Genomic DNA, 144,179 nt, shown 5'->3' with positions numbered 1-144,179 from the left:
TTTGCTGCCTACCCTGATCTTTGCCTGTTTCCTGGACTGTGATTGTTTGCTGCCTGCCCTGATCCTTGCCTGTACCCTGACTCAGTTTGTCTGCCGCCTGCCTCGACCATTGCCTGTTACTGTTTATGCCTCTGCCTTTGCCCTGTCTACTCTGTAAGTACTTTTAATAAACTAGCTGCAAATGGATCCACATTCTGTCGACCCATCATTACAATTACAATTTAAAATGACTGTTTTCTTTGTGAATATGTAGTAAAAAGTAATTTATTCCTGTGATCAAAGCTGAATTTTCAGCATCATTACTCCAGTCTTCAGTGTCACATGATCCTTCAGAAATCATTCTAATATGCTGATTTGCTGCTCAAGAAACATTTCTGACTATTATCAATGTTGAAAACAGTTGTGCTGCTTTTTCAGGATATTGTTATACATTATATATTTTTAGGATTCTTCAAAGAACAGCATTTATTTAAAATAGAATCTTTTGTTACATTATAAATGTCTTTACTGTCACTTTTGATCAATTTAATGCACCCTTGCTGAATAAAAGTCTAGATTTCTTTCAAAATTTTTTTTTTTAATCTTGTTGTGCAGTTTTTATCTTGCACAAAGATATCGTATGGCTTCAGAAGACCTGATATATACATTATAGATATATAAATATGATTATATAGAAAACAGCCCACAGGATCTTCTGCTAAACATCCTTTCTGTTAAACAGAAGAAAAAAAAATCATGAAGGTGAGTAAAAGTCAGAATGGTAATTTTTGGATGAACTATCCCTTATTTAATTGGCCAAAATGTGATTAGTATGTAAAGTGTCTACATAAAAATAGATTAATAAATTACCCTATTGTATCATGATGAAATGGGCTATTTCTCATTTAGCGTAATAGGTCTCGACACCTTGCCAGTGGGAATGTAAGATACAGGACAAAGAGAGAGAGAGAGAGATAAAGCAGGAGAGATGGGTCTTCAGGATCCCTATTGCTCATAAGCTTGAGTAAACAGTGTAAACACAGACCCAAGACAAACATTTACTCTCCATGTCACCTCGCTGGCAGATAAATTACTCTGCGACACCCAGTGAGAGCCCATTACCGTCAGGGGTCAACTCATATTTAGTGCTAACACCCGTCCCCACAGCTCCGTCTGTCCATCCCATGCCGTCTGAGACCCGTGTTTGATTTCTGCAGGGGTCTGATGGAAGGAGACGGATCGGATGGCAGATAGTCCTTCTAGCCCGAGGAATCTGCTTTAAACAGCATCATAATGCAGGCCATTGGAGAATACAGGGAGGCATAACTTGAACCGTTGCTCATATCTCTCCAGCGGGCTCGGCGTGATAAATCATCCATCGAAGGCAGGTGATCTGTATTAAGCAAAGCGATGTATCTCTCGCGGTCAGGGATGACCTTTTTGAATATCTCCAGAAAGTGAAAGAAACTGTGTTACGTGTGCATGTTTATAACCAGCAGAGAGCTGTTCGACTGCACTATCATTTCACAAATTAAAAATGACCATGTTTACATGAATATATATATATACAACCCGAATTCCGGAAAAGTTGGGACGTTTTTTACATTTGAATAAAATGAAAACTAAAAGACTTTCAAATCACATGAGCCAATGTTTTATTCACAATAGAACATAGATAACATAAAAAATGTTTAAACTGAGAAATTTTACACTTTTATCCACTAAATGAGCTCATTTAAAATTTGATGCCTGATACAGGTCTCAAAATAGTTGGCATGGGGGCAACAAATGGCTGAAAAAGCAAGACATTTTGAAAAGATTCAGCTGGGAGAACATCTAGCAACTAATTAAGGTCTGTAACATGATTAGCTATAAAAGGGATGTCTTAGAGAGGCAGAGTCTCTCAGAAGTAAAGATGGGCTGAGCTGTGAAAGAGTGCGTAAAAAGATTGTGGAATACTTTAAAAACAATGTTCCTCAACGTCACATTGCAAGGGCTTTGCAAATCTCATCATCTACAGTGCATAACATCATCAAAAGATTCAGAGAAACTGGAGAAATCTCTATTCGTAAGGGACAAGGCCGAAGACCTTTATTGGATGCCCGTGGTCTTCGGGCCCTCAGATGACACTGCATCACTCATCAGCAAGACTGTGTCAATGACATTACTAAATGGGCCCAGGAATACTTACAGAAACCACTGTCGGTAAACACAATCCGTCGTGCCATCTGCAGATGCCAACTAAAGCTCTATCATGCAAAAAGGAAGCCGTATGTGAACATGGTCCAGAAGCGCCGTCGTGTCCTGTGGGCCAAGGCTCATTTAAAATGGACTGTTTCTAAGTGGAAAAGTGTTCTATGGTCAGACGAGTCCAAATTTGACATTCTTGTTGGAAATCACGGACGCCGTGTCCTCCGGACTAAAGAGGAGGGAGACCTTCCAGCGTGTTATCAGCGTTCAGTTCAAATGCCAGCATCTCTGATGGTATGGGGGTGCATAAGTGCATACGGAATGGGCGGCTTGCATGTTTTGGAAGGCACTATGAATGATGAAAGGTAAATAAAGGTTTCCAGATGACATCTATTTCAGGAAAGGCCTTGTGTATTTCAGCAGGACAATGCAAAACCACATACTGCAGCTATTACAACAGCATGGCTTCGTCATAGAAGAGTCCGGGTGCTGAATTGGCCTGCCTGCAGTCCAGATCTTTCACCTATAGAGAAAAATACGTCAAAGACAACCACAAACTCTTCAGCAACTGGGAACCTATATCAGGCAAGAATGGGACCAAATTTCAACACCAAAACTCCAGAACTCATAACCTCGATGCCCAGACGTCTTCAAACTGTTTTGAAAAGAAGAGGAGATGTTACACCATGGTAAACATGCCCCAGTCCCAACTATTTTGAGACCTGTAGCAGGCATCAAATTTGAAATGAGCTCATTTTGTGCATAAAATTGTAAAATTTCTCAGTTATGTTATCTGTTATGTTATCTATGTTCTATTGTGAATAAAGTAGTGGCTCATGTGATTTGAAAGTCTTTTAGTTTTCATTTTACTCAAATTTAAAAAACGTCCCAACATTTCCGGAATTCGGGTTGTGTGTGTGTGTGTGTGTATATATATATATATATATATATATATATATATCATGGTTTCCACAAAAATATGAAGCAGTACAACTGTTTTCAACATTGATAATAATTAGAAATGTTTCTTGAGCAGCAAATCATCATATTAGAATGATTTCTGAAGGATCATGTGACACTGAAGACTGGAGTAATGATGCTGAAAATTCAGCTTTGATCACAGGAATAAATTACAGTTCTCTATATATTTACATATAAAACAGCTATTTTAAATTGTAATAATATTTCACAATTTTTACTGTATTTGTTATATTTTTGATCCAGTAAATGCAGGCCTGGTGGACAGAAGAGATGTCTTTCTAAAACATTAAAAAAGCTCTTACAGTTTTATGTAACATGTGAAACAATATGCATTGACAGACATTTAAAAACAGTGCATTTTTAATCACAGTGTGTCTAAAAATGTCTTTTAGGTAAAATTCTGCACTTTTATAGTGTCACCAAATGGAATTGCAAAAATAACAACTGTTTCTTCTATTTTTCTCTGCATATTAAATATGCGACCTGCATATTTTAACTTAAAAAAATGACACACTTCAACTTTAATTTAGTCTGATTGAATAATGAATCTAAAGAGAAAAGGAACTTCAGTTTAAGTTCATTGTAATGTATTGCATTAAGAAAAAATGTGCGTATGATACACAGAATTCATACTGCAAGAACAGCTTGCTATTGTGAACACAGCGGTTCTCTTATCTCTTTCCTCTGATTTCAGTGAAGGACCCAAAAGGCTCATTCTTTTTCCAATAATGCAATGCAGGTCATTAATTGCGGGATGCACATCAAAGTTTGAAAGGAGTTTAGGAGGGGTAATGGGGTTTTCTTCTGAGAATAACAGAGGTGTGCAGATGGAAACGGTAGATGGAGCGTCGGTAATACAGAGGCTTCTACGTTCACAGCATTAGAGGCATTGTGTGGCCAATGATGTGCGGAGAAATTGCTTCTAACCTCCCCCAAAATTGCTTGCTCGGCTCGAATTAATCTTAATCGAATTTCTGTCTGGCGTCGTTAAAAAGCCCCAAAGTAATTCTGTCTTTCTGGGAGAGAGTTATTAATGTAAATGTGGGCTAAAACGCATGGCCAACACAGATGGAAACGCTGATAGATCACGGATGGCAAATCGGATCATCTCCCTCCATTACACAAGGAGAGTTCGAAAATATCAGGAAGGATATTACAGGAACGTTCAAGCTGCCGAAGACACAGGTGAATGTTCACGAGTATTCGCAAGCGTTCACGCTGGGACATTATTACACTTTGATTAGATGGTGCTAAAAAGATTTTACTGCAGTGCTATAGGATTTTGCATGAAAAGCTCCACATGTGCAATTAAAGGCATCTGCATTGATCTGAACAGATGGCAAATAGTTATAAAGTTTAAATATTAATTAATTTTGCTTGGAATAATGCTTCATTCATTAAACATGGTTTGTCTCCTTCACTGCATCTGCGTGAACCCTTGAGCTCATGCACTTTAATTTACAGTCAAGAAAACAGGCAGCTAAACTTTATAGAATAATAATAAAGACTCACTGGAAGAATGATGCTTCCACTCGATAACTCGCAGGGCCCTATTTAACGATCTAAGCGCATGGCGCAGGTGCACTTAGGGCGTGTCCAAATCCACTTTTGCTAGTTTAACGACAGAAATTTTTTTCAAAAGTGTTGTACCTAGTCTCTTAATGAGTCATGGGTGTGTTTTGGGCGTAAAGTGCAATAAACTAATCAGAGTCTCATCTCCCATTCCCTTTAAAAGCCAGTTGTGCTTGCACCATGGCGGATTCACTGTTTACATGGTGGAATATAGACACCCTCAACCTGACGAGTTAGTTTAAATACATGTGTGTGTTGCCACGATTGGACAAATAATTAGCCAATTTCATTCATCATTACTGCAAGTAGGTAATTCTGATACATGCGATGACTATCCATTATGACATGTAGGCATTTTTGTCTTTATGTACACAATTATAATCTTTTAAATTGTAATCCTTTTATTTTTAATATTTGGCATGTTTGTGTGCTGCTGCGTGTCCCTGTGTGTGTAACAAGCAGAGTGTTCGCATGTTACTAACACGTCCTTTAAATAACGAAAAAAATAAATAAATACTGCGCCATTGACTTTAGAGCAGGTATTTGTTGGTCAATGGCGCAGTCGTTTTTAGTTGCCTCAAAATAGCAACACGCCAACAATGCACCTGAACACACCTCATTTTCAGACCAGCATGCCCATGGGCGAACAGATGGGCACGAATGCATTTGCTATTTAAACAACGTGAGCGCTGGATGTGAAAATGATAACTACGTCGGGCTGAAACTAGCAAAAACACACTTGCGTCCCGCCTGGCGTTGCATTGCGCCAGGTGTATGAGGGCCCACAGTCTTTCGTCAAGAGACTTAAAGGAATAGTTCACCTATAAATGAACATTTAAAGGATTAGTTCACTTTCAAATGAAAATTACCCCAAGCTTTACTCACCCTCAAGCCATCCTAGGTGTATATGAATTTCTTCTTTCTGATGAACACAATCTGAGTTATATTAATAAATATCCTGACGCATCCATGCTTTATAATGGCAGTGAAAGGGACCAACGAGTTTAAAACTCAAGAAAGTGTATCCATCCATTATAAACGTACTCCACACAGCTCTGGGGGGTTAATAAAGGCCTTCTGAAGCGAAGCGATGCATTTGTGTAAGAAAAATATCCATATTTAACAAGTTCTAAAGTAAAATATCTAGCTTCCGTCAGACCACCTTCCGTATTCAAGTTACGAAAAAAGCGTAACTGAGATCATCAGTTACATTTTTTTCATAAGTTAAGTACAGAAGGCATAGGACATAGCGTAAGCATTTTGAACTGCAAGGTCTGGTGGAAGCTAGATATTTAACTTGTTAAATATGGATATTTTTCTCACACAAATGCATCGCTTCACTTCAGAAGGCCTTTATTAACCCCCCAGAGCCATGTGGAGTACATTTTGCTTTGGATGGATGCACTTTCTTCGGCTCATACTCGTTGGTCCTGTTCACTGCCATTTTAAAGCTTGGATGCGTCAGGACATTTAATAATATAACTCCGACTGTGTTCATCAGAAAGAAGAAAGTCATATACACCTAGGATGGCTTGAGGGTGAGTAAAGCCTTGGGGTAATTTTCATTTTAAAGTAAACTAGTCCTTTAAAGAACTGTAGAAAATATTAGCCAAAAGAGCATGTGCTTTAAAAATCCACAAAAAATAAGTAGATCATCTGGGAGTCTTTGGCTGTTTTCAACACACTACAGTTTGGGAAGCAATAATTCTTGCTTGCTATTTATGACTATCAGGATGCACATTTTAAAGTGGCTGCTCATTAACCAATCAATGTCTAATTGTTTACTCTCTAACCAGTTGAAAAAAACATTTTATCCAAATGCAAGGCTATGTGAGCACCTAGAATAACCTGCATGGGATTCATCAGTGCACATTATTCTAGAGGAATATATGCACTTTCTTTCTGAATGTACAAAACAACTTTCCATTTTGCCAGCCACCAAACCATGATGTCGTAACTACATCATTTTGAAGGAAAATAACATCTTTCTCCATTGACATCCATTTAAAAGTAACCATGAGTTTTGACAAAATGATTTCTTTGCAAGTCACATAATTTAAAACAGGGCTTTTGAAGGGCTTTCTAACAGCATGAAACAGAGTTTTTCCTTCTAATATAAAGTGACCAGTCACATGGCATTTACAGGTCAGGTGATTAGCTTAAGATGCAAGTCGCATACTTCCATATGAACACCCGACACAGAAAACTCTCTAGACCCTCATGCTTTTTTCAATCCAATCAGCTCCCGATGGATAAAATCAAGTCCTGACCTACATTTTGTTCTCATTGAATATCCTGGTTCACTCAGAATTGCATCACATTATAGAAGTACAAATGCTGTTTCATGTTGGCTTGACTGTATTAGAACAAAAACATGCAAAAGCTATGATTAAAAGTGTGTTTTTACATCAAAAGTTTCCTAGTCGAAACTTTATAGTCAATAAATAGCATACAAGTATAGATTTCTTTTTACAAAACAGTTTGTAAAGCAAAACGATTAGAGGAATATTTCTGGTGCACAAAAAAACAACAAAAAAAAAACGTTTCATTTGAAACAAGGCCAATTAGCGCTAAAGAAATGAGTCATTAGACACTTAAACATGAAAAACACACAGGCCTGCTGAGACCCGTGTTACTATTACAACACCTGGCTCACCACACGGCTGACTAACCCGCCCACTCAAGCCAGCTTCCTGCTAGTTAACGAGTCCCGCCTGTGATTGCGGCTTGCAATTTGTTTTTGGCGTGACGCAGACCTCACAAATCCCTACATATCCCGAGCTAAATCTAAAGCTCTGCATCTTATTGTCCGCATCCCTCCCCGGCCGGCCGCTCCTCGATAAGCCCAAGCTGAACATGACAAACACCAGCTTTAACCTGCAGGAAACGAGCTCTTGTGAAAGCTCTCGTAGCCAGTTGCATGAGGCGTTTTCTCTGCCGCTGTTATTAAGAGCGTTTGATGTTCGCTGAGGGCGGTCTCTGCAGTGAATGCGCTCACATTGAAGGTAATTCATGCCGGGGCGTTTCCGTGCTGAAGCTTGTCAACCAGCGTGAATGTATGGAAGCTTGTTTCTGCCACGGAATTTAAAAAAAAAAGTTGTTGTCACTTTTTATCTCACAGTTCAGACATTTTTTCTCAAAATTGCAAGTTTACATCTCACAATTCTGTTATTTTTATCCTCTGAATTCTAAGTTTACATCTCGCAATTCAGACTTTTTTTTTTTATCAGAATTCTTTTTACATCTTGCAATTGTTTTTTTCCCCCTCAGAATTCTGAGTTTACATCTCACAATGTTGACTTTTTTTCCTAGAATTTTGAGTTTACATCTTGCAATCCTGACATTTTTTTTTCCCTCGGAATTCTAAGTTTACATCTTGCAATTTCAACCCTTTTCTCAGAATTCCGAATTTACATCTCACATTTCAGACTTTTTCCCCCTCAAAATTCTGTTTATATCTTGCAGTTCTGACGGGGTTTTTTTTCTCAGAATTCCGAGTTTACATCTTGCAATCCTGACATTTTTTTCCCTCAGAATTCTAAGTTTACATCTTGCAATTCCAACCCTTTTCTCAGAATTCCAGGTTTATATCTCACAATTCAGACTTTTTCCCCCCTCAGAATTCTGTTTACATCTTGCTATTCTGATGTTTTTTCCTCTGAATTCTAAGTTTACATCTGGTAATTCCATCCCTTTTTTTCAGAATTCCAAGTTTACATCTCACAATTCAGACTTTTTTCCCCCTCAGAATTCTGAGTTTACATCTTGCAATTCTAAAAAAATTTTCCTCTGAATTCTAAGTTACATCTTGCAGTTCTGTCATTTTTCTCTGAATTCTAAGTTTACATCTCACAATTCCAACTGTTTTCTCAGAACTGTTCAGAACTGAATTCTGTTTACATCTTGCAGTTCTGATGTTTTTTTGTCAGAATTCTGAGTTTACATCTACATCTTGCAATTCTGACTTTTTTCTTGGAATTCTGAGTTGACATCTAGCAATTCTGTTTTTTGTTTCTGCCACTAAATAAAGAAAAGGTTCTGACTTTCTGACTTTGTTTTGCGCAATTGAGAGTTTATATCTCACAATTCAGACTTTTCTTCTCTCACAATTCTGATTTTATATCTTGCAGGTTCTGGTTTGGATTGAGATATAAACTCAGAATTGCGAGAGAAGAAGAGTCTAAATTGTGAGACTTTTTAGCTCGCAATTACCTTTTTATTTTTTTATTCCATGGTGGAAATAAGGAACGAAGGATAAACAGGAATTAAAGATGCATTTTGTTTGTGGCCCACCGCACTGTGATCTCTCCGGCCTCTGCACCTTCCCACGAGCCTTGTTTGGAATTCTGCTGCGGTGCTGCGCGTTCCGCTCGGAACCTTGACTATGACCAGAGGAACTCCATATGCTGTGATGCACTATTCATCAAAAACAAAACTATGAATTATTCAAAACCTGCAAATAAGTCTCAGCAGCATGTGCATGTTCCTGTATGCACATATATGTGTGAGCGTATAAGGCATGTTGAGTGTGAATGTGCATTTAATGAGTGTATATATGCTCTGAAAGGCCAGTGTGGGAATGTCTTATTATACAGTAAGATGTTCAGATCACATCTGTCTCAGTTTTAGAATGCTGAGCAACATGATACTGAAGGAATTTGTAGATTTTTGAGACACGTTTCTCTTTTCTGCTTGTGTTAATACATGAGATTTTCAGTTTTGAGGCCAAATTTACTTTACAAAAAAGTACTGTACCATATAGTGATGGTTATCATGTGGTGCTTGATACAGTACTGATTGATTACCATAGTCATAGTATAGTATAGTCATATATAGTCATAGTAGGTCTATGGTATTCAGGGTACTACCATGGGACATGTAAAAAAACATGGTATTGCATGGTTCATGTATACAATAACAAAACATGGCATTACCATTACATGTCCAAAGAAATACCATGTTGTAATCGTAGTGTTTACCCAAAAAACATGGTATCAACCAAACCATGATATATGTCCAAAAATGTGGTATTAATGTGGTACATGTCCAAAAACATGGTGCCAAGAAAACATGGTGGTACCAGGGTACTTTTTTCTTCCTAAAAATGACATTTTTTGGGGTAAAAGAATTAGCTTTACTTTTAGTTATTAATATTTTACTCTGTATTTATTTATAGTGTTATTTTAGTATCATTGAGATACTATTATATGTATTTTAGTATTTTAAACTTGTTTTAATTTTTCATTGTTGTTATTATTGACTTAAAAATATATCTGTATAGTTTTTATTAATTTTTATTTAAATTTTAGTTATTTTAGTACAAGTTAAACTAAATGAAAATGAGAAAAGGCAACTAGCTGAAATAAAATAAGCTCCCCCCCCCCCTTTCATTTATCGAAAATGTTTTTTTTTTATGGTTATAGTTTTAATTTACTATAATAACCGTGATTTATTCCTTCTTACCTTGATGAGGTCTGCAGGTTGCAGACAGACGACGGATATTGTGGTGAAGCAGCTGTAATTAAGAACAAATTACTCAGTCTGAGGCCACAAGATCACACTTTATCTTCTCATTTATCTCTCAGGGAAGCATAAAGTTATTTATAGCTCAAAGATTATGAAAATCTGAAAAAAAAAGAGTCATGATTAGAGTACCATTCCCTCCCGAGAGCAAAATGAGACATTAGTATCTCTTCAGTTCAGTGGTTAATACATGAAGTCCCAAACCTTTGAGAAGAACTCGCTGAAGTTAACACGTACTACCTCCGGCTGGTATAACAAAAGGTTGTGAGGGTGTTTCCTCCTTCAGCTCGACTCCGGAGGAGATCTTAATTGTCACATTACATGAAAGGCTGCTGAGGACGGTGATTAAGACTGCAGCGAGACTTTTCCACAGCGCTCCGATCGGAGCGAGAGGCTCATCCACCCCCGTCAGATCCATTCACATGGCAAATTGCAGGCCAGCTGTATCAGAACAAATGGCCTGAGCAGAAATAGCACAGAAGAGAAGATAACATTCAATTAAAGAGGGGGAACAATCAAGTTCTCTGACGACGTGCGAAGATGCCAGAGATGGGAGGGAGGAAGAGGGCTGGGAGGAATTTTTGGCCCATCAGAAGAGTCTCACAAGAATATGGATGCAATAGAACATTTGTATATTTTCCACCATACTATCACAATCACGTTCGTTTGGTAACGTGTTTGTGTTTGTATATATGTTCAGATCTGTTTCAGTCTAGTTGTCCGTTATCTTGGATGTGTTGTATGTTACTCTGTTCGTTTGGATTACCTGTTGTATTTATTAAATATTATCTGTTTGCCTTCATCTTCATCTTTGTGTGTGTTTATAAAACCACCCTGGTTGACCCTGGCAAGCTCGATTGCTAAAAAAGGAGCGTTTCTGTCCGAGTGATATTTTGGAAAAAGAATATTAGACCATTCACAGCATTTGATAGCAATCATAAACATTAGCCTGGTGTGTATGGCTCTGTTTGGCAAACAGGTAAGCTGTGTATAATGGGTTTTGCACAAAAGATTAACATGACGGCACATGCTAGTCAGCTTTGTTGTTGTTGAGCAACCGAAACGCGAGCTGTTAAAGCTCCGCCCTCTCGTGGAAAGCGGCGGGAGCAGCAGCTCATTTGCATTTAAAGGGACACCAACAAAAACTGCATGTTTTTGCTCACACCCAAATAGGGGCAAATTTGTCAAGCTATAATAAATGATCTGTGGGGTATTTTGAGCTGAAACTTCACAGACACATTCTGGGGACACCAGAGACTTATATTACATCTTGTGAAAGGGGCATTATAGGTCCCCTTTAAAAGTTATTAATATAATATAATATAACATTTCTGATTTTCCAAAGATTTCTATTTGGATTTTTTCCCAAGTAGTGCAATTCATCATGTTTTTTTTTTTTCTTTCCCAAAGACATTTGTCATTAATTTACATCCATCTATTTGTCAAAAGTTTGGAATATTTATGATTTTTTTTTTTTTTTTTTAAATGTTTTTGAAATGAGTCTCTTCTTACCAAGGCTGCTTTTATTTAATCAACAGTAATATTGTGAAATATTATTACACTTTGAAGCAGCAAAACTGTTTTCAACATTGATAATAATCAGAAATGTTTCTTGAGCAGCAAATCAGCATATTAGAATGATTTCTGAAGGATCATGTGACACTGAAGACTGGAGTAATGAATAAATTACATTTTATTACATATTCACATAGAAAACAGCTATTTTAAATTGTAATAGTATTTCACTTGTGTGTGTGTGTGTGTGTGTGTGTGTATTTTTAATCAAATAAATGCAGCCTGGGTGAGCAGAAGAGACAAAATCTTAATTATTCCAAACTTTTGACCGGTAATGTAAAAGCATCTTGAACATAAAAGTCTTCAAACGGTCTATGATGAATTCCTCCATCACCACGACCATATATTTCTTACACATGTCTTAGTTAATTAATTTTAATACATTGTTTCAATAAGGGAAATGGTATCGCTGTTGCTCATTCACAACTAATGAAGATTGTCTCAGATGTTTCTCCTAAAATTCTTTAAGACAGTCACAAAGTCTGAGACATTGTTGATTTGTGTGTGAGATTACAGGGGTCTTAACTCTCCATTTGCTCTCAGTTTCTGTGAAAATCTATTGAGATGTTAAAGATCTCTCACCTGCAGTTCTTCCTCCCTCTGAGGCTCAAGTGTCTCCTGATGTTGACTAATGAAACCAGACATAGTGGAGTGTCATGGGTGTGTCCGGTCTGTCAGGAGAGATGGGCGAATGTAAAGCGAGAGGACGGAGGAACGTTGATGTAAAATCCTATCAGCTCTTGTGGATGTTCTTGTCTTACACGCACCGATAGCTCAGTTAGATGAATGACTAACACATCAGCAGCCTCTGCAAAATGGTTTCACATGAGAGTGCAAACACTGATAATGGAATAATGGAATGTCTCCTGAGTGTGAAGTGCTTATTTCTGTTTGTGGTAAAGGCTTATTTTTCCCCTTTAACCTTCTATTAGGATGAGAAGAAAACAGAGCATAACGTTTTTGGGTGATTTTTGTTATCTGATTAGAGCGCTATCCTCCTGCGTATATTGATTTGTCTGTCTGTACACATGCCATATCCATTCCCAATTACAGGAAGACCCTTGGGTCCTCTACGCTTTCTACCTTATCGGCTGATATAGAATTGCAGCTTTGTGATGTTTCAGCATCCGCCAAGAGTCAAATGAGGGGAAAGAGGAAAAAACAGGTCCTAAAACAAAGAACACAATGATTTCTATAGTAGAACGAATGTCCTCTAGGGTCTGAAGTCAACACAGACACATTTTGACAGAAGAACGCAGATGTTATGCGTTATGTGCAGTGTTGTTATCTGAAAAGTATCAGTAAAAATCGTTTAATCTAATTAAACGTTTGCCAAATCAACATTACTAACATCAGACTCTGAATCAATTGAAATATGCATCAAGCAACATAAGATACAGCAACAACATACATATACATTTCATTTAACTCTCTGTAAATATAAAGTTTAATATAAACTACACTGTGAGTTTTTAACTTGTCTCAGAGCATCACATCATTAGCTTTGCAACAGCTATAATGTCAAACTCTATTGAAATCAATTATGAATCAAGTCTCTTGTATGTTTCACTCGAGTGTTTGTGTGCCATGCGGAGCTGCTGCCTGGTGATGAGGTCCCATTTCAATTACTATGCTGCCTATGTAGACAGCAAGGCAGCTCACTAGGTTTGGAACCGAGCGTATATCTGACGTGATGTCCCGATCGGTGCGTGTTGTCTCCAGCTGGGGTGAGAGTGGGTGAAGGACCCTTGCTGTCCTACTTCAGACATCAGCTCACAAATTATTCAGCTGCATTTCTGAGTGCGTTCACACATCAGTGTCAGAGAGAGTTCATGACCTGCACATGCTCACATGAGCAGGTGGATCATAACCTACTTTCCATACAGCACTACTAAGAGGCCACATCTGGCTCCCTTCATTTGTGGGATGAAACTTGCACAAAAATATTAAAATGATCATGTTTTTGAGTACCTTGGTAATACAAACGGGATTCTCAAATTCTCAAGTTCATGGAGTTCAGGATTCTCAAGTTCAAATTTCTGTTTATATTGCAAAATGTAAACTGTTTTATCACACAGCTCTTATAAATTGGATACATACAGTACTTCACAAAAGTCTTAGGCCACCACCAGCTTTGTTGTTTTAGCAATGTTTTAATAATCAGTATATATATATATATATATATATATATATACACACACACAGTGCTGTGCAAAAGACTTAGGCCACCATTAGATGTTGTTTTAGCAATGATACAATTACCATGTATAATTATTTCTGTATAATTATGTCTCTATTACAATATCCAGAAAATATAGTAAATTTGAATGCAGTATTAAAAAAACATTCAAACAGCTTTTATAGGCTAAAGTGGCAAGTATTTAGTAACCTCCCCTTACACTTCAGCAATAGCAGGAACCGGCTCTCTTAAAGGGTTAGTTCACCCCAAAAAAATGTATTACTCACCCTCATGTCGTTCCACACCCGTAAGACCTTCGTTAGTCTTTGGAAAGCAAATTAAGATATTTTTATTGAAATCCGATGGCTCCGTGAGGCCTACATAGGGAGCAATGACATTTCCTCTCTCAAGATCCATAAAGGTACTAAAAACATATTTAAATCAGTTCATGTGAGTACAGTGGTTCAATATTAATATTATAAAGTGACAAGAATATTTTTGGTGCGCCAAAAAAAACAAAATAACAACTTTTATAGTGATGGCCGATTTCAAAACACTGCTTCATTAAGCTTCGGACCGTATATTATTAATATAATATTCTCGTTGCTTTATAGAGAGGAAATGTCATTGCTCCCTATGTAGGCCTCACGGAGTCATCGGATTTCAACAAAAATATCTTAATTTGCTTTCCGAAGACTAACGAAGGTCTTACGGGTGTGGAACGACATGAGGGTGAGTAATAAATGACATTATTTTCATTTTTGGGTGAACTAACCCTTTAAACCTAAATGGAACGGAAAAGAACTGGAAGGCCAAGAAAACTTTCAAAATCTGATGAGAAGTTTTTTGAGAAACTGGAAGAAGTCCAGGAGCTCACACTAAATACTGACTTTTGCTTAAAGAAGCCATTTTGGTTTTACATTTTGTGTACATATTTCCTTTATTTTCTGTTGGTATCGTAATAAAGAGACTGAAAAATAAATATGGATGGTGTATATATATATATATATAAAAGAATATATATTATATATACAATTTTATCCATATACATTTTATATATACTATATAGCAAATCTATAAATAAATAAATATGGATGGTGTATATATATATATATATATATAAAAGAATATATATTATATATACAATTTTATCCACATACATTTTATATATACTATATAACAAATCTATAAATAAATAAATATGGATGGTGTATATATATATATATATATATATATATATATAAAAGAATATATATTATATATACAATTTTATCCACATATATTTTATATATACTATATAGCAAATCTCAACTGCCTGATTTTTTTTACTTTCGTTGCATAATGTAACTATGCCCAGCTCGACATATAAAGTTCGATATGTAAGTATGTCCAACCTTATTTACATAATTCTTTGTGGCATATATATATAGAGAGAAAAAATTGCGCCAAAATTCAGAAATCTTTGGAAGATATCACTGAACATTTATTTAACAATAGCAAACAACATAACATACTAAATTTCTTACTTAAGCTAATTTTTCATCTAGATTTTTTGTGTTTATTTAAAATTAGACACATCTGATATTATTTTAATCTCCGATCTGTTGTTTAGCAGTTTGAGTAGTTCTTTAATGCTTCACTAACTAGCAGAAGACACTAACCAGGTTTAAATTCCAGTTGCGCAGATAGGGTTTGTTGTAACACTGCGTTACAATGCGCCCCGCTATTAGAACTGTACTATTCTACAGTTACTGATATAATTGGCATAATTACCTTTTATGAATTTCTGTTGAGAAACTATGGAAAAAAAAAAGGTGAATAAAGACTGAGAGGAAGAACCTGAACATTCAGAAAATATTATTTCAAGAAATGTTCAACATTGGTACTGGCTCATCTATTTGTCTGGTGTTCTGTGAGAGCTGTGAGTGGAGGGAGAGGAGTGTTTTTGTTCAGCTCTGTGTTTTTCTGAATGTCTGAATGTGTTTCTTGAGCTGTTTGCCTGTATTGTTTTGACCTATGCTGTATAGCTGTGTTTTGCAGAGTGTTCACTGTCAAACTACAAAATTATTTAAATTTGAATTTCTAAAAAAAAATGCTATTATTTTATATGAAGAAATAATGATTGTCTTTTATTGACAAAAATATTTTAGTTTGTCATGTATATTTTTTTAAATTAAATCAGATAACATTTTTAGCTGTCATATGGTCATGTTACAACATGCCCCATCACGTTACAACGTGCCCCACCTATGGGGCATGTTGTCACATTTCCCTTCCCTTCTTTTGGGGTAGATAAAGAAAAAAGTATACACTGTATTAATAAAACAAAGCCACATATTTGTACTAGATGTGTGAAATTAATGTGGAACAAAAGAAATTCTCTGAACATTAAGTAGATTTACACAAACTGAGAAAGTCAAAAAGCGTTAGGTTGTGCCCCGCTCTCCCCTACTATATTTTTGAACATATATATACCATAGTACAACCATGGTCTTTCAACATGCAAAATTACTTTGGAGTATTTGGAGTACCATGTAAAATCTGGTCCATGGTAATCATGGTACTTTGATTTATACTATGATACTGAACGACATTTACAATGCTATTTACATGATACTCAATACTTCCAAGAATACATGTCCAAAAAATGGTGGTACCATGGTAATACTATAGTACTTTGATAGTAACATTGTATCCATGTACCATAGTTTTTACTCCATGGTACTGCCATGGTGCATGTCCAAAATATCATGGTAGTACTTCTTTGTAAATTAAATGACAAATCAAAATATCATAGTATTACCACATGGTACCACCAACAGGTTTTCTTGTTGTTAGTTTGACAGTATCAATGTAAAAACTCTTTGTGTTTGCAGTTATATCTGCATTAAGCATTTGTACGTCTGTACCAGCGAGAGCTTGTATGTTCTTGACAGTTTGACAATTAGCTATTGTTGCGTTTATCGTCTAATAAATGCTTTCAGAAACAGCACTTCCAGACCTGTCGCTGCCCTGTACTTTCTCCACCACACGCTCTTTCCAAGTTGCTCTGGTATGTCTCCAAATTATAGTGTTGATATCCATGTGGTGTCGTTGATGATTTCCAGTTGGACAGGTGTGCGCCGCCGTCTCCATTTCCTTTGAACAACTGCCATCTGAAAAGCATCTTATCCATCAAGACTTCTCTCCACTAATTGCTCATTGTACGGATGGGCGGAGCTCATCTCCGAGACTTTCAGACACTTTCCGGTGAGGCAACACAAGCCACTAAACACAGGCAGATTTGTAGGCTGTGTGAGTTCTTCTCTCCCAGCAACTGCTCAACAACAACGTTTGAATAATTCAAAGCAGCACAATAGCACAGCTACATAACCTCGATACCGGGGCAGCGACACAAAGCCCACGTATCGTGATTTGGTTATGAGTATAGAGCTCGGACCGCAGCCGTCACGAACGTGGACTGGGCTGATTTGCTGCAGAGAGAGTAAATGAAAATAACAGTGAAACACACATAAATTATCTGCGGTGCAGAATATGAAGTAACTTGACTGCATACAAGTTATAGTAGTATGAGACTAGGTATAAAAAAAGTTTAAACTTTATGTTGGCTTGAGAAATCCTAGCTTGAAGTAACTTTAAAAGCTCAAAGTTTGAATGTTTTAAGGCCATGCAGTCTCTCATTTTAGTCTGAGAGTTTCTCAAGCCAGCATTATAATAACTGTATGAGATTGCATGTGCTGCATGTATCATGTTATTGCTCAGAAGTTGCTCTTTCATAGATCAAGAGAATTAATGGAATAGAGTTACAGGGGACCTATTACACCCCTTTTACAAGATGTAATATAAGTCTCTGGTGTCCTCAGAATGTGTCTGTGAAGTTTCAGCTCAAAATACCCCACAGATCATTTATTATAGCTTGACAAATTTGCCGCTATTTGGGTGTGAGCAAAAACACGCCGTTTTTGTGTGTGTCCCTTTAAATGCAAACGAGCTTCTGCTCCCGTCCCCCTTTCCAGAAGAGGGCGGAGCTTTAACAGTTTGCGCTTCAACAACAACAAAGCTGGAGAATCTCACGCAGCCAAAATGAGGATTGTCAGTAACGGTGTTCAGCCTTACATTGTTCAAACCGGAGTCGACACTGATGGAGAGACTCAGGAAGAAGTTACAACTTTTAGAATGAAACTGGACGTTTCTGAATGGTTAGTGGATAAATTTATGTAGTTGCTGTGGAGTTGATTCAACTCATCGACTAGCATGTGCCGTCATGATAATCTTTTGTGCAAATCCAGTGTTGAATTGACCCTCGTTTGTGAAGCAGTCCAGCGTAAAATGGCAACAACACTCTACTACAACAACTCTTTCTCTTCTCTAAAGCAGCACAACATGGCCTCACCCCCCTTGTTGTGTGTTCTTGGGGACGGGGTTTATGTAAATTTTAGGGTTGGTGAAGAAGCTTGTTGTAGTCCCTACCAGCCGTTTGTTGTAGTCCTTTAAAAGCAATTTCTGTAAAAGAAAATATTTCCCTTTGCATTGAACTTTGAGTGTTGTAACTTTGCAGATGTTGTTTATGATCAAACAGCAACATTACACACTAACTAAAGTCAGCTCAGATCATTTGAACTTGGACAAATTTAATGAGAAATGTTTGAGTTCATATTGAGAACTTTGAAACTTAGAAACTGCTAGTGAATTTCACAAATAATTACAAAGACACTGCAAGTTTTGAAGTAGAAAGATTAAGTATTTTATCATCTTTAATGCCAATAATCTTGTTTTATGTACAACAAAAAATAAGTTTTCTTTTCTTTTACAGTGAATGATTTTTCCTTTCTACAGACTTGGTGTTAAAAACATGCAATATCACTGTCGTGTCATGTCTTCTTAGCATGCAATAATGATGACTGATGACTTGAATTAAAGTAAAACTGTTTCCTGAAGTTTCTGAGGAGTATTATATGAGTAGTTCAGTCATTTCTTCATTCACTCAGTTCTTAATAAATCTTTATGGGAAAATGATTCTTAAAGCTAAACAATAATCACAAAGTTAAAGGTTTATTATTTCTTGGCATGCATAACCCTTATTTTACTCTTGGCAAACATCACTCAGATGTGATATTCAACTGCCAGCATGAATTAGTGTATAAACTAAAGTGTATTTTTAGTGAATTATGCATGCATAAAGTTTAACCAGAACAGTGGAACAGTTTTCGGACACACAAGCAGATTCATTTGAAATGGCTCACAGAAGCGCATGGCTTTTATGTCTGTTTAATTATGAATCTAGTTCTCTGTAAACGGCAGCGTTTGACTGTCTATCAGTCACTCTGAAGACACACAGACTCCCCGCGGCATCCGTGTGATTGTCTCAACTCAAACGTGCCACGTTCCTGCGAACTTTGGGGCGCTGTGTGTTCTTTTGTGAGAGTGTTAACAGACAGTGAGAAAGAATAAAAGTTGTCATTTTCAGTGCTTTTGTGACGCCCTAGGCCACAGAAAACTTCAAAAGCCAGAAAGGAAACAAAAGACAGATGCTGGAAAATGTATAAAATGGTTCGCAGCTACAGAATGAAAGCGTCACGGATGGATCTTTTGTTTTCTCTACAAAGATATCAGTTTAGTGGCATTGCTGAGTCGATTCTAAACTATGAAGGTGATCAAAGCTGCCTGGACCGCCGCCAGACATGACCAGATAACAGTTAGCTGGCAAGAATAATTCAGCATAGCAGCAGAACGCGTTTTGCTATGCAGACATTATTAATTCCATTGTGTGACAGCGTGTGCATTCGCAGGCAAGAAAGCGGCCGAGCTGAACGAGCATAGAACATGCGAGACTAAAGCATGCTGGGAGTTGAATATCACATCAAAGAGACATTTAGTGAGAAAAGAAATGATGATTATGCAGAAATACGTTTGTGACATGAATGTTTTTAACTAGGAGTCCTTAGAAAAGAAAAACCACAAATGAATTTATTTAATATCTGTTTCTCCTAGAGAACAATTAGATTCAATGAAAAGCAAATGGAGATTTTAACTAGATGTTTCTGCTGAGAAAAAGACATGTGTCTAGGGTTTCAGAAGAGATTTCAACAATGTCTCGAACTGTCTGCAATCAAAAGTCAGAAATACACTCAAAAATATTTAGGTTTATGTATTTGAATTGCATATAAATTTTCCACCCAGTGTGAATTATACCGTTTTAACATGAACAAACTAATAATGTGATGCATATTTGTCAGTCATTCATAAATGAAACAAGCACAAATCGGTGGGCGGGGCTAAAGAGGCAGTGATATAGAAGTGGGCGTCGATCTTCTTCTGTAGAGGCGGTTTTTCGTCGCATTGACGTCATACTAAGACAAAATCCGAAACGAGTCGTTTTGGGAGCTTGGTTCCAATAAAATATTTTTTATTGGATATTTTTATAGTACAATAACATCTTATATGTTAAAAGAGAATTTGATTTCTCAATTTATGACCCCTTTAAGATGTATGTATTTTAATTGCATGTCAATTTTTCCATTATTTTTAACATAAACAAACTAATAAACTTAATGTGATGCATAATTGTCAGTCACTCATTAATAAAACAGGTCAGATTTATGCATTTAAACAATCATGGCATAATTTATTATTAACTATCTGCATCTTTGTCATTTTATTTATATGATCATATTTTCAAAATGCATGTATTGACATTGCTTAGAATCATGGTTAAAATATGGCAGAACAAGCAATATTCAGTTAAATGTATGAGCTCGAAACAAATTAGTTTATTGATGATAAATATATAAACCATGGTGATTGTGTATTTAAAACACATTCAGTTTATTAGTAGGTCTACTGTTACAGAAATCTGACCTGTTTTATTTCTGTATGACTGACAATCACATCAAGTTTATTAGTTTATGTTAAAGTCCCCCTGTAGTCAATAATTTTATCCCTTAAAACTCATCTTTGATCACCAAAATGACATATTTAAATGTTTTTTCATGTGAAAAAAATTTCTTCATGCCTTAAAATAGCTTGAATGTAACTCTACACCCTTGGCTCATTTAGTATAAGCAGATCTATTAATATGCTAATTAGCCCCGCCTCCACTCGCTCACGCCAGCTCAGAGATCCACTCGGTCAACTTACTGAGGTAAACGCTGCACAATTGTATCGTTTTTTTACAACATTGGACAAATAACGGTAATTAATATGATTAGTCTTTTGCTTGACTACATTATCAAACAGCTAATAATGTGTTGCTAATGTTACACGACTTGCTTCAGAGTGGTCAAAGTAAATGATATGCTAAACCCCGCCGGCACGTTGACATGATTGGTTCCAAGGTAGTTTGTGATGTATAAGAAACACCAGCGATTTCAAACCGTGTTTTTGAAACTGTCTTTAGATCACTGCAGTTTTAAAGAGAAAATACTCATACAATGGTGTTGACTTATGAATCTGCACATAGTTTGTCTTAAAGCACATTAAAAACACCACATAGACACATAGACAACACCACAAACAACATTAAAAACTTGATTTTCACTATAGGGGGACTTTAAAACTCCACATTTTATATGCAATTCAATACCTAAATGGTCTGAGCTGCTGTCCACATTAATTTAGTTCTGTTCTCTGACAGTATGTGAACTATTGACTTATTTCTGTCAATTTCTGCTTATCTTCTTCAGATGTTTTAGGAGAAACATCTACTGTAAGATCAGACTGATAGTGTAATGAAACATGTACACAAGTAAGAATCCCTTTACATTTCCTTAACTACGAAAGAGCAATGAATCTTTCCTCGTGGAGGTCAGATCTGGAAAATAATCTTCTGGTTGTCATGTTTCTGAAAAAGAAAAAAGCATAATACATGATGAAATGTGATTAAAAAATAATGCAAAATATGTTAATGTAAAAAAATGTTTGCTTCAAATGAATGCAGGGTTTTTAAAAGCAATTTATCACCTCGGCTGCATGTTCTGAATGTGTCTAGCACATCTGTGAAATTATTTAAAAAGATGCACATTAAAATATTATGATACATTCATAGAGGGCTGTAAAAATGGCACATTATGAAGCAACTCCGGTACTGCTGGAGACAAAAACAACTGTATTATTATAATCAAGGGCTTGTTCTGTTGCATATGAACTCAAATGAACCTCACAACTGTTTTAACACTCTCACTTCCTCTTTTTATTTCTTTACCTTCTAAATACTTTATTACTTGATTGAAACGATGCTCTACACAGCAACTCAATTCCACCCATCAAACTATCTTAAAGTGTCTCTTTTGTGATCCTCAGGATGAAAGCACAGAAAGATGGAGAAAAATTAAATCAGTTTTTGAGTCTACATTTTTTTGGACTCCACAGATTTAAATTCATTATGCAGATTTCCCTTAAATCAGCACAGAAAAAGAGAAAAACACTTTAATCTGAGCTTTTAGATGAATTCCACTGCCACACAATCTTATATACTGTTATATATTCTAGTATTCAAATGCACTAGTATTGTTTCCCTTGCATTAATCACTTCTGCTTATATTATTCTCATTTGTAAGTCGCTTTGGATAAAAGCATCTAAATGATTAAATAAATAAATGTAAATGCAGGGATAAAGATGAAACTGATATGACAGTGAAGAGCTTCCATCCTCCATAATATCCCTCATACGCTTCAGAATAAATGGACTTTAGTATGAAATTCAAACAAATGTAGTCATTTAGATGTACTTTTATGAGTATGCATTTACTGTATGTCATTTGTTGATATAGTACATTTAAAATTAGAACATATAAAGAAGTTCAGCTCAATTCTTTTCCCACTGTGTGGCTTGATAAAGTGTTTTTCTTAGAGCAAGAATTCAGTCTTAAAGTATGGAAGCTTGTTTCTGTCATGAAATAAAAAATGAAAAGGGTAAGTGTGAGTTTTATCTCACAATTCTGACTTTTGTTCTCAGAATTGCAAGATATAAACTCACAATTGCATGATATAAAGTCAGAATTGCGAGTTATAAAGTCAGAATTGTGAGTTATAAAGTCAGAATTGCGTGATATAAAGTCAGAATTGTTATAAAGTCAGAATTGCGAGTTATAAAGTCAGAATTGTGAGTTATAAAGTCAGCATTGCGAGATATAAAGTCAGAATTGTTATAAAGTCAGAATTGTGAGATATAAAGTCAGAATTACGAGTTATAAAGTCAGAATTGTGAGATATAAAGTCAGAGTTGCGTGATATAAATTCAGATTTGTGAGTTCTAAATTCAGAATTGCGAGATATAAAGTCAGAATTGCGTGATATAAAGTCAGAAAGCATGATATAAAGTCAGAATTGTGTGATATAAAATCAGAATTACAAGATATAAAGTCAGAATTGCGAGATATAAAGTCAGAATTGCAAGTTATAAAGTCAGAATTGCGAGTTAAAAAGTCAGAATTCTGTGATATAAACTCGTAATTGCATGTTATAATGTCCAATTGTAAGGGAAAAAAGCTTTTTCTCAGAATTGCGAGTTTATATCTCACAATATTGACTTTATAACTCGCAATTGCGACACAAAAAGTCAGAATTGTGAGAAAAAGTCGCAATTACCTTTTTAATTTTTTTAATTTAGTGACGGAAACAAGCTTCCATATTAAAGGGACAGTTCACTCATAAAGGTAAATTCTTTCACCACCCTCATGTCATTCAAAACCTGTATGATTGCTTTTATCAAGACAAAAGAAGATATTTTGTAGAATTGTCCTCCACCGCAGCTCTCGAATGTCATTTCCACAAACAACATTGATTCTCACGTGTCTTGCCATATTCCATGTCCATAAGAAGTCAGTTTTGGTTTCCCACACAAAGCTCATATGACTTAATTAAACTTTATTTAATAGTATAGCAAATTTATTGATACTTTAATGTTTTGTGGTGCACTATCCCTTTAAGAAATCATGCAGACAGTTCTAGAAAAGAACCTAAGACACTTAAAATGAAATAAAATCAAGAGGAGTGACTAATTCTCATTAATGGTCAATGGAGGAGGATGTTATTGTGACCTGCTTGGCTTCCTTACATTTACATCTAGGACGAGTGCATTAGTTCAGCATTGAAAAATATCTTACATTGCAAAAATACCAGCATTACTCAGGATTGTTCAGAAGGTCACAATGAATCACTTGTTTATCCAAAGAAACAGGTGCACAAACTAATTGGTTGTTAGTAAAAGCGAAGAGAACTTAATTATCTACATTTGAGAGCTGCCGTTAAGTTTCCCTGAGCACTAGTATTTATCAAAGTTAATTGGTCATGGTAGAGGCGGCCGTTTAACACTAAAACCAGTTTGATTATCTGGGAAACATGCAGGTCTTAGATAATAATGCATAATACATGATTCAGGGTCATTCCTGTTATGCAATACATTTTAATGTCCCCATCATATATGTTTTAGTACACTAACACTGGATAAAATATTAAACAAATACGGATGCTTGTCAGTTTATCACAATTACGTAATTTAAAATAATAACTGTGCTACTTTGGTTTGAATGGATGATGCATGTAACAAATGCCTTGCTTGATGACATAATCCTACAGGAGGTGACATCATGTTTGGTGTGAAAACAGCATAATTATATACAGTTGCAAGAAAAAGTATGTGAACCACTTGCAGAATCTGTGAAAATGTTAATAATTTTAACAAAATAAGGGAGATAATACAAAATGCATGTTATTTTTTATTTAGTACTGTCCTGAGTAAGATATTTTATATAAAAGATGTTTACATATAATTTACAAGACAAAAAAAAAATTTGATGGTTCTTCATGAGTCTCTTGTTTGTCCTGAGCAGTTAAACTGAGCTCTGTTCTTCAGAAAAAATCTCCAGGTCCTGCAGATTCTCCAGTTTTCCAGCATTTTCTGCATATTTGAACCCTTTACAGCAGTGACTGAATGGTTTTGAGATCCGTCTTTTCACACTGAGGACAACTGAGGGACTCAAACACAACTATTAAAAAAGGTTCAAACATTCACTGATGCTCCAGAAAAAAACATGATGCATTAATAGATGGGGGGTGAAAACATTTGGAATTTAAAGATCAAGGTAAACTGAAGAATTTTTGGGACCTGGAGGATTTTTCTGAAGAACAGAGCTCAGTTTAACTGCTCAGAACAAACAAGAGACTCATGAACAACCATCACAAAACAAAAAAAAAAAAACAGCTGTAGATCATCCAGGTAACCACACACAGTATTAAGAATCAATGGTTCACATACCTTTGAACTGGGTCATTTTAATAAATTCAGCTATTTTTTTGTCTTATGGATTATATGTAAACATCTTTTATGTAAAATATCTTACTCAGGACAGTACTAAATAAAAAATAACATGCATTTTGTATGATCTCTCTTATTTTGTTAAAATTTTGCACATTCTGCAAGTGGTTCACATACTTTTTCTTGCAACTGTATAAAGTACTGTATATTCGTGAAGGTCTGCTGTATCCTTTTACAGAGATACCTTCTTAAATGCATATATTTTATTAGGTTACAGTGTTCAACATGTCCTGCTGAACAGAAATGATACACCTGTAGAAATGTATTCTAATTCTTGTTTTATATTCGTAAGATTTAAAACAGGTCTCACAGCATGCAAGCGGATGAAAGAGTAAAGGAAAATTTCAGCATATGCATTTACATATATTTACATATTTAGCATGATTCACACTCTTTTTCTTCACGTGTGAATCTTGGTTTTTGAAACATACTAAGAAGATTAACTTTTTATCCCCTTCTCCCTCCCCAACACACTTTTAAAGTGCTAATAACTGCATAAAGTTACACTTAAAGTTAGTTGGTTAAGCTCTCAAACTGGGAGTTTAACTCACTCTCAACTAATTTAAGTTGTTAAAGCAGCTTTCGAGGACATTAGAGTCTGAGTGTCGAGAAAAAGTCTGATGATTCAAATTATAGCCTTTTTTTGCTGCTGCGTTTGCTCATATATGAAGACTCAGAAATAGCAACACCGAGATTATTTACTTATTTTGTTATGTAACTTAAGTAAGAGAGAAATAGAGATATAAAACTAGACACAAATGAGTCAATAGTTGACATAGCAACACAGAAGCACTGGAGGAATTTGATGAGAAACGTTTGAGTTCATATTGAGATCTCAGGCTTTTGATTGCAGATTTTGGAAGAGAAACATGAATGATTACTGAAGTCTTTCTCAGCTGAAACATCTAAGCTAACAGGGAATGTTCTCAGAAGGTTCTGGCAAGGTTCTCTCAAAGTTACTAAAAAACGTTCTTCCAGGACACATTAATAGAACGTTCGTTCAAAGTTATATGATCTTTAATAATGTTCTCAAAAGCGTTACCACAAAAACATTACTTATACATCATCCATTAAGCATTTATTTTTTCTCAAATGGTTTAATTTTTTAAAATGTTACTAGTTTCAGAATGTTCAGAGAAACGTTCAAAAGTAACATTCTCTGTTGGCAAAATGATCAAGTGGAATGTTTCCATTTTTAAAACGTTTTTTTAAAAAACAAAATCAAATCTGGATTGTTTCGAGTGTTCAGAGAACATTCTGATTTAAAGTTCTTAGAATATATTTTTGTTAGCTGTGAGACTTAATGTCTCATTGTGCTTTCCAATTAAATTTATTTCTGTCAAGGAGCAATTAAGATGTAAAAGAGGAAATGAATCAGCAAATCCTTCGTTATATTGATTAGCTCACTTCATTTTGAGTCTAAAATACCTCACAAAGCTGACATGAGAATTTAACATGTAAAAAATTATTTGGTAACACTTTACAATAAGGTTTATTTTGGTTAATGCATTAACTAACATGAACTAACAATGAGCAATACATTTTTACAGCATTTATTAACCTTTGTTAATGTTAGTAAAAATGTTCATGCTAGTTCACATTAATATTAACAGATTTGGATCTTAAAAATGTAGTAGTACATTTTGAGATTAACATTAACTAAGACTAATGTACTAACTAATGTACAGTAATTTTCATAAATGAAACCTCATTGTTACCAATGATGTTTCAAAGTTGTAAATAAATTTGTACATTTTACAAGAAAATACTATTCAGTCTTTCTACTTTAAAATGTCACATTTAATTACTTGCCATTTCTTTGTAATTAATTGTGAAATTTAGCAATTTCTGACTGAAGACTGTACATTTCTTTCAGTGAGAAAAATGAAATGAAGAGCGAGACAAGAAAAGTACAAGATATGAAAGTCTTGAAATGAGGGACAGACAGAAAAATATATATGTAAATATAGCAAGGGACGGAGAAGAGAGGGGAAAATGAGGCGATGATTACATTCCTTCCCTGTCGAGAGGTTGATTCTCTGAGGCAGCCCATTGTTACAGACAAAACTAAATGAGTCTCCCGAGAGAGCAGCCATTACCCAACAAAATGACCCTCATTTGAGGCTGTAGGGCTGCAGCAGGAGGCTGCAAAAGTGAAATGTGCCGTGCGAGGCGTGACACTCGTAGCCGCAGCCCAGGCTTTTATTTACTTATCTAATTTTTTGGCTGAACTCTGGTACGTTCTTCAGGAAGCAGATATATAGCGTTGTAAGATTAAGGCCTACAGATGTATTTTTCTCAACAGGTGCATGTCAAAAGCACGCCGTTGAAGTCATTTGCACAGCAAGAGATATTTACATATGAGGTCGATTGTTTGAATGACAAAATATCGACTTTCTCTTCGTCTGCATGCAGCAGATGGAAATACTGTCAGCGGCAAAATGTGGGAATGAAAACATAATTATAGCTTTGGCTAGTGTTGTAGTCAAGACCACATAAACTGAGACCAAGACCAGAGTGTGTTGAGACCAAGACGAGACCAAGACTTTGAGGGGTTGAGACCAAGACTTTAAGGGTTTGAGACCAAGACAAGACCAAGACTTCGAGGGTTTGAGACCAAGACTTTGAGGGTTTGAGACCAAGACAAGACCAAGACTTCGAGGGTTTGAGACCAAGACTTTGAGGGTTTGAGACCAAGACAAGACCAAGACTTTGAGGGGTTGAGACCAAGACAAGACCAAGACTTTGAGCATTTGAGACCAAGACAAGACCAAGACTTTGAGAGTTTGAGACCAAGACAAGACCAAGACTTTGAGGGGTTGAGACCAAGACTTTTAGAGTTTGAGACCAAGACTTTGAGACAAGACCAAGATTTTGAGGGTTTGAGACCAAGACCTTGAGACAAGACCAAGACTTTTTTGGGTTTGAGACCAAGATAAGACCAAGACTTTGAGGGGTTGAGACCAAGACAAGGCCAAGACTTTTAGGATTTGAGACCAAGATAAGACCAAGACTTTGTGGGTTTGAGACCAAGACAAGACCAAGATTTTGAGGGGAGAGACCAAGACTTTTAGAGTTTGAGACCAAGACTTTGAGACAAGACTATGACAAGACCAAGATTTTGAGGGTTTAAGTACAAGACCTTGAGACAAGACCAAGACTTTTTTGGGTTTGAGACCAAGACAAGGTCAAGACTTTGTGGGTTTGAGACCAAGACAAGACCAAGACTTTGAGGGGTTGAGACCAAGACAAGTCCAAGACAAGGCCAAGACTTTATGGGTTTGAGACCAAGACAAGACCAAGACTTTGAGGGGTTGAGACCAAGACAAGGCCAAGACTTTGTGGGTTTGAGACCAAGACAAGACCAAGACTTTGAGGGTTTGAGACCAAGATAAGACCAAGACTTTGAGGGGTTGAGACCAAGACAAGGCCAAGACTTTGTGGGTTTGAGACCAAGACAAGACCAAGACAAGACTTTGAGGGGTTGAGACCAAGACAAGATCAAGGCCAGAATAAAAAATAAAAAAACAAGATACTAAAAAGCACTTTTTTGCAATCATATCTTAAATTTTTGTGGGGCATTCGTATTAATTTTGGTGACATTTTTTTGACACAATTCCCCATTAAATTCTGACCCAGCAGAAGTAAAATAAAGAAATTAAATTAGAAATAAGTTGATTGCATTTAAAGCAGGAAGTTTTACATGCAATCACATTACTGATTTTAAGAAATAAATAAATGCACAACGAAATAAAGGCAGACGCTTTTATCCATAGCGTTTAAGGTATAGGTTTTATCAGTTCATGCATTTCCTCACTCACTTTTAAATGTCCTTATGCTTAAGCCTTAAGCCATATTCAAGACTCAGTATAGCTTTCTAATCAAATCCGACAGAGTTTTTGGCTTGCAAATGAAAATCTCTGTATGTGATCTGCACTAAGACAAACTTCAAACACGGATCACAGTGTTGCTGCTCGATTTGCATTTCCATTCACTCCATCTTCAGATGATACTAGACCAATCCATTATCTTTTGTGTTTATCTTTGACTCCAGTGTTCATTCAAAAGCTGTTTTCATTGCAATATCTCTGCACGGCGCTGAACTTTCATCTAACTCTTTCTCTGCTGCATTTGAGGTTTTCACAAGCATGTCAACTGTTGCCTCTAAAGCGAGTGCATATTGTTGGCTCTTACGCAGGTGTAAATGGCTCATGTCTTTGTTGGCAGGTGTAAATGGGTCTAGAAATCCCATCAAGATTTTATAGGACAGATTTCATGCCACAAAGCCAATACTCATAGTCTCTCCTGTGAAATCTGGGAATCCTGATACTCTTGTGGATTTTATTTGAGGCACTTAATAGCAAGAATATCCACTAGCAGAGCGTTATATGCCACTTTATGTGTGAAATATTCAGTACCTGGTCATTTTAGATGGACAGAACAAGCTTTGAGGTTCTGCTAAACATTCCTAAAGAAAGAAAGTCATTTTGATCATTTTTGGATGATGCAATTATTCCTTTAAGCCTACACTCTTAAAAATAAGGGTTCTTAAAATTTAAATAAACACAGAATATATATATATATATATATATATATATATATACATTATATATATACATTATATATATACATTATATATATATATATATATATATATATATATATATATATATATATTCTAATACAAATACCAAACTAATACAATGATACTAAAATACTGCTTTGAAGAACATTTATATCCCATTTTCTGTTCAGAGCACATCATATTTTGGGTTCCTTAGCCTATTTATGTTAAAGTTTTGAAAGATCGTCAGTGCTGTTTTAGAGACTCTCAGTAGAGACATGATAGCAGTCTTCAATCTAAAAGCTTCTTCTAGAAACAAGAGGGAGACATAAAAAAACATTTGCCACACTCTCTGAGGTCATTTCATTCCCAAATATAAACTATTAAATAAACATTAAATGTCAGGCATTATCTGAGAGGAGCTTAAAGATAAAAGTTCACTCTGGCCACAAACACCATCCATTTTTAATTGCCTTTTAATTAGACCCATATTTCAGTGGAGCTTTACTGCTTAAAAACAAATGAAGAATAGAAAGTTTAAAGAAATATGAGCTCACCCTGATCTGTTATCGCATTTTATGGGAATAAAGAGATTATTGCTGGTCTTCTTATACATCAGAGGGCTAGAAATGACCCTCAGGTTTTGAGTATCCGTCTCAGTTAATCCGATCACAGGTGTTTTTACACCTGATATCAACATGCGTCACAGGGCCGTAGCTTGAAGTTATAAAAGCATACTGACTTTAAATGAATCTGGCCCCCTTACCTTTTTTTTTTTTTTTTTTTTTTTTTTTTGCATCTATTTTTTATGGTCCCACCCAGTGTGAGTAATAAATTCACTCAGAAAATATTTAGGTCTAAACTGATGTATTTGAATTGCATATACAATTTCCATCTCTTGGATTACAGTATAACTAACTTAATGTGATGCATATTTGTCAGTCATATGTGAATGAAAGATTTTGGTCAGATTTCTGTAATAGTACTAATAAACTGAATGTGTTTTAAATGCACAAGTTTATATATTTATCATTAATCAGTCCTATTTGTTTCCATTTTAACTAATTGAATATTGCTTGTTCCCCAGCTAGTCATATTTTAACCATGTTCATGCTTTTTAACTGAATAAATGTAATTGTTTTTACAATGAACAGACTGATTCTAAGCAATTATAATTAATGCATTTTTAAGATGTGATTATTTAAACAAAATAATCAATAAATAATAAAAAAATAACAAATAATAAAAAAAACTATGCCATGATTTTTTGAGCAGAAATCGTACCCGTTTCATTTATGTATGACTAACAAATATGCATCGCATTGCGTTATTTTTAGCTTGTTTATGATAAAACATATTAATATGCAATTCATTTAATTTTACCATTCCTACCATTACTGTATTGTATGGTATTATGTATGTGACAGCTACCAAAAATGTCCTTTTATCATTTCTATTATTATTATTGTTGTCTGGTATGGTATGGTATAGACTTTTTCTTTTGTCTTTATTATATTGTTATATATATTATTTTCCTTTTATATATATATATATATATATATATATATCTTTAATATTTTTTGAGCGTATGGCGGTCAAACTCAGCGGTCTTGTTCCTGACCTGTACAGCAGCTGTAAATATGACTTGTTTCATAAACTTGCCTTTCTTATAACATTATTTTCCATGTCTTGTGCCGCTACACTGCTTCTGGCCTCCTTTTCTTTTCTTTATGGTGAGCAGATTTTCATTTCTTTGCTGTCAGTGTGACTCGCTCTCCGCGTCAGCTGACATCTGTTTATTTTCAGGACATGCAGTGAAGCGGAGGATCAAACTATTTATTTAGAGAGGGCGGAGGGGACTTAAATATTAAATACTAAACAAAGCAAGATTTATAGATTAATTATTTTTATTACTTATTTAGACTTACAATGCATTGATTAAATTATATTCAGTTGTAGGCCCTCAGAGTCATTCCCACCCTTCATCCCTTCAGCTACGACCTTGAGATTTCAATGAGGTCTGAATATGTGATGACATTCATCATATACTACAGTACATCAGTGCATGTTGATATCAGGCATACAGCCAATATTCAATCAGATGATTGCTTTTTTTAAGGAATAGTTCTTTATGTCAAACCTGATGTGACACGTCTTGCCATCTTCGATGTGAGAGCTGCATGTGGTGGAGGAAAATCGTGCAGATTGTTTTAAGCTCCATACACACTAAGGATGATAACTATAATGATATAGTTCTAAAAAGTATTCTAAATATAAAAGAATAGAGTGCAACAGTGCCCGCCCACTTTTTCAGCTGGTTCCGGAACTATTTTTTTCTATTAATTTCTCCCATAGGGATTTATAAAAATCTACATTAAAGTGTTATAAGCCATGAACCAAACCAACTATCGAGGCAAATTGTAACATCACAAACTTTGATTTGAAGCAAAAAAGTATTTGAAAATTGTACAAAAATACAAAGGTACAAGATTGTGAACTTAACAGCTTTAGTGAGGCAAAAAACTACAATCCCATGAAGCATTGCGAACAGCATAATTGAATTAAAAAACAATGGAGAAATATAAAACATGCATATACAAAATATGCATGTACATACAAATAATTCAGTATTTTGAGAATGTAGGGAGATCAACTTGATTATGTCATTCTTAGTGCTTCATGGTAGTGGGTGGAGCTAATGAGGTGCAGTTTCCTTGTTTCGACCCTCTGATTGGTGGAATTTTCTGTACAGCATCATGGGTAATGTAGTTTTTCACCACAAATTCCACTATTAAACATGGTAATTTTAAAAATAAGTTGAAATAATGCAGACTGACGGCTTCAACAGAAGCCATCGATAAACCATCGATAATCGATAAACCATTGATTAAGAACCTCGTTACTCACATTAGGGCTGTCTAAAAAGGTTTCTAAGTTGTCGTTAAAAAAACAATTTCCCTATGGAGAAAATGAATTTTTATACTCCTGACTGTTGAACTTTATAGTCCACACCACAACTATGACAAGAATGGCACAGAGAAACTACATCTTTGGAATCACTTTCAGAACAATTTTTTTCCAGCTAATGAATAATAAATACATTGACAGCCAATCAGATTCCACCTGCTTTAAAGAGCTCAAGCATTTAAAGTGACAGACACCAAAAATGTGCTTAGAATAAAAAGGACGATATCGTCCGCTGGTGTGGATGATAATATAGTTATATTTATCTTTATAGTTATCGTTCTTGATGTGAACGAGCCTTTAGTCCATTAAATCAACAACAGCATATAGTTTTGCAAAAAACAATTTGGGACAATGATTGCCACTATTGGAGATGAACACCTCCATTAGGAACCATGTACACCTTTAGTACTGTCTTGTGATCTTCAATATCACTACAAAAAAGCACAACTGCTCTCAGATTTGTATAAAAAGGCAAATACACTCACATTTAAGTGGATAGTCCTCCAAAAATGGAAGTCCTGTCATCATTTAACCTTCCACATGTCTTTGAAAAGACATCATAAAAGTATTTCTCTGATGAATGCTCGAAGGAGAACTATGAATAATGACATAAAAGACTTCAAAAGACTTGGAATATAGTGCATGATTTGTATATACTAATATTATGATACTTTTACATTTTGCATTCTTTTTTGTTGCTTGAAAGCTGCAAAAAAGGAGGACCAGTACATTACTCAAAATCGCTTTTGTGTTCAATGGAAAACAGAAAGTCATTCAGGATTGACAAGATGGAGAGTAAATGATGACAGAATGTGCATTTTTGAGTGAAAAATACAGAGAAAAAGAGAGACTTATCAAGACACGAGTGTCCAAAAGAAACGTTGCTTGTGAAACCAGGGTTGCTCTGGATATAAAATACTCTTGCACAAACAGGTGGACCTCTCTTTCACTTTTCTTGACGTTTTTCCATCAGTATTTCCAAGAAACAGCCATTAGTATGAGCAAATGCATTCCCGAAGGTATTGCCAAACTCTTGCCTGGCTGTCTTTTCAATGAAAAATTGAGAAGAGCTGTGCGGAGTGAGCGGCTATCGCTCAAGACAGGGCGAATCCTCCTGCTGCGACCGCTGCGCCACGCAAGATTATGGTCACCAATCCATCCGAATCACTCACACGTGCGCAGTACGGTCGTTGCATTTCATCACCGATATCTCTGACAACAGCCTGAGGGATGGAAAGAAGCGTGTTATCTGCCCTCAGCGCTGCTGTCTGATGTGTGAGGCTATTATGGTTATCTGGGGGGTTCCTAATGCATACAGGCCACTGTGCAGCTGCTGCGTCGAGTATTTATGAAGCCTTCAATGTTGCAGTTCATAGAGTTTATATGAAATACAACAGCCAAATCTTGATTATCTCAGAATACTGAAATATTATGAAATGAAATTTCCATCATTATTCACAAAAACATTTGACTTTCTTCTATGGAACACAAAAGCAGATGTTTAGCTGAATGTTTACGCTGCTCCTTTACATTCAGGAGCTGTCAAGCTGTAAAAGAACAAACTTCATAAGAATATCATAAAACTAGAACAAATCAAAAGCAAATCTAAAGTGAACTTATCTAAAAGAAATGTGCATCAACTCTAAATTGTTTTTCTTACAATACAAATGTAATTTACAACAGTAATACATTTATGTCTTCATTTTTATAATTAGAGTTAAAACTAATAATAATAATAATAAGGACCTTAATTAGTTTCAGAAGCAGCAATATGAGATGTTTTTATATGGGATGAAATGTCATATCAGTTAAAATAGACAAAATAATTGCAATATAATTTTTGTCCATGTTGTGATAAAAAAAATAAAAATAAAATAAAATAAAATAAAATAAAACACAATGTTACCTGCATGTCATTTGACCATTAACTAACACCAAAGATCTGTGAACATGCAAATGTGTTGTTAAAATATTAAAATATTAAATCTTTCAAGTAAATATTTTATGTATAAGAGTATTGGATGAAAAAAAAGTTTGAGAACCTCTTTTACAGTATAAAAGTGCCCAGTAGGACATAGAATTAAAAATAAAATATATAAATAAATATTGTTGCATTCACAATATATGACAAAATATTTGCAATATAATTTTTTGGCCAGGTTTTGAAACCCTATATATATAATAAAAAAAAATCTAAATATAATATTTACTGAAATAGAATATATTTTATCCGGTTATCTGCATGTCATTTGACCATTAACCAACATAGGAGAACCATGAATATCAAATGTGTTGTTAAATTATTGAAATATTAACTTAAAATTTTAACGGGCTACTTTCAAGTCAATATTTTATATCTAATGGGAACAAAAGGTTTGGGAATCCCTGATTTAAAGCATAAAAGTGCCCAGTATAGGAAATAGAAATATTGTCACATTTGCTTCTTTATATGGAACATTGGTTCTCTATAGCACTCATTTCTGTCTTAAAAAGCACTCTTACAACATTTATCTTACCCCTAATATATTTTTCATTTGTATTCTCCTCTCAGTCACAGCTCTGAACTGGCAATTATAACCGCCATCTTCAGCTTTACAAACCGCGTACAATTTGAACCAATCAAAGTCTTTGTGATGTTACTTCCCTCGTGACAGTGGCGATGTGCTGAAAAATGAATGTGGCCTCTACTTGCCCTCTCTTTGCCATTCACCGCAGAAGAACAAGCCGCCGTGTTTTATGACACATATTCCTGCAAACACTAGGAATGAGGCTGAGGATGGGCAGTACGGCAGCAAACAGTTAGGCTATAAGACAAGAAAGATGGAATATGTTATGAGATCACTCCTGGGTGCATTTGACCCCATTTGGAAGCTTTATTCATGATTTAAAAAAAAAAAAAAAAAAAAAAAGGATGACTACAAATGCATTCATCCCAAAGAATATCTTTCCTGTCCTTCCAGAGGGCATTTACAGTGGATTAAAAAACCCTGAGATGGTTTTACTGTTATTGAATAAATGAATAAAACTACAGCTGAAGGAAGGAAAGAAAGAAAGAAAGAAAGAAAGAAAGAAAGAAAGAAAGAAAGAAAGAAAGAAAGAAAAAGACAGTTACTTTGCACTTGTTTGTGATGATCTATGTCGAGGGAGATACATAAAGGATTTGTGATGGTGACTAAATTGAACAGGAAAGATATTGATCAGCCGTATTGATTCATTTTGATATACACATAAAGTTTGAGCATTTTATATTCCTCGGATGTTAAATGAGATACTGAATCTTGTTTATCTATTTTTACAGTCAATGAGGCCTGTGTGTCTCACAACTGCTTTACAAATTACAAACCATCCATGAAATGAATTTACAGATTCAATCTGCAGCTCATAGAATAATTCACGATAATCTGACGTATGGATGATGATGACAGTGAATCTGTGTGTTAATCTAAGCACACGTCTAGTGTTTATTCTAAGTGTTTATTTCTTAAATCAATAGTTTAAATTACTGGTGAATGATCTGTCTGTATTAGGAGGAGGAGAGCACAGGCTGTACAGCGGACAGTTATGCATCACATTGATGTGTTAATGCATGTTATTTCCATCTACTACAGTATATTCTCTGGGTTTGCTATCACTGCCACTAAATTAACATTTTATACTTTATACGTTCCACACTTTTCAGTGTGAGTATGAGAAGTATGACATATGACATTTAAGTGTGACATTGAAATTTATTTCTGTCATGACAACTCTCTGAGTGTCTGGCACGGTAATGGATATGACAATGTTGATATGTGGCGGAATTGATATGCTATGCTGCTGTTGCTGCTGTTGGTTATTGCTTCTGTAGTTATTGCTGCTGCTGCTGTAATTGCTGCTGCTGCTATTGCTGCTATTATTGCTGCTGCTGCTGTTATTGCTGCCGCTGCTGTTATTGCTGCTGCTGTAGTTATTGCTGCTGCTGCTGCTGTTGGTTATTGCTGCTGCTGTTGTTATTGCTGCTGTTATTGCTGCCGCTGTAGTTATTGCTGCTGCTGCTGCTGCTGTTGAATATTGCTGCCGCTGCTGTTGGATATTGCTGCTGCTGTTGGTTATTGCTGCTGCTGCTGCTGCAGTTATTGCTGCTGCTGCTGCAGTTATTGCTGCTGCTGTTATTGCTGCTGTACTTATTGCTGCTGCTGCTTCTGCTGCTGTTATTGCTGCAGTTATTGCTGCTGCTGTTGGTTATTGCTGCTGTACTTATTAGGGTTTCTGAAAGACCTGCAGTTATTGCTGCTGCTGTTGGTTATTGCTGCTGTAGTTATTGCTGCTGCTGCTGCTGTTGGTTATTGCTGCTGCTGTTATTGCTGCTGCTGCTGTTGGTTATTGCTGCTGCTGCTGTTATTACTGCTGCTGTTGGTTATTGCTGCTGCTGCTGTTATTGCTGCTGCTGTTGGTTATTGCTGTTGCAGTTATTGCTGCTGCTGTTGGTTATTGCTGTTGCTGTTATTACTGCCTTTGTTGGTTATTGCTGCTGCTGTTATTACTGCTGCTGTTGGTTATTGCTGCTGCTGTTACTGCTGCCTTTGTTGGTTATTGCTGCTGCTGCTGCTGCTGCTGCTGCTGTTGGTTATTGCTGTTGCTGTGATTGCTGCTGCTGTTGGTTATTGCTGCTGTTGTTTATTGCTGCTGCTGTTATTGCTACAGCTGTTGGTTATTGCTGCTGCTGTTATTGCTGCCTTTGTTGGTTATTGCTGCTGCTGCTGCTGCTGCTGTTATTGCTGCCTTGGTTGGTTGTTGCTGCTGCTGTTGGTTATTGCTGCTGCTGCTGCTGTTATTGCTGCGGCTGTTGGTTATTGCTGCGGCTGTTGGTTATTGGTGCTGCTGTTATTGCTGCTGCTGTTGGTTATTGCTGCTGCTGTTGGTTATTGTTGCTGCTGTTGGTTATTGCTGCTGCTGCTGCTGTTGGTTATTGCTGCTGCTGTTGGTTATTGTTGCTGCTGTTGGTTATTGCTGCTGCTGCCGCTGTTGGTTATTGCTGCTGCTGTTGGTTATTGTTGCTGCTGTTGGTTATTGCTGCTGCTGCTGTTGGTTATTGCTGCTGCTGCTGTTATTGCTGCAGTTGTTGGTTATTGCTGCTGTTGCAGTTATTGCTGCTGCTGTTGGCTATTGCTGCTGTTGTTATTGCTGCTGCTGCAGAGGAAGTACGGGACTTGCTACTGCCAATACATACACAACACACTGCTGTGAGCAAGTAAGACATGCTGCTGCTGTACAAGCATAACATTAATTGCCTGTAGCATATCTATACAGGTGGAGCTGGGCAAGGCGGAGGGTTTCTGAAAGACCTATTAGCCTGCGCCATCTAGAGTTTCATGACAGAACTTTGTAATATTACTAGAAAGCTGCTTAGGCTCAATTAGAAGCAAAATGCCTGACATGACAGACTGCACAGGATCATTTTAGTTTAACATTGTCTTTATATTTTGAGTGATAGCTTGAATTTACATGATTTGTGGTCTCGAGAGCTGATCATTCAAAGCATGAAAAACATTATGTTTTAAGAGTGACCTCTTTAATTGAGACGCAAGAAATCAGGCAAGTTCAATTTCCCCCATTTTTAGAGTCATTTGAATAAGTGTGGAGGACAAAAAGCAAGGAACTCAGAATATCAGCCCTGGTGATTAACCAGATAATTTTAATAGTTTATATCTAGAATTAGATGATAAGTGGTTGGGTTAGTGAATATAGTGTAGATAGAAGGCAATAACATCCATTAACACATCAATGTGATGCATTACTGTCCGAGTACAGCATGGATAATTCACCAGTAATAAAACACTTACTAGACTAAATTAACACACACAGATTCACTGTCGTCATCCAGCTGTCAGATTATCGTGAATTATTCTGTGAGCTGCAGATTGAGTCTGTAAATTCATATAATGTAATTTGACTTCATTGACTGTAAAAATATCTCATTAACATCTAATATCATTCTGATATATTCTAATATCATCAGATTATGAACTATTCTGTCAAATTGAATTTGTAAATGTATTTTCATGAATATTCTAATAAAATGTACCTATTTTTGTCATGGTTACATCAGTCTGAAAATTGGGCAGAGTGTGAACACATGCGCTTCACAGAGTGTGGCATACAGTTCACTTTTCCTTACAGTAGTAGTACATTAGAGTAGATGGTATTATGTGTAATTTACGCAAATTGTGTAACCAGTGGCTTGATTAAGATTTGTATATATTATTTGCAATTATCTTAATTTTGGGCAAAAAAAACAACAAAAAAAACAACAACAACAACAACAAAAACACCAATAGTAAGCCCCAATTATATGAACTGGGATATAAACCCTAGTGAAATATATTATAGTTTACATACTGAGATTGTTTGAGCTGTGCGCATCAAAACGACTCCTCCCTCAGATTCACACACACACGCGCGCAGGCACGCAGATACTCAGTGAACTCCGCGCGCGCCTCTCTCGTCAGTCTCGCGCTCAGCGCGTGTGGAGAAACAGGGGCGCTGGACCTGAAGGAGTGATGTGATTTAGTTCTGCTCTTCTTTAAGAGGAACCAGCACTTCGAGAGGAGACACGACAGTGAGAGGACAGAACCGAGCTATTGATCAGAGCAGTTCCCGTGTGCGCGAGACACGCGCCGGACGCGGAGCGATGGATTCCTCAGCTCAGCGCTCGCGAGGAAACACAGGTGCGTTTCTGTCACCTGCAGAACATTCATTATATACAGACGTGTGCGGGATTTTAGTCTCATGCTTTACGGGAAATAATTGCTTTAAATGTTTTATACTAGAACGAGCGTTTTAAAAGTACTGTACCATAATACAGTGATGGCATCGTAATTTTGTGGTTCTAAATTAAAGGTACTGAATGATGTACCACTGTATTTGCATGGTACTTCAATGTACGTAAAGAAATACCATGGTACTATCAATAAAATATAGCATTACGATGATACAGTAGAAAGCCACTGTAAATTTATTTTTTATTTTTGGCTGAGGTCATGATTGTTTTGTATTAATACTTAAAAAGAAAGTAGTATAGCAGTATCATGGCACTTTGATATGATTACCATATTCATTTACCCTTGTATTTGCATGGTACTCCAATGTATGCAATGATTGTACAGTATCCAAAAACACTGTTAAATTGCTTTCTTGCTGAGGAGGTCATGATTGTTTTGTATTAATACTTAGTAGTAAGTACTGTAGCAGTACTATGGTACAGTGATGGTAAAAATACCATGAATGATTACCATATTTATGTACCATGATATTTGAATGGTCTTCCAATTTATGTAAGGAAATACTGTATACTGTATAGAACCATAGGTTCAGTATCCGAAAATCATTGTAAATTGATTTCTTGCTGAGGTCATGATTTTTCTGTATTAATGCTTACAAGAAAATAGTGCAGCTGTACAGTCAGTAATGGTAATACCATGGCACTTTATGATTAATACATTCATATACCATGGTATTTGCATGGTGATTCAAAGTAGGCTACTTAAATGAATACATGTTCAATAAAACACAGTATTACCATGGTACCATGACCAAAACATCCAAAGTCAATTTTTGTTTTCTCAAGATTTGTTTATATTCCTCTTAGAAAATGTATTTTGGCAGTATCATAGTACAGTGATGGTGTAAGATGGTAGTATTTTGATGTATAATGATTGTCATATTTATGTGCCATGCTACTCCAAATTAATACAAAAAGCGCCATAGTGCTACTCCAAAAAACATGATATTACTACTGTTGATTATTATGCTAATAATAACATTACTTAACAATATTTGCATATTATTTGCGTTAAATAAGTTTCAATCGCTATCACTCTCATTGTATTTCTATATAATTCAGGTACACATATTAGGGAACAAACATCGACTTTATTGTTTAAATTAGGATATATTCATACTTGAAAAAGTAAGTTAACTGGTTGCCTTAAAATGTTGAGCTCATTGAAATTAAAAAAAAAAATCTGTTAATACAATGAAGGCGATTGGTTTAATCACAGAAACTCAAAATATTATGTTATCTGAACCAAATTAATTACCAAATTAATTAATTATCTAAGTTGATTTGACAAAAGAAAAAATGTTGTGATAACAAATCATGAAAATCATTTTTTTTTTTTTTTTTACAGTGTGCATGTATTCATATATGCATGTATTTGCTGGTAATCAATTGATGTTTTGTCTTGCCTGTAGATGCAGTATAGGGCACTTAAGGGATTTCTTATATGCCAGTTCAGCAAACCCGTTAGTGAAGCAAAAATGCTTCATAAAGTAGAATTTGTATGCTTGAAACTTTTGCAAATGATTTGATATAATGAGTCATTGAACCTTCATATTCAGTCTGATTTTGAGCATTGTGGGTTCAAGTGCATGTTTAGAATTTTTTGCTTAATTCTCTTTATTAATGTCTCAGGAATTCATCAGCATGTAATTGAAACCAGGATTGTTGTGGTGCTTTGTCTCGGGCTGCTATTTAAAGCTTAACAGGAAAACGGGAATGAGCAGACACAGTATTCCCGTGTCAATCCCTCACCAGCCGTCCACGCTTCTGAGCACATCCAATAGTTTACTCAGACCCATTCATCACACAGGTAGAGGCAATACGCACTACATCAATTCTCATTTGCAGGTGCATTCGGTTTAGCCCTGTCTCATTGTTTAAGTCCAACCCGATTAGATGGGCTGAGATGTGACGGGACCCATGAAGTTTAACAGTTAGTGGCAAGGGTATTGAGAGAACAGGAACAGACGGTATGGACGAGCCATTCAATAATCTTCTCCAGAGATCCCAATATTCCTTTCCTGCCCCGTAACCCGCTGTCATCTTGTATTGAGCTGTTTAAGAGTGGCTGATTTGTTTGGAGTTTGGTTGGGAACGTTTTGCCACAGGCCAACTGATTCACCTTTAATTAAAAGAATGAGTGGCTGTTTATTTTTGGATTCCCTGTGGCTTGTCTTGGGAAGGCTGGCGGCTCCGACAATTTTACTGAAGCAGGCTTTCAATTAAGTGCAAATGTTTTAGTTCAGATTGCCATTCTGATCAGGTGACGGTAATGCGACATATGGCTCATTCTGTTTTAAAAGTAAATGTAAAGATTCCTGACTGTGCCACATATGATTCATTTGTAAATGAAAGTATTGGATTTGATCCGTTTCCAGGGGAACCGTTAAAATAAGACTTGTGTCCCAGCGGTACACGCGAGCGCTGAGATGTCCACGAGTTGACTAAATGCTTAATGCACGCAGCTGTCGTGAATGCCGTAGGAATGCTTCAGATGTCCAATACTTTGGCACAAAGAAAGCAAACATGGCTGCTCTTCAAAGTCATGGCTCATCATCACAGACAGCTGCTGATTTGACTAAACTAGACCATTGACAAAATAAAGGCTGTTTTTATTTAAAGGCAGGGGTTGCGATTTACTCCATTGGTTATATTAAAGCATCACTTGCATTAGATTAAAATTTGGCCGGATTATTATGGATTTCTGAACACAGGGCCAAGACTGGAGTTTGTTGTCTTCAAGCAGGGAAAGAGTAAACTTTACTCATTATTTTCATACTTCACCGAGTGCTGTAAATGCTTCACAGTTTTGTAGACAACCAAACGGTGTTTCTAATGTTTTGTTTAGCTGCCATCATTATAGAGAGAAAAAAAGAGTGCCAGAATTGACATTGGGGGAAAATGAATCGCATTGGAACGCATGCATTTCCTTTATTAGATTAAAAGTTTAGAGATTAGAACAGCTAATTACCTAATTACAGAAAGAAATTTGCTGCGTTTAAAAGAACACGCAGCCCTGAATTGAAAACTGCATCAAATGTATTTTTCTGTAAGACATGATTAGAAGAGCAAAATTGCATTAATAATACCAGACTGAACATAAAGATGCAAAGCACTGCGTCCTTGATAAGAGCAAATAACAATCCTTGTGAATCATGTTCTGCTCTTTTAGATTCATTCGAACGGAGGCGTTTTTAGTTATTTGTTTTATTTCTCCATAATCGCCTCTCATTTTCTCTTGCGTTCCGTCAGAGACAATTCGAGAGCGATATTAATATTTGATGAGATTGTGTTAGTTGAATTAAAGGAGGAAAATTGCTAGCTGAGGGAATGGCACATTGTTAAGCATGTAAATGTATTCTGCTCTTTTTGGGAGAGAAAATCTAGACGTCTTTCCCCTCAGGAGGTCCACAAGCTATCGTGGTAACACGCTCAACTTTAATGTGTGCCAGATTCAATCTGCAGGGCTTAATGTCTGCTGATAATTAATATTCTCCTGCTGGAGTAGGGACGTACAGACGTACAGTTGTTATAGGAGCAGATTGTGTTTGGAGGGTGTTGGGGAGTTTGCAGTCCAGATGTCTTCGGTTTTGCCAGCCAATTTGTATTATTTCTGCTGTTTTAGCTTGTATCTCTTCTTGGGTGAATCTCACAATGAAATGTTCTGGTCGTGTTTCACCCCAAAATCAACAGAAAACAATAGGAATTTAATGAAAATGAAGCTTGTTTGAGCATGAATGGGTAAGACTTTACAATAAGGTCAATAAAGGATTAGTTCACTTCAGAATTCAAATTTCCTGATAATTTACCCACCCCCATGTCATCCAAGATGTTGATGTCTTTTTGGACCTTTTTGGATGTTTATGTATTAAGGTTTTTGAGGAAAACATTCCAGGATTTTTCTCCATATAGTGGACTTCAACAGTTACCAATGGGTTGAAGGTCCAAATTGAATGGAGCTTCAAATGGCTCTTCATTTTTCTAAAAAAAAAAAATATATATATATATATACTTTTTAACCACAAATGCTCTTCTTGCACTAGCTCTGCGATGCGATCACCACGTTGGAAAGGTCACGCGTGACGTAGGCGGAAGTACCAATCCAGTGTCTACAAAGCGAATATGCAAAGACTAAGTCAAATGGCCTTTACAAAAAAAAGGTAAAACAAAGGATGATGTCAGACGATTTTGAAGTTGGAGGAGAAAATGAGATGGAGTTTTTCGCCCTACCGCGGTACTTCCGCCTACGTCACGTGTAACCTTTCGAACGTGATTACGTAATGTGTGGCGCATCGCAGAGCAGTACAAGACTTTGTGGTTAAAAGTGTATATATATACTTTTTTTTTAGAAAATGGCAGATCGTTTCTCTAGATAAGACTCTTATTCCTCGTCTGGGATCATGTAGAGCTCTTTGAAGCTGCACTGAAACTGACATTTGGACCTTTAACCCGTTGAACCCCAGTGAAGTCCACTATATGGAGAAAAATCCTGGAATGTTTTCCTCAAAAACCTTCATTTCTTTTCGACTGAAGAAAGAAAGACAAAAACATCTTGGATGACATGGGGGTGAGTAAATTATCAGGAAATTTTAATTCTGAAGTGAACTAATCCTTTAATGCATTAACTAACAATGGGCAATATATTTGTTATAGCATTTATTAATCTTTGTTAATGTCAGTTAATACTGTCTATTGTTAGTTCATGTCAGCAGATACAACTTTTGATTTTAATAATGCATCAGCAAATTTTGAAATTTTAGAAGTACTTTTCATTGTTAGTTCATGTTAATGTTCAGTGTTAACAAATGGAACCTTATTGGAAAGTATTGCCCATAAAACAAATTCAGGGCACGTTGGATCAATAGTTTTTATTTGAAATAGTATGTCATTATTTTGTTTGCATTACAGCAATTTTTCCATAACATAGCACTAAGAATTAGTGGTGAAATGTGCTGGATTGGCATGCAAATCAAAAAATATCACAATACAAAAAAGCTTATCCTAAAATAGGCTTCATTTTCTTTGTGCACAATATAATTTCATATTTCTTCTTTTGATTCGGGGGTGAAATATGATATAGACGTGTTTGTGACAGGTTTCGTGAGATTCGCCTCATTTAGCTCATTTTGCATTGCAATGAGAGGGACTACACCCTAAATGAATAATACATCAAAATATTCTAGTGCTAAAAGAATGAGATGTTCTTGCACCTGGCAGGCTTCTAGAAGGATTCTACAGAGACGGGCACAGAGCATGGTAATATGCCATGACTAGAGGAGTCATTTGTCATGGGCGTGTGAGCTGCTTGCTGCTGGCAATGTGTAACTCATGCGACGCCCTCAGGCCAGACACGTCAGGGCTCTCAGCTGAGTTTTGTTCTGCGACTTATTGAACTCTCTTTTATATGGTTAATGCTGAACTGGGCAAATACAGATTAGCCCCTGAGGGATGCTCTTTGCTTTTCCTCTCAGATCTAACAGTGCTTAAAGGCAGTCTTTGTCTGAGCCCAATTCTCTGACTTATGGTCCTTTTCGAAATCCAAAAGAAGCTAAGCATACAGTTTCGGGTACAGATGGCATTGCATTTTCTGCACCTTGCTGTTTTATAAACAATAAATGCTGCAACGACTGTTGGGACAATGGTTAATCAATCATGGCAAATATACCCAACACCTAGGGATGCTAACTATTAATCGACGATTGATAATAATCTAATCAATAAAACGTATTGATGGCCGATTAAGCAAAGGTCATCATTAGAGTGTGTAGTTTTGAGGTGCGTGCGACTCTTGTGCAAAACATATGCAGTACACACACAAGGAAATATGAAGCAGTTATGTAGTAAGTTATCTCCAGCTGTAAAATGTTGTCCGACTGGTCTCTAGACATTGTCTCTATACCCACCCACCACAGAGATCCAGTTTTCATTGGTTGAACTTTCAAATGACGTTGGAAAACTGCGTCATGATCGCGACGTGATCAGATTCCGGAAGTGCTATAGCTTTAGCCAAGCAGCATGTCAGTGTCACTCCGTGATCTACGCATTGTCTTATGTTGTGCTTGGGCTCGTTCGAGACCACCTGCTCTAAATGGAGATATGCAATCTACTATGGATTACTAGTGTTTCATGAAGTAACAAACCAAAACATGGTGCAAATGCATCCTGTGTTTACTGTTTACACGTTCGTCAGCTGCGCTTTTTCATACAAATACTTGGTATAGTTTGGTCTCTAAATGAAACATATGCTTTTTGTATTCCGCTAGTTAAGACCTTCTCAACTAGCAAAAACCTTTTAAGTCTATCTGTTATGTACTATGATTCTACAGATCACATTTTCATGTAAAGCAGCTATGAAAATAGAGCACTTCTTCATCAAATGTAAAAGCCCTTAAGTGATGGTCATATTCACTGTAAAGCCAAGACTTTAATTTTGTGTTGGTTAACCAAGTGGTTTTCAAGCAACATGAAATCTTAGTAGCCCCCAAGCTTCGGATTTAAGAGGTTACGGTTAACGATTAATCAATTATTTGATCGTTGAATTAAACAATTGACAAAAATGTAAATTGACATCCCTACCAACACCAGTGCTTTGGAAATAAAATTTTACCATTGCAACACCATTGCAACATGCAAACATTGGAATGTATTAATATTACTATGAACTGCACAATATGCACAATTATTAACAAATTAGTTTGTAAATATCTCTTTAACTTCAATGGCTTCATGCTCTCAGCAGCCATTTCTTCTCTGTTGGGAACTTTCATGAAACTGTAAGTTGCTGAACACTTGCATCTGCTCATGAAAATTTTCCTGCTTTTGCATGTTAAACCTTTTTTCTCCCCAGCCCACATATTAACTTAGCCATACATGTCTTTAAAAGTTTGGCCTAGATTCGGCTCATTTGGTGCCCGCTGAGACTCCTCGTGAACTCTTTCTGTTAAATTGCCTCAGATGTAGATGGATGGGATCAGTCGGAGCAGATTCCTGATTAGCCCTTTAGGGAAAATGGAAGGATTAGCTACAGCGCTGTGCTTCGCCTCAGTCCATCTCACAAGCCTCCCAAACCTAACGACATCATTGTCTTTAATAGCTGCAAGACATATCCGCGTACTACTAGCTAATTCTCACAGGATGTCATTTATTAGTCAAGTAGACATTAGCATTTTGGAGCTGGATCACAAGTTATCCAGTCCTTTAGCACTGCGAGGTTGAAGTTAGCTGCCAACGAGTCGTCCATTCCAAGTCTTGTTCATATATAATAGATAACTTGCTGTAAGTGACGGTATGAAGCATAACTAGGCTAATACATAGATTTGCATATTTGAGACTAACTGCATTATTCATGAGAGTACCGGGGTCTTTTCTTTACCACCTTTAACTTTGTAAGTAGAGTTTTTTAAAATACCAAAACTGAATTCTTTTGATGTTTCAATTTCATTAATGGTTCTTGAACATCTTGTGCTAAAAATGATGTGTGAGTGAGTTTTCAGACTAGATTGAATGTGGTAAAAGAGAAAAGCAATACTGTACAAAGACAAAAACGCATCTGTCTTTTGCTTAGCTTTTATTAGCTGGTCGTTTTGCGATGAATTGGTCAAAAAAGACTTGCGAAGGGGCTTTCAAACTTCAGAAGTACACCATATATATCCCAGTCTTCTGAAGCTGTTCAGTATCTTTGACTATGGAACAGACCCAAATTTAAGTTGTTACTCAATGAAAATCTACTGTATAATGTGCATATTCAAAGGTTACACTTTATTTTGATGGTCCACTTTAGACATTTATTTGAATATTATTAGACTGTAGCCTGTTAGGTTAGGGTTAGGTGTGAGGGTTTTGGGTTAGTAGAATAAGTTGACATGTAGTTGCAAAGTTACATAGTCAGTAGAATGTCTGTTGGTATTAGTAAAAATGACAGATTTTTTATTTCAATTAAATGATTGTACTATATTTTAGTTCGATAATGTTTTTGAATTAATATTATGTATTTTTAGGGGATTTTATGCTACTAAATTTTATTTATGCTGTAGTTATAATCCATTTATTTATTTAAAGCATGGACCTGAAAATGAAATTTCCAACTTAAACTGTCATAAATCTTGAATTCTTTGGAGCACAGACTTTAGTTTGGTCTTTTTTTTTTAAAATGACACATGGCAGATTATTGCTGAAGTGAAAAAAGTTTTAAAAAGCGAACTTGAAAAAAGTTATAAAATTTTATATTCATTAATATGAAAAATACACAAAAATACCATTTATTTCAGTGTTTATATGAAAATATATATTTTCCAAAACACATTTTACTCTAAGACTGTGAGAAAATCAAAGCCATAAATCTAAACAAGTTTTGTTCCAAATTTGAGCTTGATATCTCAAAAAATGACCTTTCAGTAAGATTTTGTTTGGGCGCAGTACCAAACGTTTCCAGTAGATGAAATTCGTCTTCCATTCATTTTCAATGTGCTCATTTTTGACCAAGAACAATACAAGTATGACTAATTTTTTTTCAGGACCATTTAACCTTTTCAAGTCATGCCCATGTTTTATGTGTGTGTGTTCACAGAGCAAGTGCCAAAACCTTTATCAAGTTTCATACCATTCAGATAAAGTTAAAAAAAGTTTAAAAAAAATAAACAAAACGTACAATTTTTCAGTCAAAAATGATCAAACAGTACCAGATTAGCGTTGGGTCGCAAATAAGCAGAGCTGATGCTCTCATCAGGTGCGGCTCGACACAGGCGCATGTTACATGTAATCTGACAAACACATACACATAGGCCTGTATATATATATGGCGTGGCAAACTTGGATATGTTCGGATAACGTCTTCCTCTGTCATTCCAAAGAAATTAATATGAGTGGAAAATATTTTCTCCCTTCTACCACGCGCTCTCTGTGCCATGCAGCTATGTCGCAAAATGGGTTAAGACATGCTTTTTTTGGGTGTTAAATAATGGCGCAAATACCAGTAAATTGATGAGCACAAAGATTAGTAAATCACGTTGCGTGATTCATTTAAATACTCTCCTCCCAAAAACAACTCAGTCCACACCTTTTCAGCACTTATTTTGCACTGCGTGTCTTTAGTAAAAACCGAAAGTAGTTTTTTTAACGCCAAAAGAGGGTTTGCGCTGGCGCAAGCTGTTAGTAAATCTGGCCCTTGAATGGCTGCTAATTTACATGTAGTTGCAAAGTTACTTATAGTTAGTAGAATGTCTAAAGTGGACTATCGAAAATAAAGTGCATTTGAATATATGCAAACATGAATATGATTGGAGAGCAAAAATATCAATGAATAATGACTCAAAGTTGTGGTCTGTTGTTAATTCAAAGCTATTTTGGAGCTGCTGGTCATTGTATGTTAAAGAGCAGCGTGAACATTCTGCTTAACATCTCCTTCAGAAGAAATAAAGTCATACGGGTTTAGAATGACATGAGGGTGAGTAAATGATGTGGGAATGTTTATTTTTGGGTGAACTATCCTATTAAAGAACCAGAACTGAAATAAGAACCAGAATCATTAAATTCCTAACGATTCCCATCCCTAGTCTTACGATGGCTCTGCAGTGCATCTGGATAAGTGTATTGATTGTGTTCCCTCGCATAACCCCCCTTAAACTCACATAGCAGCATCAGATGATCTCACATGAGCCGTGCTGATGGGACAGACTCATTAATGGTATATGTATTCCAATGAGGCTTCCTGGATGTGAGCCTCGGAATGATGGCTTTGTGCTTTCTTCTGTTCAATTTGCTGTCATTTTCGAATAATTGGACGGTAGCGCGTTTGGAGTGCAGTTTGAGAGGGAGTTGTTGAGTATGAGGCTTTTGACACCTAATTTAAAATATTTTTTCATCACGAATTCTGAGGCAGATGCATTATGGGGTGAATTTATCATTCCACTTGATGAGCGAAAAGACATTTATTCATGGATTTCGTTCTCTTCGGATCAGAGAGAAAGCCTCCTTTACCACATGTTGTGTTGCTCTTTATTTCACCCTACAAGCGCTGCAGCTACGGCTCCACGTGTTGTTATTCAGCTACTCAATTAGACAATAGATGTGTGTTTAATGGCTCTGTTTCTCAAATACCTGCGAGAGGAAGGAGCCAAAATATTGTTCTAGTGTTGCAGTGTTTAGTACTGTGTAGTGTGAAATGAAATTACCCAGAGATTAAAGCTCATAGAAACAGCAGTCATTTGATTTTGCGGCTTACTTTATTATGCTGCACGTCTTAGATTTTCCATTCTGTGTTACTGGATTTATTATTTATTATTTTTTGTTTTCAGGCTTTCATAAAAGGTTTTTTTTTTTTTTTTTTTTTTTTTCATGGAACAGTGCAGAAAGTAAAGCTGGAAGAGTCTAGCAAAACAAAAGTTGTTTTTTTCCTCTGCCTCAGTAGCAGTAAAGGTGTTTCACTCGAGAGAAAACTTTTCTCAAGTAAAAACTAATAAGGTTGTGCTTGAACAGCGGCATAAAGGTCATGTTTTTATTAGTGGTACTTATACTTGGGATTAGAGATGTGAAAAAACCCAAAGTATTACATTTTTTGTAATGTGCTATTCATTCTTGTACCAATCTGTTTGCACTACAGACATGCTGTTTTTATGTTTTTAAACGTTGATATTTAAGACTTTTAAAGATTCTGTTCTATTTTGTTGCTCTTTTTTCTGTTTTCTGTGTTCCAGCCTATACAGAGCTTCCTAAAAATTATTAGATGATTATTTGACTAGTTGTTCAAGCAAACAATCAACTTGAATCACCCGTTAATCCTAATGATCCCGTTGTGCTTTCTTGCTATCATTACAACAACAAACTGACTACTGATCACTGACACAGTGCTTAGAAAAACCATAAAACTGACCTGAAGTGTGATAAATGCGTATGGCATTTTCCACGCACACATCGGGATTTATAAAAAATAAACCTGCCGTAAATATGTGCGCACCGTACGGAAACTCTAGACCGTGTGTATGGACTCTTTTACTAGAGTGAGAAAAGTAATGAAATAAATTTTAAACTGTTTTCATTTTGATATACACATTTACATTAATTTTCCACTTTCATTAAAGGGTTAGTTCACCCAAAAATGATAATAATAATGTCATTAATTACTCACCCTCATGTCATTCCACACTCGTAAGACCTTCGTTCATCTTTAGAACACAAATTAAGATATTTTTTGATAAAATCCGATGGCTCAGTGAGGCCTGCATTGCCAGCAATGTCACAGAACCTCTTAAGATCTAGAAAGCTACTCAAGACATATTTAAAACAGTTCATGTGACTACAGTGGTTCTACCTTAATATTATAAAGTGACGAGAATACTTTTTGTGTGGCAAAAATAACGGAATAATGACTTTATTCCACAATATCTAGTGATGGGCGATTTCAAAACACTGCTTCATGAAGCAGAATCAGTGGTTCAGACTGCCAAAGTCACATGATTTCAGCAGTTTGGGAGTTTGATACGCGATCCGAACAACTGATTCGAAACAAAAGATTCGTAAAGCTTCGAAGCTTCATGAAGCAGTGTTTTAAAATCGGCCATCACTAGATATTGTGGAATAAAGTCATTATTTTGTTTTTTTGCCGCACAAAAAGTATTCTAGTCGCTTTATAATATTAAGGTAGATCCACTGTAGTCACATGAACTGTTTTAAATATGTTTTAGTAGCTTTCTGGGCATTTGAAAGTGTTAATTGTCTTGCTGGCAATGGAGGCCTCACTGAGCCATCGGATTTCATCAAAAATATCTTAATTTCTGTTCCGAAGATGAATGAAGGTCTTATGGGTGTAGAACGACATGAGGGTGAGTAATTAATGACATTATTTTCATTTTTTGGGTGAACTAACCCTTTGATTGGTGATAAGCACTGAATTTACATAAAGTCATTATGCAGAAGTTACACAAAAATGATATGAATTTGGATAGCTGATGTGCTACTTTTGATCATTTTTCCTGTGACACGCTGTTTTAATGACAGCGAGGAGTGATAGGGGCACAATAATTCCTCTTTAAACTAAACCACAGATCTCATGTTATGACAAAATATTTTTAGCGAGAATGATGATCGGTGATGCACACTTCAACAGACACTGCTGGATTCGGTGGATTTTTTTATGGGTGTTTTGATATATTTATTCTAAAACATAACAAGGATATTGGATGATTTTTAGCAATGTAATGTGTATGGCACAAATGGCATTTATAGTCTGTATCAATATTTTCCACTGTCTTGTACCTTTGATGGTGTCACTTGGATGGGAATATGCATGGAAATGATATGCAGATGAGGTTATGCATAGTAAAACTGGGCGTTGTAAGCTCCATATATGGTAATTTCGGGGAGGAGACTGGGTGGAGATGCACCTACGCACAATCTTCTGCTGACTGGGATTTATAATGGGATTTTTGCGCAGGTTCTGGCATACGCATGGTTTTATAAATCTGAAAACTTTTGTGCGTACGTGCACTTTTAGGATGAAGTCTACGGAAAGTTTTATAAATGAGGCCCCTGGTCTTTAATAATGTTCTCAAAACATTAGCACAAAAAACATTATTTTTGAATGTTCAGAGAACATTTAGAAATAAGGTTTTTATAACTTAATGGGAACGTTAGAACATATTTTTGTTAGCTGGGTAGTAGTCATTTTTTGTTTGTTGTTTTGGCCTTGCCCATTCCTGAAGCTAACTTCCATACATTTGTTAAAAATTGTTGCATCTTTTGTGATTTATCTTGAGTATTGGAGCCAAATTAATTTAATATTACTTACTTACTCCAACTTAGATTGGCATAGGCATGACAGTGAGTCTTGACCCTTTGACAAATGATCATTTCTAAACTTTAAAAGTTTACTTTACTCTTGATTTTGTCATGTTTTTGAAGTATGCCCTGATTCTGCCTCTGTCCCCCAGAGTGGAATATATTAAGCTTTAATTTAGGACCTTATTTTAATTTAAATTTATTTCATTGAAATGAGACTCCGCACAAAGATCTTATTTTTTTGTCCTTAGAGATTTTAAGATAATGAAGGAGGTTGCTTGTCTGGCGCTTTGACAAGGTGATGTGTAAAGGACAGTCTGCGCTCACAAATATGATAGATATGAAATACCAACTGATGAAGGCCTCTGATAAAGGAGCCTCAAGCCTTTTATAAACGTTGCCCTTACGAAACAACCGTCAAAACATGCTGCAAATATCACAGGGTGGCGAAAGCATAAAAAGCATATTGATGTATATGATTGGCCAACCTTTCAGTAGTCAGAGTGCACGTTTTTAGAAATTGTTTCCTGCTTCATTTGCAGTCACAAATAGTGTGTCTAATGGTGATTCAGAGTAAACAAGAAGTAAATCATCCACGTTGGTCAGATTAAGCCATTAGCTCACCGGCTGGAGTTAAATGTAGAGAAATGACTCATTTAATGTCTGATTACCAAATAATAGAGTGCCATAAACAATGGCCGACACTCTGCACCAGATGCTAATTCACCTCGCATTCCCGAGATAACAGCCTCTATCTTCACGGATAGGCGCTTAACGTACGCAGACGTGGACAGTTTTTTATTAAAGCGTGCACAATACAGTCTGTTTTGTTATTAAAAGACTTTTCTTTCTCGAGATGCGTCTTCATTATACTCGAGCAGGCTTCGTGCAGATAACGCTGCCTCATTTGCTCACAAACCCCTCAATTTTCCCACAGACGATAATGCAGCATCTTTCTTGCAGCCACTCGTATGACAAGAGCACACCGTCTCCGATGTGCTCGCTGGATTACAAAGGTTAATCATCAATTTGAGGCTTATTATGGCAAAATAGTAGCAAGACTACTCGAAACAGAATTGAAGCTGCCGGTAGATGGAACAGATATAATCGACCGGGCTGAGAACACACAGTCCAGTGTAAATTGAAGTCCCTGTTGCATGATGATTAGAAGGTGTTTGATGGCTTAAACACATCTCTGTTGGATCATTGAAAATACACAGAGCAATCACGAGTCACTGGGCCGTATTGATCGCGTTTTACTCCGACAGGAAGGACTCTGGTGAATTCTGTAGTAGCTTGGCAGAGAGAGCAGCACAGTGGGATTGAATCTTAGATTCTTGAAGATGATAACCACTATTACTAATGCCATTATTCAGGTTTAATTTAATGAACTGCATACATTTTATTCAGTTCTTAGAATGTGTTTTTTACTATTTTCTGGTGCTCCTATGTGAGTTTCTTGTTGGTGGTGTTTGCTGTCAGCACCAATCAGAGCATCTTAGAGATAAGCCCTGGCAACACCATAGTAACCACATAACAACGTTCGAAACACCACTCAGAACATCTTAGAGTTAAGCCCTGGCAACACCATAGTAACCACTTAGCAACGTTCTAAACACTACTCAGGAGATCTTTGTAACTGAAAAGCCTTGACAACATATAGCAACCACTTAGCAACGTTCTAAATACTACTCAAGACAGCTTAGTAACTGAAGAGGAAAGCCCTGGCAACACCATAGCAACCACTCAGCAACATTCTAAACACAACTCAGGACATCTCAGTAACTGAATCGATAAGCCCTGGCAACAGCATAGCAACCACATGGCAACATTCTAAACACCACTCAGGACAGCTTAGTAACTGAAGAGGTAAGCCCTGGCAACACCATAGCAACCACTTAGAAACGTTCTAAACACCACTGAGGAGATCTTAGTAACTGAAAAGCCTTGGCAACACCATAGCAACCACTTAGCAATGTTCTAAACACTACTCAGGACAGCTTAGTAACTGAATCGGTAAGCCCTGGAAACACCATAGTAACCACATAGCAACATTCTAAACACCACTCAGGAGATCTTAGTAACTGAAAAGTCTTGGCAACACCATAGTAACCACATAGCAACATTCTAAACACCACTCAGGACAGCTTAGTACAACAATTTGAACACCACTCAGAACCCCTTAATAACTAAATATCTACGCCCTGGCAACCACATAGCAACATCCTAGCAACATGGTGACAATGAACATCATCACATTATCTTCAGAAAACTCTACTGAAAAGACCGGCTTAGACCAGTGTGAATTTCCATGTTGGTTAATGCTGTTCAGTGATGATTGAGAACACATGCTGGTCTTTTCAACAGGGAATGTGCTTTACATTTATTTCCTCCACTGTGACTCGCGGTGCATTCAGGCTTTACATTTGATCAGTATGTGCGTGTTTTCTGTGAATCAAACCCATGACCTTGACATTAGTGCCGTGCTCTTATGAATAACTTATATATTTTGTGTCCAGTCATACGTTGCAAAGCCTCAATGCATCTGCTGCGTGTAAATAGTTTCACATCATCATCTGCTTTGCGTTTCATTTCCTCAGTCCGCACAAAGTGGCCAATGTAAGCGCTTACTCATGGAAATGTAGTGGTTTAATCTGATGGATGTCAGTGACAGAGTTAGCATTATGAAGAGACCTCAGCTGGAGGCAGACGTTTGCTTTGCACATGAGCACCTGTGTTCATTACATAAGAGTCTGAACCATTTTATCAAAGAGCCTTATGGAAAGTGGATGCAGCTGTTTGCCGCCCGTCTTCCTTCGCTGAGCTCTATCCGCGCACAAGACCTCTTACAGTGATTTTCAGTCACATTTTCCACAGCGTGGCTCTCAGCAAGGCACTTGAAAAGAGCTTTTGAAGTAAGTATGTGTGTGGCACAGTGTCACTTTCTAGATAATTCTAATTCAGGTGAAGTAGAGCTTTGTTTTATGCCATGCATTGTTGGTCACAGCGTATGTCTTTCCTCGTATTGCTTTCTAGCTGGTTTAGTTATTGTTTCTTCAGGATGTTGCTAATAAAGCAAAGGTTTAGCAGGTTCACTAAGGATGCAAAGTGCAAGTGATGTTCTTCCTCGTTTTTTAATTCAAGACAACTTGAGATGCAAAATGGCATACGATAGTTTTTTTTCTAAAAAATGAATCAAAATTAAGTGAGTTTAAACATAAAACAAGTTTAAACTTATTTTTCTGACCCCATTAGCAGATATTTTTACATTTATTTTTACATTTTCAGAAAACAAAGCTTCCCATACTATGTTATTTTGCATCTCAAGAAAATGTATCTTGATTTAAAAATGATTTTAAAAATTCTTCTTTTTTTTGTTGGAGTGAGACGATTAAAATGTACTTTGTCCAGTTATTTCTGGTAGATACAGTAACATAACTATTTGGGAGAAAATTGTCTTTTTACTTTGATGGCCGTTTAAAAGTAGCCCCGTGTTCTGGCTGAATAACATTTTTTGCAAGCAAAATATAAAGCACAAATATCAGATAATAAACATTTACCAGATTTCTTCGGAATTTAAAAGTCAAGACATTGTGTCAAATGAAATATAGTTCAACTTTAAAAAACACCACAACAACTTTAAAAAAGACCAGATTATGTTCAATCCAGTTATAAATGAAAGACCTAAGCATTGTTTTCATTTTGAAAATAGAACTAACCAGACTGTATATAAGATGTCGAATTTGTCACACAAGACTAACCCATGCATATTTATTGAAATTGAAAGGGGAAGATTTGCCTTTATGTGATTTTTATAAGTCTTCCTTGACTGTAAAGCATATTTTATTGCAATGTCCTGCTTTAAATGATATAAGGCGACATCTTTATTCAGAAAGTACATTAATGGACATTTTTAAAAGGCTACTCCTGGGGAAATATTAGAAATTTTATCAAATATCAAATTGAAAGATTTTCTATAACTGTTATTATTTTTATTTATTTTATATTTTTGTTTTGTTTAGGGAGATAATATTGTCAAATAAAGTTAAACGTATACAATTAATTGAGATATTATTGTTATTTTGATTATTTTAAATTTTATTGCTCTTGAGTTTGCCATGAATACAGCCTTTGATGCTGATATGGCGTTAAATGATAAATAAACCAGATTCCGTTCTGTTGAGCTCCCGTCCATGCGTGTATAATCGATGTCTAGCATAATTTTGCACATCCTCGGTCTTGACATCAGAACGTAAACAGAAAGCTGATCAAGGTGTTTACATGCAAAGCAAAATTGGGGTAACATCTAGCGGTAGGATTCGTTTAAACCGTTTATGACCTTTCCCTGATAAAAGAAAAGCGTTTAAGGTGTTTACACGACTTTGCACTTTGTCAGTCTCATAACTATTCCATTCGAAACCTCTACTAAAGTGAATATACTGAAGTGTATTCATTTTGAAGCTAGCCTAGTGCAGTAAGCAGTGGCATTTGGCACAATGGATCCATGTTGTGTTTGAAGTGCCTGCAGTATAATGATATTTGAACTGAGATGTGTGCGCTGGCCTATTTATCCTGTCAGAGTCTGACTGATGAAGTCTTTGGGTGGAACTGCTGCTTCTCCGAGTCTAATAGTTCAGAAAGTGAGCTGCTGTCGCAGAGGTTGCCGGTTTAATTCCATGGACGGGTGACCCAGGAACTGGAGAGCTCCTGAGATCAAAATCACCTGCTCGATCACTGCCGGCCCTCGTGCAAAATGCTTAACTACAGGATTTTAAAAAACGGGTACTGTTTTTGGCACGTTGGTTTGCATGTAGATGGGTTTTGATCATTATGAAATGTTTTGAAGTGGATTGATTAAAGGGTCTATATTTAAGAATTTTCATGTATTAATCACTTTTTTATTGCCAATGTGTGAACAGATTGTAACGAAACTTAAAAAATTAGACTTTTCCCGACTTCCTAGGTTGCCTATATATGAAAGCCTGTAGACTGATTTTTATGTAAAGGACTCAAGACGTTTTTGCTGGAAAAATCAAAAAGATTCTGTTCTATGACGCATGAAATGAATGCTTATACAGTGTTAAGGATAATGCCGAAAGAACCATTCTGTACAGTAATGTCAATGTGTCATGCAAAGACTAGCGATTAATTCAAAGTATGGTCTCACATAGTCAGATCTATATAGTCTACAGTCTCAAATATACTTATAATCAAACTATCATAACAGTGTAATTTTAATTACCTCATCTGTCGACATAATACCGGTGTAGAGCTGCACGATTCAGGATAAATTGAAAATCAAAATTTTTTTTTCACGATTCTGAACAGACAACTAATCAAAATAACATGTATGCTAATTTATTAGAGGTTCTGACAAAATGTTAATTGCTGCAGTCTATTTAAAATGTTTAATTAATTTGAATGAATTATTCAAAAAAAAAAAATCAGTTTGAATGAATGAGTCAATGATGCACTCATAAATACTTCACTTGTTTCATTACTGGATGAATCAGGGTTTTTGAATGAATCTTTTGAATGAATGATTCAATGACTCACTCATGAATACTTCACTTGTTTCATTACTAAATGAATCAGGGTTCCTGAACAAATCTCTTGAATGAATGATTCAATGACTCACTCATACATACTTGACTTGTTTAATTAATGGATGAATCAGGGTTTTTGAACAAATCTCTTGAATGAATGATTCAATGACTCACTTATAAATACTTCAATTGTTTCATTACTGGATGAATCAGCGTTTTTGAACAAATCTCTTGAATGAATGATTCACTGACTCATTCATAAATACTTAGGCTTGTTCGAGATGCATCGGCACTGCGCAGACCAATCGGCATATGACATCAAAGTACCGCGAGAGCGATTCAAAATCATAAGGAGTATTATGCTCTCCAATCGCTCTTGCGGTACTTTGATGTCATACGCTGATCGGTCTGCGCAGCGCTGATGCATCTCGAACAAGCCTCTCGTTTCATTCCTGAATGAATCAGGGTTTTTGAATGAATCTCTTGAATGAATGATCCAATGACTCACTCATAAATACGTCACTTGTTTTATCTTTTGAATGAATGATTCAATGACAAATACATTTTAACAGTCACTTGTCGCCACCTAAAGATGTAATCGATACAGTCGATATATGAAGCGTCAAGTTACTTTAAGAAGGTGATTTACTCTATTTTTTCTCACCGCTGTCATTTTTGTTGTGTGTTTACTTTGTTATTGAGAGGAAAGCACACATCACATATTTATTTACATATTCATCTAAACGTCGCTCTCAGCAGCATGGACAATGTTAGGATGTTCGTTAAAAGTATATCGCTGCAAAGTTATTTCCAACTTGTGTATATCGGGGCATTGAATCACATTCAGTTGTACGTTACATGTGCACGAGTACGAGCACAAGCAGTAAGTTGCTAGCTGCAGTTCACTTAACGGCCACTGGTGTCGCTAATGACAAGATGTCTGAATTCTACATATTGAATTCTCCCTTTAATGCTGTGGTTTCCAACTACTGCTAAACTAATTAGGCCTCAAGAGGTGATGAATTCATGATCATTTGTGGAATTAGATGATCACATGCACTCTGCTATATGTCTATGTGGTTAAGATGTTGAAAATTTTTCCTTGGTTTTGATTCTTTAGCTTCAGCTTTGACAGATAAATGACATATCGAGGTTCTGACGGTCTCTGTGAAAGCGCACTGATGGGAGTAGCGGGTCAGTGACTCGTATCAGTCCAGTCCTGAATCCTAATCACTCAACTTTGTCATTTTTATGTACCTGCTGTTCCTGTAGAGCAAAGCAAATAATAGAAGTCCAGTCTGTTCTCTGATTCACTCAAGATTATTGCTAATGGGTTTGTGTCTCTGTCTCTCTTTACTTCTCCAGCTCTACCTAAAGATGCCTGTGTCTTTACAGTTATAGCTCCTCTTTGCGGATTAAAGGTTACAGTCGTTTCTTTGTGCAGCAGTGCTTTTACTGTATATCATACTTAAATGTCAGAATCATACATGGGGCTTTCTCTTGAAATAGTGCTGTTTGTGTGTCTCCTCATGATTTACTAAATCTTTTGTTATTTTATTTAACACATGGAGGAAAATACAAGTGTTTCAGATCTCAGGCCTTCTTATCAGTCATTTCTGGTGCTGTTTAAATAGCAATACATGTTCTGTATTAGGTTATGATATGACACCAGTACTTCACCTCTGAATTGGAGTTGCACACTACTTTTAAAGGTCATCACTGAGAATAGAAAAACAAATGAAGACGTTTTTGAGGAAGGAGCTATGAGTAAAGCTAAATGTCATCATCTTTAAGGCCACCACAAATGGGATGGCTATAGTACATCATCTCAAACCCAAGGGCTTCTATAGAACTACACAATGAGTCACTCCACATCTGAAGTGGTCCAAGATAACAAGAGGTTGTTTGTCTATAATACAGCTATTGGCAGTTTGATGGAAAGTGTCATTGTGGTGTATTCGCAGCAGATGTCTGGCTTGAAACGTGTCCTCTCTACAGCAATCAGTAAAGACCCAGAATCCACCGCCGCTAATTTGCGACAGCTGAGTCGGGATGATTACGGTATTTGGGTTTTGGAGGTCAGTCTATTCAATCACAGACCGCAACTTCCCTCCATCGCTAAAAAATAAGGAATTAATGAGCACTTCTCCGCTCTGTTCACTCCCAGACTCTGTCTGTGTTTCTTTCTGTGTCTGTAGTTAGTGGACTTATCAGTGATTGTTGAAAATTGTTTCTACAGCTAATTAAAAGCAGTCCAGGTTACTTCATATCCGAGCCGATGAGCCGCTTGAGCGAATCAGCAGATTCGTGAAATGTCCTCACTGTTGCTTTTCATGATTTGGGGTTTTGAAGGAATGTTTTGGGTTTAAAACAACTTAAACCAAATGTTTAGAATCTGTGATATGCTGTTCTCAGCATAAATAGTTTTGTCTCCTTCCTCATTCTGTAAAAACAAGCAAAGATCATCATGTTTTCTAGTAATGCACTTACAATGGACATTTTGAAAGAGAACTTCTTTTTATCCCAGACAGTTTTGTTTTAGTATCGTTTATGCACTATTATAGTATTTATTAATTTAATTTTATATTTACTCAATGTAGTGTATTTCAGATATTTGTCTTAATGATATAATGTATCATATTATAAAACAAATTTGTTTAATAATTAAAAATATTAAAACTGCAATATAAAAATATTATATAAAAAATTATATAATAATTATAACTTTTTATTAATTTTGAAAGGTTTTTTAATTATATATATATATATATATATATATATATATATACGCCTGCCTTTACGTGCACATGAACTTTAATGACATCCCATTCTTAATCTGTAGGGTTTAATATGGAGTTGGCCCACCCTTTGCAGCTATAACAGCCTCAACTCTTCTGGGAAGGCTTTCCACAAGGTTTAGGAGTGTGTTTATGGGAATTTTTGACCATTCTTCTATAAGCACATTTGTGAGGTCAGGCACTGATGTTGGCGAGAAGGCCTGGCTCGCAAGTCTCCGCTCTAATTCATCCCAAAGGTGTTCTATCGGGTTGAGGTCAGACCAGTCAAGTTCCTCCACACCAAACTCGCTCATCTTTATGGACCTTGCTTTGTGCACTGGTGCGCAGTCATGTTGGAACAGGAAGGGGCCATCCCCAAACTGTTCCCACAAAGTTGGGATCATGAAATTGTCCAAAATGTCTTGTTATGCTGAAGCATTAAGAGTTCCTTTCACTGGAACTAAGGGGCCAAGCCCAACCCCTGAAAGACAACCTCACACCATAAACCCCCTCCACCAAACTTTACACTTGGCACAATGCAGTCAGGCAAGTACCGTTCTCCTGGCAGCCACCAAACCCAGACTCGTCTATCGGATTGCCAGACAGAGAAGCGTGATTCGTCACTCCAGCGAACACGTCTCCACTGCTCTAGAGTCCAGTGGCGGCGTGCTTTACACCACTGCATCCGACGCTTTGCATTGCACTTGGTGATATAAGGCAGCTGCTCGGCCATGGAAACCCATTCCATGAAGCTCTCTACGCACTGTTCCTGAGCTAATCTGAAGGCCACATGAAGTTTGGAGGTCTGTAGCTATTGGCTCTGCAGAAAGTTGGCGACTTCTGCGCACTGTGCGCCTCAGCATGCGCTGACCCCGCTCTGTGATTTTACGTGGCCTACCACTTAATGGCTGAGTTGCTGTTGTTCCCAATTGCTTTCACTTTGTTATGATACCACTAACAGTTGACCGTGGGATATTTAGTAGTGAGGAAATTTCACGAATGGACTTATTGCACAGGTGGCAACCTATCACGGTACCACGCTTGAATTCACTGAGCTCCTGAGAGCGACCCATATATACCTAATATAGTGTATATATATATATATATATATATATATAATTATTATTATATAATTGATTATAAAAATGTTTTTGTTTAATAATTACAAATATTACAACTACAATATAAAATATTAAAAATATATAATATTTATAACTTTTAAGTTTATATATATTTAATATATATATATATATTAAAGAAAATATTAAAACTTTTAAAGTTATATATATATATATAGTTATTATTATATAATTTATTGTAAAAATGTTTTTGTTTAATAATTAAAAATATTAAAACTACAATATAAAAATATTATATAATATTAATAACTTTTTAATTAATTTTATAAATTATATATATATTTTTTCAGTTTTATTTTTTATTTCAGTTTTAGTAATTTTAGTACTTCAGCTCTTATTTCAGTTAGTTGTCTACAGTTCTAATTTTAAATTTTTTATGTTTAAGTTTTTCATCTAATATTTAGATTTTATTTCATTCCTGCTTTGTTACAATTACAATTAATAGTTTTGGTTTTATTTTAAGTTAACAATAACAACACAAACGTTCCCAGAGTGTTCCTTTAAATCTGAGCTCACGTCTTGTGAACCGTGTTTGTGTGCTGTGAACACAAAAAGTGTCGGTTTTAGTGTGTCGGTTCATGTCGCTTTTGTTTGAGGTCCAGCGGTCAAGAAGGAAACTATCCCGAGATCATTTGGTCTATCGATCGTCTGAGTCTGACAGGAAATGATCAATACGTTCTGCCAGATCAATTGTGGGGTTTTAAGTTTCTGCTCCCCTTCTGCTCTCTGCCTCGGTCCTGACGAAAACCTCATCAGATAGGATGAAATCAAGCCCGTCAGAAAGCGCTCATTTATATTTAACACAACTGCAGTGTTTAGCGGCAGGTATTAAGCGTTAATGTCTCCCCGGATGACACCGTGACGCAGTGAGCACAACCGGAGGAATGCGGTTCAGCAGATGGCTTTGTTTGGGCTCTTCTATCATGGCTGAGATGTCGACTCCACAAACTCCCCTAATTATCCATTCTGCTGCCGTGGGTGTGCGTCGTAAAAGTCGATGCTCGGGGAGGACAAGGAGTGATAAAAAGCGTTATTGGGAAGGCAACCTCTCTGGCTCTTATCTCCCATAAACACTTCTCTGTGTTTTACAGGGCCGGGGAGGCAGTGCACGCTGCTCCGAGCCGAAGGGGGTACGGCCTTTATGATTTATTCATAAGATCAGTGGAACAAGTGCAGAAGATGAAAGTCATGGGAAGAGAAGTTTGTTGTCTGATAAGCCCTTGTTATGGTGATAAGGCCTCTTTTCTTTTTGCCTTTTTAAAGTTGAAGAGCCATCGGCACTTCCTGCACGGTCCATTTCGCGGTTCACGGTCCATTTCGCTCTGGTGTCATGATATCGTTTTGATGTAGGTGGAGCTGAATTATTTCTGCAGAGTTTTTGCTTTTAGCTTTTCGGGGGTTAATGAATGAGCTTTATTTTGCTCGCCTAGTAAAATGTGATAATGATATGAGTCTCACGAGGTGAATCGCTCCAGAACATGCCTGACTCATATTTCACTCCAAAATCACAAGAAGGAAATATGAAATTATGTTTTGCACAAAGATAATGAAGCTTTTTTTTCTGGACCATTAAGATCTTTTTAATTGTGTTTTGCTTTTTCGTGACAATTAACCCACTTTTGCTCATTTGTCATGGCCATAACGTGAAAACATGATAAATTAAGTCAACGTGAATTGATTGTGAATGTGGTGTAAATATGGGGGAATACGGTTTATTAAACATAATGTGTAAGAAAAAAAAACAAATATATATATATATAATTTATTTTATTAAAATGTGTTTATTTTTGTTTAATAATTAAAATATTGATAATATATATATATATATATATACTATTTCTATTAATTTTTTTGTTACACAATTTTTGTTTTCTATAACAGAGATTTATCTATCTATACTAATAAATGTATTTATTGGCATTTATTATATATTTGTTTATTTTGTTAAATAAGTAAAATTATTAAAACTATAATATTATAATGAAATATATTTTATATAATATTTATAAATATATTTATTACATTATTGTACGATTTATATAATAAGATATTTATGCTGTGTATTGGCTTTATGTATGTATGTGTATATATATAGTATAATATTTTAGCACTGAAATATGTAATGTTTTCGTGCGATAGGCTCATGATCTCCGTCATTCATTTAGTGATGAATGAACACATGCTTTTCTTCCAATTTGATTTTGAATAGAAACTTCATTGTTGATTTGAATCTTATTTGAATTCTGCCATGATGAATTTGAATGTAAAGTGTTGGACACATATCCGCATCAGCAGGCTTTGTGAGCTCGAGTAAGAGAGTCGTTTTGGAGTGGGTGTGTTTTGCTGAGAGATCTTCATCTCTGTGAGGATCAACGGCCTGACTCTCTCAAATCTCTTTTCGTCAAGGGACGTCGCTGATGCTTTCCAGGCATTTATGCAAATGTGCAACAGCCACAGCAGACTGTACTCGACACACCTCCTCATACTGTCGCTCTCTCTCTTGTTTTGTCAGCTACTATTAGAATTTCTGCTTTTACTCCACTCTCGTATTCTCCATCTGGCCTTATTCCGTTCTTTATTAGGTGTGTTTGCTAAGGCATGCATTACGCTGACTGTTGCTCATACTGAAGGGATAATTTAAAACCCTTACTGTAAGTATTAAACTTCAGTGTGTAACTAATCCCACATAGTTTGTGGTACAGACATGCAAGATACCTCAAATTATGAGGCTTGTTGTGGTGATGTGGACTATTGTGCTATGTAAGTCATCCGACTTACAACATTTCCCTGGTGGACAATAAAACAGGTAGAAAAATATCCCACGGACTAGCATTGCAAAAGTGACCCGAGACATATAGAGACCAAAAGATCACAGAGACTTGAGGGTGCTGGAGAGAAAGAGATGCTTTTCACATGGGGTAGTAAGAAATCACCAAGAAACTGCACAGAACACTTGACAACCACATATCAACATCCTAGCAATCACCCAACACCCTAGCAACCACATAGCAACACCCTGGCAACCACCCAGATCACCGTAGCAACACCCTGGCAATCATCCACATCAGCACAGCAATCACATAGCAATGCCATGGCAACCAATTCTGAATAGACAACTAAACAAAATCTATTTAAAAATATTTCATTTAAATAAAATAAAAAAATGGTTGAGTAGATGATTTAATGACTCACTCATAAAGACTTCACTTGTTTCATCACTGGATGAATCAGCGTTTTTGAACGAATCTCTTGAATGAATGATTCGATGACAAATACATTTTTTAACAGTCACTTTTCGCCACCTAGTGGTGCAACAATGTAATTGATACAATATTTGAAGCGTCAATTTTGAAAAGGTAATTTACTCTATTTTGATCACTTCCGTAGACATCAGTGTTTATATAAACTTTTATCCCAGTACTTCTGTGATAATCTGAATTATTGTTGAATATTATTTCAACTGTGATGTTGAAAAGACTGTTTGTGAAGTTGTTTCATACTTATACATGACAACTGCTCTCTCTGGATCAGCGGCAACGCGAACGCAGATCTGAATGTTCGATGTGATCGTACTTATCAAAGGTTTAATAGACATAGCTGAAATACCCCACAGATCATTTATTATAGCTTGTTAATTTTGCCCCTATTTGGGTGTGAGCAAAAACACACCATTTTTGTGTGTGTCCCTTTAAATGCAATGAGCTGATGCTCCCGGCCCCCTTTCCAAAAGAGGGCGGAGCTTTAACAGCTTGCGCTTTAGTTGCTCAACAAAAACAAAGCTGGAGAATCTCAGGCATCCAAAATGAGGATTGTCAGTAACAGTGTTCAGCCTTACATTGTTCGAAATGGCAACAACACTCTACTACAACAACTCTTCCTCTTCTCTAAAGCAGCCCAACATGGCCTCACCCCCTTTGTTGTATGTTCTCGGGGCAGGGTTTATGTAAATTTTGGGTTAGTGATGTCACTAACCCTAGAAAAAGCTTGTTGTAGTCCCTACCAGCCGTTTGTTGTAGTCCTTAAAAAGCGATTTCTGTAAAAGAAAATATCTCCCTTTGCATTGAAATTTGAGTGCCGTAACTTTGCAGATGTGGTTTATGCTCAAACAGCAACATTACACACTAACTAAAGTTAAAAAAGTCAGACCCTTTTAATGATTAATTGTGCAGCTCTACAGCACACCATAGCAACGTCCTGACAACAACCCATAATACCCTAGCAACATTCTAAGATCCACTCAGAACACCACAGAAAGCTAAAGTAACAACATTCTCACAACATTCTAACATCACTTTTCTTGCTCTCTTTCTCTGTCTTTCTCTCTCATTCTTCATAACCTCAATATCACCTCCACCAGGAAGCAGAAGTGCAGCATCCCAGATCGTCATTATAGATAAGGCTGCTGGCTGAGATCTGCTTCACTCACAGGCGTAAAATTACAGTGAAGTCACGTGAAGGTTAGTTACTGCTCTGATGGCTCGCTCTCTCGGGACGTGAGGTGTCCCGGTAAACAGCGCTCAGTATCACTCAGATTTTGGTGTCGCTGCTACTTAAAAATTCTCTCTTACCTTCACACAAACACACACACACACACTGTTTTGTTCTGTTTTATTGTCATGGTGTTTTGGTTTCCTTGTTTGCCTGTCTGAGTTCCCTAGTTAGTTTCCCTGGTTATTTATTAGGTCCCACACCCATTCCGTTTGATTACTCTCCTCGTGTATTTAAGCCCTGTAGTTCCTTTGTCTGGTATCGTCAGTGTTAAAAGTGGTTGTGTTTATTGTTTCCTCCTGTGATCTCATGAGTTTTCTATGTGGATTTAATAAAGACTGTTTTTGTTATCTAATCCTTTCGTCACACGCTTAATACAACAACCAACCATGACACACACACACACACACACACACACACACACACACACACACACACACACACACTGTTTTGTTTTTGTTTGACATAGTGAAGTCAAGTGTTGATGATTGTTTGAAATAATGATTATCGTATTGTGCGTTTGAGCAGCATTAAAGGATTACTTCAATTTTAAACATTTACCAATAGTCTAATTCTAAATAATAGTAAGTAGCCATTTAGCAGACACTTGTATCCAAAATGACTTTCAACATAGGTTCAGTCTTCCAGTACATGGATAAACCCTTGAACCTACAGCTTATATATAATATTGTATAATTAAAATGTATACAATATAATCATGTATTGTTGTTATTATATTGTGTATAATTTATATTATACATTTTTTATAATATTAGCAATAATTATATTTTCTTAAAATATATAAGATATATTTATTATTATTAAGATACTTCATATTGTTATTATGATTATATATTTTATATTACATATTTATAATATAATTAATAAGTTTAATTTTATATTTTTTAAACAATATAATCTTTTTTTTATTATATATATATATATATATATTTGTATATTGTTTTATAATATAAAAATAGTATATATTTTTAGAAAATAATATACTATTCTTTATATTATAAATCAATATATATATATATATATATATATATATATATACAATAAAATAAAAATATATTGTTTAAAAAATATAAAATTAAAATATTATATTATTACTATTTTCTAAAAATATATTTTATAATGAATATTATCATTATATATCAACTATATAATGATATATTCATCATTATTATTATTCTTTACACACACACACACACACACACACATATATATATATATATTATTGTATTATATTCTATTATAATAATTTTATATATTTTTTTCTAATGTGTGTGTGTGTGTGTATATATATATATATATATATATATATATATATATATACAAAAATATATGTATTTATTAGTACTATTGTATATATTTTATATTACAAATAAGAATTTTATAATATATTGTATGTAATATTTTTCAATAAAAATAATGCAAAATACAGTTTTGTGGCATGAAACATTTATAGCGTATAGATTCTGTCACCACTTGCAGGTGTAACAAACTTAATTTGGTCTTTGCTCTCCCTCACAGCTCAAATATTGAATATATCCCCTCTCTTTTCCTCCAAGGTAAATCTTTGTTTACAGCCCTGATAAATTCAGAGTGTCTCCTCCCAGCTTTAGTGATGGATCCGTCCCATCACTTGGCAGTCAGCATCCCCACACAGACGGCTCTGTCTCTGCTCAGCCTTATCTGTAGCATTTACTAAGTACATATTTACGAGCACACAACTCCTGGTAGAATAGAGGTGGGTTTGTGAAGCCCGGCGCAGGATGCCTGAACAAACACAGGAGGCAGAAACTGGATTAGTGACACATTAATGCCTGTATCTGTGTGATCCCAGCTGCAGAGATGTGCACAATATCAAACAATCAGTCTCATGGGGACTCGGCTGCTCTTGAAGCAACACACAGTGAAAACGCATTCAACCTCCCCTAATACTGTGTGTTCAGTTAAGTGTAATTGCGTCCTCTGAGCAAATATTTTACACGTTTATACGACTTCATTTGCCAGTTGAAATTTTACGCTTTTAGTGTGCAATTGACTCTGGCAGCAGGAGACCTGATGGTGAATGTAAACACGGCACGTCTTCTCGTCGCGATATCTGCCGAAAACTTGTTTCTCTGTCTTTTGTCATTAAGTCTGTGTATTATCACCCTCATTAATGATCTGATGGGCCTCATCAAACATTCACACCCTCACAGCCATCTATCTGAAGAAGCTCTAGTTTTCATTCAATTAAGTCATTCATTCATTATGTATGTATATGTCTCGGGCTGAATGAGAAGGAGAAACTCAGGCTGAATAAAGAAGAGTTGAGTGACAAAATGAAGTTGAATGATAAGAAACGTCTGTTTAAGGAGTTGATGAGAATGCGGTGGTGTCTCAAAGGCTGCGAGATGCTAAATGTGCAATTACACAAACCTGAACGGCGCTAATCATTTTCTTCAGAACTTGAGCTAATTCAAAGACAAACTGTATTTTTACTTTTTCTGAAGATAATGCAAGCAGCGCTTGCCTAAGAAAAAATCTCCACAGATAGTAGAAAAGTGTGAATATATAAAATGATATAAAAATATATCAGTTAAACCATTTACCATTTATCTATTACCAGGCTAATTTTAGGTTGTTTATTTTAATAATTACATTAATAATGTTATTAAAATGATTATTGTTATCATCATTATATTCTAGTGATAACAGCACTTCTACCTTTTCACCGTTTGTATCACTCCGCTTGAAGCGACTGTCATGGCAGCCGAGCAAATCCACTGTGTTTTTTACAAATACTGCACTTGTACCACGAACTGTAGTTTTTTAGGTGAGAATATAGTTGTTTAGACCTGAATTATGTGACTCATATGTAATCATAGCGCCTATTTTACTATTTGTTTTGACGCTTTCGCAAATGCGAGCCGTTTGGTGCTCGTGTACCCGCCGAGAACAGCTTAATCTCGGCCAGTGCTTCGGGGATTTGCTGCTGTCTCTTATAGTGATTAAACATGAGATATAATTCATTTTGGGTACATAAAATGGACAATCTGTCAGGCTGTGTTCACGAAGGAAGACAAAGGAGAATAGGCCACACAGAAGTCGATCAGCCAGTCCTCATCCTCCGTAGTAGTGACTCCCTCATCTGCAGCTGTCGCTGGCTCACACCCCTGGTCAGACTTGCGGTAGGGCTGCACATCCGGGGCGAGGGTCAGCTCTGTCCTCTTTTCCTCGGGCTCTGGCTGACGCGTTGTGGCGGGTGCTGGTTCACCGTCTGCGGGGTGCACACGCGAGTTCTCCGCGGTCGAGGGTGTTGCTACGGGCTCTGGGTCTGGCTGTGTTCCAGATCGGGACGCAACGCTCTCCAGACACCGAATGACAGCTTCTCTCCAGTTCAGTCCAGTGGTGTCTGGGAGGTCGAGGTGTTGGTGGAATGTAGCCCCGATCCGGAACAAGGTCTTTAGGGTCTCGTCGTCCAGGGAGCTGGTGACGGCCAAACAAATAAAGTCCTTAGCAAACAAAAAAAGGTTATGGCTTTCCTGAGCCAGGGCGAGCATTATTGCCTTCTCGTCCTTTTCGGGCGGTTCGATCATCTGTCAGGCTGTGTTCATGAAGGAAGACGAAGGAGAACAGGTCAAGATCCAAATACACAAAGTTTAATAATTCCAAACGGGTAGTCAGGTAAAAGTAACACAACATATTATAACGGTGATCGGACAATGAACTGAACTGAAACAGGAACTGATATACAAACAGGGAGATTAACAAATGACGTGCAGCTGTGATGGTGGTTAGTGTCCATGGTGATAGATGAATGTGCGCAGGTAAGGAACAGGAGGGATGCTGGGAAATAGAGTGCTAGTGCTGATGACTGTGACACAATCTTTGGTCTTATTAATCTATTACTTGCTCCTGAGCAAATCAAATCAAAATAGCTCTTTGGCTGAACATAATTCAATCATGGACAGTGGTTCCATGTGATTGAAACAAGTAAAACCAAATAGAATCAACTATGTACAACTGGAATCAATGGTGTTCATTTAACTTGAATGAATGGTTTTAGTTTAACTTAAATAAATGGTTTTCATTTAAATTGACATTGAAATAATCATACAATTAATGCTTCCTCTTTAATCCTGTGACGTAACAAACTAAAATGAACTTTTCTTTACACATGTGATGTTTGGTGTTGGCAGTTCAGAAGTGATATGGTTTCATCCAGAGCTCTACCATAACGGTTGCTTTATTATTAAAGCAATTTGAATTCTTGTTAGCAAGTCTTCAACCCAAGCACAAGCTCCACACTTTACCACAATGGTAACCCCCAAAACCACTAACATAACACAAACTTTTAAATACCAATAGAACATTGAACATTAACAAGTCTCTCCATTTTCTCATCTTGCTTAAAAATGCATAGAAAAACACTTTATTTCAACATTTACTCTCCCAATTCAACCCCAAAAAGCATGATGGGAAGTGAAAATCCTGTTTGATTGGGTTAATTGATTTAAACATGTTATTTCTAAATGAAAACATCAAGTTAAGTCAAAGAGTAACCGTTTCAAATCAATTTAACATGAAGCAATCACATTTCAATCAAAATAAATTGTTTAAATAAAGTGAACAGCATCAAAAAAGCATTTTCATTTTTTTTTTTTTTTTTTTTTGTGGGCTATGTCAAGTATGGGCTGTGTTAAATGTAATAATTTAATATTAAGGCTATATTTAACATATCCTGTAGAGCACTGCTTTTGTATGTTTGACTGAATTGTACAATTGTGTTTATTTCCTATTGTCATTTATAATGGCTATTGTTGTTAATTTAAATATTGTTGTTCAATAAATATTAGCGCTGTTAACTGTAAAAAAGACAAATACAAAGATCGATTTCCTCAGCGGACATTCAAACAGATTTTTATAATGGATATAATATTGTGGACATCGACCTGAAGAATGAATGTTATATCAGACACAGGTAATGCTCGCTCAGGCGATCTCTCTCTCTCTCTCTCTCTCTCTCTCTCTCTCTCTCTCTGTTTCTCAATACTGTACAAAATACAGTGAGTTTCAATGAAGCGACTCAACATTCCTTCGTTACTAGTTCTAAAGTGACGTTTTAGAATTAGTAATGGAGGCTTGGTCAAACTGTCAACTTGAGATTTGAATCCGTGGCGGAAGGAAGTAGTTCTACACAAAAGAGGGTTTTTAAAGACACTCCGTTGTTATTTCTTATTTATTTACACACTCGTGCCATTGAACTGTTGTATAAATGCAATATCACACTCGTAACCGTGCGATATGGCTGTATATCAGCATGCTGTGATTGCTATACGAACAAATCACAGGCGTGCTGATATATCGCACGGCTACGAGTGTGTTTATTTATTTATACATTTTTTTAATCCTGTTTTTCGCTAAAGTTTTTGTTTTAGAGGAAACCTTCGTGTTGAGGGTTTGTTCAAATCACTAACACTGACTATGAGCAATAGTGATGTTTGCATATTGAGGTGATATAGTGTCATTTCCTAGTGCACTTGAGGTAATTAAAAGGCAGAGAAACATCATTGCTTCGAGATAGTGACCACTGAGCAGGTCGTCTGAAAGAGAGAGGTTTTAATCGTAAAGCAAAGAGCACACAGGCATTTTCTGTTTGGGATGTAATGATGTTTGCAGTTGCTGGCATTTGTTTTTCCTCGTGCAGATAATCGTTTGGCTCTCAAGGTTTTCCGGCAGAAAGCTGCTGTTTGTCAGAGCAGAGGTTCTTTTAAATGAGCAGTAATATGCGGAGGATTCTTCTTTTCGGATATGGAAATGTTACGGCCACAGACAGTTTAATTGATTTTTTCTGGCTTTCTGATGGGCTGTGTGTAAACGTCACTTCATCCACGGCACGTTTGATGGCGCGTATCTCAAGGTGTTTTGTTTGGGTGTTTTCACTTTACTTCCCTGTGGGAAAACGGGCCGTCGCTCAAGATTAGCCTCATGTGCAGTGTGTCGGAAATCACGCTGAAGTGATGGAATAGTTCTGTTCCCAAACCTAGTGAGCTTCCTCGCTGTCTTCCACCTTCATAGGCGGCATCCTAACCATTATATAACCTTTTATAATATTAATTAGAATTAAATATTTTAATATAAATATATTGTACCAAAATGGATCCTCATAAGCATCTGATTTAAAACACCTACACTGATATAAACATTTTCATAACTTAATGTATATTTGCAAAATGTTCTTTGCTGGGTACCTTAGAAGGCATCTGAACAGCCTTTGTATCAGGAGTGTACCTTTGATGCCTTGAAGTGCTCACTGGGTTTTGTTAGTGTATATCACATTAGTTTTACAGTTGCCCATGCGCATTTAGAGATTCTGACACATAACCTTCTCGTCCCTCGCAGCGGAAGATTTTAACGCTGAAGTTTCCAGATTATGTTAAGCCACATCCTGAGTGTGTGATCCCTGCAGGGTTGATGACTGTCATGAGACACAGTGATACAGAAGATCCGCTCATCTGCTGTGTGAACATAGTGTATTGTTGCGCTGCTGGAGTCGCAGAGGGAGGTTTGAACGCCTGCTTAATTAAGAGAGCTGCCCTCATGTTCAGGTCTGGTGATAAACCAGCAAAACAAAGCTAGTGTCCTTATTAACTGAAATGGGGAGTAGAGATTTGGTTTGAACCGGTCAGAAACATTACAAGCAGGGGCCAGAATGAACACTGGACACATGCAAGTAAAAAAGTCAAAATTTAAAAAACTAATTTTAATGAAAAAAGAACTCATTTTAAAAAGTGTTAGTCACAAGGACAAAATGAATTTTTAATGAATTAAAATGCGTAGTTAATTATATAAATAACTAAATACATTATTATTATTATGCACAAAACAGTTTCATGGTGATTAATAAATATGTATGGCCAGTATTTATTTATTTAATTTATTTAAAATAATAACAATAATGATGATGATGACGACGACGACGATGATGATGATAAATATGCAAAATACAGTTTCATGGTCAGTAATAAAAATTTATTGGCAGCATTACTCATTAATTTATTTATTTAAAAATAAATAAATAAACAACAATAATAATAATAATAAATATGCAAAATGCAGTTCATGTTGAATAATAAATATTTATGGCCAGTTTTATTTATTTAAAATGAATAAAAACAACAACAAATACAGCTTCATGGCCAGTATAAATATTTCTGATGAGCACTATTTATTTATTTATTTATAAATAAATAAATAAAAATGTAAACTACAGTTTCATGGTCAGTAATAAATATATATGGACAGTATTTTTTTATTTTAAATAAATGATAATAATGATGATGATAAATATGCAAAATGGTTTCATGGTCCATAATAAATATTTACGGACAGCGTTATTTATTTAAAATAAATAAAAACAACAACAACAATAAATATGCAAAATACAGCTTCATGCCCAGTATAAATATTTTCGGCCAATACTATTCATTTATTTATTTATTTAAAAAATAATAAATAAATAAATAAATAAATAAATAAATATGCAAAATGGCCAGTAATAAATATTTATGTCCATTTTTATTTATTAATTTATTTAAAATGAATAAAAACAACAACAACAAATACAGCTTCATGGCTAGTATAAATATTTATGGCAGGCACTATTTATTCATTTATTTATTAATAAATAAATAAATAAATATGCAAAATACTGTTTCATGGTTGGTAATAAATATTTATGGCCAGTATTTTTCCCTAATTCATCTGCCATTGGTAGGTGTGGTAAAAATGTATAATTTTGGACCCTGATTTTAAAATATTGATAAACCAAACGGAACCTTATTGTGTTTCATACCAGAATAGATAAATAACTAACAATAGGAGCAGGAATATGAATTATGAAAGTAATAGGTCTATTTTGATGCATTTAAAGCTTACAGATAACAAACAAGCCACAAAAACTGTTCAAGAGACTTTTTAAGTGTTAATTTCCTTCATATTTTGTCCTCTATCATATAATGAAGGTGTTTGCTGTGGTGGGTTTGGATCTTGTGTCTTTTTACTCACTCATTCCTAAAATAGCTTAATATCTATCTCTTTTCCCCATCGCTAACTTTCACACATTTTCTGGCTCCGTACCTGCCTGATACTTCATCAGCGCTCGCAGACTCATCGAGAGCAGAAACAGCCTTATTACTCGCAGATCTATTTTGCGTTTCTTTTTTTAAACGTGTTATTTGGCCAGGAGCCCACGAGAGCCTGATAACTGCTTTTGTGAAATGACACACTCTTTGTATTGTTCTGACACGTCGCTCTTTCTTTCTCCGAATTCAAAAGTAATTGATTTGCCTCCTAAAAAACATGAACGTCGGTACAACGAGTTTCATATATGTGGCTCATATATATGCACATATATTGTCTCAGCAGGTGCATAAATCTTTTTTGGGTGGCATGCGAGACGTTTCTTTATAACATTATGTGTAATATTTTGGTTTGAACCCCTCCGCCACCTGGGGGCGTTACAGTGGCAGGAATTACGAGCGTCTGGAGATGAAAACGTTCTTGTGAAACTTGCTAACAGGTCTCACATTCTCCTGAGCCACACACATTTCAGCACATTTTAATACGTTTCGTCCCTCCCAAGTGAGGCAATGCCGAATAGACGGTTTGCAATTCAAATGAAAAATGCTATTTTCAACACTGAGCAGTGTTTTATATTCACCCTCAAACCATTTCAGCAGAGGGAAAACCAATTACATGAGCTGCTGAAAAATAATGCAAAGCCTAATAAAAAATGCAAATTCATTTGGCAGGTTTGCCACCTAAGTGGAGCTTTTTCCTGTAAAAAGATTTCCGTTTTCTCTTGTATACATGCAGTTTCCTTGCGAAGGTCTGAGATGCTGGACTGTTGCTACTGCTCTGATTGAAATCAAGAGTTTACAGGAATAATATGTGCGTTTCCAACACGAAGGTAGGCAGCAACGTTATGTAGCTTGTTTAAGGCCGAATTTTAATGCTGCATTTACAATGTGTTGGAATTACCATAATCATGCATTTACATATATGCATTTAGCAAACAATTCTATAAATTATCATAAAATTAATGCATTCCCTGCTAATCAAACCCACAATCTCAGCATTAAGAGCATCTTTCTGTAATCTGTTTGAGCTCAGGAATGCCACATGATATGATAAAACTATATTGATACTAAAATATCTATTTTAAGTATGTAAAAAAAGTTCTGTTTAAGAGTGTATGATTATTTGGACTGTGTTGTTAGCTTAGCAAAATACTAACATCAAACTCTAGTGCAGTTGCGATAGATAACTCGTTTTGGCCATATTTTAAAGGGGACCTATTACGCCCCTTTTCACAAGATGTAATATAAGTCTCTGGTGTCCTCAGAATGTGTCTGTGAAGTTTCAGCTCAAAATACTGCCACAGATCATTTATTATAGCTTGTGAGCAAAAACACACTGTTTTTTATGTGTGTCCCTTTAAATGCAAATGAGCTGCTGCTCCCGGCCCCCTTTCCAGAAGAGAGCTTTAACAGCTCACGCTTCGGTTGCTCAACAACAACAAAGCTGGAGAATCTCACGCAGCCAAAATGAGGATTGTCAGTAACGGTGTTCAGCCTTACATTGTTCAAACCAGAGTCGGACACTGATGGAGAGACTCAGGAAGAAGCTACAACTTTTAGAATGAAACTGGATGTTTCTGAACGGTTAGTGGATAAATTTATGTAGTTGCTGTGGAGTTTATTCAACTCATAAACTAGCATGTTAATCTTTTGTGCAAAAACCCATATGGACACCCACTATACATAGCGTACCTGTTTGCCAAACAGAGCCATACACTCCAGGCTAACATTTATGATTGCTATGAAATGCTGTGAATGGTCTAATTCCAAAATATCGCTCAGACAGAAATGCTCCTTTTTAGCAATGGAGTTTGTCAGGGTCAACTTCAGGCTATCCAAGCTAACGAGACTCTAAATAGTGTTCTGTGCTCGTCTGTGCAGCCAATGACAGAACAGTTAGCACCGTTCACCGTTCAACAGTACACCGTTGTCGCTTGCGAAAACAAAATGTTGGCGCCGTGGGTGGAAACATGCAGATTAAGGGGCGGTAATATTATAATAAGATCCCCTTCCTACGTCACAAGGGAAGTTAAATCTGAGCTGCTCATTTTTTCACATGCTTGCAGAGAAAGGCTTGCCAAAACAAAGTTACTGGGTTGTCCTTTTTCACATTTTCTGGGTTGGTAGATGTACAGAGGACCCGATTATAGCACTTAAACATGGAAAAAGTCAGATTTTCATGATATGTCCCCTTTAAGGCAGCATCTCATTTATGCTTTGTCATTAAGAAAATGCATTGCAATAATGGACAAGTCATATATAAATGTGCTTTTATTTCATTAAGTACAAAAATATATATATATCTATGAAATTGTTTAATTACAAAAGGACTATTTTCCTCAATATTTGTGTGCTGTGCAGGTTTGCAGCATACTCCAGCTCTATTGGAAGCAATAGTAAGTCGAGTCTCCCTTGAACTTCATGGGCGCTGTTGGTGTTGTTTATTGTGAGGTTTTGAATCAAAGCTCTAGTCTTTGTCCCGCTGTACTAAAAGCACCCTCAGCCTCTGGATGTTTACTGCAGGTATATCTTTGGGGATTGTTTGAAAGACTGTTTCCCCAAAGCATTGTTTTCTTTCTCAAAAGAACCAACATGGGTGCAGTACTCTCGCAGGTAACCCACAAACACTTCAGCTGCATTAGGAAACGTCTTTTTATCGTTCTGTTGTGAATTGTGATGATGATTTCATGCGGTCAGATATTTGTAAGGTTTCATTGCATTCTCTAACTGGCTTTCTGTTTTGGTTGAATATTTCTGTGCTGCTGTGATCCAAGAAAACGAGTGAGAAGGAGAGAAACACATTGTCTTTTGAGGGAACGATGCACCATGGGATGCGTTACAGCGTTTGAAGGCTGTGAAAGTGTGAACTATAACTGTGCAAAAAGACAAAGAATAGAGTAAAAATGTATGTGTGTGAATCTCACAAAGCCTGCCAAGAACGTGTCCGAGTCATATTCACCCCGAAATCAAAGAAGGAAGCTGCTATTTTTTTGCATAAAGAAAAGAAATGGTAGCCTTCAGGGATTACAGTCCTTTCTTAAGCTGTTACAAGATTTAAAAAACATATGCATTGTAATGTTATGTATTATTTGAATGACTATTTAAAATTAATTTTAAATTACACAAACTGACAAAAGAAAAGCTGTTCTAAAACATATTCCTCCCTTAAAGGATTAGTCCACTTTCAAATAAAAATTTCCTGATAATTTACTCACCCCCATGTCATCCAAGATGTCTATGTCTTTCTTTCTTCAGTCAAAAAGAAATTAAGGTTTTTGATGAAAACATTCCAGGATTATTCTCCTTATAGTGGACTTCAATGGACACCAAACGGTTGAAGGTCAAAATTACAGTTTCAGTGCAGCTTCAAATGGCTTTAAACGATACCAGACGAGGAATAAGGGTCTTATCTAGCGAAACAATCGGTCATTTTCTAAAAAATAAAATAAAAAATTATATACGTTTTAACCATAGACGCTCGTGGCCCTGTCCCAAATGGCATACTTCATGTGCACTTTCTGACTTGAGGACTTACAATGGCCGCTGTGTGCGCGTGTCTGTTAAGTCCACAAGATCGTTGGGTGTCCCATTCGTCATTTAAGCTTAAAGAAGGGTGCTCGTGAGCGCCCCCTTTGCGGCTGCTATGCGCCCTTGATGCGCACTTCTGCTGAGCCCGCAAGACTGTGAGCTACGCAGAGGACTTTACCCGGCAGTCAAAGCGGCATTACGTCGTGAAAGTGCGGACTCAGAGGAAGACTGTGAGGGTTTAGGGTGCCATTTGGGACAGGGCCCGTCTTGAACTAGCTCTCTTCTTCTTCTTCCCTATTAGAATCCCGGCAGTGTAGACGCTGCTAAGTGTATTACTGCCCTCCACAGGTCAAAGTTTGAACTAATTGTTATATACTTGCACTAGCATATTGTATATGACAATTTAGTTCAAACTTTGACCTGTTTATTTATTATTATTTACATTTTGCTTATTTTGAACAACAACAACAAAAAAGATATAGATAGTGCACCTTTGCATGTTTCAACCATTTTCCACCCAAAAGTAAGAGTAGTTTATGGTAATGATAATTAGAGGGGAAAATGTGCTTAGTTGCCTTGAAAATAATGGAACAATTAGTAATATTTGATGATATTTGGCCACTTTGAAATGATAAGTATCTGTTGATAAACATGTCTACTTAACAGTCAGTTCCAAAATCTACTGACAAGCCTAATCAATCATGATTAACAAACAAGCAAACACACACACACACACACACACACACACACACACACACACACACACACAAAACACAGATCAGAAGGTTGAAAACCCAGCAATTTGGTTAAATGTTTGCCCAACTTGCTGGGTAGTTTTATTTAACTCAACTATTGTTTAAAAATTACTGTATTGCTTGCTTAAAATGAACCCAAATATGTTGGAAACAACCCAATTAAACAACCCAATCAACTAGGTTTGCCCATTTTCAGTCCAACTTGGGTTGTTTTTAACCCAGCGTTTTTAAAATGTGTGTGTATATTGGAGAGACTTCTTTCAAAAACAAAAATTCTTTTTATTACTATTCAATATCTTTTTCTTTTGTTTTTAGGTGAAATGTGACCTAAAAATGTGACCAGAAATGTTAAGAAAAAGTGTAAGAATATAAGAGGTGCTCTGTTAGTGTGACTGACAGAAAGAGTGCATGAGTAAACAGGGAGCAGAGAGGAGAAAGGGCTTTACAAAGAGAAAAGAGAGCGAGAGAGAGTACATGTGAGGATTGATTTCACAGAGGCCTGACCCGGGAGAGGATATCCCATCATCCCTTCTGATCAGGATTAGTACACTGCATCACTGCAGACAGGCGGAACTCCAGTGGCCGGATAATCTAGCGCCGTATCCACACCTCCTTCCCTCTGTTCCGGCAGGATTTCATCCTCCCAGCATCCCATGCCTGTATCTTTCACCTCCTTCTCATACGGCTGAAGTAACAAACCCCAGCAGCCTCGCCGCAGGGCATCCAGCACATGTGTGTCATAAAACTGTGTGTTTAGTTTACAGCTGGTGTGAGAGTGAACATGCACCCGAGAAGCGGTCCAGTTTGGAATAAAATGACTGATGTTAAAGGTCTTCGACAACTGCGATACTTTGAGTGTCTTCTCACCCTTAAAAATAGAGGCTCCAAAAGGGGGTTTCGCAATGACGCCATTTTTGGTTCCACAAAGAACCTTTTAGTGAATTTTTCTTAGCTTGAAGGACATTTTAATAACCCTAATCTAAAGAATCTTTTTCCACTATAAAGAACCTTTTGTACAATGGAAAACTTGCATGTATGTGGAAAACATGGACAGAATCACGGAATCCAATCATAAAAATGGAATTTACTGTATAATGTAGAATGTCACACAATTTGGCAAATTTTGGATGAATAAATCCAAAATATATGACTGTTAAATAAACTGAGATGTGGACTAGTGTCTGTGAATATTAAAGGTGTAGTAAGTGATTTCTGAGAAATGCTGTTGAAAGTGGATCGGACCGAGCACCAAAACACACTTGTAGCCAATCAGCAGAAAGGGGCGTATACACTCATTAGAGTGGAGGTGCCTGTGCTGCATAGTGTGTTGGTAAATTTGGAGGTGGAGCTATCAAGATAGGGGTGTGATCTTTTTGGGATAGGGGCGTGTTTGTTTTGGTGATTTCAAATATCAACAGCGTTTCTCAAAAATTGCTTACTGCACCTTCAAAACACAAAAAGTCTGCGTTATAATAATAATAATAATAATAATAATAATAATAAATTATTATTAATAATAATAAATTATAAATTTGACAATGAATATCACAGTTTTTCTTCCATGTTTTAATTTTAACAGTAAATCATAAATCCAGAAAAAGGATTTCTTAAAAAATAAACTATTACTGTAAAAAATGTTAATACATTATTAAAGTGTTAAGGTTCTATGAATTCAATGGATCAGACGTGCATTTTAATTTTTAAAATTTAATCAAACCATTAAAACTTAGAACAGAAAACAGAATTGAGGGAAAATAAAACTAAAAAAAAAAAAAAAAAAAAAAAAAACTTATTTTATAGGGCCATTAAAAATGCAATTTCTGTTAAATAAAATGTTAATAAATTGATGTTAAATTGTATAAATTTCATGATTTCAATTAATTAAATGATTTCGATTACTAAGATTTAATGGAAAAAAATTGAATTCAGAAAAATTAGAACAGAAAACAGAATTCAGGGAAAATAAAACAGAATTTGTCAAAAAAAAAAAAACTTATTTTGTAGGGCCCTTAAAAATGCAATTTCTGTTAAATAAAATGTTAATAAATTGATGTTAAATTGTGTTTCATGATTTCAGTGAAATAAAATTTAATGGAAAAAATGGAATTCAGAAAACAGAATTTGGAAAAAAATAAAATGGAATTTGGGAAAATAAAACTGATTTCACAGGGCCGTATGTAAAGAGCATTTTAATAATCTAAAGAACTTTTTCTACTATAAATAACCTTTCGTGTTGTCTGGAAAGATTCCATGGATGTTATTATATATATAAGATTTAAGATTCTTCATGGAACCTTTATTTTTAAGAGTGCAAAATCTTCCAAATGACATGATTAGTGGAATTGTTTCTTCTGCTTCCCATTAGACTGTCACGTTTTCCTCACTTGCTGTATCCTCTAGTCTGAGAACTGTAATGTTTCACCTCGTCTCGGTGTGCATCATTGTGTTATCGCACTCTGATTGCAATTCGCGCCCGCTCATCTCTACAAATCCTCGTTATCGGCTGTAAAAACAGTTGTGATATTGTGGGAAAAGAGCACTGTAATATCAGGCTTCATTGGATTAATTATTGTTTTATGCTAATCGCTCTCAAATGAGGCTCTGCTAAGCATCACACTGCCTGCTGTTTTCATCTCGTCATGGAGAAAGAAGAAGAATGAGACAGAAACAGGCGCTTTGGGTAATTAGTGGCTCTTTGTGTCCCGTGGAGAGACCTGTAGCTCAACACACACGTATGCATGTGTGAACCAACGCATTTATCATGACTGAACTTTAGTCAGAGACTCATAGTGTGTGCAGACAGAGAAATATATCAAGAAGCGCTAACAGATTGCTTCTGTAAATAGATCCAGCTGACAGAAGCAGACACGTGTGCAACTGTGTGAAGAAGGGGAGGAATTGTGTTATGTTAGGACTGTAATGGCATATTTAACACTATATATATCTGTAAATGTAATTGTAATGAAAATTTAAAGTGTCTCTGTTATTTTATTTTAAAGGTTCCTAATGTTGTTTTGCAATCTCCTACAACAGGTTTACATGCACCCAAGGTCAAAAACACTTTTTCTCATAATATACATTGAAGCATCAGCTCTTTTCTCACAGTGTCCACCTGCTATTAAGATGAGTTTTGGTCGATCGGATCACAAGTGGATGATGCTAGATACAGGTGTAAATGGGTGTAAAATGTTTTGAGCTTGTCCACTTTTGAGCACTTCCAGAGGTAGTCGAAAACGCTCATGTGGTCGAATGTGTTCGAACAGCCACTAAAGACTGCCTACTGTCCGCCTACTGACTTAATGCGTAAATGGGAAGCGTGCTAGCCAGATGGGATTTAAACTTTGTCAGCTATAGACCCAAGTATGGTTTGAAGATGAAAAACATACCAAGCACAACCATTCTCACCATTTCACAGCATTTGGCCGGTCTTGTGGCTATCAGAGCAGAAATGAAAGCTGCTGCTTTCCATATGTTTTTCCGTCGTCTCCGATAGCATATGTAAATTACGTGAGCTTATTTTGTCCATTTGGAAACAACTGAAAAAACCCCCTGTACATTTATCCACCCATAGACTCTCCCTTCGAAGAAATCAGGACAGAAGTGGTTGAAAGTGGACAAAAGAGATGGATTAAAACACCAGGTGTAAACGGGAATGTGTCTCCTTCATCTACTTGTGATCCGATGGACCAAAACACATCTTAACACCAGGTGAAAACAGGGGCAAGAGCTATATACTTCTGACCATTGACATTCAACCATGACAGTCAGTTTGTGATTTATTTTATTTTATTTTATTTTATTTTATTTTATTTTATTTTATTTTATTTTATTTTATTTTATTTTATTTTTAGGGTGGGCTATGAATTTTATTTATTATATATTCATGACCATAATATGATGATCAGCTCATGATTTTTTTTTAAATTATTTTATTTATATAGCTATTAATTATTTTTATATTCTTCAGACCATTACATGATAGTCAACTGGTAATTTATTTATTTATTTATTTATTTATTTATTTATTTATTTATTTATTTATTTATTTATTTATTTATTTATTTATTTGCTATATACTTCTGACCCTTGACATTCAGCAATAACAGTCAGTTTGTGATGTTATTTATTTGTATATTTCTTTATTTGTTTATTTATTTTTATTTTATTTTATTTTTAGGGTGGGCTATGAATTTTATTTATGATATATTCATGACCATAATATGATAATAAGCTTGTGATTTTTTTTTAACTTATTTTATTTATTTATATAGCTATTAATTATTTTTATATTCTTCTGACCATTACATGAAAGTCAATTGGTGATGTATTTATTTATTTATTTGTCTCATTTAGTTCTAACCATATGTATACATAGTTGTAATATTATGTATAAAATGTTGAACCTTTCTACAAATGTGTCAGTACCAGTCACAAGGGTCCATTTTTTGAAATTGAGATTTATACATTATCTGAAAGCTGAGTAAATAAGCTTTCCATTGATGTATGGTTTGTTTGTTAGGGTAGGACAATATTTGTCCAAGATACAACTATTTGAAAATCTGGAATCTGAGGGTGCAAAAAAAAAAAATATTGAGAAAATCACCTTTAAAGTTGTTCAAATGAAGTTTTTAGCAATGCATATCAACTCACAAAAATACATTTTTGATATATTTACGATAGGAAATTTACAAAATATCTACATTGAACATGATCTTTACTTAATATCCTAATAATTTTTGGCATAAAAGAAAAATCGATAATTTTGACCCATACAATCTATTGCTGGCAATTGCTACAAATATACCCATGTGACTAATAACTGGTTTTGTGGTCCAGGGTCACAAATGTCCATGCAACACCAGTCTCATACTTCTGCAATATTCATTTACAGTACATTTATACATTTGGCAGATGCTTTTATCCAAAGTGACTTACATTGCATTGAAGCTTCTCATTTTATCAGTCCATGCATGGCTGGGGAAGGTATTTGCATTGAAAGTAAAGGTAAATCACCTGTGTGAACTTGAAAGAAACGTTAATGCAAAGAAACATTGGTTTGTTGCAAGTTGTTTTTCTTTGCATATGCCACTTTCTTTGGTATCTTCTAATGCAATGACATTCAGACATGTTTAAGTGTAATTTCGGTGCTTCGCTGCTGAACCACCCAGACACTATCCGAGAGATCACGGGCTGGTTCTCGTGGTTTGGTGCATGCAGTGCTCCTGTGAGCCGGATTGGTTTAGACAGTAATCTTGGCCTTGCGTCTTGCTGTTAGCATCAGGCCTGGCAGCTCTTCTACTGTTTCACCGCTGACAGGCAGACAGAAACGTCACAGCGCATCAGCTACTTCAGTTCTTCTCAGCCGAACACTGAAGCACCTTCACTCCCCTCTGCTCCTCATCTGTCCATCCATCCATCCATCCCATCTGCCTGCGGGCGTCCCTCCGTCCCCACTCACAGATTACAGCCAGAGACACAAGCAAGTGTCACTTTCTGAGCTTGCGGGAAGAAGATGTGAATAAGAAAGAGAGAGAAATGGGAAGCAGTTTGTGGAAATAAAGTTTTCACTGCCGTACAGTTGAGCTACTTTTGCGCAGGAGGGTGAAAGTCATGAAAACATTGCAACGAACTCCTTAAGCTAAGATACGGTTTCATTTTTTTCCCAAATTCCATGATTTTTTTCTGGATTCCATTTTAATGGTTTAATTAAATGTTAATATTCAAAAAGGATGTCTAATCAATTGAATTCATACAACTTTAACAATTTAATAATTTATTATTTTTATTTTTATTTTTTTTTAGCAATAATAAAATGTTTAATTTGTCCCATGTTTACTGTTTTAATTTTTTCTGGATTCCATTAATTTTTATTACCATTTAATGGTTTAATTAAATTTTAATCACCAAAAGGATATCAAATCAATTGAATTCACAAAACTTTAACGATTTAATAATTTATTAAATGTTAACATTAATAGAGCTCTAAAAAATTTGTGTTTTTTTTTTTTGTTTGTTTGTTTGTTTTCCAAATTCAATGTTTTCTGTTTTCATTTTTTTGGGTTCCATTTTATTTGTTTATTTAAATTTTAACAATCAAAACAGATGTGTGGTCGATTTAATTAATAAAACTTTAACAATTTAATAACTTATTAATTTTAACATTATCGGGCTATATGAAATGTGTTTTATTTTTCCCCCAAATTCCATGTTGTCTCTTTTCATTTTTCTGCATTCCATTATGAACTGTTTAATTCAATTTTAATCATCAAAAAGGATGTCCAATCAAGTTATTAAATTAATAATTTATTAAAAATTGGGCTCTAAGAGATGTTTTATTCTTTCAGAAATTCTTTGTTATGATTTAATACAAATCGAAATGAAAGCATATGAATGCATAAATCTAACAATTTAATCTTTAAAAATGTAATTCGAAACAATTCCTTTTTTTTTTCCTTTTTTTGCTAAGAAAGTGCTGCAAAATAGGTTACTGTTAATTTGAAAAATAGACAAAAAAATGTGTGCTATTCCTTAAAATTATGTTTAAATAAACTGTATTATTATTGTTATTATTACTTTGAGACAATAGTATTTCTGTCGTGATTTCAAGTTAAACTGAACGTTTATTTTGTCGTGAAGAGCTTTGGGTTTATGAATCTTCCGAAGCACTACTTTTGATTTACTCATCCAAACTTGGCCAAACATCATACAGTAAATTCCATTTTTATGACTGGATTCTGTGATTCAGTTTGCATTTTCCACATTGTAGGGCCCTAGAAAACCCTCGTTCTAATTATCTAAGGGTTTTCTTAATTTAAAGGGTTTGTTGTAACCGCTGCAGGTCACATATGAAAGTGAACCGGCTCGACCAGTGAGCGTCCAAGGACTCAATCAGTGATAGCGGTTTGAAGTGGCAATTCATAAAAAAAACAATGATTAACATGTGATTAATATCTACTCGATCTGACCCAAGTGGAGTTTGGATAAAGTGTTCTCAGAGCTGAAATCAAGTCATGTAATCATGTCTCCATGAAAGAGTGCAGATGCCTGTAATCTGTAATAGAGTTATAAGGTTTAATCAGTTTTGAGTGCGGTGGGTAAATGCCATGGAAGTGACCTTTTACTTTCGGAATATTTTGACTGGAGGCTTTGGCTGTTTGGTCTGTGTAAGAGGGTCTGTTAACTGTGTCTCTGTTTGCTACGCTTTGGAATTTGATGAAGCGTAAAGGTCAAAAGATGTTTGCGAATTCGCACATTTGCATGGGATACTTGAAAGATCCTTTGAACTCAATCAGCGAGTCCTTTAGAGGATTTTTTTCCCCCCCAGACTGCCTTGTTTCGCTCTCATATTCCTCCTCGTTTCACTGCTTTCCTGTGATTTTGACCTTGGGTCTTCTTTAAGTTCGCTGAAGCGATAAAAGTGAAAAGATACACATCTATGCTCCTGCACAGGGACATTCAGTTAGTATTGTATAGTAAGTGCTTGTTCAACCTTGTTCAGTCTCCTATAACACTAACCGTGTAGCATTCTAGCTTTTAAATGTGATCTGAGAAAGGATTGTTACCTGTTAAAGAGAACACAGTGGATAGATCTGCTCTTGAGGTACACTCGAACTGATTGTGGAATGCTGGGTAATCTTATGCCAAGTGTTTTAGAATTGCGATGCATTTTTATAAACATAGCAACACTTTCCATATAAGTTTTGAGGGCTTTCTTTTTTTAGTTATAGCAGCCATTATGACTGGGATTCAGTAATATTGCATGCATGCTCAGAGTGTCTGTGTGAACTAAGTTGCAAATCAAATTGGCCACACATAAAACCAATTTAACTGGTTTGAATATGGGATCTATTTGGAAGAATCTGAATAATTTTGGTCACATTTTCTCAGGAGGGTCTTTAGATGGTTTATGCCCATCTTTGTGGATCAGCAGCCTAGGATGAGATTGAAAAAGTAGATTTAACTGGGAAATTCAAAAATGGTGCGAAATGATGGAAACATTGAAAACTTCAACAGATCCATTGCAGCTATGTTTCCGTTTGAACTTATATGCAAAATTGGAATAGCGCATAGAACATTTGTGAATAAAGCAGCGTTTCCATCTCATATGTTCAAGCAAACAAAATCGTCACTTCCTAGGAAATTGGCACAAAATATCAGTAATAAAAATGGAAGTTGCTGCAATCTGGCTCTTTTTTCCTCCATCACAAATGAGTTGTGTCTCAGACGAAACGCAATAAACGCTGTTATGTTCTCATGCATTCGGATGCTGGTGTTTGGGAATGCAATCATATGAGATGCTTCTGGAGGGAATTAAACCAAATTATTCTGATGACAGACTTTGGCTCAGGCGTTTCAGAACCACCAAACCAACATTTGAGATGCTGTGATGTGATTGGTCTGCTGGTTAGTCCAGTTATCCAATCACAGCCTCTGCTGAGGCAAAGTCACATGAGTTTATTGTTGCGCATCGAGGGATTTATTCGCTAAATGTGTTTCCATCGTAGTTTATGCACATGTCTTTTTGGATAAAAAAAAAATTATCGGTCTCAATTGAATGCACAAGTTTTTTATGTGCATTCTTAGAATTGCCGTTTCCATCCCGCGCTTCTTTATGCAATATCCCAAAATGACATAAAAATAGGTGGATGGAAACATAGCTAACCAAATAGATTCACTTTCTGTTTCTATTTCTATTTATCTGTCCAAAATGTCAGACCGTGAGAGAAACAACTTCTCGACATTTGAAACATCTCAGACTCGCTGACACTGAGAAACTCTTGGAGAAGTTGACAACATGAGCATGTTAGATGCCAGATATGATATGTATCTGCCTTTCACTAGATAAGAAATAATTAAATACATATAAATACATATAAATTAGCTGCATATAGCACCACCTTGAGTTGAGCGTGTGTTTGTGTGCTGGTCTAAGAAGCAGGTGGATTTAAGGCTATTCTGTCAAGTTTGGCGACTCACAAGCTGTTTTAAAGAGGACCTATAATGCCCCCTTCACAAGATGTAATATAAGTCTCTGGTGTCTCCTGAATGTGTCTGTGAAGTTTCAGCTCAAAATACCCCACAGATCATTTATTATAGCTTGTCAAATTTGCCCCTATTTGGGTGTGAGCAAAAACATGCCGTTTTTGTGTGTGTCCCTTTAAATGCAAATGAGCTGCTGCTTCCGGCCCACTTTCCACACGAGGGCGGAGCTTTAACAGCTCGTGCTTCGGTTGCTCAACAACAACAAAGCTGGAGAATCTCACGCAGCCAAAATGAGATTTTTTCATAAATCATAATCAACCACCCCTGTAAGATGCTCTAACATCTTAACAGTAAGACACGTTAACTTATCTGTACTTCTTTGCTTCTCTGTTGTGTTTTCCAGATGCGCTTTGGACTGGTGGCCACACCTCGTCCTTGAACGCCCAACTCGAAGAGGCCGCCAATGCTTGACTCGCAATTGTGACTGAACAGAAACCGTAGCCTCTTCAACACTAACCCTGCAATCAACCGCCGTTTATCCTTTCTGTCTCTTGCAACCCTCTTCATGGCCAACCTCCTGAGCTATGTGCTGTTCCTGGTGCTCCGGACTTATGCCGCCCCGCCAGAGTACATCCAAGTGTGGCCTGGCGGGTCGACGCCAGCCCCGGGAGATCTGGACAACGAGACAGTCACCCCTTCTTTGGTCCCTCCTCCAGGAACCAGCAAGCACACGCCTCACAGCATCATCATCGGCGTCCGAAAAGGAGGCACAAGAGCGTTGCTTGAGATGCTGGATATCCATCCCGAAGTGGCGGCGGCCGCCACTGAAGTTCACTTCTTCGACTGGGACGAGAATTACGCCAAAGGCTTCGAGTGGTACCGCGAGCAAATGCCGTATTCGTACCCTAATCAGATCACCGTGGAAAAGACGCCGGGGTATTTCACGTCTCCGGTTGCGCCTGCGCGGATTCACGCTATGAACTCTTCCATCAGACTTTTGCTGATCTTGAGAGACCCTACGGAGAGGGTCATCTCGGACTACACACAAGTCTACTTCAACCGTCTGGAGAACCACAAGCCCGTGCAGGCCATCGAAAACATGCTGGTCAAGAACGGCGCGCTGAACACACGCTACAAGGCGATCCAGCGCAGTCTTTACGACGTCCACATGAGGAACTGGCTCCAGCACTTTCCACTGGAGCAGATCCACATTGTGGACGGGGATACACTGATCCACGACCCCCTACCGGAGCTCCAGCGAGTCGAACGCTTCTTGGATCTGCCGCCTCGGATTGTGGCGTCCAACTTCTACTTTAACCAGACCAAAGGCTTCTACTGCATTCGCAGTGATGGCCATGAGAGATGCCTGCATGAGTCTAAAGGACGTCCGCACCCTCCTGTTAACAGCACTGTGCTGCGCCAGCTGCGCTTGTACTTGCGCCAACACAATCGGAACTTCTACCGGCTTATAGGACGTACCTTTAACTGGCAGTAGTGGGAGGGTCTGGAACTCGCATTCTGACCAATCACAGTCCAGCTGAGTGGCTGATTGATAGCTGATGGACCGTACAAACAGACTTCAGAACAATCACGTTTTCAATCTGACGAGTATGATATTAAAACAGTGACTGTGAGAGGATCTTTGCTGTCAAGTGTCTTTGTCGTAACTAAGTTACCTGAGACAAATCTGGTGAACACTGAGTCATTTTTTTTCTCTTTTTCTCTGTTTGTTTGATATTCTTGTACTTGATAATAAATGGTTCTGCTTCCAAAATGGGCTCTGAATATCTTGTCCGTTTGTTCAGCTCTGGTTTTTAAAACATGCATTAAGATGGTCAGTACAAGCTCTAAATGTGAGGTAAAAAAGTACAGAAACCATGACTGGCTGATCAGGACTCGTCTTTTATCAACCTGAAAGGGTTTATTTTGTGACAGAGACTGTCTAAATGTGAATTATCCTTGGCTGTACTTGCCAAATCAATCAATATTGATTTGAGTTGAAATAATTTTATTATGTGAGAAGAAAGAGCGTAAAATGATACGAGACATCAACGGTCATTTATATAGTTTAGTGTCATACAAAAAATATTAGATCTAGGAAAAATAACATTTTGCATTAATTTGGGGGCTCAGTGTGTAAATGTATTGATGATTGTAAGTTTTAATATCAGGTATGATTGATCACACCACAATAAAAAAATCAAATAATGATGCTGCAGTCTCTGCACATGGGTGCACAGTAGTGTTGTTTTAGTATTAAATTAGTATTTTTAATTAACTTTTATTTTTATATTTTAAGTTTTCAGTTTAATTTTATGTGCTTTTCTCATGCTTATTAGCTTTTGGTTGTTAAAAAATATTTCTGAATGGTTTTGTTTATTTATTTTATTTTATTTTTTTTTTTCAGTTTTAGTTTTAATTTTATTATTATGAGTTAATAATTTTAGTACTTCAACTTAAACATTTTAGTTAGCTGCCAAAGCAACATTTTAATTTTCTTTCATCTAATATTATTAAAATTATATATACATATATATTTATTTATTTATATTTTTCAGCTTTATTTCAATTAACACAAATGTTTATATATATATATATATATATATATATATATATAGTTTTAGTTGACAGCACTGGTGTACAGCAAAACCCCTGTATGTATATATATTGTGATCAGAATTTTTGTTGCCCAAAAGTAAAAGGTACTGATAATTTTCACCCACTTAACTGTTCTGATCTTGAATCTCTAGAATCATCTAGTGTACTACTAGTGCAACAATTTCAGCAGCACTTTGCATTTCATTTTTGCATGCAATATGCACCTGACGGTCAGTGACACAATCTGTGGTCAGAATGTGAGTCTGAAACTAGAATTGTCCTGACAGGCAGCAGTTAAACTGAAGATTCAGACTGTGGATTACCAGTATTGGAGAGGTCAGGATATTGGAGTAAGAAAATAGCGTCCGCTCGTTATCTTCGCCATCTATTTCCCCTTCTCCTCTAACATCCTATCGCTGATTTCAATCTCCACTTCCTTCTAGCTCATCATTTTCCACATTTTCCTGATTTTTGAAACCTGCTGTTTAGCATGTGTGTGCCTGTGCAGCAGTTCAGTGTGTGTCTGTTTCTGTGTGATTTGGATTATAAAAGGTGCTCTGGGTTGAGTGTGAGAGTTATGCGGTGATGCTGAACTCACTAATGACTTGAGACGCGGACAAATCCTGCGGTTCAGAACATGTGGCCTTCTGAACTCTTCACGTCACATCAAACCTCATCTGAATGCGCTGCTAACATCAGCGCGGCTTCTTCATTGATATTTCTACCCGCAGATATTCATGAATAATCGTGATTGTGAAGTGAATGTTAAGAGCGCAGCCTTAACATTACAGAGAGACCAAGCGATTCCAAACACGTGCTTTAATATGTTCTCTTAAGCTCTAAAGGCTTTGAAGGTTCATCTTGAACGGAATTTCACATGCTTTTTTCATGTTTATTTGTTTTTGGTTCTTAAAAATATTTTTAAATGGTTTTAATTTATTTTTTATTTAAGTTTTAGTTTCAGTTCAGTTCATAATTTTACTGTGTTCATGCCATGATCGCCCTTCTATGTATGGAAGCTGGTTTCCGCCACGGAATAAAAAAAATTAAAAGATAATTGCCAGTTTATATCTCACAAAATTTAGCCTTTTTTTCCTCGCAATTCTGACTTTTTTCTTGTAATTCTGACTTTTCTCACAATTGCAAGTTCATATGTCGCAATTCTGACTTTTTGTCGCAATTGCGAGTTTATTTTTCAGTTTTTTCTTGCAATTCTGACTTTTTCTTGGAATTCTGAATTTTTCTCACAATTGTGAGTTTGTATCTCGCAATTCTGACTTTTTTCTCTCAATTCTGACTTTTTTCTTGTAATTAAGAGTTAATATCTCATATTTCTGACTTTTTCTCGCAATTCTGACTTTTTTCTCACAATTCTGACTTTTTTCTTGCAATTCTGAATTTTTTCCTCGCAGTTCTGACTTTTCTCGCAATTATGAGTTATATTTCACAATTCTGACTTTTTTCCTCGCAATTCTGACTTTTCTCGCGATTACGAGTTTATATCTCACAATTCTGACTTTTTTTCTTGCAATTCTGACTTTTTTTTCTCCCACATTTTCAGGTTTATATCACAATTCTGACTTTATAACACACAGTTGTGACTTTATATTTTTTGTTATCTCAGATAGGTCACAAGTACCTTTTTTTAATTCAGTGGCGGAAACAAGCTTCCATATCTATGCGTTCTATGGCAACACTATTAACGCCTAAATGAATCTACAGCGGGTCAGGTGGTACAAGTAGGAGCTTTCAGAACATTCCTAGCTTACAAGTTGTAATTACGACCTCTATGAAGACGTGAATGCTTTTTACAAGCTGAAATCTCGTAATCACGGTAATTATGACATGGTGTAAACGCACCTTTTTAGTACTTCAACTTACACTTATTTCAGTTAGTTGCCAAATGATAAATTATGAATAACTGTGATTGTGAAGTGTTAAAAAACTCAGATTAGAGAGAATCATATTCCTATTCAGAGAGACGAAGCGATTCTAAACACTCACTGATCCCTAAAACACTGTCAATTCTGAACTTTAATACGTTCTCTTGAGCTTTACAAGCTTTGAAGGTTTATCTTAAAAGTGTTGCTCTGTGTGTTTTCTGAAATGGAGTACAGTATCTCATCTTCAGGAATAAAAACAGCCCTAGTTTGTAATGTTGTGTGAGTAACTAACTAAAAGCAGTGATTCTACAGATTTATTCAGCTGTTTTCACAACACTATAGCATTTCAGATACAATCCACATGAACTGTGTATTCAGTGCCCTGTGTATTGACAACAGGGCACTGAATACTGTATCCCACAATGCAGTGTGTTTTCCTTGACCATTCATTTCCAGTGTGATGAATGATTCATTTTCATACACTGCCATAATTTAGTCAAACTGCTCAAAGTTGTGCAAAATAGCTGTTCTTATTTCCAAGATGTTAACTGAATGCCATATACACTACTTTCAAAAGTTTGGGGACAGTTAGATTTTTAAATATTTTTGGAAAGAAATTAATACTTTTATTCAGCAAGGCTTTATTAAGTTGATCAAAAATGACAGTAAAGACATTTATAATGTTACAAAAGATTTCTATTTTAAATAAATGCTCTTTTGAACATTTTTATTATTCAAAAAAATAAAATGTATTACTGTTTTCAACACTGATAACAATCATAAATGTTTCTTGAGCATCAAATCAGCATATAAGAATGATTTCTGAAAGATCATGTGACACTGAAGACTGGAGTAATGATGCTGAAAATTCAGCTTTTGATCATAGAAATAAATTACATTTTACAATATATGCACATAGGACACAACTATTTTAAAATCTAATGATATTTCACAATTTTTGCTGTACAATCTACAATAAATACAATCTTGATTAAGCAGAAGAGACTTCTTTCAAAAACATTAAAAAATCTTACCCACCCCAAACTGTAAGTAGTTTAATCAAATATGCACTGTGATTATGCTGTGTGACAACGTTGTACCTTACTATAGCTGAAACATTTATCACTGCATACTGCTTAGTATTTCACACTGTGCATTCAAAAATAGTATGAAATATAGCTGCAAGCAGCAAACACGGAAGCTAGCAGCAGACCAACAATGTCGTTATGGACTATGATAGCAACTGAGACAAAGACTGCATGTCAATTTTGAAGTCAATCAAACCAATGGTACTGTAGTTAGAGCCATGTTCAATTATACTGCCACCATGTGGCGCAGTCCCACCGCTTTTTTTGTGTGTGTGTCCTCAGAGTGCCTCCATACATAAGCGTCAAATTGGCCGATATGGGAAAATTGGTTGTCGACTTGGCATGACGCCCCGAATCTAATGAGACAACTTTTATGATTTTTGGACAAAGCGTTCAGAAGTTATAAGCAAAAATAGTCATTTTTCGTATCTCTGGACCAGTAGGTGGCACTGCGCCGAAACGCAGCACATAACCTCAGGTCATGCTTGTGACATGACATGGACCAAGTTTGGTCTGAATACGATAAAGCGTCAATTTTCACAAGCGCTACGCACGTTTTTCGAAAACAGTTTGACAAATCAACTTGAATTCCACAACATTTTGTCGGTATGATCTGAAGATGACCTGATTCAATTTTTGTAGCAACGTCCTAGGAGGAGTTTCTACAATGGCGGGAAAAGTTCTAATTCAAAATGGCGGGAAAAGTTTGTTTCTAGCCCTTACGGTTCAAAAGTTATTAGCATAAATGTAAGTGCAGGTTTGGACAGTTGGTGGCGCTAGAGTGATTGAGTTAGAGACTCCAAATTTGCTATGATGACAGTTCAGACTGGCCTCTATAAGTGTGCCAAATTGTATAACTTTCCCGCAGGCAGTTATGGGCTGCAATAGACTTCCAGTGCAGAAGAAGAACGGTAACGGTTATAATAGGTGCCTACACACCTTCAGTGCTTAAATATACAGTGTATATATACAGTATAGTATTACTATTCTATTCTGTTTGATCCTGTTTTGCTGTGTTTGAGTCTGCAGCTGTCACAGAGACTCTCAGGACATCTGTTTGAGTGATATCTGTCAGGTAATAGTGACATTTTCTTGCATGTTGAAAATATCACTTACAGCACCAGATAAGCAGCTTGGAAAGCTCCAGTTTGAAGTTAAGTCTCTGTCTCTTTCTTTCTTTATTTCTCCCAGCTCTTGTGCATGTTTGTGGTTTCAGCAGTGACCTCGTGACCCCTGGCGTGACCTGTCTGCTCCACTGTGTGTTTCCACGATCACTCACCTGGAAGTGAGAGCAGCCGTCGGCAGCACAGAGGGACGATGCCCAGGTCAAACACTCTGCTTTTACAGGCTAATTGACACAAACACGCTCTTTCGGACAGGACCAGTTCTCACTGCGGATGTTTTCTAGACACTCTTTGTGAGTGTCTGAATCGAACAGCTCTGCAAAATGTACGCAGTAAGAGCAGCTTTATTGCACCTTTTTTTATTTTTATTAAACCATGTAAAATAGTAGTTGCTGGCAGTTGCTGGCATCCCGTCTAACATAAAAAGATGATTATATAATATTTTTTTATATTTTTATTTCTTATGCATCTGTTATGATTTTTTTATAATTATTTTTAAATAGTTTTATATGGATGCACTTTGATTTGCCACTGTGAATAAGTGTGATAAGTTTATAAATAAACTTGCCTAATCTTGCCTAATAGTAATATATTATATGTAATCAGAGTCAATTTTATGACATACTTGGTGAGTTTTGCCTAGAATAAAACAAAAACGACTGACAGAAACAAGTTATGATGAATTTAAATTTTTGTACACTAGTTCAAAAGTTTGGGAATGGTGTTTTGATGTTTTTGAAAGAAGTCTCTTCTGCTCACCAAGGCTGCATTTATTTGATATAAAATACACAAAAAATTGTGAAATATTATTAGAATTTAAAACAGCTGTTTTCTATGTAAATATGTAGTAAGATGTAATTTATTCCTGTGATCAAAGCTGAATTTTCAGCATCATTACTCCAGTCTTCAGTGTCACATGATCCTTCAGAAATCATTCTAATATGCTGATTTGCTGCTCAAGAAACATTTATGATTATTATCAATGCTGAAAACAGTTCATATTTTTGTGGAAATTGATACATTTTATTTTTCAGGATTCTTTGATGAACAGAAAGTTCAAATGAACAACATTTATTTGAAATAGAATATTTTGTAAATATAAATAATAAATGTCACTTTTGATCAATTTAATGCATATTGCAGAATATAAGTATTAATTTCTTTCCAAAAGACCCCAAACCTTTGAACGGCAGGGTATATATAAATCTTATGCACAAAAACAACAGCAATCTCAGTCCCATCCTCATCAGTACATGAAGTCTCAGACATCCTGTCAATCATTATTTTAGAAAGCAAATCGTGTCTGAATAGTCTTTAAAGATGTTCACAAGCACACACTCCTCCTCCTCACACCTTTGAGGAAGATGCACAGACACTCTTCTATTATTATTTTTCATTTTGTGTGTTTTATTAAGAGCTGTTGTAACATTAATGTTTTAATGAGGACCTCTCGCTGACCTGTTCACATTAATGCTGTTCATTACAAAGATCAGAGATATTTAGTCCGCTTTCCTCAGCTTTCTATCGTATTCTCCTTCAGTCTTCGGGAGCTTTAAAATTCTTACAAGCAAATTTATGCTGTGAACACTGAGCTCGACATAGTAAGGGCTTTTCATTGGTTTGCATTAATTATTAACATGTTTGTTGATTTATTTTTTATAGCTCGCAGCAGAGGACTGACTTTTGATGTGATCCGCGGAGCCAGAGCTTGGGTTCAGGGAAACATTTGTCTGCAATCGTTTCCAGATCTGAAAGTAAGAGCTAACTTTTAATGAACTGATTTGGCGCTCAAAACAGGCCGGGCGTTCAGATTTGATCCTGTGAAACACACAAATGCCAAACAACTGGAGCTTTTCCAACGTGATTCACATGATATCCTTGTTTATTCGAATGCTTTTAGAAAATGTTTGATAAATAGTTATATTCCCATAGTGTACCTTAAACATTTAAGGACCAAAATGATTCAATTATTCTTCATCTCACACCAAGCAAGTCTGTGGGGAAAAAAATGCAAAGAAGTGCGATAAAGAATAAACGCATCATTTCAGTCCTTAAAAATCACTAAGAATGTTTTTTGTTTTATTATAGTTTTATTAAAGCAATAAGCCCCAAGAAGCCGTGGCTTACAGTGAGTTTATAACAGCTAAGGAGCGTTGTTAGGCACGATGTGGAGCTGTTATAAATTCACTGTAAACCACGGCTTCACGGGGCTTATTGCTTTTATAAAACGGTTACCACACAATACAAAAATTAAAGCCAAAAAATATGTATCAGTGCAACTTTCATTAAGTAAAATGATTAAAAGCCTTCCTTCCGCTGGAAAAAATAGTCCCTGACCGTGAACAGCAACAGAAGTGAACATTTATTACGCCTCTAGATGGCGGCAAAGATTGTCTTCATAAAGCGAGTCACTCAGTTGAAAAGACTTTTATATTGAAAAAGTTGTGAACACAGAACAAGTCGGAAATGACAAATGCTTTGACTAGCGCTGTCAGTGTCAGCAGGGCACGGGAAAACCCATTAAATGTTAAAAGGCCAATAGCTACTCAAAACCATCCCAAAACTAGCCCAATGGCGTTTCAGGGGGAGTCCCCCGGTAAAAATCGCGTTCCAGGGTGTAAAATCTATTTATAATAATATTTTGATTTAGCAATAAATATTATAGCTATATATTAGCTATAAATATTTTTATTTTTCATGTTAATTTTAGTTACATTTTTGTAGGGATGCACCGATACCATTTTTTAAGGACCAAGTACGAGTACCAATATTTTTTTTCTGGTACTCAACGATACCGATGCCTATACATTTATTAATTTCTCTCTTTTTTTTTTTTTTTTGGTGATGTTGCAGTTTTCCAAGCACAGTGATACTAATTAATGTAGGACAGCTTCTTTATTATTACTCTAATGAAAAAAAGTAATACATATGTGCTTGTCACAAACTTAAAGAACAAAAATTTCACCTTCAAAGGGCATAATTACCAATATATATATAATTGTTGTTATATAAAAAGAAATTTTCAAACAAATTACAAACAATACAACAAATACTATAGAGATACAAATTAAATAAACTTACAGTAGGTTTATATACCATGTATACATTTATTTTTATTTTTTTATCTTTTGTTGTTTTATTAACATTAATGACAAATATTTAATTAGGCTACGGTCCCTTTAAGACCGAATCCATAGATACTGACACATATTCTGTTTTCACCCAAACGTTAACGTCCACTTAAGCCATAACCGACTGTATTTACGTGAGATACTCCACACACGATGGACATTTTGACAACTATGTGTGCATTTGACCATTCAGGCGCAAGGAGAAGGCTGACATTGTTTATGCTGCTGCCGCCGGTGTCTCTGTGCACGGAAAATTCTGTCAGTTATGTCACGTGAGGTATCGGGGGTATTTTTACGAGTACAAGTAGTCTACATGAGCTTGGTATCGGGCCGATACCGATAGTGGTATCGGTGCATCCCTACATTTTTTTTTTTTAATATTGATATTTATTTTAATTTTTGTTTTATTTTTAGATTTTTATTTATTTCCAGTTAATAATCTTAGTGCTTCAGCATTTCTAATTTTTGTTTATTTTAAGTTTTTCAACTAATATTTATATTTTATTTTATTTTAGCTTCATTTAAATGAACAGAAAAATGTTTCCGATTTAATTAACGATAATAACCCTGAAAGAAGTCTTGGTTTCTATCTTGTAACTCCTGTTTTCAAGGCACTGGATTAATAGAAGAACTAATCACTGATTTTGCCAGTTTCCGAGGTTAAAAGCATTAGTTTTGTTTGAGGCATTTATTTAGTACCAAAAGTACTTTGTTTTCTGAGAAAGTCTGATTGCGGTGTCAACACACATTGCTAAGTTGCACACAGAGTGACTCTGGTAAAATTATATGAACGTTTTCCCATGTCATGTCTATTATTGTGGTGTCAGTTTCAGTCGATGCCTGTAAACCCCATATAAAAAACGAAATGAACTGTTATCGGTCATTTTACATGTCAGATGTGAGATTCGGCTCTATTCAGGTGGTTCTTGGCCTGAATAAAAACTCAAACGTCTGACTAACGCTCTGACAGACTCGTGTACAGACTCTCTCGGGTAAACAAACTGAAGTCATGAATGATACATGTGAACATCATGAGTCCAGAAGAGCTTCAGTGTCCTGACAGACAGACCATCAGCTATAACTCTTCAGACTGTGTGGAGGTTTAATATAGGCTTAAGAGAATACAACACTCACCTGTGATGATCAAACCTGTTTGACAGTGTCTTTGTTTTGTTGTCAGGTAAAGATAATTAAACACCTTTCAAACCAGATGAATGTGCTATAGAACATCAGGGTTCAGCTCATATTCACTGCAGCCTATGTAAGGACCATTAAGATTTTATTTTGATGACACTGACTTAAGCATGTTTACACTTCTGAGTCTTGTTTGTGTAATGCAAAATATTTGATGGTAACAATGAAATTATTCATGTATTTATTTATCATGATATTATTTATTTATTTTTTGTTTTTTTTGTTCTGGCTTTAATTTATCCCGTATCTAATCATTGCATTATTGTATTTTTACTGGAATACAATACAAAAAAATTGCGTTACAGTAATGAGAATTTTTCTTGGAAATGTTCTTAATTGTCATCAAAATAATATCAAAATGCAAAAATAAAAATCTGATGATAATAATAAAATTATTAATTAATGTATTTATACATCATCATTGTATTATTGTATTTTTTTCGTGGATTAAAGTACAAAAAACTTATGATAACTTAATAAAATTATTAATGTATTTATACATCACGATGATATTTTTGTTGTGGCTTTAATGTATCCTATAATTAATCATTGCATTAATTGTATTTTACTGAAATAAAGTACAAAAAATACTGATTTAAAGTAATGAGAATTTTGCTTGGAAATGTCCTTAATTGCCATCAAAATAATATCAAATTGCAAAAAAAAAAAAAAAAAAAGAAATGATAACTTAATAAAATATGAATTAATGTATTATAATGTTTTTTTTTTCCAGACTTAAATTTATCCTATAATTAATCATTGCATTAATTGTATTTTATTGGAATAAAATACGAAAGAGCTGATGATAACTTAATTAAATTATTAATTAATGTATTTATACATCATGATAATATTTTTTTCTGACTTTAATTGATCCTGTAACTGTCGAATCATTGCATTATTGTATTTTTACTGGAATACATTAGAAAAAATACTGCATTAAAATAATGAGAATTTTCATGGAAATGTTATTAATTGTCATCAAAATAATGTCAAAATGCAAAAATAAAAATCTGATAATAAAATGATTCATGTATTTATCATCATAATATTTTTGTTGTGGCTTTAATTCATCCTATAAATAATCATTGCATTATTGTATTTTTACTGGATTAAAGTACAAAAAAACTTATGATAACTTAATAGAATTATTAACGTATTTATACATATTGATAATATTTTAGTTGTGGCTTTAATGTATCATATAATTAATCATTGCATTATTGTATTTTACTGGAATAAAGTACAAAAATAAATAGTGCTTTAAAGTAATGAGAATTGTGCATGGAAATGTCCTTAATTGCCAACAAAATAATATCAAAATGCAAAAAACAAAAAGAATTCTGATGATAACTTAATAAATTATTAATTAATGAATTTATACATTATGATAATGTTTTTTTCCAGACTGTAATTTATCCTATAATTAATCATTGCATTAATTGTATTTTACTGGAATAAAGTACGAAAGAACTGATGATAAATTAATGAAATTATTAATTAATGTATTTATACATCATGATAATATATATATATATGTATATATATATATATATATATATATATATATATATATTTTTTTTTTTTTTTTTTTTTTTTTTTTGTTATGACTTTAATTTATCCTATAATTAATCATTTCATTGTTATATTAAAAAAATACTGCATTACAATAATGAGAATTTTGCATGGAAATGTCTTTAATTGTCATCAAAATAATGCAAAGAAAAAAATTCCAGCTTCATTTTCTTTATGAAACTATGATTTCTTGCTACTTTTGATTGTTTAATGATACATGGACAAGATTTTATGACATTCACTCTGAAAATATGTTCTTTCTTCAGATGATCAACGCTTGTGGAGGTCAGAGAAAAGGTGTAAGAAAATAGGACACTCATCAGTATCCGGCCGTTATCTTTCCATCTCTGTCTCTCCATCTCTGTTTCTCTCTATCTTTATAATCTCTCTCCTCATCTCATCCCTCGTTCCCAGTGTAACCGTATTCTCTGTCTCTGCCGTCGGCTGCTTTTCACTCTCAGTAATTGAGCTGATGATTATGATGATGATATCTGATGCGTATCTCGATTTCGGGATGCTAAATCCATCCTGTCAGTTCATTTAGGATTCACCGAGCTCACTGTTTCCGATGCTGTCAAGGAGAGAAGCACGAATAACTCCGGTTTGCAGGTATGTAAATGTGACGCTCCAGGCGCTCGCTTTTGCACATGCGTGAATTCACGACCATTTGTTTTGATTCTGTTAACTCTACACGCAATCATAATGGATTATGTTTGCATGCACGCTTGTTTAATAGCTGTTACCTTTTGTGTTTTGAGCCTGTGCAGACATTCATCACCACTTTGATTCATTTGATGATGCTTTCATTTAGAGGGCTCAGTTTAACACACAAAATTTTACTCCTAAAATGCACAAAAGAAGTACACAGATTCTGGGTCTGTCTATTAGTATGAACCTCCTTCAGTCATGCATTTAGTCAGCAGTACATTCATATGCTGTTATTGTCTGCAATGGCAGAACTACAGTACTGCGTCTGCATAAATAATTCAGTGCACAACAATACAGTTCATATACAACCTCCTAACTAAAAGGCATGAAGTTGATTTCACAAGTGTTTTAACCCAGTATGCATTGACACGCAGTGACCTCCAATAGTACTTGGACACTGCAAGGCACTTTTTCGGGATGCTAAATCCATTCTGTCATTGTCATTTAGGATTCACAGAGCTCATTATATCCATGCTGTCGAAGAGAAAAGCACATTTGCAGGTATGTAAACTCATCTTCACTGGATTCATTACATTAACCAGAAGCACAAAGAGACACAAAGCTTTTTGCCTTCATTTTCAACACTAGATCTGTTGTATTTTCAGGAAACGTTCTCAGAGCGTTCATCTAATGTTTTTTTAAATGTTACTACTTTTGAGGAAATTCAAAAGTAACGTTCTCATAGTGTTTGAAGAATGATAAAATAGAATGTTCCCTTAACGTTTGCATAAAAACGATTTTAGAACATTTAACCCTCTGGTCCTCTTCGTTTAGGGGTCACACATGGCTTCTTCACAGTCAAAAGTGAGCGAAGCCTTAAAATGTGACTCTCCCCCCTCCCCCCCCCAGCAAAACCAATGTAATATATTTTTGTTTAATAATATTTTTTTATTATTATTTAGAATTTTGGGGGTATTTTATGATACTATGCAATATGTATACAATTTTTATTAACTATTGTTCCCCATTAAAAATATATAAAAAAAAATTCTAATATTATTTTTAAATATTTATTTTAATTAAAGCAATATTCCATGTTAAAATAGGCATTTAAAATCTCATTTTTTGAAGATAGATTAGTGCCATCTGGTGGGAGTAAAAAAATAAAAACTTTTGTTGTAACCAATAGATGTAGTTCTATATAAAGTGGCTTATAAATTATCTAGTGTTCTTAGACATAAATACTTATTAAATATTAAATACTTGGATTTATACGTAGACATTCTCAAAGACTACTTTTTGTCAAGGTTTTGTCATTTTTTTAAATGTTGATTTGAAGTGTCAGTTTTTGCATTAATTTCACTGCAGTCAAACATGAATACAGAGGAGGACATTTTGATACACATAACATCAAAATTCAATAAAAATGTAACAAAAATGAACAGGTATGTTTGATCACAGCTTAATAAATCTGGGTATGATCTGATTTTAACCTCTTATTTGAGTCTTTTAGCTTAATTTTACCATATTGTTACAGCCACACCAGTTCATTTGTGTGTATAATAGTGTATTGTGTGTGTGTGTGTGTGTGTGTGTGTGTGTGTGTGTGTGTGTGTCTGTTTTGTACTTTTGATGTTTTGGAGTGTAACCTCTTCCTTGCTGTTCGTTTTTTACTGCTTTGTGGCTGAATTATTGATTTTATTTCACACATTTCCAAAATCTTGCTCTGTGCTAGTTCATACATATATGTCCATGATTTTTTTGCGTGTTCACATAGGTAATGCGAGTTTCATCCCATTCCGATGAAGCAAAAAAATAAAAAAAATTCAAAATGTAAAAGTTTTCGGTCATTTTTGACCAAAGAGGCCCAGAGGGTTTTAAAGAAAACCTTCAGAGAACATTCAGAAATAATGTTAGCAAAATGTTCTTAGAACATATATTTGTTAGCTGGGTCAAACCTCACAACTTTCGTCAGATGTGTTTGTGCATCTTTACCGACTGTATGTATGATGCGGCTGCAGCAGTAAATCAATGAATGATTGCACACATATCTGAAGACACATAAAAGGGAAGACAAAACTGTAAGCAAATAAAAGCATGCTGCACTAAATCAATGCCATTCTCAGTTTGCCTCTCATTTCTTTAGGATGCATGTGTCGTTCCACATAAGACGAGGCACTCGTGCACTCTTCAGAAGCATTGTTTTCCTCCACTCTTTCTCTCTGGATGTACAGAAACACAATAAGTGAGTTAATGAATGTCTCTGTGCCGTCTGCTGCTCTCTCAGACAGAGTGATAAAGTAGAGGATGCTTCCATTCATTCACTATCTGCCTTGCCGCTTCGTTACCTTGTTAAAAAGTCAATTAAAAGGAAACAAAGAAGGGAGGGTGAATATTGTTTCCTGTGCCGTTTTTGCTTTGCAGAACGAAGCAGTGGCCTTCAGCCGCATATTATGAATCGATGTTAGAAATCTCAGTCATGAGCATCTGAAAGAAGACACATAATTCATCACAGATGCATTGAATCCGTGCATGCATCTGAGTTTATGTGTGCGAGACGGTTGGATGCATCAGATGTTTAACAGGCTGAAATGATGCATTTATGTTGACGTGTTAATGAAGCGTGCGTTCATAAACATACAGCTGTGTTGATCAAACCTGTTTGACAGTGTCCAGTAAAGATATCTAAACGCCTTTAAAACGAGATGAATGTGCTGTAAGATATCAGGGTGAAGCCCATTTTTTGGGTTGTGACAATTAAGCACATTTAATCATCTAAGCTTTATTTGTGTAATGCAAAAAAATATTTGATGATAACTTAATGAAATTAAAGAATTCTGGCTTTATTTATCCTATATCTAATCATTGCATTATTGTATTTTACTGGAATGCATTACAAAAAAATACTGCATTAAAGTAATGACAATTTTGCATGTAAATATTCTCAGTTGTCATTAAAATAATGTCAAAATTAAAAGGTAAAAAGTATGCTTCATTTTCTATAATTTCTTGCTACTTTCTTTTGAGATTGTGGTGATAAATGGACATTTCTTGTGAGATTCACTCATTAAGGCTAATGTTTTTTCTTCTAGGATATGCACATTTTTTACTCTCAATCATAAAAGTCACAGAATTTATCTTTTGCAATTTTGCTTATGCAAATTTAACTTGTTTTAAGGCTGTTTTGATGTTTTTTTCCTGGAAAAGCGGATAAAGATGGTGATGTAGCAGAGAGTTGCGTTGTGATCTCTGAGCTGCAGTGCTGCATGTGCAGTGAAGGAAGGAATGAAGGTGTTTGATGTTCCTCTGATCACTATGGCAACACCTGCTCGGGCTGGAGCTGGGAAAGAGATATGAAGAGCTGGGATGTGTTCCAAATCGAATACTAGCGCACTGCTTACTATTTTTTAAAACGTACACTGTAAAAATTATTTTGTAGTTATAAGTGAAAAAAAAAAAAACTTGTGTGCATCAGAATGGGGAAGAAAGGTATTAAAAATATCCTGGTTCTTACAAGCTTTATAATGGTAGTGAACGGGGGACGTGTTTTGAAGCCCCAAAAAAGTGCAACTGCGTGATGATATCATGACAATATGGACCAAAATCTTTGAGGAAAGTTTCCAGCGCCTTGTTCAATCTATGCCATGAAGAATTAAGGCAGTTCTAAAGGCAAAAGGCTCTGTGTGTGTGTGTGTGTATACAGTATATATTAAATACAGTATATATAAATTTGATATCTACTGCAATGATATTCAGATATTTTTAAGTGTGATTTAAGTGTCCAGATAGTTTTTAGGGTCATTGAACCAAAAATATCGAAGCATACTATATAAATATCAAGCAGAGCAGCTCCCAGTTCATCTGTTAAAAATAACCTGAAAGTTTGAGCATCATGCTGGAGCAGCTTTCAAAAGACTGAAGAGATGAAATGACTCCTGGGAAATGTGGTTTCAAAGTTGTGAATAAAACAAATATTATTAGAGTATGTTTTACATTTCAGTCTTTCTGTTTCAAAATTCCACGTTTAATTCGATGGGCCTTATCATAACACCCGGCGCAATGCGACACCAGGCACGATGCAAGTGTTTTTTGCTAGTTTCAGCCCAACACAGTTATCATTTTCACGTCCAGCGCCCACGTTGTTTAAATAGCAAATGCACTCACACCCATCTGTTCGCCCATGAGCGTGCTGGTCTGAAAACAAGGGGTGTTCAGGTGCATTGTTGGCGTGTTGCTATTTTGAGGCAGTTGAAAACAACTGCGCCATTGACCAACAAAAACCTGCTCTAAAGTCTACAAAAATCATAATGGATAGTCATTGCATGTATCAGAATTACCTATTTGTAGTAATGACGAATGAAATTGGCTAATTATTTGACCAATCGTGGCAATACACACATGTATTTAAACTGACTCATCAGGTTGAAGGTGTCTATATTACGCCCAAAACACACCCCTGACTCATTAAGAGACTAGGTACAACACTTTTGGACCGTGAGCCTGGCGCACAGACCGTTTTTTTTTTTCATCGTCAAACTAGTAAAAGTGGATTTGGATCATTGATATAGGGCTCCGATGTGTTATTGCCACTTTTTTCAGTGTAGTAAGTAAAGTAGTATGCAACAGTAAATGTCATTATGGTCACTTGACCTTATTATCAGTGAGCTGATAGCAGTTATCTTGATTAAAACACATGTTGAGGCAAAATGTTTAAATTTGGGCTGATATCACATATGTTTTTCTTTCATTGCATTGTGGGATACAGTATGTGCAGTGTGCAATGTAAAACTACTGACTATTAACCCATCTTTTCATGCATAGAGACAATTTGCACAATATACATGCTCATAATATTAGTGTACTACTTTGCATCAAAGCAGTGATGAAGCAGCCAGCAGGCGGCGCCCCATATCCAGCTGACAGACGGTGTGACCTCAGTGTCTGCCGGTCAGAGAACACTCGCCTCGGTTAACCATTATTCAAATGAAACAAAACAACAAAAGAGACGCTGTCTACATTCATCCGTCCTTTTGTCACGAGTAGTTCAGGAGAGAAATGCCAGAGCAGACGCGTCTTTTAGCCAGCGTTACAGTAAACGTCCTCTGAGTCACGATTCACATGCCAGGACAGATGACAGAGATGATCAGTGTGTTTTCATGCCTCCTTCAGCTGTCATCTCCACTCAGTGTTTTAAACAGGGTCTGATGGACGCCGTCCCCCCCGTGACCGCCCTGTGCTGTGATTGACAGCTCATTACCTTCAGCCAAACACAAACAATAACCTTGAATGAAGAGTGACCTTCAGAAATCTGAATGCTTCACTGGTACCTGTTCGGTCTGTGTGTGTGTGTCAAAGCTACTGTAGTCATGCTTTATATGCCTGAACATTTCTGCATTAATTTTTTTTTTTTTTTTTTGTTCGACAATGCCTCTTTCATACGGGAGCATTTCTGTGCAGGTCATTCTGACCCAGGAATCATTTCATCACTTAGGTCTTTTAAAAGCTGCTCCAGCATAATGCTCAAATTTTCATGCTATTTTTAGCAGGTTTTAATTGGGAGCTGCTTTACTTGATGCTTTGATATTTTTGATAATACAGCCCTAAAAAGTAAACACTTAAATCACACTTAAAAATATCTGAATGTCATTGCATTAGATGTTAAACTGTCTATCTGTCTGAAACTTCTCTATAACCTTCGAACTACAACCTTAAAGGGTTAGTTCACCCAAAAATGAAATTTCTGCCATTAATTACTCACCCTCACGTCATTCCAAACCCATAAGACCTACCTTCGTTCATGTTCGGAACACAAATTAAGATATTTTTTACGTTTTTTTACGTAAGATATTTGATATGTTTAGCACTTCCATATGTTGTGCTGGTCACATGAACAGCCTCGGCCAATACTGAGCTGCCATTCTGACGTGGAACCTGGAAGCACTAAAAGTAAGCAGTGTGAGACTGCAGATGAAATTCTTGGATTTCATCAAAAATATCTTAATTTGTGTTCTGAAGATGAACGAAGGTCTTACAGGTTTGGAACGACATGAGGGTGAGTAATTAATGACAGAAATTTCATTTTTGGGTGAACTAACCCTTTAAAACAGACAAGGCTTCATCAAGGTAACAATTTTATCTTGATGAACTGCACAGAGATTTAAAAGAAGGATGTTTTGAAAGTGTATACACACACACACACACACACACTACTAGCCAAAAGTTTCAAATAATTCAAAAAATTCAAAAAATTCAGCTTTGATCATAGGAATATTTTAAATTTTAATAATATTTCAAAATATTACTGTTTTCAATGTTTTTGAAAACATTCAAAAAAATCTTAATTATTCCAAACTTTTGACCAGGAGAGTGTGTATATGTATACAGTCTCTTTTGCTCACCAAGGCTGCATTTATGTGATCAAAAATACAGTTAATATTTTGAAATATTATTTAAACATTTTTGAAACAAAAAAAAAGATATTTTATTCATATGTCATACTGTAGTGGACACCAGGACTCAGAACATAACAGAATGATTTGATATACTATTTTACTTTATGCAATATGTGTGTAAAATGGCCATAGGCGTGTTTTCTCATCCTACACAGTGCATTGATACATTGTAAATTTGCATATTAATGTGTTCTTGGAGCAACATGTAATGAAAAAAGAAGTCTAATAATGGGAGTAATAATTGGCAACATTTTCATATGAATATCTAATATATTTTATAGGAATATTGATATATCATTTCTTTCCCTTTTCACTTGTGTCTCCCAAAATGCCTGCTTTACATTCTTTAAGTCCTGGTGTCTACAGTGGACGTTTGAAATCGATGTCCTGTTTCATAACAGAAAATCATATTCTGATTTGAAACACCATAGCAATTTCCTGAGATGTTGATTTATGACAAACAATTTGAAAATTAGTCAGATTTAAATGATAGTTACAAAATATTCTTATTTCATCTCATTTTTATCAACATCAAGATTTGAGGTTGAAACATATATGAATGTACATGTATTAGTTTTGAAGTTTTAACCATTTTAATCACCATTTTCACCTTCAGTAGTTCATAGTAAATGGTCCTTAGACAAAGTACAAATTATTCCATGTAGCCTATAAAGCTGTCAACTTCCCCAAACTTTTTCACGTCAACTCCCCACATTCCCCAGAGCTGTGATTCATGATCAGTGTAACTTCTGTTCATTAGGGTTGTGTGGGGTTTCATACGAGAGACATCACAAGCATCCGGTCAAGCGTCTCTGCAATCACAGACACGGCTGACCTCTCTGACCTCTCGTCCATCATCCATCTCTCCGTCCCGTTCCAGCCACCTGACCTTCTCCTCACACACTTCAGTGCAGCGGATCTCGCTTCTCACCTCCCTTCACACAAACACTCATTCTTTCATTCTCGTTCTCTCTCTCCCACAGGATTTCCCAGAGCTGAAAGAGACACTTTGATTAAGCTGCTATCAGCGAGCCGGTCTGTGGCGTGGGAGTCGCTCTGACCCTGAAGCCAGCGAGAATCAGCCTGAGAGACGCTCACCTGCTCCGGTGTGACGTCTCTACCTTATCGGCCTGTTCGCTTGCACAGATAGGACTTTAATTAACATCTGCAGTGCACTGTTGGCTTTTTCATAAATCAGCTGACAATTGTAAAAGGGTCAAAAGTTGAATTTGAATGGAAAAGAGAGTCATTCCTGTTATGCAAAACTGATTGAACTTTCACTTTAACAATGGTTTGTTGTAATTTAAAGTATATATAGTATATTTAAAGTATCTGTGTGTGTAAATATATATATATATATATATATATATATATATATATATATATATGTGTATATATATGTGTATATATATGTGTGTGTATATATGTGTGTGTATATATATGTGTGTATATATATATATAATGTATGTATATATGTATGTATGTATATATATATATATATATATATATTAGTTTTAATAATAGTTTATATATTTATATTTTAAATTAGCTTTTATTTTTATACTTTCAGTTTTCAACTTAATTTTAGTTCGTTTTAGTCATGTTTAATTCTATTTACCTTTATTTTTATTACAGTTTTATTTTTTAGTCATTTTAATATTAAAAATAACTTATTTTATTTCAGTTTGTTGCCAAGGCATATTTCAATTCTTTCAATTCTTTTTTTTTAAGTTAATTATTTGTAATTTTAACGATTTTTTTTTTTAGTTTAAGTTTTTCATCTAATATTTATTTTTTCTGCTTTATTTCAATTTATGAAAGCGATTTTTAATAGTTTTAGTTAATAATGGGTACGCTGGTTTAGACACTTCAAATTTATTCATTATATCTTGAATATTCACACATTGACAAAGATAAATTACAAATATGAATTACATTAACAAAGATTAATAAATACTGTAACAAATGTATTGCTCATAGTTAATTAATGTTACTTAATGCATTAAGTAATATTAACTAATGGGTCCTTTTTGGAAAGTGTTACCATAGTATTTGTTAATATTTTTATATTTATATGTTAATATTTATATAACTTTCACTTCAATACTTCAAAACTTACTTCATTTTATTTTGTTTTAATTTTTCATCTAATATTTATATTTTTAATCTTTATTTCAAATAATGAAAACGATTTGTAATAGTTTTAGTTAACAACGAGGAAACTGGTTCAGACACTTCAACTTTATTCATTATAACTTGAATATTTACACAATGACAAAAAAAAGAAAAAAAAAAGTTTAATTACTGAGTAAATGATTGACACATTGTTTACATGAGGTGTAATTCATTGCTACTACTTGTGTGGTTGTTTTCCCACCAAAATGACATCACTTCCTGGAGGATAATGTCATTAAGGAACCTGTGTTAATTAAAGGGGTTTTGCAAAACACTAACAGGATGGAAAGTGATATTGAGGACCTGGCAAAACCTATAAATTAATTACCAACTAAATCAATATTTCCAAGAAAACATGCTTGATTAGATGCAAAAAAAATGATGAAACACCTGAAACATTTCATATTAAATAGCCGGTTTCTCATTGTGGAAGTTAGTGCAGCAAACGGAGACATGAACATCCACTCCAACCAAATTATTTAAAATTCAGTTTAATATTTTATCCATACTAAGACCTGAAATGCAGTCAATGGAGTGACAGTCAGACATCTCTCAGATTTCATCAAAAAAAGATCTTCATTAATGTTCCGAAGATGAACGAAGGTCTTACAGGTTTAGAACGACATGAGGGTGCGTAATTAATGACAGAATTTTCATCTTGGGGTGAACTAACCCTTTCACTGCTGGCAAAATGGGGTGTCTATACAGTAGAAAGGCAAACTATTTTGAAATCAGTGCTACCAGACTAGACAAAACAGAAAAAAAGCTGTTGTCACATAGGTAGGAAAACTTCAACACCCATAATGCACTGGGCATGTTGCCATCCAAGGCCACGCCCACCTGTCTGCTACCGATACATTTACCAAAGTCAAATATCACCTTGCTTTAGTAGGAAATACTTCTTAGCAAACTTTTTGTCATAATGGCGTCGACTTGTATTTGTCCTGGGTGCAAGAATTCAAAGAGTAGTTATTTAGCAGGAGTGAGTTACTTTCGGTTTCCAGTGAAAAATTCAGAGCGTTGTAGGCAGTGGCTAAAGGCTGCAAAGAATCATAAATACGGAGAGAACGCAGAGACGGACAATCTGAAAAAACTAAGTGTTTGTAGTCAACATTTCAAACGGAATGACCACAAACACAGGCCAAACTATGGAAGCTTGTTTCCGTCACTAAATAAAAACATTAAAAAGGTAATTGTGACTTTTTATCTCACAATTCTGAATTTTTTTTTTCACAATTGTGAGTTATAAAGTCAGAATTGCACGATATAAACTCGCAATTCTTTTTTTCTCAGTTTTTTATCTCACAATTCTGACTTTATATCTCACAATTCTGACTTTATACCATGTTATTCTGACTTTGTAACTCGCAATTCTGACTTTATAATTCGCAATTCTGACTTTATATCACGCAATTTTGACTTTATAACTCGCAATTCTGACTTTATCATGCAATTCTGACTATAAATCACAATTCTGACTTTATATCTCACAATTCTGACTTTTATAACTCGCAATTCTGACTTTATAATTTGCAATTCTGACTTTATACCATGTTATTCTGACTTTGTAACTCGCAATTCTGACTTTATAATTCGCAATTCTGACTTTATATCACGCAATTTTGACTTTATAACTCGTAATTCTGACTTTATAACTAATTCAAAATTCTGACTCTATAACTCACAATTCTGACTTTATCATGCAATTCTGACTATAAATCACAATTCTGACTTTTATAACTCGCAATTCTGACTTTATAACTCGCAATTCTGACTTTATATCACACAATTCTGACTTTATAACTTGCAATTCTGACTTTATAACTCGCAATTCTGACTTTATATCACACAATTCTGACTTTATAACTTGCAATTCTGACTTTATAACTCGCAATTCTGACTTTATATCACATAATTCTGACTTTATAACTTGCAATTCTGACTTTATATCACACAATTCTGACTTTATATTACGAAATTCTGACTTTATAACTTGCAATTCTGACTTTATATCACACAATTCTGACTTTATATTACGAAATTCTGACTTTATAACTTGCAATTCTGACTTTATATCACACAATTCTGACTTTATATTACGAAATTCTGACTTTATAACTCGCAATTCTGACTTTATATCTCACAAAATCAGAATTGTGAGATAAAAAGTCACAAATACCTTTTTTATTTTTTAGTTCATGGAGGAAACAAGCTTCCATACCAAACAGAGGAGGAAAACTGAAAGAAACTGCCATCGCATACAGGTAAGAAATCTGTTGCCATAGCGTTCCATGTTTACCATAATGCTGTTTAAAGTATGACACAGTTTTCAGTGATAAACCTACTATTATAAGAACTGTTCTGTTAATAACCCTTCGTCGATCAGACTGTCCGTGGGCGGGGATACTACAATGTGGAAGTATAATCTGCAGTTTTAAAAAACACCTGGAGCTGTCAGAAGTGACATGTTTTGCATCATCCGGCGGACTTTTGCTGACAAATAAACATGAATTTCTCAATCCAGGTAACACGAGTAAACATTGTTCACTTACATATAACCAACTACCAACATTGTAACAACACAAAGCGGGTTGAAGACCAGTGAAATTACACATTAAACAGAAGAAATGAGCTAGAAAACAATAAAATGTTGCTTCCAACACAGAAATGATTAATCAAAGAGAAACAGAAGGAACAAGCCCTTCCTGAACACAGTGTGAGTCTTGAATATTTTATTCATTAATGTTTGATCTTTAATTGTAGAATTACACTGTAATTAGTGGAGATCAAACCTACACGTCGTGTCTTGTTTAATATGGGATGTTCTGTGGATTGTGTGGGATGAACTGAGAAACACAATAGTTCATTATTAATTGATTCATAATTGCTGTCAAGAGGGTTTAACTCGTTTCTGATCTTAATGCAAGTAATCCGCATGAATAAGCTGTGATTTCAGTTCAATTTACCTGCCAGACTTTGTTCAGCACATTGCAATACATTTCTGTATTTCATTATATTATCAGTAAACACGTCACTCTCTGTATTAGTAACACTTTTGTCAAGTATTTGTCATGTCAATGAAAGCATTTATTAATCTTAGTTAATGTTAATTTTAGCTAATTTGCTAATATTAAAATCAAAAGTATTAAAATATTATTTAATGCACCTGAGCTGACATGAACTACACTGTAAAAAAGAATTGTTGTAAGTTACCTGGTTGCCTTCAAATTTTGAGTTCATTGAAATTAAAACATTGAGTTAATACAATGAAGGCAATTATGTTATCTGAACCACATTAATTATCTAAGTTGATTTGACAAAAGAAAAAATGTTGAGATAACATCATGAAAATATTTTTTTTACAGTGTAACAATGAATGGTTGTTTTTAGTAACTAACATTAACAAAAAATGAATAAAACATAATAAAATACATTGTTAGTTAATGTTGCTCAATAATTACTGTTTTATTGTGTTACCATATTTGTTAATATTTTTTCACTTTTATAAACTTTTCATTTTAATTTTTATTAATTTTATGTGCTTTTGTTTTCAATATATTTTATTTATTTTTTATTGCCATTAAACAGTTAAACTTATTTTATATTGGTTACATTTCTAGGTTAATAATTTCTTGTTTTTTTTAAGTTTTTTTTTTTTTAATCTAATATTAATTAAATGTGGTAACACTTATTTTACAGTGTCTCTGTTACACATCTTACATTTAATAACAGTAAATTATGCATTATGCATAATGCATAATTAAGCAAAACACTAACCCTAATTATATAGTAACATGTTGTTAATTATTATTACTTATTTATATAATTACATTGTATCAAGGGCATCTTAAAATAAAGTGTAACAGAAAACGTCTTATATAATATTATCGGTAAACAAACATGTGACATAAAGTCTTTGCATATTCTCTGTAGATTTAAATTCTCACATAATTTATGCATTAGTGCACAGGCCTAATCATGATCTAGCACTCTAGCAACGCCCTAGCAACCACCAGAACTCTTTTCCCTTTGAAAACTAATGGCTGATGTTACAGAAACGTCCATGTGACCGATTTAAAAAGACTCCGAGGATGTTTCCTGCGACACTATATTATCTTCAGCGTCTATTCTTGGACATGTCAGCATCCCGACAGTGACTGACAGCCGCGCGTCCATCATTTCTGCACCCGTTTCCACACACTGCAGCTTTCTCCAGTTCCTCAAATTAAAGAGCTAAAAAAGCTTGACTCCACAAAAATATCATAATTAATATGCTAAATATGTTGTTCATTATCTGATGAGCGCAGGCTCTCTCTGAGGGAGTCCCGAGGCCCGGCTCACGGGGACGCCCGGATCCACACTGACTTTGAAGTGGTAATTCAGTCCAGGACCTGAGGGAGAACCTCAAATTGAAATGTCTTTGACAAGGCCTGACAGGTTTAGAGGTTTGTGCTGTACCTGCGGGCGAAGACGCATCCACAGTACAATGAGAGAGAGAGAGAGATGGACGTGAAAGCCGGAGAGAAAAGAGAGGCCACGAGAGGACGCAGCAGTTCTGATCCTCTGGATGATTTTAACCTACAGAGAATCGTGTGGAAAGTCAGAATGTGAATCTCATGAAGAAATACCCGCTGTATGTTTCACCCTAAAATCTAAAGGAGACAAAATAGTATTTTTCTCAAAGAAAATGAAGACTTTTTGGACTATAAGAGTTTGCAAAATGATGCAAAAATGAATAACAGTACCACAAATACTAACAAATGTTCTTTAAAATTTAAATATATTCACTTTACAATAGGAAACTGAGAACTGTAATGGTTCTAAATATGGGCTTTATTTTCTCTATGCAACTTTTTTCTTTTGATTTCGAGTGGAATTTGATCCAGACTTGTTCTTGACAGGTTTTCATGAGAAACTGGTGAGATCCTGAAATGCTGGAGTTTCTTTTTGTTTATAACATCGGTGTGCAAAAGCAGCACATGACGAGAGCAAACCCTGAATTACTGGGAGAGTTTCTCACGTCGGCTTCACGAAGATGTTTAAGAGAACGTGTGATTATTGTCTAGACGCTGGTGTAATAATGCTTTAATGCTGGAAGAACAGCAACAGCTGCAGTAAAAATATCTGCGCATATAAGTGAGGCTTGTGAATGTGATTCATCAGATCAAGTATCTGCATCTTTTTTTCTTCTTCACTAATTCACTTTTCTTTGTGTTTTTAGTGGATCTTGAAACTATAAACTCTCTCTCTCTCTCTCTCTCTCTCTCTCTCTCTCTCTATATATATATGTTTACAGTTTTTTATAAAATAATACATTTATATAAAATCACGTTTAGAAAATTAGAAACTAATATATAATCACTGATACTGATACCTGCTACAATTTTCATATTTTTATTTATATATTTATCTATATTTATTTATCTGGGATGTGCAATGTCTGTCATGAAAATGTCCCAATGCAAAATAAAAAAACCCTTAATGGTCCTAAAAATATGTTTTTTTCTTTTTTTTTTTTTTCTTTTTTTTTTAAGAAACAAAATGTCTTCCAGTTTGGGTGAATCTTATGAAACATGTCAAAAACATCTATTACTGATGTACTGTTAATGAAAGCATCAGGAGTCATGTGTTGGTGTCATTGTGAATCTTTCCAATCTCTCTTGTCAGCCGGGGTGTTTGTTGTCTCAACAGATGTCATGTGTTTTACGGTACGCTGTGACTGATTCTCTCTCTCACACACAGTTGTGGAGCCCTTGGCCCCGTTCTGTCAGACCTCCCACTGCCGCGTGCTGATTGGCTGTTAGCAGGCGAGTCCTGGGACTCTTCATCTCCATCTGTGAGTCCTGATGCGCCAAACACATCCGGATATGAAACCAAAGAGGGGATCTTAAACTCGGCACCCCATGCAGCCAGAGAAAGGAAGAGAACGTGACCCAGAAATGCAATGCAACTGTAATACTGTACAGTGTTCAGTGTCTAATGCAGACTGGGGCTAGTTGTCACACGGGGACGTTCTTTTTTTTTTATTTTTTTTTTTTTTTATAAATATGTATAAATATAAAAAAGTTTCAAAAATAAGTATAACAAAAACATTAATAAACAACCATGTGTTTGCAGTATATTTTGGATAAATTGTCTCATGGGGAAATCGTCAGGACTGTATCTCAGTATTGATATGATTTATTGTCAAAATTCCAGTTATACAAATTCATATTTTCTGTAACTTTGCAAATGTTATAGTCGTGTGTGTGTGTCTCCAGAAAATTAAATATAAATAATATAATATATATATTAATTTTTTAAAAAGTTTAGAATATATATATATATATATATATATAAAGTTTGGAAACATTACAAATGTTATTTCAAATTAGTCTCTTCTCATCAAGGCTGCATTTACTTGAAAAAATACAGTAAAAATTGTGAAATATTCTAATTTAAAATAGCTGTTTTCTATGTGTGTATATAGTAAAATGTAATTTATTCCTGTGATCAAAGCTGAATTTTCAGCATCATTACTCCAGTCTTCAGTGTCACATGATCCTTCAGAAATCATTCTAATATGCTGATTATTATCAATGTTGAAAACAGTTGTGTTGCTTCTTGTTTGATATTTTATATTAGCATTTAAACAATAACATTTTACCTTACCTGAAAGCCATGAAATTGCCATGTTTTCATTGTGACAACTTACCCCATGTAGACAGCACAAACTCTATCCTATTTTTCAGCAGAGTAATGATAGCAGTTTTGAAGTCGATACAGGAGTAATCACTGCAATAAATGTTGTGACAACTAGCCCTGGTCTTCTTTTATTCAGACAGACAGTATTCCACATATATATTCTGAATATATACATACTAATGAGAACTCTGACTTTATTTTTGAGAAGAAAGTTTTAACTGCACGACCTCATGATGCAAAAATCCATACAAAAGTGTTATAAAGTAACATGTGAGTGTGTGAATGTTACTATAATAAGTGAATGTGACTTTAGTAACATTTCTGCTTCAAAAACTGATGAGACTGATGTTCTTAATGAGGGCTTACAGAGGCGTACAGCATGAAAACATCTTCATTTTGCATCTGTTTTTTCTTTGTTTATGTGTTATTGTCAACTCCAATCCTCAGCATATGAATGAGCAAAGGTGAAGAGCATCAGTGGTTAATGAAGCTTGATAAATGTTTGATGGCGCTGCTGTGCTTATCTGGAGCAGAACGCCGATGAATCATTGAAGGGGCAAAGCTTTTAGTTGAATTATTCTTCCAAATGTGCTCCAGCATGTCTGCCAACATTAAGACACGGACGCTTCCGTAACGCTGAAGATTTGTGGCTGTAACAAGCCCTCAAATAAAGCTCATTTCACTAAACAAAACATCTTGTGTTCAGAATGAATGAGGCATTTTCAAAAACATGTTTTTAAGAGCTGAAAAATGCCTGACAGGAACGCGGCCTTGAGGAAGTGAGATAATCATAGACTAAACAATCGACTTGAGCTGCTCAACAACATTTGAGTGACAATATCACTAAATTATCTCAAATAGTGCATGAATATACCAAATAAATACATGGACACAAAATATTGATTTGAGAATGATTACAGAAAAGCATGAAACTATAGCACAAAATGTTCTCAGATTCATCAAGACATCGGAGTCTGAAATCAAAAAAGTTTTATTATGAATATTTCTCATCAAATGATCTGAAATTGTCACGTTATTTTTTAGTTGAATGAAAACTGTTGACTCATTTGTCGTCTTGCCATTTTTTTTTTTTTTTATCAGGCCAAAATATATGTACACATATGTATAAGCACAGCTTAAGACATATATTTTTTACATAAAAAATAAAGTACATTTAATCCTTCTAATGCCAAAATACAGTATAAATGTACTTAAAGAGGTAAGAAAAAACAATTCCAATCTTAAAATACATTCTGGGTGAATATTAAAATATATTTACTTAAAAATGGCCATGAAAAATATCTTGGTAACACTTAGCAATAAGGCCCCATTAGTTAATGCATTAATTAACATGAACTAACAATGAGCAATGAATTTGTTGCAGTATTTATTATTCTTTGTTCAGTTGAGTTGGTTAAAAATTCAACTTTTCATTGTTATAGTTCATGTCAGCTCAGTTCCATTAAATAATATTAACAAATACAACTTTTGATTTAAATAATGTATTAGTAAGTGTTGAAACTGACATTAACTAAGATTAATAAATGCTTTAGGAATATTTATCATTGGAACCTTATTGTAAAGTGTTACCAATATATTTGTATCAATGCATTTTAACTTGTATATTAGCAAAAAGTCTCTGAGCTATGAGTGAAAACATAAGAGCAACACTGAAAAACAGAAGAGCTGATATTTTTGGACACAGTTTAAAGAGTTTACTGATGGATGAGTGTGAAGTGTTTTGCTGGTTGTGTATGTTGACTTCAGACGGCAGTATTTATTGCAAAGCCGCAAAAAACACATTTCTGCTGCGCTCGGCATATTCGTACTTCTGTTGTGAAATCTGGCAAAACACTGACGTGGGATAAAAAAAAACCGTCCAGAGCTCTAAAACTGAGGTTAGATGAGGAACTGACTGAGAGTTAGTATGATAATTTCAGTAATGAACATGTCATACGTGAACAGAAGGTTGTTATTGGTTAGACAGCATACACTTTTATTGACTATATCTGTTAAATACATTACCGAACAAATGTTTGGGTGTCAGTAAGATGTTTTCTTTTTTGATTAATACTTTTATTCAGACAGCAAGGTTACATTAAATTGATCAAAAGTGACAGTAAAGACATTTATAATGTTACAAAAGATTTCTATTTCAAATAAATGCTGTTCTTTTGACTTTCTATTCATCATAGAAATAAATGTATGACGTTTTCCACACAAATATGAAGCAGCACAACTGTTGATAATTATGAGAAATGTTTCTTGAGCAGCAAATCAGCACATAAGAATGATTTCTGAAGGATCATGTGACACTGAAGACTGGAGTAATGATGCTGAAAATTCAGCTTTGATCACAGAAATAAATTACATTTTAAAATATATTCACATAGAAAACAGCTATTTTAAATTCTAATAATATTTCACAATTTTTACTGTAGTTTTGATCAAGTAAATGCAGCCTTGGTGAGAAGAGACTAATTTCAAATAATGTTTCAATAATGTTTCCAAACATATATATATATATATATATATGAGAGAGAGAGAGAGAGAGAGAGAGAGAAAGAGAGAGAATAAGTAGTAAAAATATTATATTTTGATCAAATAAATGCAGATCAAATGAGCAGAAGAGACTAAACAAAAACATTAAAAATCGTACCAACCCCAAACTTTTGTACACTAGTGTATATCTGAATGTACTGCATGTATTAATCAAATGTTGCTCTTTTATAGCTTACGAGTCTTACTGTAGTTCTCAGTTGATGATTTTAAGCATCATCTTCGCCTCAGACGTGTCACCTAAAAGTGAGAGAGAAAAAACAGACAAAAAAGTCAAAAGTAATGATACAGATTATAGAGCTCAGATGTTCTCTTCTGAAACGCCTGAGGAAACAAATGTGAGATTAGAGTCAACACACACACACACACACATTTTTATACTGTACATATTCTCTCCCCCTACACTACTCCTACCCCTAAACCTACCCATCACAGAAACCTGTCTGCATTTTTTGAATTTAGTATGTTTTTTAAGCCATTTGGTTTACGAGGACACAGGAAGTGTCTCATAAACCATGTTTACGTTGTAATACCCATGTTATTATACACATTTGTATCCTCATAAACCATATATACAAGAACACACACACACCATAGTATGTGCTTACTGACTTTATATTTGTAACAATTATAGCAATTAGAAATAAATAAGTAAATAAATATGTACATACATACATACTCTTTAAAATAAAGGGGGTTTTCACAGTGATGCCATAGAAGAACCTTTTTTTTTTTTCAGTGAACAGTTCTGAAAAGAACCACTTTTTTCTTAGTCTGAAGAACATTTTAATAATCTTAAGAAGCTTTAATAACACTTCAGTATGAGGAACACATATTCACTATCAACTATGAATTTTGCCTCAATAAACTCCTGATTTACTGCTTATTACACTTTGGTACATTTCTTGAATGATCCTTAAGATTTGCAAACCATGTGCATTTCTCAAAATAATTCGTACAAACAGCACCACACAATAAATTATCTGTAAAAGCCTGTAACTTGATCAAAATCCAAAAGTTCATCTCTCAAAAGTAAGTATTTATGTCAATGAACATATCAGGTCCATCAGAATGACAAGTCCTTGTGTCATTGTTCACAAACAAGATGTCAAAATGCTTAGCCATGTTGTCAATATAACGGTGTACTCTGTCAGTATTTTCATATGTAAACTATGTTGATGACAATGATTGAAAATGCGCATATTTAAATTTCAACAGTACAACGTTACACATTACTCTGTGTAGGATATTGATTGAGACTCGACAGGATTCACAGTTATGCTTTTACTGTTGGTCTGTCAACAAATCACATTGCAATGTCATTGCAATATAAACAAAAAGACAAATATATATATTGATCATTGGTTGATCTAATGCTTTACAAATTCAAAATTCACCTACGCAATTCAGGACACATTTACAAAAAACAGAAATAAAGAATAGAATAGAAATGTATAGAAAATATGCTTGACAGTTTATGACAACTAGTTTTTTATTGACTTATGCAAGGAACTAATGCCTAGATGTTTTGAGGGATAAGAATATTCAACAGGGAACCGTATAATATATTTTGATCAACATGACATAACCAATTGATAATGTAGGAAACAGCAGACAATTGTATATAATCAATTGCATGAATGTACCAAAGCATTTGCAATTTGTTCAAAAGAATGAGAAACTGCTTTTATGATGTGCACAAGTGACTAGATGATGTGGAGGTTGAACGAGTAGTTTTGAGAATTTCAGTTGTGATCTGAGAAATGTGCCAAAGCGACTGAGAAAAACTGTAATAGTGAGTAAGGTAGTTGTTGTTGTAGCATTTAAGTTTAGGTATTTGGTATGATTATGGGATGTAGAATAAGGTCATGCAGAATAAGGCATTAATATGTGCTTTATAAGTACTAATAAACAGCCAATATACTAGTAATATGCATGCTAATAAGCAACTAGTTAATAGTGAGAATTTTTCCCCATACTAAAGTGTTAACAATCTTTTGTTTCGAATCAGTGGTTTGGAGCGTGCATCAAACTGCCAAAGTCACGCCCCCCAGTGGTGAACCATTTAATTTCGAAACACTTATGATGTAACGAAGCCTCGTTTACTGAAATCATGTGACTTTGGCAGTTTGATACGTGCTCTGAACTACTGATTCGGAACAAAAGCTTCATGAAGCAGTGTTTTGAAATTGCCCATCACTAGATATTGTTGAATAAAGTTGTTATTTTGTTTTTTTGGCGCACAAAAACTATTCTCGTCACTTCATAACATTAAGGTTGAACCACTATAGTCACATGAACTGTTTTAAATACGTCTTTGGTAGCTTTCTGTGCATTGATAGTATTAATTGTCTTTCTCTCAATGCAGGCCTCACTGAGCCATCGGACTTTATCAAAAATATCTTAGTTTGTGTTCTAAAGATGAACGAAGGTCTTACGGGTGTGGAACAACATGAGGGTTTTCATTTTTGGGTGAACTACCCCTTTAAGAGTATATACTGTACATACATACATACATGAAAATGTTTCATATGCTTCATTTACTTAATTCACAATACAAAATTCAGTCACACTTTAGTTTAGGGTCCAATTCTCACTATTAACTACGACTTTTGCCTCAGTAAACTAATTACTACTTATTAATAGTTAGTAAGGTAGTTGTTAAGTTTAGGTATTGGATTAAGGGATTAAGAATATGGTCATGCAGAATAAGGCATTAATATGTGCTTTATAAGTACTAATAAACAGCCAATATCCTAGTAATATGCATGCTAATAAGCAACTAGTTAATAGTGAGAATTTTTCCCCATACTAAAGTGTTAACAATCTTTTGTTTCGAATCAGTGGTTTGGAGCGTGCATCAAACTGCCAAAGTCACGCCCCCCAGTGGTGAACCATTTAATTTCGAAACACTTATGATGTAACGAAGCCTCGTTTACTGAAATCATGTGACTTTGGCAGTTTGATACGTGCTCTGAACTACTGATTCGGAACAAAAGCTTCATGAAGCAGTGTTTTGAAATTGCCCATCACTAGATATTGTTGAATAAAGTTGTTATTTTGTTTTTTTGGCGCACAAAAACTATTCTCGTCACTTCATAACATTAAGGTTGAACCACTATAGTCACATGAACTGTTTTAAATACGTCTTTGGTAGCTTTCTGTGCATTGATAGTATTAATTGTCTTTCTCTCAATGCAGGCCTCACTGAGCCATCGGACTTTATCAAAAATATCTTAGTTTGTGTTCTAAAGATGAACGAAGGTCTTACGGGTGTGGAACAACATGAGGGTTTTCATTTTTGGGTGAACTACCCCTTTAAGAGTATATACTGTACATACATACATACATGAAAATGTTTCATATGCTTCATTTACTTAATTCACAATACAAAATTCAGTCACACTTTAGTTTAGGGTCCAATTCTCACTATTAACTACGACTTTTGCCTCAGTAAACTAATTACTACTTATTAATAGTTAGTAAGGTAGTTGTTAAGTTTAGGTATTGGATTAAGGGATTAAGAATATGGTCATGCAGAATAAGGCATTAATATGTGCTTTATAAGTACTAATAAACAGCCAATATCCTAGTAATATGCATGCTAATAAGCAACTAGTTAATAGTGAGAATTTTTCCCCATACTAAAGTGTTAACAATCTTTTGTTTCGAATCAGTGGTTTGGAGCGTGCATCAAACTGCCAAAGTCACGCCCCCCAGTGGTGAACCATTTAATTTCGAAACACTTATGATGTAACGAAGCCTCGTTTACTGAAATCATGTGACTTTGGCAGTTTGATACGTGCTCTGAACTACTGATTCGGAACAAAAGCTTCATGAAGCAGTGTTTTGAAATCGCCCATCACTAGATATTGTTGAATAAAGTTGTTATTTTGTTTTTTTGGCGCACAAAAACTATTCTCGTCACTTCATAACATTAAGGTTGAACCACTATAGTCACATGAACTGTTTTAAATACGTCTTTGGTAGCTTTCTGTGCATTGATAGTATTAATTGTCTTTCTCTCAATGCAGGCCTCACTGAGCCATCGGACTTTATCAAAAATATCTTAGTTTGTGTTCTAAAGATGAACGAAGGTCTTACGGGTGTGGAACAACATGAGGGTTTTCATTTTTGGGTGAACTACCCCTTTAAGAGTATATACTGTACATACATACATACATGAAAATGTTTCATATGCTTCATTTACTTAATTCACAATACAAAATTCAGTCACACTTTAGTTTAGGGTCCAATTCTCACTATTAACTACGACTTTTGCCTCGGTAAACTAATTACTACTTATTAATAGTTAGTAAGGTAGTTGTTAAGTTTAGGTATTGGATTAAGGGATTAAGAATATGGTCATGCAGAATAAGGCATTAATATGTGCTTTATAAGTACTAATAAACAGTCAATATCCTAGTAATATGCATGCTAATAAGCAACTAGTTAATAGTGAGGATTGAACCCTAAACTATAAAGCGTTTCCCAAAATTCAATCACATTCTTTTCCTTTGACGTTGGGGCCATGTTTAGGTGATATTCACCTATAAGCTCATGATTTGAAATAACATATAACACATGGATGTCACATTATCTTGATAAAAGCACATCTCACACTTCACCTGCACTACTCAAAACTCTTTCAAACCCTATCACACATTCAATCCCTCTGTAGTGAGCATGTGCCCTCGACAGTTGTAAATATCTCACTGGGAGAATATTTACAGTGATCCTTTATGAAAAGCATGAGCTATAATGTATGAAAGCCGAGACTCGGGTCAGACGACCCTGGAGGAAAACAGTCAAACACTCGCTCGTATTTCTCCCTGTTGAGTGGGACTCTGTGCTAACCTTGACATGCCTGAAAGCTTAGTCTGTGTGTGTGTGTGTGTGTGTGTGTGTGTGTGTGTGTGTCCTCATTCCTCTCCAAGAGGCCTTGCCCGGGTCCTTGAGTGTGTTGAATCATGGGAGACGGAGCCTCTGTCCGCTGGGAGAGTGGGAGACCCTGACAGATAAGAAACATTACAGCCATCAGAGAACGCTGTGTCCCAAAATCTCTGCTTTCCTCCTGCCTTTGACGTCCAGGCTCCAGATAGTGACCATCTGCCCCAAAACAGCACCATGACAGGCACCTGTGCCAACCAATGCCAGCACCCCATCCGCTAAACAATGTGTTGTTTTTGTGCTAAATTTAAGATTGCAGGAGGAGGAGGAGGAGGAGGAGGGCCGAGACTCAGTGTTGCAAACAGTTACTGTGTCTTCCTGAAACATCTTCAAGGTCTCGCCTAAGGAATAAATTCCCAGAGGATCAGTTTTCCAGAGGAGATCGTCCTGGTGTGGAGTTCGGTAAGCCACGCTTTTTTAGTCTCTATATGAGCAACAACAAATGTCTTTCTGTTGATTATGCTTTCAGTTTAACTATGTTTAACTTTAATGAATGGGAGGAAGCGCATGCATAACTTGTCAAAAGTTTGGACTGAATTTATGTTGCTCATGAGTTTACTATGACTCTTAAAAATAAAGGTTATTTATTGGCATTGATGGTTCCGTTAAGAACCTTTAATATCAAAGGAATCTTCTTTATAATGGAAGAAGGTTCTTTAGATTTTTAAAATGTTTTTTAAATGTTCCGAAATGGAATGGAATGGAATGGAACTGATCACTGAACGGTTCTTTGGGGAACCAAAATGATTTTTTGATGCTGTTCACTTTATTTAAACAATTGATTTTGTATCAGGTTTCTCTTTCAAACATGATTGCTTCATGTTAAATGGACTTGAAACAGTTTAACATTTTGAAAAGGACATGTTTCAATCAAGTAGCTTGACCAAAACAAACAAACAAACAAAAAAAGGGCCTGTTTTTAATAGTGCCCTCCAAACTTGTATATGTTTACTGATGTATTTTTCTCATTTTGAGCATTATAATTATGTTTTAATAATGTTGATCTGTCTCTCATTGTCTCAATCTTTCGAGGTGTTCCCGGCTTCCCGTCTGACTCCACTCGCTGTTCCTTTTTCCTATGCATATACCTCTTTGAGATGTAGCTTTAAAGAGGCATAGGGCATGGGAAAATGGGGCGGCAGAGGTATTCCACCCGAGCGTCACCTGCAGGAGCGTTCAGCACACCGGGGATCATTAAAACTAATGATGCTGACACCATCTGAAAATGTGTTTAATCTTCAGTTTTAGATGCAAAATAAAAGTCAATGTGAGTTCCACTGACTTGTTTAATTGAATAAAGTGGGTTGGAAGGATTCTCAAGTGTGTTTGGACTTCATTTTTTTTGCCTGGCTTGTTTGGTTTGTCTTCTTTTGATAATGACTAAATAAAAAGATAATTTTTTCTGCTCTCAGTTTTTTCTAATCATGCAATAAAATGCAAAATAAAATAAATATGATAAATAACATAACATAAGACTATTACACTTTCAAAAAACAAACTATATCATATATTGGTCAACATGGTATAAAAAACCATGCAATAAAATAAAATGCAATAAAATGCAATAAAATAAAATAAAATGCAATAAAATGCAATAAAATAAAATAAAACAAAATAAAATAAAACAAAATAAAATAAAATAAAATAAAATAAAATAAAATAAAATAAAATAAAATAAAATAAAATAAAATAAAATAAAATAAAAGCCTTTTACCACACTAATTTATTTTTTATATGCCAATATTTTTTTTAGATATTATAAACTCAAACTACATCATATATTGGTCAAAATGGTAGCAATGAGATGGTAAAAATGCAAATTCAAATGAAAAACATTAATAAAGCTGTCGTCATATATAAAAATAAATATAAATACATGACGACATTACTTTTATTAGTGTGTGTGTGTGTTAGTTATGTTTTGTCAATCTTTTTACCACATTATTAAAAAGCTCTATTTACCCCATAATTTGTGGATCCTCCTGATAAACGTCTACAAACAGGAATGAGCTTCAGTCGTTCATGTCATTCACTCTTTCTTTCTGTCTAAATTAAGGACTCTGCAGCTTTTCATGCAGTCAACTAGAAAATCAGTCTGTCTAGCACAGTAAAGGGATGATAAATGGAGAGCTCATATACAGGTATCATGGGAACAGGCCTGAGGAAATCATTACATCAAATCAAAGACAGCAAGTGTCCGCAGACGGGCTGCTTCCCTCCTGCGCTCATTACAGCAGCTGTGCTCCTCCTCATCCTCCTCATCCTCATCACCGGCCTGCTGAGGAAACACAGACACTGTCTGCTACTCCAGTCTTAATCTTTTGTGTCACAGAGAAAATCAAGTCAAATCTGTTTGTGCAGCAACATTTGTGTGTAAACAGTATTTCTAGCTGGATCTTCAATTATATCTAAGAAGCCCATTTCTGACACATAAGAAAAAAATAATGCTTTTGTAAGTCATAATTATTACATAAAAGTCGAAATTGACATACCAAATCGAAATTATGACTTTAAGACTAAAATTATGACCTTAAAAGTCATATTACACAAAAAGTCATAAATTCGACTTTTAATGTCATCGTTTTGACTTTCTAATCTCATTTTTATGAATTTTGACTGTCATAATTTCTATTTTCTCATTTTTTACTTTTTAATGTCATAATTATTACTTTTTAAGTCATAATTTCGAGTTAGTATGTCATAATTTTGACTTTTCATCTCATAAATACTACTGTCATAATTTTGATTTTTTATGACAGCTATTTTTTTTTACTTTTAATGTCAATTTTTTATCTCATTATTGATTCACTGTCAATTTCAACTTTATCTCATAAATATTACTAATATAATTTTGACTTTTTAAGTCATAATTTAGACTTAGTATGTCAATTTCAATTTGTCTCAATTTTGATAGTTTAATGTCATAATGGTGGTTTTAAGTCATAATTTTAACTTGTCATAATTTCGATTTTTCATCTCATAAATACTACTGTCATCATTTTAACTTTTTATGTCATAGTTATAAATTTTTTAACTTTTGAAGTCAATTTCGACTTTTTAATGTCATAATTTCAATTTTTCATCTCATTACTGATTCACTGTCAATTTCAACTTTTCATCTCATAAATATTACTAATATAATTTTGTCTTTTTAAGTCATAATTTTAATTTTTCTCATAATTCTCATAATTATGAATTATTTTGACTTTTTATAATCATAATTATCACTTTATATGTCATAATTTCAACTTTTTATGTCATATTACAATTTTCCAAAGCATGATTTTTTTTTTCATATGTGGCAGGAATGGGCTTCTGTAGAGATCTCATCATCATTTATACGGTTGTTTTTGGTGTTGTACAGTGCAGGGTTTCAACAGATGCACAGTCTCAGTGACTTGCATGACAATAGTAAATGTAGAGTGAATGTTTTGCATGATAGTTGTCTGAGATCAGCACCATCAACACGCTCATTAATCTCACAACAGCTGAATAATCACCAGTGAAAGAGCATTAGATCTATTCAGATCATCATATAGATTGATTTGATAATCATCCAGTTCACACGTTTTGTTTAGTTGAAGGCACACAGAAATGAAGCTGATGTACATTTCACACTCATACAGTAGGAGAGCACTGCCTCCCTGTGGCTCTCTGACCCAGTCTCTGACATCATTTTGCTCATGACATTAATGGAAAACATTTTACTAAAGAGTTCCTCATACCAACTGTGAGTACATAAACAGATGTGTTACTGTTACATTTGTGAACAATATGTTTTCCTGTGAATATGTAAATATAAGGCACACAATAATAAAAATACCATTTGACTTTCTCACCTTATTATCTGAGCAGATTAAATTTTTTTCAGACAAACCAAACCAGTCCTGAAATATAGGGTTACACACGCCTGCCTGAAACAAACACACAAACACACAAAATCTTTTAATATGTTCTGATTTTTTAATTATTGGCTTTTCCCAGGTTTCCCGAGCAAAACTTTTCATATATTGGTCAAAACGGTGTTTAGCAATTTGATAGTAAAAGTGCAAATCAAATCAAATCAGTAATTAAAAGCTAATGTCATTATGTTCATAATGTACACCCTAAAAATGCCGGGTTAAAAACAACCCAAGTTGGGTTGAAAATGGACAAACCCAGTGATTGGGTTGTTTTGACCCAGCGGTTGGGTTAAATGTTTGCTCAACCTGCTGGGTAGTTTTATTTAACTCAACAATTGTTCAAAAATGACTGTATTGTTGCTTCAAATGAACCCAAAGTATGTTGGAAATTAACATATATTAATGTGTTTAATAAATGAACATTTATTAATAAGTTTATTGAATAATAATTAATGTTCACCTTCTGATTATTATTGTTTCCTCTAGTAATTATGTGCCTCATTTTGGGTTCATTTTAAGCCAGACATATAGTAATTTCTAAACAATAGTTGGGTTAAATAAAACTACCCAGCAGGTTGAGCAGACATTTAACCCAGCTGCTGGGTTTGTCCATTTTCAACCCAACTTGGGTTGTTTTTAACCCAGCATTTTTTAGTGTACAAAAAGAAACTTATTAAAAATAAATTCACTGAAATAATTAGTCAGGGAAAAGCTTTTTTGTGTGTGTGTGTGTGTGTGTGTGTGTGTGTGTGTGTGTGTGTGTGTGTGTAGTAGTAGTAGACACTAGTCGCAATCTTTGAATGAAATAATATAACAAAATCCAAAGTAACATAAATAATAAAGCATTGAAGAATTGTATAGGCTTTTGTAACTGTATTTGTATGTTTAAAGAGACGTCACGTGTTCTGAGTGTGTTCGAGGTTTGTTGGCTTTATTAACACCTGATCTTCAGCTCACATTCACTCAATGATCAGGATCAGGGCAGACTTCATAGCGCCAGAGTTTGTCGCCTCTGCAGCGGGTGTGAACTTCTCCATTCAAACTCAACTGATCTCAGTGGATCTCAATCATCTGCTCGTTACAGTGGCTTTGATGTTCTTCTCAAGGTGCTAATGGCTCGAGAGCTTCTGTCGCGCTGGATCTGCCCACACGAGCAAATAAACACACTAGACCAGATGAGAGACTCATTGCTTTAGCGTACGCTCAAATCTGCGCCAATCTTCATATTTATAACAATGGTCTTTGTCATGTTCTAAGCAGGCGTACGCACGTTTTTTTGTGTGCGCGCGTACGTTCGTGCTCTGAATCACACGTACGCACATTTGAGGAAGGATGGTTTGTAGGGTTTCTACGCAACATTTTATGAATGAGGCCCCAGATACAGTCCCGACGCCAAACATATTGAGGTTTTGAGAATCAAAAACAAGAGCATTATGATTAATTGGCCACCATATATAGGAAAATATATAGATTTCAGTCACTAGCAAATGGGACATTAATTAATTAATCACTATATAGGCTACATCAAAGTTTACATTTATGCATTTTGATGAATTTATGAGTATGACTATGTAATAACGGTTTGATATTGGTGTCCTACATTTTATTGATTTCATATTATTCTTTATAAAGTGATTAAATAATATAGACTCGACTGATAATTAAAATTACTGCAAACGCCTGATAGAGTCAGCGCATTATTTGTTTATTTTCTTCATATTTTGCGTAAAGACAATATTTATGTACATACATATAGATGTTTATATATAGAACTACATACAGTGCTTGCTTCTAAATTTTACTTACAAAACCCCCCTTTTGGGGCACTTTTTATATTACATCTAGATTACAGATCATTTCAAATCAAAGAAAATGTTTAAAAGTAACAGGGAGCAAACAGCAGCGGGTGGAGGTGCTGCTGCTGTTGCGGCACTGGAATCCGCTGCAGTGCACGCGCGGGGTAATAGAGGCGCGAGCGCTGTCCGCTCATGGCGTGGTGCTGAAATGACGTCACCGGGGGCAGAACAGACGGTACAAAAAACTCCGCAGCGCGCATGTCCTGAACCTCCCGCTTCAGCTTCATCCGTCTGTTCTGGAACCATGTTTTCACCTAAAATACATATATACATATTGAAATAAATATCAGTGTCGAAATTCAATTCTCAAAGAGCACATTTAAAAACAAGAAGAGTTCAACCAAAGTGCAATACGCTTTTAATCACAAAACTCTATTATCTATCTATCTATCTATCTATCTATCTATATATATATATATATATATATATTCAGGTTGATTGGGACACTTTTTGCCACTGGGAAAAAGTGTCCCAAATCAACCTGAATTCAGATGTTAAAAATGCAAATTCTAAATAAATAAATAAATTTATATAATTTTTTAAAAATAAAATAAAATAAAGTAAAATAATACAAAACTTGTACATCCCATTATTACCTGCATATACAATGGTAAACATGGTATCTATAATGAGATTCAAAATAAATAATAAATAAATTTATATAATTTTTAAAATAAAAAATAAATAATTAAACACTAATGTTTTTAATGTTTATGCTTTAAAATAAAAAAATAAAAATCCAGTATTACCTGCATATATATTGGTAAACATGGTATCTATAATATGAGATGTTAAAAATGCAAATTCAAAATAAATAAATAAATAATTTTTAAAATAAAAAAAAATCCATAATTAAACACTAATGTTTTTGTTTATGCTTTAAAATAAAATAAATAATAAAATAGAGTAAAGTAAAAATAATAATAATAATTAGAGAAATGTACAGCCTAAACTTAAAACTTATTCAAAAGCTAAAATATAAAAATGTTTTCAAAAACTGATCTGACATTAAACTGAAGCTTGTTCTAAAGTTTAGGGCCTACAAATAGAAAATACATCAAATCATTTAAAATATCACAAGAATTACGGCATAAACACGTCAGCTTCTCTCATGCATACCTGTGTTTCAGACAGATGCAGCTTTTCTGCTATTTTCCGTCTCTGAGTCGCTCCGAGGTATTTGTGTTTGCTGAAGGTTTTCTCCAGGCGCGAGATCTGCTCGGAGGTGAACTTGGTTCTGACGCGGCGCTGCGGCCCGGATTCTCCTTCACTGTCTTCACCCACATCGCTCTCAGAGGCCGATGTGTACCCACAACTATCTGATGAGATGGGAAGAACCTGTTAGATGCGTTTCAAAAGCCAGAATTACCCGGATAGCGCGGTGAGAGAGTCATACTCACTTGTAGGGGAAGACGGGGCCTTGTTCTCCACTTCTCCAATCAGATGGAGCGCTTCTGTTGCACATGGTTTGTGTGAATTATCCTGGTCATGGAAACTCTGGGACAACCACTCCACGGAGAACTTCTTGGACATGATGTTTCCTCTTAGTTGACAATGTCTAAACACAATTTGATCAGCTGTAGTTCCTCTGCTCAGGCCTGACTTTATGAAGGTCATTTGCATGCGTAAAGAGACTCTCGGCGGAATTATAACTCTGTGATGGGTGTTGTAATTGAAGCTAATATATGTCGCAATGGGCTTGTTCACACGTTCAGAGTACTTGTGATATCCAGGCGCCACCGTGTCTGAGCACCTCAAGTACCTGAGAAGAACAGATGAATAATCATCAGCGCTGATCCACATTGATACAATCAATGGTCATCCACTCAAGACAAGACATAATCCATCGGCCGATAATGTGAAGATGAAAGAGTGAAAGAGTGGCTTTGGGTGGATCGCTGTTTTACTTACAGTCGGATTAAGTCTTGATCCCCATTATAGTTGAATCTGTAGTTCCAATCTATGTAAATTCAGAATATGCGTGTTTATTGCATTAAATCATTAAATGCGTTTTCATTTGGACATCATGGGTGTGGAATATTGGCCTTTTGCAGAAGCATACAGGCTCTCTATCCAAACCTGATGTCTACTGAGGGTGTTTCTCCTCTTTTGTCTTCTGTCAATGAGAACTACATGGTGCTGATCGAGAGGAAAAGAAAAAAAGTGTTTGATGTCGAATGGCGAAGATTTAAATGCGTCTCTGGCGCCTCACAAACTTCTGCGAGTCCCACGAGTTTGCGCTGGAGAATTTCATATATTTTAAATGAGATATACCAATGAGATATACTGCATGCACACAGGTTCAATTTAATTAAACATAAAGTCTTATATTACAATAATAAATGGGTTTAGGATTTACTTTCTTTGCAAGTAAATTGTACAAATAATTACATAGAAATGGCAAGTAACTCTTTGAATTTTGAAGTAGAAAGGCTGAAATAATATTTTGCCTGTAAAACTCTTGAATAATCTTGATGACTGATGGCATTATTAATCAAGAAACCAAATAGCAATAATGCAACTTCAAGAAAAAGGAATCAAAAGTCTTTGCTGAACCTTAATAAACACATAATATAATATTTGAGCCCGATCTCATGAAAGTGCGTATCAGTTTTTCTGACACGATTTTCTGTTTCTGTTTGGCGTGTGTTTGATGTGCATATAATATGCACTTTTCGGCGTGCATATGATACGCAATTTTTTTCGGCCTGCATATGAAAAAGTTTACATCCCCGACTCTTAATGCGTCGCGTTTCTTTCTGGAGCATCAGTGAATGTTTGAACCTGAAAAGATGGATGTCAGAATCATACAGTCACTGCTGAAAAGGGTTCAAATATGCAAAAGATGCTGGAAAACTGAGGAATCTGAAGGACCTGGAGGATTTTTCTGAGGAACAGAGCTTAGTTTAACTGCTCAGAACAAACAAGAGATTCATGAACAACCATCACAACACACACACAAAAAACAAAAAAAACAAAAAAATAAAAAAACAGTCGTGGATCATCCAGGTAACCACACACAGTATTAAGAATCAAGGGTATGTAAACTTTTGAACAGGGTCATTTTTATAAATTCAGCTATTTTTTGTCTTGTGGACTTTATGTAAACAACTGTTATGTGAAATGGTTTATTCAGGACAGTACTAAATAAAAAAATAACATGCAATTTTCATGATCCTTCTTATTTTGTTAAAATGATTCACATTTTTCCAGATTCTGCAAGGGGTATGTAAACTTTTGAGCCCAACTGTATATGATGCGCAGTTTTCGGCGTGCAAATAAAACGCCCCTATCACCACTAATCCTACCCATTGCGTATCATATGCATGCAAAAAGTCATTTCAGTTTATAAATAGCACGCCAAATACAAACCCACGCAGTGCTAGGAGATGATGTTGAATATTTTGGGTTGGACTGAAAAAGACCACATTGTTGTGAGATATGCCTCAATGATGGTATGAAATAATGACTTAGTCACGCGTTATGAGCTGTATGATTGATTTTATTGAAGTTATTGACCTCGATTGGCCTTCAGTAACCAGGTCTAGTTAGTTTTAATGTTATCACGGAGCTGATATTACAGGGCAATCAATAAATGCATCTCCACTGTAACAACACGGTCAACGTGAACACACACACACACACACACACACACACACACACACACACACACAACCCAGACATGATGGAGCCAGTCTCTAGGGATTATGTGGCGAGTGTAAACTCATCAATGGGCGACTTAATTAGGACTAATTGTTGACCATGATCTGCTCGTTATGTCTCGTTTGAAGTGCGGCGGAGACAAACAGAATGAGTTGACACGCATATGAAAGCGCGGTATGAGGCTGTGGCGCAGCGGCTCCTGAGGATCAATAGCCTGGCCTGGTTTGTTTAGGGTTTCTTTGGCGCCTACATTTGATTTAAATAAATCTCACTCATATTATTGTAGGTCTTCCTTATCCCAATGTGCACAAATGGCATCATGTTTGCCCTAAATTCTTCAAGGACTAATGCAGCACCGTAGCAATATTAAAAGAACCATGCGTATTGTTATTTGGATATAAAAGTCTTGATGTACATTGTAGGTTTCTGTGTGGGTTTTCAAGCAAATGAAGACAATAAAAAGTTCTAAAATGGTGTAAAACCATCTGGTTATCATTTGAACCTTTATTTTCTGAAGTTTATTTATGCTATACCATATATAGTCACTAATATCAACTGGAATATGTTGCTTTTCATTCTTTTTCAAATTTGTACTGGGTTTAAAAAGAGACGATTTTTCTTTCATCCCATGTGTTGAGATATTTTAATGTTTTACGCATGAGGTAATGCCACAACTGAGCCATGAAACGTGGTTGTGACGATCAATAAATGGCTTTAACTTACAAAATGAATGTGGAATGATCCAAGAAAACTCCTAAATAATGTCTAAATAAACTAAGATAACTAAGATAAAGCGCGTTTGAGCAGATTCTTCAGATCTAATCACTCTATCAAATGTGAACTTTAAGCTTGTAAAGTTCGAACAAACCATCAAGCAAACTTTGGCATAAACATACTTTATTTCATAAATAAACTCTTCTTTTTACTTAAACATTTACCTCGCTATAATTTTTTTACAAACTGTACAGATATTGCACACAGAATGTGATTTAAGTGTTTTAAAGCAAAGAGTCTTTAAACGCGTCTTCAGTAGTAATGTTGCCTTGGCATCATGAGGTGATGATGAGGAAGATGTGGCATCATGTGCTGCTGCGACGGGATCTGATGCATCAGAGGGCCTTGAGGAAACGGAAGTCGCTGTCTGTCGTAGCAGTGGTACTGAACCGGGTGCACGTGCGGCAGAACCATCGGAGGCAGCAGATAGTCCGCGCGCATCTCCTGCACCTCGCGCTTCAGCTTCATCCTGCGGTTCTGGAACCAGGTTCTGACCTGACGAGCAAAGCGCATGCGTATTTAAAAATATGTTCTATTGTTCACAGCTTTGGAGAAAGCATTTACTGAATGTAAATAAAGTACCAAAATGAAGATTATAAAGTTTGATAAACGCGTCTCACCTGTGTTTCTGACAGATTGAGCTTCAGGGCTGTTTTCACTCTCTCTCCCGCATCCAGATATTTGTGCTTGTTGAAGATTTTTTCAAGCTTGTCGATCTGTTCCGGTGTGAATTTGGTTCTGATTCTGCGCGTCGCGCCATCTTTCTCCACGTCGTTTCCATCTTCGACTGACGCGCATTCAGACGCGGCCGCTTCACTCTCATAACCGGATGAATAACCGCTGTTTTCTGAAACTGAATGATGTATAACGTTAAAACACGCTCAGTTGTCATTTATACTATCAATAGAAATTAATCGAAATCGATTTGTGAAGTCAATGAGTACTTACAGCTTGGAGATGAGCAATTTCTTGGTGCAGCCGGAGTTATGGCTTCTTTGTTGGATTCTGGTTTCTGTTCAGCTTTGGTGACCTTTGGTTTTGGCTGCAAATAAACCTTGTCATAAGACGTCGGGGGTCTCGGCTGAACCACACACGGCACGTGAGGCCTGTGCGTCTTTTTCTCCGGCTCCAGAACTGCTTGAGGCGCCGAATCATGAAAGCTTTGAGCGAGCCAGTCCACAGAAAACTTCTTCACCATGATTGCTGTTTGTATTTTCTCCGAGCAGAGGAAGTGAATCTATCCGAGTACAATCCAAGAGTGTTTGCCAGGCCTCCAGAAGCGGCCTCCATATATATAGCTCGTCCCGGGATCACATTAACATATGCATGGAGGAGTTAACGCCTGATCGATTCTCAATCATTAGGCCTAATGGCTCGTTATTGAAGTCTTTACATATCCTGTGATTGTGTGAAAGCCTGGCGCCAGCTTGTCTGTGAGAACCTCTGGCTCATCCAGCTGTCTGCATCCTCTTCAAACAGAGATGAGTGTCAGAACAACTGGATCCAGAGTGGCGCGTTTATGTGGAAAACTGCAGCGGTAATAATGGAAACTTGAAGCTTTAAGGGTAGAAACGTAAAAAAACAACAACAACAAGCTGAAACGGCCAGAAAACGTTTTAAATGTTTTATACAAATATTCAAGATATTCCCAATAATTAATCATGGTATTTGACTTAATTTGCCTTCAGACCTCTGTATTATTAAACTACCAAATAAACAGAATTATAATATATGGGGTGAATTCAGGGTGATTGGGACACGTTTTGCCATTGAGATGAATTGGAATAGTGTCCCAATCAACCTGAAATCACCCTATATTATCATTTTGTTTAATATATATATATATATATATATATATATATATATATATATATATATATACCTTTATAGTAAAACAGAACAACAGTAGAACATAGAAGAAAATAAAACATTTCTAAAAAAAAAAAAAAAAAATGGTCAGAACATTAAAATAAATAAAAAATAAAAAAAACAAATATTTTTTTTATAATTATCTTATATTCAAACCTCTGTATTATTAAATAAACTACAAATAAAATAAACAGAATTACAATATACATTATAATTTTGTATATATATATATATACATATATATATATATATATATATATATATATATATATATATATATATATATATGTAAAGTTAAATATGTTAAGCTAAAAATATAATGTGCATATAAAATATATATTTGGCAATGTATACCTTTATAGTAAAATAGAACAAAACAATAGTAGAAAACAGAAGAAAGTAAAACATTTCCAAAACATTAAAATAAATAAAAAATTAAAACAAATAAAAAAAAAAACTATATATATAATTTTTTTATATATATATGTTAAGTTAAAAATATAATGTGCATAAAATATATATTTGGCAATATATACCTTTATACATCTGTTCCTAAAATTTATTATTTGACGAATTTTGCTTATATATCAGCCTCTAAATAATATTTAGGTTTTTATGACTTACTCTGTTCCGTGACATCATTGGAAAATATAAATCCTGCGATTCTAATAAAAAAAATTAATAAAAACTTTATTTTTTCTACGACTTTTCAACATATCTGCTCCTACATCCTGGCATTTGACAAACTCAGCCTCTAAATACTATTTTAGGGTTTTTATGCTTATTCTATTGTGACATCAGTGAAAAAACAAAACAAAAACTATGTGTTGCTTCAAGATAAAAAAAAAAAGTAGTTTCTCTTTGTATAGCCTATGTAAGTTTCTGATATGTGTCTGTGTTTCAGAACAGTGGAAACAGAGGTGTGACGTCACTGCGGTTCAAATGGCCCTGCATTAACACATGCTGATGTCCCGCGGAGCCTCTGGCGCCACCGTCTCAGCGTTTGGTGACATTGGCAAACATCACGGATCAAAGGGATTACAGTAGCAACACAATTAACTTTGATTGACCAGCAGTTCAAATGCAAATTCACACCCGGACAAGCTTAAGGCCTGATCCACTGACTCAACTCAACAACTCAGGCACACTGAAAATATACTTGCACCAATAACCTACAACTGGGCAACACTTGCACTGATTTCTTTATAATGGACTAAATTTGAATTATGCATATGCATAAATGTGCACGTAGGCCTGTGCATATTTAATGCTGCAACAATGTAAATCTTAAGTTTACCACGCAATACGGCAATCCGAGTATCTATATATCCAGCAACTCAATTCAAAAGTCTTCATAGAGGCCTAATTATGTTTATTTGAGGTTTCATGATCAAACAAAACAGCACAGATTGTGATTCAATAATATTCGCGATAATCAGAAATAATGGCATGTGAAGCAGCTTTGCAACAGAGGTCTGCAGTTAATCAGGGCTTTGGCGTTATCTGACTGTATTTGAATGTCTGTGAATGAGAGACGGAGCCTTTGAAAGGATCGTTTAGCTGGACAATGACGATAACGGCATGTTGACTGTTTCCTTTATCAATGATCTATAGTGCAGGAGGCTCGAGCTCTTTGACTCGCAATTAAAGCCTTTATCTGAAGCGCTTTGATCCGTCACAGAACAATGAGGAGGATCCGCCGCGCGCCACTGCGCCTCCGGGGGCGCGCGTTTCCTCGCCTCCGCGTGAAACTCCGAAACAAACCGCAGAGCTCGAACGCTCATTATTTAATTCGGATAAGATATCATGGCTTCCAAGAAACGAGCAGATCTGTGAAGGTCTGAAAACAATTAATCTCGTTTAATGGTCAGACAGTCTCACATCAGAGGCTCAAAAACAAAAACATTTTCAGCAAAAAAATAATAAAAAATCACGCGAACAGTGTTACTGAATAAAATATGAAGGATTGTGAGTGTGATGATGCTTTTTGCATAAACAAGAAGGTCATATCCAGTAACTGAGATTTCAACTGAGAGCTATTTTGTTTACAGTTTAGTAATACACAGGGTGAATTGCCGTAAAGTGGGACATATGTAAATACATACCGGTGAAACTATATGGGTTAGACAAAGCTGAGGTGCCATGTGATCAAAATCACATAACCTCTCAAATGTCAGGTCATATATGAAGGTGGAGCAAATCATCAAACGGGGAGCACCTCGAAATCCACCCAAAGCTCAATGTTAAGGAGTATAAGTTCATTTTAAACAAAACAGTCCTGGTACTTTTTGATCCAATGTGCTTATGAAATGTTTGCCCATCAAAAATATTATAACTTTGTATGTATAAACTATATATTTTATATTTTTTTATATTTTTTTATATTTTTTTTCCCAGTGACCCACTTTAGGAAATGTGGTTTCAAAAAGTGGGACGGTACTTCAGTCAGTGAAAATGTGTGGTGGGGCATGGTTTGTGGGACAAAAATGGTTATTTACAGGGTTTTAGTGATGTTATGCAATAATAGAATGATTAAACGTATTTAACTGCAGTTCACAGCACGTTCATGAATTGTGACTCATGAAGGTTGAATCTAGCCTAAAGTTTGTTCAAGCCGTTTTTTTTTCTTTGCAAGTTTTTTAATTTTGCTTTTTAATTAGGCCTAGGCTATGTTTGTTTTGGTTGTATGTGTTTGTTGTTAAGTAAAATGAACTAGAGACAATGTTATGTTATTTGGGTCATTGATGTATAAGGTTTTTAACAGTGTAAAAAAACATAATGGAGATATAATAAATTTTGAAGTTTTATTAAGTGTTAAGTGTTTTTATAATCTATTAACACTGCTTTTGTCATTTTTTACAAGATGGACAAAATTTGTCACCAAAAAAGTCATTCGGTTTAACAAAAATTTCGGTTTTACCGAATGACACTTTTGGTTATACCGAATGACTGATATTTTCAAACAATGCTAACAGGCTGATATCTAGCTAGCAAAAGGACAATCAAACAGTGGTTCAGAGCGTGAAAGTCACGCGATTTCAGTAAACAAGGCTTTGTTACGTCACAAGTGTTTCGAAACATTTTGAAATTTCAATGGTTCACGTGACTTTGGCAGTTTGATACACGCTCCGAACCACTGATTCGAAACAAAAGATTCGTAAAGCTCAGAAGCTTCATGAAGCAGTGTTTTGAAATTGCCCATCACTAGATATTGTTGAAAAGTCATTATTTTGTTATTTTTGGTGCACAAAAAGTATTCTCGTCGCTTCATAACATTAAGGTTGAACCACTGTAGCCACATGAACTGTTTTAAATACGTCTTTAGTAGCTTTCTGAACGTTTGAAATTAATTAATTATCTTGCTGTCAATGCAGGCCTCACTGAGCCATCGAATTTCATCAAAGATATCTTAATTTGCGTTCCGAAGATGAACGAAGGTCTTACGGGTGTTGAACGATATGAGGGTGAGTAATAAATGACAGAATTTTCATTTTTGGGTGAACTAACCCTTTAACACTTCTATAATTTATAATCCTGCACTGTAAACAATGTGCTTCTTGTCTAAATCAGCTGGTTTTATTCAAGTCTAAAATATTATTCATAGACTGAAACCTGGAGACATCAGGTATATTTACATTTATTGGTTAAGCCACGCTTTTATCCAGAGTGACTACATTAACAAAAGATCAGGAGCCAGTTACAACAAACACCTTAAGTTAGGAAAATCCTTATTGATAATATGCTTACAATTCAAACCAAAGGTTTTCTTAAAGAGGACCTATTATGCTTTTTTACATCTGTCTTTAGTGTGTAATGTTGCTGTTTGAGCATGAAAAACGTTTCCAAAGTCCCTCCAGCAGGAGTTATTCTCTATATCAGTGTCACTGTTTCTGAACTCCCTGAAACGCCTCCATTGTAGTCTTGAGTTTTCTTCCGGGAACATGTCACAATATTGCTCATTTAAATAATTCATACGCAGAACAAAGGGGCGGGGCCTGATTGAGTTAGTTAGTAGTGTGTTGAAACTGACGGTTATGGTAAGGGGTGGGACATTTCCCAAACACGCTTGAAGCGCTTGACCAATGACAACACACTGCTCCAACTGACCAATCAGAGCACATTGTGCTTTTCAGAATGAGGGGCTTCATAGAGACAGGAACTAAACAGAGTGTTACTGACAGACTGGGAAGAGAGGAGCTGCAACAATAGAGAATATGAGGAAAATAATGAACATTTAAGCATGAAAACCTGTTCTAGTAGAGCCCAAAAAGAGCATAATAGGTCCTCTTTAAAATATAGGGCTGTTACGACAGGGAATAAATCAGGCAGAAATAATTTTCACTCAGAGGGACCATGTTAAGTTCAATTCTAATGAGTAAGACGCATAATAATATGCATGTGAACTTTAAAACAGGGAAATGACAAAAGTGTCCCAATTTAAAGAACATTACAAAATGGAGAGATGCAAATGCAACAAGTTAAATTATACTCAAATTTATGCACAAAATATGTCAGTTTTCTAAGATTACTTTACCACGGTGTAGAAATATAGTCTATTTTTAAAAGTATAATACTTTTCTCTATTCTCTGGAGGAGTTTCAAGCGCCTCGATTTCAAAAGGTTGAATCTTAACTAAAATGTATTAATATAATTAATCATTTCTCAATAATTATCATCAATAAATCTATATATAACCAGACTAAATTATTTGGTTGTGTAGCTGTCAAAAAACTTGATTAAAGTCTTTGTCCTTTAAAGTGAACCATCCATTCATCAAACGGAAACTGGTTTGTATGAGCATGTTATACTGAAGCGAAGGCTGGTAAAGATGCGTAACCAAGTCCTATTAATGAGGAAATCCATCAGTTAAAACACTCACGTCCTGTGCAATCCCAGTATCTATGTTTTCTGGCACAGAATTCCTCATTAGTATCCGTAAAGAGTCGACATGATACGGCTTGAGTTTCACAGGTGGTTTGCGTCCACATCTGTGCCATCTCGCTTTAGGACTGCGCTCGTTCGGTCACTGAAACGAGGCTTTGACTCTGCGCAGTGTGTCCTGGATCCTGTGTGCATAGCGATCGCTGGCCGTCTGGTTGAAGTTGGCATCGTTGTCGGAGGCGAGGAGGGGGACGTCACACTTGCTGAATCGTGCAATTCGCCCACGCAGGTACGACTGCAGCTCAAGGTCAGGAGGGTAGGAATAGAGATGCTCCTGAAACGCATGGATCTGACTGACCACACGCGCAATGTTCCTGAGAGGAGAGAAGCACAGCGTGTCACAAACAAGACTCAACACATCACATCCTTTATAGATGCCAGAGGGAATGGTCTAAAAAAGAATCATATTTTCACATTTTGCAGAAAATCTGAGTGGTGTTTGTAGGGCTGTACGATTAATCAAAATAAAACCGAAATCATATGGTGGCTTATAGTGCGATTATGAAAAGGCAAAGGCTGCATTTAATTAAATAAATACAAGCTCTGTGTGTTTCAGAGAGAAGCGCTGCTTTGTTTTCATTAACACACGAGCAGCTCATGAACTCAGAGCAGCACATACAACATAAAACATAAAACACGGTTCGCAGTAAACTGCTCCACACAAACTCATCTCTGCATCTGCTGAGAGTTTGGCTCACTTATAAGTGTGCATTTGAAAAGCAACATGCATCAATTATCTTCACAAACTTGGAATAAGAAGAAACCGTCTATTGTTTATAAAAGAGAAGCTTCCAGGGCTCCCTGACAAATTAAAATCCCGAGAAATGAAGACAGCCATTAATATTATAATTGTAATTTTAAACTTGTAAAATTATTATTATTATTATACTTTCCTTAAATACTCGGTATTTTAATTGTCAGGGAAAATGATTATATTTGATTTTATTTAGTAATTTTTTGTATATAGACAGCCATAAATATTGTAATTGTAATTTTAAAGTTGTAATGTAAAATACAATTATTATTATATTATATTATTTTCCTTAAATACTCAGTTTTTTAATTTTCAGGGAAAATGGTTTTATTTGATTTTATTAAGTAATTTTAATATTTTTATTTAGTAAGAATAAAAATAATAACAGTAGCAATAATAATAGTAATATTGTAATTTTACAGTTGTAATGTAAAATAACATATTACTTTTCTTAAATACTCAATTTTTTATTTTATAGTAAAATATTACAATGTTTCTTATTTTGTTTTTGTTTTTTAGTCATTTTTATATTTTTATTTAGTAATAATAATAAGGAACTTTCTGTAAAAGTTTGCTCTGACTAGTAAACACCTTTGAAACACCATTGGTCCGTATGGCTATGATGTAATAGGTAGGTGTGGCTATGAGGCCCCGCCTCTTTGAGGTGTGGATCTTCTCCGGTTCATTTTTTCTGTTCAGTCCGTCGAGGTCAGACGCGAATAGCTTTATAGTAGAAACTGAAGTTGTAATTCTAACTGAAAGTGGCACAGACTGTTTCGTTCATGTTTAATAGTAATCTATTGTGCTATATCTATAAGTGCTATATAAATAATCATGACATGACTGGACATACAATATCTACATCGCTGTGATCAGACACTGTTTCTCACCACTGTCATTATTGTTGTTTATTTTGTTATTGAGAGGAAAGTGTGCAGCACATATTTACATTTTCATCTAAATGTGGACGGCATTGGGATGTTCGCCGGTCACGTATTTTAATCTTCTTTTTACCCCTAAGAGAAGAACGAAAAAAGAACTTCGCCGTGATTATCTCGGGGCCTTTAAGAATCAACTCAATTCATAAATCATTGCAGTGAGTTTAAGTCCAGACAAAATTCTTTTTTTCAGCACAGTATTTAAATGTGTGTATGCAAGTGACCTGATTCTGTGCACCGTGAGCTACAGATGTACAACAACCAGCTGCGTGTCCACCTCCGAATCTGCCGACAAACACAGCCCTACGGGCACCTGGCATGGACTCATGTCCCCGGGCATAGGATTTCCAATCATACACCATCTGCTCCAAACTCATAACACACACACACACACCTGGAGAGCAACATACCAGCATGCAGCATCACCAGCTGCGTCATTACCGCCACATCTGACTGTCCGTGACCTTTGCCCTTAGCAGCTGTCTCTCCTGCAGTGTACGTGTGCGTGAGCAGAAGTTGAGTTGTGTAGGTACTATAGTAACGCGAATGCTTAAAGGGATAGTTCACCCAAAAATAAAAATTTTCCCATTATTTATTCACCCTCAAGCCATCCTAGGTCTATATGACTATCTTCTTTCAGACGAATACAATCAGAATTATATAAAAAAATATCCTGGCTTTTCCAAGCTTTATAATGGCAGTGAATGGGGGCTCAAGATTTTGAAGCCCAAAAAAGTGTATGCTAGACAGTCTATGCTAGAAGTATATTGGGGCCTTAAAAGAAGTTGCATCAAGTTGTGATGTCAGTTTGGACACAAGCGTCTGTTAGATGCATAAATGTAAATGTAAGTGCACTGATGAGACCTCAGTTTGGGCCACTTGTATGATCCGCTGGTCATGGTGAACGCGCCGATCTCCAGCTGCTGTACGTGCATGGCCAGGATGTGAGCGTCTGGGAGAGTCGGCCGCCCTCGACGCTTCCCTCCCTCCATCAGACACAGATTATCACTCTTCAGAAAGACCTGAAACAAGAGCCGAACTTATCATTAACAGACCTCACTATTCTCAGAAATTTTAGGATCTATGGGACTTAGTTCTGTAGCTCAAAAAAGTACAGCATGGTGCTAGCAACACCAAGGTCATGGGTTCAATTCCCAGAGGATGCATGAACTGATCAAACGCAAATCCTGAATGCAATGCAAGTCACTTTGAATAAAAGCATCGGACAAATGCATAAATGTATAATTTATTCCAAACAACATTAAAAATACAATTCACACAAACAATGGCTTCAATACACCTCTGTAATGATAAGCATGTTTTCAGACTCTGTTTAAAAATTAATTAAGCTAATATTTAGTAGGACACCAGACTCTAATGGTGAATGGCAATATAACATAGAATGTGCATAAGTACATAGTGCATAAGCGCATAGTGCATAAGTGCATAGTGCATAAGCACATATAGTGCATAAGTACATACGCGCATAGTGCATAATTACATAGTGCATAAGTGCATACGCGCATAGTGCACAAGCACATAGTGCATAAGTGCACTGTGCATACATTGTGCATAAGTACATAGTGCGTAAGCGCATATTGCATAAGCAAATAGTACATAAGTGCATAGTGCA

General features: G+C 35.5%; 4 protein-coding genes and 2 long non-coding RNA genes across 11 annotated transcripts in view; 3 read left to right on the top strand and 3 right to left on the bottom strand.

Annotated features, from left to right (window-relative positions):
* The first annotated feature begins 39,289 nt into the window (after positions 1-39,289).
* hs3st1l1 (heparan sulfate (glucosamine) 3-O-sulfotransferase 1-like1) lies at positions 39,290-89,566 on the top strand. 3 transcript variants are annotated; one of them, XM_051918130.1, is made up of 3 exons: positions 39,290-39,551; positions 82,378-82,514; positions 88,192-89,566. In XM_051918130.1, the coding sequence occupies exon 3, from the start codon at positions 88,354-88,356 to the stop codon at positions 89,281-89,283; it is 930 nt and encodes a 309-aa protein (XP_051774090.1). In that variant the 5' UTR covers positions 39,290-39,551; positions 82,378-82,514; positions 88,192-88,353; the 3' UTR covers positions 89,284-89,566. The 3 variants fall into 3 exon arrangements, with proteins under 3 accessions (XP_051774090.1, XP_051774089.1, XP_051774088.1); XM_051918129.1 differs by lacking the exon at positions 82,378-82,514 and adding an exon at positions 66,255-66,354; XM_051918128.1 differs by lacking the exon at positions 82,378-82,514.
* A 4,206-nt stretch (positions 89,567-93,772) lies between these two features.
* On the top strand, positions 93,773-108,803 carry LOC127525080 (uncharacterized). Of its 2 annotated transcripts, XR_007933247.1 has the most exons (8): positions 93,773-94,432; positions 94,549-94,682; positions 96,144-96,235; positions 98,793-98,873; positions 100,648-100,990; positions 101,538-101,590; positions 103,176-103,274; positions 108,465-108,803. It is a non-coding gene; the product is annotated as an uncharacterized LOC127525080 (long non-coding RNA). The 2 variants fall into 2 exon arrangements; XR_007933246.1 differs by lacking the exon at positions 103,176-103,274.
* A 20,785-nt stretch (positions 108,804-129,588) lies between these two features.
* Positions 129,589-131,140, bottom strand: vent (ventral expressed homeobox). Its single transcript, XM_051917856.1, has 3 exons — positions 131,008-131,140; positions 130,727-130,926; positions 129,589-129,861 (listed from the first exon to the last, which is right to left on the bottom strand). Exons 1-3 carry the CDS (start codon positions 131,138-131,140, stop codon positions 129,628-129,630), a joined length of 567 nt encoding a protein of 188 aa, XP_051773816.1. The 3' UTR covers positions 129,589-129,627.
* A 3,021-nt stretch (positions 131,141-134,161) lies between these two features.
* vox (ventral homeobox) lies at positions 134,162-135,347 on the bottom strand. Its single transcript, XM_051917622.1, has 3 exons — positions 134,993-135,347; positions 134,665-134,897; positions 134,162-134,539 (listed from the first exon to the last, which is right to left on the bottom strand). The coding sequence occupies exons 1-3, from the start codon at positions 135,240-135,242 to the stop codon at positions 134,297-134,299; spliced, it is 726 nt and encodes a 241-aa protein (XP_051773582.1). The 5' UTR covers positions 135,243-135,347; the 3' UTR covers positions 134,162-134,296.
* A 105-nt stretch (positions 135,348-135,452) lies between these two features.
* LOC127525226 (uncharacterized) lies at positions 135,453-138,720 on the top strand. The gene is made up of 2 exons (XR_007933284.1): positions 135,453-135,581; positions 136,818-138,720. It is a non-coding gene; the product is annotated as an uncharacterized LOC127525226 (long non-coding RNA).
* Positions 138,721-139,534: 814 nt separating this feature from the next.
* LOC127525224 (kinase non-catalytic C-lobe domain-containing protein 1) overlaps positions 139,535-144,179 on the bottom strand; it is a 46,250-nt gene continuing 41,605 nt past the window's right edge. For all 3 annotated transcript variants that reach the window (XM_051917620.1, XM_051917619.1, XM_051917621.1), the window contains 2 exons: positions 143,411-143,568; positions 139,535-141,168 (listed from right to left, as the gene is read on the bottom strand). In XM_051917620.1, coding sequence (XP_051773580.1) covers positions 140,937-141,168; positions 143,411-143,568 — 390 coding nt within the window. In that variant the 3' untranslated portion in view covers positions 139,535-140,936. The remainder of the gene's footprint in view (positions 141,169-143,410; positions 143,569-144,179) is intronic.

Source organism: Ctenopharyngodon idella, chromosome 13 (assembly GCF_019924925.1).
Source record: "Ctenopharyngodon idella isolate HZGC_01 chromosome 13, HZGC01, whole genome shotgun sequence".
Classification (NCBI taxonomy): Eukaryota; Metazoa; Chordata; class Actinopteri; order Cypriniformes; family Xenocyprididae; genus Ctenopharyngodon; species Ctenopharyngodon idella.
The sequence above is the reverse complement of the archived record's forward strand: the minus strand, read 5'-3'. Positions and strand labels throughout refer to the sequence as shown.

Coding starts and splice junctions, on each gene's coding strand:
- hs3st1l1 (XM_051918128.1), top strand. CDS start 88,354: ATGGCCAACCTCCTGAGCTATGTGCTGTTCCTGGTGCTCCGGACTTAT.
- vent (XM_051917856.1), bottom strand. CDS start 131,140: ATGTCCAAGAAGTTCTCCGTGGAGTGGTTGTCCCAGAGTTTCCATGAC. Junction 130,927..131,007: donor GGCCCCGTCTTCCCCTACAA/GTGAGTATGACT, acceptor CCATCTCATCAG/ATAGTTGTGGGTACACATCG. Junction 129,862..130,726: donor TGCATCTGTCTGAAACACAG/GTATGCATGAGA, acceptor TATGTATTTTAG/GTGAAAACATGGTTCCAGAA.
- vox (XM_051917622.1), bottom strand. CDS start 135,242: ATGGTGAAGAAGTTTTCTGTGGACTGGCTCGCTCAAAGCTTTCATGAT. Junction 134,898..134,992: donor AAATTGCTCATCTCCAAGCT/GTAAGTACTCAT, acceptor TACATCATTCAG/TTTCAGAAAACAGCGGTTAT. Junction 134,540..134,664: donor TCAATCTGTCAGAAACACAG/GTGAGACGCGTT, acceptor TTTGCTCGTCAG/GTCAGAACCTGGTTCCAGAA.